General features: G+C 38.2%; 1 protein-coding gene across 1 annotated transcript; it reads left to right on the top strand.

The window, feature by feature from the left end:
- Positions 1-69,896: 69,896 nt before the first annotated feature.
- LOC147623899 (uncharacterized) lies at positions 69,897-116,480 on the top strand. Its single transcript, XM_086820824.1, has 3 exons — positions 69,897-70,331; positions 70,426-70,707; positions 116,280-116,480. Exons 1-3 carry the CDS (start codon positions 69,897-69,899, stop codon positions 116,478-116,480), a joined length of 918 nt encoding a protein of 305 aa, XP_086676950.1.
- The last annotated feature ends 27,699 nt before the right edge of the window (positions 116,481-144,179 follow it).

Genomic DNA, 144,179 nt, shown 5'->3' with positions numbered 1-144,179 from the left:
CTCCATTGCAGTCTCTCTCTTACTCTCCTCTATGGTAGTCTCTAGCCACCACTCTACATATATCCAAAAAAATAAATTGTCCTTCTTGAACCCCGTCGCGCAGCCTCACTTTCTTCTAGAACAATTGCCACCCAGCTTCCTCATTCTCCCGTATGCTTTTTATTTTTGTTTCACATTCTTACACCATTCTACTTAGCCACACCATTTTTTTTGCCACCTTGGATTCATCTCATACTGTCATATGTACATTGCATTTACCTATACATCATGATTTGAGTGGGCTCAGGATTTGAGTAACGTGTATGGTTGCATATGTGCTTGTGTTGGTGGCTGCACATATCATTGTGCATGTGCCCGTGTGTATAGCTACAACTATGGCCATGCATACACATGTACTAAAAAAAACAAAGAGCTCTCCTTGAGGATGCCCCATGATTTGAGTGGGCTCAGGATTTTCCCAACGTGTATGGTTGCATATGTGCTTGTGAGGATGCCCCATGATTTGAGTGGGCTCAAGATTTTCCTAACGTGTATGGTTGCATATGTGCTTGTGTTGGTGGCTACACATATCATTGTGCATGTGCGCGTGTGTATAGCTACAACTATGGCCATGCATACACATGTACTAAAAAAAACAAAGAGCTCTCCTTGAGGATGCCCCATGTAGCCTACAAGGAGAGATCTTTGGTTTTTTTAATGCATGTCTTGGTATGCACAAATTTTTCATGATGGAGTGCCCAACATAGGCATATCCATCTCGATGGCTAGTCTCCGAAAAACATGCAACATAACTAAAGTAGAGACATACTTGCAAATAAAAAAGACACTTGAAACAAAATCATGTGTATTTATGAAAATATTTAGTTCAAAAATTCATGGTATATATAAAATATACATGGAAAAATTTAAAGGGACTGATGGGCCCAGACTAGGTCATTCTCCTCATCATCCCCACATTGCTCTTCTTCATCTTCTAGATCTTCTTGGTCTCCCTACACATCCGTGCACAGAAAATGAATACACACCCTACATCAATGTAAATACAATTCACTATTATCATTTAGTTACTCACCTCTTCGTTGGCAAAGGCTCCTATTACTTGAGTCCACTCATTGTGATGACCCTGTGCCGATATCCAAAAAATGATTCCAAGCATCTATATCACATTGTTCTCTATGGTAAATTGACACCTACTTTATGTGCTTGATGACCCACAATTTCCTCCAATATATAAGAGAGAAGATAAATTTAGCCATAAAATTTAGATAAAAGATATGAGTTTTGTAGTTAAGTGCATGTACAAATCTTTCTTTCATGCATCTAACCCCCAATGTACTACTCCCTACTATTGGAGTTGTACTTGGAGTTGCACTTGATGCATTGTGGCATGTTAGGGGAATATAATCCTAGCACTCACTTCTTGCAATGCATGGAGTCACTGCCTTTCATGTACTGCCTTGAAGGGCCATGATTTTTGGCTAGTGCCCTTGCATTATTACAAATTTTGAGACCTATTGTTGTTGAGAAATCTTATGTAATGGCTTCGGACCCAATCGCGTGAGAAATGATGGTTCCATGGATTGGGGAAGCGCTCATGTAGAGTCTAGATGTAGTCGAGGTCCCTCTACCTCTGGTTTTCAAAGTTGATGAAGAAGCTTTTGTATATAATATTATGTAACAATTTCAACTGGGTATCCATAAGAGTATCTTTTGTATATGTAATTGACCCCCTATGTACTGTGAGACATGATAGTAAAGGCCCTCCTCATTGGCCTTGACATTGGACTCTGGCTCACGAGCATGGCCAAAGCATGGGAGGTAACAACTCTTCCACACCCCTACGAGACTCACTGCCACTATGTCAAGGACATCGAGAGTCCCTCGATCTTGTAGATCCTCAACTATGTCAATGGCATCTAGCGGAGGTTGACTCACATTTGTGATGTGAAGATTAAAAACTGTTTGGAGGATTGGATGACTGTGTAGAGTGTGCACTATTGTCTTTGGTGCCATGGGCGGCACACTCGTAAACTGTGGTGAGGGATAGTAAGACATAGCTGGGGTGTAAATACCCAAATGGGCCATATCCTCAAGAGTGTTCCTTATGGTCAATGTCTTACATGAGGTGGGCCATCTCCTCCTATATCTGATACAATCATAGCACCAGGGGGGGTCTATAGGAATAGGGATTTGTGAAGAGGAGGGTACTTGTTGGGATTGTATGAGAAAGAAAAATGAGTGGATTGGCATGGAAAATTAAAAAAAGCAAGACAAATAGTAAAGTATATAGATGTAAGAGAGGAGCTTAACATACTGTAAAGAAGTCCATATAGCTATTTGGGGTTGGGGTGTCGGCACCACTAGAGCCTAGTGGGGTGTAAGATGACTCTAGAATCTAGTTTCCATATAGAGGTGGGGGCGATGAACTGTCCATTTCTCTCTACAATTGTTGTGGAATTTACCTCTTTACAAAATATCCCCATAGTGATAGTCATCATTAAAAGAAAAATTATTTTATTAGGTAGCATGTAGAAGTTACAATGAAAAATCTAGTTGCTTGTCTTGTTTTTCAATACAAATAATAAATCAAATTTTGTATAAAAGAAATTATCATCAGAATGCAATGCCACCAAAGGGAGAGGTCATGGCTAATGTTTTTAATTACAAAAATCAAGAATTACCGCTAACGTCTCTGTCATCTAATATCTAAAACTTTTAAAAAAAATCATTGCTAGTGGTGGATACACACATTGTGGTCCATAAACACCAAAAACTCACAAGTACACAAAGTACATATGATTGCATGCCAAGAATGCATGGCTCTGATGCTTGCCTATAATGAAAGTCATTGCATGTCTTGAATGTCTTGCAACACAATGGACATATCATATGCCTTGCAATCAACATATCATATGTCTCACTCCTATTAGTTTAGAGACAGATTTCTTAATTATAAGAAAAAAACATGTTCATTCTTCTTAACCACAATCTATGAGAATGAAGCAAAATAGAACTAGATAGGGTAGTGGTGGGAGCATACCTTTTTAGAGTGCCCATATGGGATAAGGGAAGCTCACAATGCATGTGTCCAAGACGATCCAATAATACTTACTATACAAAAAGAAGAATAAGAAAAGGCATAAATACAAAGTTAGTGGTCTACCCAAACCGGATATGCATTGAGAAGCATGAAGTCAAGGCTGTGGAGGTAAGCCATATTCCTATTTCTATTGATACATGTTGCAATCTTCTGAACCAAATGAATCTACTTGTAGCCCTCCCCACCACTGAGACAAAGCATGGCCAAATGGTTGAACGAGAGAACTTTTTACCCTTGTTCCAGGTGCAAGAGACAAGTCATGCATGCTCAACAAATCACACGATAACACATGGGTGAATAGGAAGAATGGGATGCCCCACAATCAGACTCTTTGGCCAATGGAGATGATTTAGATGAGGAGGAAGTTCATCAAATAGCCATTGAGTCGATGCCACATCACAAAATGGTTGGTGGGTGTAATAGGGGAATTTCTAGGCTTCACACCAAGAGCAACTTGGGGTGCATATTGCTCCACCATGAGCAGAAAGAGAGCAAACAAGGGCTATGCATTGATTCCATTCATGTACCATGTTGATGTGGAGGAACACAACATGGAGGATATGATTGATGTCCTCTTTGAGGATCATGAGCCTCTGATATGAGGAAGCTTTCTAAATCAAGGCACAGATAGCCCACTGTATGAAGGGTGCACATAGCCCATTGTATGATAGCTGCACATCTTCCATCCTTAAAGCATCTTTGGAGCTACTCAACCCATAAACCTTATATGGTTGGAGAAATGTGGAGGTTGTCAACCTCTTCTAATAAGTGTACTTCAAGCTTCCAATGTGTTACTATTATTGCTTCCACTATCATGCCTGTCGCCATTGCTACTTTCATCTTTATCTTCAGAATCCTAGGGCCCATGGGCTTTGAAAAAATCTTTTGCTTCCACAGCGTTTTCAAGCGTGAATTCCATGGGGAAAGCCATGTGCCAATTGACGAACTAGCAAATGCCTCTGGCCTCCATGACCTCCATGACTTTTACCCCACTACTAGTCCATGGGCTCGTAGCGACGACAGAAGCGACACAAAAGCGTCGCTTAAGTGACGTGTCCAGCCGTCGCTATACAAGCGTCGCTACTATGATACGTCGCTTAAGTGACTATAGTAGCGACTCTTGTAGCGATGCATTTACGTCGCATAAGCGATGAAATTTTTAAAAAGTTATTTAACGTCGCTTAAGCGAGCATTAATCACTTAAGCGACGATGGTTGTCGCTTAAGCGATGACGCGCAAGGGAAAAAAATGGACAGATACAGAATTTATATACTGGTTGATTCATTTACATTAAACATAATGTTGTCTATATTTTTCTCATGATCTACCTACTGTTGCTCTCTTTGTCGCTTGCCATCTTGCAATTGTGATTGCACTCCGTGCTGTCGTTGTTTTTGCGGAGATTGGTCAGACACCTGTGCATAAATGAACATGAATTCTGGTAAACAACGCTATCTAGCTCTCTTTTATTGTTAATTTTTGAAATTGAAACACTCTAACTTTAACTATTTTCAAGCCTTACTTTATCTTTATAATACATATACACATACATATACATACACATATACAATGTGCATGCACATACATAGTACATACACACATAGTAGTACATACATATGTTTAATGTTATGCATACATAGTACATACACACATAGTAGTACATACATATGTTTAATGTTATGCATACATAATGCAAGCATGCATGCATTATATATATATGTATGTAAGACATTATGTATATATGTATGTATATCACATGTATATATGTATCTACATTGTATGAATCCATGCATGTGTGTATGTATATACATGCATCTATGTATGTATGATGCATGCATGCATGTATGTATGTATGTAAGCATTCCTGATGACAAACGGGAGAGTGGAAGGGGATACCATCTCGGGGATGGGACAAAGATTGACAGTTCAAAAAACTTTATTTAACTTCAACTATTTTCAAGCTTTACTTTATCTATATAATACATGTACATAAACATATACATATATAATACATATACATATACGTATACATACACATATACAATGTGCATGTACATACATAGTACATACACATCTAATAGTACATACGTATGTTTTGCATACATAATGCATGCATGCATGCATTATATATGTATATATATATGCACGGATGTATGTCATATGTAGTACATATGTCATATAATATATATCTATATAATACATATACATATACATATAAATATACATATACATACACATATACAATGTGCATGTACATACATAGTACATACACACATAGTAGTACATACATATATACATGCATACATGCATTGTATATGTATACATAATGTATGTACGTACATAGTACATACACACATAGTAGTACATACATATGTTATGCATACATAATGCATGCATGCATGCATTGTATATGTATACATATATGTATGTATGTAAGACATTATGTATGTATGTATCTCATCCGGCATCTGCACTCATCCGGTATCCCATACTCTTTTATTTCCCTATAGAATCTAACTGGTTTTCTGTACGGCTTGCGGAAGGTTTCCGTCCGCATTCTTCCGTAGTGTATGCAGAAGGTTCCTGTCCCGCACTCTTCCGGATCTCCTCTGTACCCATCTCTCTGCCTTTCGGATCTCCATTCCGGTCTACATTCCGGTTCATATAGATATTCCGGCTCCTTTTGGATCGTATTTTCCTTCAAAATGAAGACTAGAAGCAAATGGTGGCGTACTTCTATTATGCCCCAGACATGTTAGTAATATACACAACCAAAAATTAAGTCTTTATGCCAAAATTTTGTATATACATGTCTATATCAAAAAGGGTCCTAACAGTATGTATGTCATATGTATGTATGTATATACATGCATGTATGTATGCATGCACATTGTATGCATGCATGCATGTATGTATATATGTATGTATGTATGTATGTATGTATGTATGTATGTATGTATGTATGTAAGCAATCCCGGCGAACGGAAACGGGGATGGACAAAAAACGGCAATTAAAAAGCTTTTTAATAATAACTATTTTCAAGCTACTTGGTACATGGTACTTGCTGCACTGTACTTGGTAATTGGTACATGGTACATGATAATTGGTACATGGTACTTGGTACATGATAATTGGTACATGGTCCATATAGTAATTGGTACATGGTACATGATAATTGGTACATGGTCCATAGTAATTAGTACATGATAATTGGTACATGGTCCATAGTAATTGGTACATGATAATTGGTACATGGTCCATAGTAATTGGTACATGGTACATGATAATTGGTACATAGTCCATAGTAATTGACACGTGGAGATCATCCGTTGCCTACTCGTTTGTATTCTCTAGTACAAATGTATGATCGCAGACGATACGGAGGATGGCAGAGAGGATCACTTCCTTTAGATGGAGTGGTTTTCAGCTTCTGGGGTAGTCGCTACATAATTGCTCCATCTACCATTAGTGGAGCAGGACGAGGCGTCTTTATTGCACAAGATTTACATGTGCCCCCTCGTTCAGAGGTCACCCTTATGTCTTTTTGTGGACCTATATATAGATGGGGTCCATGGCATCAGCTTACTCGCTACATTCCGAGCATTAGTACTTATGGATTATGTCTCAATGCAGCCCCTCTTTCTGATAGAGGGATCACACATGCAGAAGGACAAAGACTCTATGTTGATGGAAGACCTTACTCTCAAGGATCCATTTTTTTAATCTAAATATTTTAGGAGTAATCACAATATGTTTTGTTCTTATTGATCATATTTTTAATGGACTTTGCATGCTACTCTCTCGGAAGTTCTTGCCGACAAGCAATTCCCTTCCTACATCACATGATGAGGTGAAGAAGATGATAAGTAGTCTTGGACTTGACTATTCTTCTATACATGCATGTCCCAACGATTGTATTTTATATAGAGGTCAAGATGAGGACGGTGTGACATGTCCAAAATGTCAAACTCCTCGTTATAAAGAGGAGAAAGGTAAGGTCCCTCGAAAGGTATTGAGACATTTTCCCCTGGCTCCGCGTATAAAACATATGTTCCAAAGTCCCGAATTAGCTAATCTTATGACATGGGGAGCAGAGCACAAGAGCAAAGATGGAGTGATGCGAATTCCATCAGATTGTCTTGCATTTGAGCATATTGATCTGCGATGGCTAGATTTTGCAAAAGAACCACGCCATTTCAAGATGGGTGTAGCATTGGATGGCATGAATCCATTTTCAATGAGATCAAGTAAATGGTCTACATGGCCAGTGGTAGTTATTAACTATAATCTACCCCCGTATCTTAGCATTAAGAAAGAGCATTTAATGCTCTCACTCTTAATTCTGGGAAAACGACAAGTTAAAGATTTGAATGTTTATTTGGCCCCTCTCATCGACGATCTTCAAGATTTGTGGAGAGGGATTGATGTCATGGATATGTCCAGAAGCATCGATCAAAGACAGTTCATTGTTCATGGAATTTTAGCATGGACTATCCACGACTTTTCAAGATATGGTTTTTGCTCAGGTAAATGGTTTAAATATATATATTCTTTCATAAGTTTGTATGATGTTCATTACGCTAATCATCTTTGTTATGTTTTCCATGCAGGGATATGTACCAAGGGTTATAAAGCTTGTCCAATTTGTGGTGATTGGTTGAGATCGACTTATAGCAAAAACCTCAAGAAAAATATATATCTTTAACATAGACGATTTTTATCTGAGGATCATTATCTACAAGACAGAAGGCAAGCCATACATTTTAATGGAAAGGTAGAAGAAGGGAGATGTCCAATATCAATGACACCAAAGGATTGGTATCTAAAGTGGACTTTGGACCCGCTATCGATCCGGAGTCAGAGATCATAAGCGGCGATGATGATGACGTTGTAAAGCAGCGAGTGAGAGGAAAACGTACTGTAGCTCAAAGTCCTTCGATATGGTATACTTTGGAATATTGGAAGGATTTGAGGATATGTCATCTTCTTGATCCCATGCACATATTCAAGAACATTGGTCAAACCTTATGGCAACACCTCGTTAGGCTTGAAAGACACACCGGCGGCTGCAAGAAATGACTTAAAGGATCAAAACTCAAAGCCCAATCTATGGCCACTTTATGATGAAACTCGACGTGAGACAACCTACGAGCCTGCCCCATGGGTGCTCAAGAGACAGAAGAGCTGGAGACTATCAACAGGAAGATTCAGTCGATTTGTACGCCTACAAGATATGGAGCATCTTGTCGAAACATGTTCACTCTAGATGACAAGAGCTTGTCTGGTTTAAAAACACATGATTGGCACAATTTTGTGAAGGTAAATCTATTAAGATCTTTGAAAGTATTTATTTTCTTGTATGTTTGTTGATCGGATTAATCATGTATGTAGCATGTTCTACCCCTTGTTATTGATGGATGTACTACAAGAGGAGTCCGAGATGTGATATATCGCCTTGGATCGCTTGCAAGGTATTCATTAATTTTTAGTATAAAATTTTATTTCATATCTTCTTTATTCAATGACATCTCAAATATCTTCTTTCTTTTACTGATAGATGGATTACATCTAAAGAGATTGCCAAAGGGTCAATTCCACACAAGAAGCGTGAATGTATAGATCTTCTTTGTTTAATGGAAAAGGAATTTCCATCCTCCTTTTTTGATATCCAGGTTCATCTTCTAATGCATCTAGTAGACGAGATAGAGCTCGCTGGTATTGTCAGCATTCGATGGATGTTTTGGGTTTAGAGGTTTATGGGAGTATTGAAAGGTTATGTACGTCAAAAAGCAAGACCAGAGGGTTCTATGGCAAAGGGATGGATGCTTGAAGAATGCATGTATTACGTTTGTGAATACCTTGAGAAAACCGATTCTAAAGCTCCATGCATATGGACAAACGAGTCGTCTTTTACCATGCATATGGACAAACAAGCCGTCTTTTACCATGTATGACGAGGTATTGTCCAGTAAGGGAGTCCCTTTTTGACTTAAGATCCAAGATAAATTTGATATTTCTACTTTCATTGTCTATAATAGCAAATGCATGCAACAATTCGTTGATGAGTATGAGGAGGATCTTGCAAGTAAACGAGTTGGTAGACGTAAAAAGAGGAGATCCAAACGTCAAACCAATGTAAATAACGATGGGGACGTACCTACTTTCATGGATTGGTTATACACCCGTATGCAACGTGCGGTTAGTGATCATGAGCCAATCTCTACGGAACAAAGAGAGTTTATGATCGGGTGTGAAAAACAGGTAACTTGTTTGGTTTTGAAAACTCTGAACTAAACAAATGAATCTCAAATTTTTTTTAATAATTTATGTTTTGGTGTAGGCTCGACGAATGTATACCAACATGTGGGCTTATGGACAACATCTTCGGATAAAATCTATTGATGACTTCCCTCTAACTCATGATTCTTGCGTTGTTGCCTCTTTTAAGCAATTATCACGTGCAAGTTCAAGAGACACAAATCTTATCGACAGTGAACTTGGTTACATGGGAACCATAGTCGGCATTTTTAAAGTATCATATCGTATCTTCAAGCAGGTAAATGAGATCTCTCTTCATGCAACAATAACATGTAGATTTCTTAAAGCTAAACATAATTCTAAAGTTTTGATTTGTGTATTTTGACAGGTGGTTTTGAAGGTGGATTGGTTCCGTGCGGGGTATAAAGGCAATAATGCCACAATGAAAAGAGAACCGTCCGGATTTTGGTCCGTCGACTCCTCGAAGTTATTGCATGCAACAAAAGAGCCTTACATTCTGCCGACTCATGTTGAACAAGCATTCTTTTACAAGAATATAGATGCTCATCCATGGTGGCAAGTTGTGCAAGTCCAACCTAGAGGTCGACACTTGTTTGATAGCGTTACTCTGAGACAGCGGATCAAGATGATTTGATTACATCCTCAAATCTAGACACATCGACCTTAGAGAGGTGTAGAATTCTTCTATCCATCGAACATGATGACATTGTAGGTGATGAGAACGACATTGATCCAAACTCTGACACTACAGACACCGAAGAGGAGGAAACAATGGATGTCGAGCCTACGGAGGAAATGAACGTGAACACAAATTTAACGATCGAGGAGGACCAGTAGTCTTACCTATCAACTCACGGATCAGCCTATGTTCGGTAAGATTTAATCTCAAAATCATTCATTGTGAAGTCTTGTTTTTTTTTTAAACTTAATAACAAGGGTGGGTGGTGGGGAGTCTTGTGGTGATAACCTCATATGGCTAGTGTCGGGGTTTGATTCCCCTCAGACTCATTTTTCTTACTCTAGTTGTGTACAGGCTTCTATCTCGTGTTTCAACCCTAGTATCAGCATCTCAACATTCAGTACCCGCAATCAAGCAAGGTTCCCTAGATCGACTTGGCCTAGCAGTAGACCATCGAAGCCAGCAGTCTTCTAGCATTTCGTGGCAGTAGTTCCAACAGCACTCTCAGTGACTACCCGCAGTACCCTTAACCGCAACACACCCCATGCTGCCCATTGGTATTAGAGCTCTCTGGTGGTAACTTTTTGGTCTCATAGGTCATCTTGGCCTTTTGAAGACGTAAATATAGCATTTCATTTTGTTTCATCTCTCTGTCTCTACTTACCATGCATTGTCGCGTCGATGACTCACGAGTTTATACATTTGTTTCAGCAACCACTTCCGACTCCATCCTGCCCCAAACTCCGTCTCCAGTGTGTTGATGACATATTTCTTATCATCCTCGAGTTGATCACTGCATTGCAAAATAAATTCAGTTAGTGATTCAAATAAAAACCTGTACTTCATATTCTTTATGTTAAATAATACTTACTGCCATGGTATATGAACTCACTATAGATATGACATGCAAAGATCTCTCATCTGTCATCTAAAGGTGATGCCGGTTCTGACTTGAAGGATACCCCCGTCAGGTGTGATGTCGCATGTGACACCTAAAGTCCCAGTGCACGTGCGCATCGGCACTGGTGATGGGGACACTGGTGGGGGCACTGGTGATGGGGACACTGGTGGGGGCACTGGTGGGGGCACTGGTGATGGGGACACTGGTGGTGTGGTACTATGCCGCCGCTGATGCCTACGCGCAATACAAATATGCTCTCCATTGCTATAGAAACTCCATACCTCTCAAACTCTCCCTCCTTCTTAAGCTCCCTCCCTCTCAAGCTCCCTCTCCCTCTTTCTTCCTCTTCTAAGCTCTCCATTGCTGTAGAAACTCCATCTCTCTCAAGCTCTGCCTCCTTCTCAAGCTCTCCCTCCTTCTCAGGCTCCCTCCCTCTCAAGCTCCCTCTCTCTCCCTCTCAAGCTCCCTCCCTCTCCATTGCTGCAGAAACTCTATCCCTCTTTAGTCTACTCTAGGTTTAGGAAGCCTATTCTCGAGCCCTAACCCTCTTTTAAGCTTTCCATTGCTACACTGAAAACCCTGAACTTTCTCTCCTCTCCACTCCTCTGTTGGTAACAAGCTTTTCTTTTCTTTTTTTCTCTTTTCTTACCACCATGGTCTCTTCCCATTAGGGGGGATGTTAATCCCATTTTGGATTAATAAGTATGCTCTTCCAATTGAGGAAATTAATAAGTGTCATGCTACAAAGGAACTATAAAAGTTATACATTATGAGATATTGGCCACCCTAGGACTTAAGTAATTTTTGGGCACCCAAGGGTGAATAAGGGTCAATTGTATATAAGGAATTTTCTCGTAATAATGAAAGAACACAATCCTTCTTTGTGTTATTGAGATCTCTTCTTTGTGTCTTGAGAGAGATTGAGAGACAGCATTCTAGCACTTGTGCCTCTTCTATGCTTGTATGTTGCATGCTTGTGTTGGAGAGTGAGAGAGAGTGATTGCTTTATGATATGGTGCGAGTGACTCTATGGTGGTAGCGTGGAGGTGGAGCTTGGAGGATTGGAGATTAATAAGTGAGCTTGAGGCCTCAAGGGACTCAAGTTTGAAGTATTGGTAAGTGCCCTATGACAATTGTGTTCCATTGCTCTTCCCTTAGGTGAATGCATTGAGCTGGAGGCCTCAAGGGACTCAAGTTTGAAGTATTGGTAAGTGCCCTACGACAATTGTGTTCCATTGCTCTTCCCTTAAGTGAATTCATTGAGTTCCCTCTTAGACGTGTGGTAGCCCATAACAGACACCAAGATCCTAGCTCCAAGGGAATCTATCAAACCTGCTCCTATCCTCAGTCCATCAGTTGACACCTTTGGACACCTATTCACACTCCAAACTCTCCAATTTGACCTAGCTAACCTCTCAAGCTGTCCTCCCAGGTTAGCGCTAACCTCTAACACCTTTAATCTTCCACGTATATAGCCCAAGTGACCTTAGCTAATAGCTAACTAGAAACCTCTCCAACTAACACACAGCTGGTCCGATTCTGATTGTAACCTAATTCGAAAGCTTGCTTTTGATCCTAGTTAGATATATGTCCGCCTGACTAGAATTTATTGGGAGCATCCACTCGGGGATTCATGGCGTATGCACGGAGACCTCTTGTCAAGGACATGTTTCATCCTACTTTTCATTCGGGTTTGTCTCACCTCAATGCATCAAAGGGTCCTACCTTTTCTAGGGCAATGCATTCAAGGGAAGAGGATGAGGTGTTTGTGAATGATGAGGGGATTGCACTCGATTGGAATCAAATGTCCTTTGCCCAAAGACAAAGGGATGCTCACGAGAAGTGGATGGAATTGTCGAATATCATCAAGAGGGATTACAAAGACTTTGCACAATTTATGGAGTCATACTCGAAGATGCAAAGATTCAAGCCCTCTACCCAACATGATAACCCATCCCACATATCTTCCAAGGATGTCAAAGACAAAATCTCACTATCAAAGTTCAAAGGTGACGGGTCATCTCCGCATGAGTTGGAGGAGTGGGCTACCAAGCTTGACACCTATTTCCAACTTTACCCAAAAAGTGAGCGTGATATGGTACAATTTTCCTCCTTACATCTTGAAGATTATGCTCATCAATGGTGGAGGCACTTGGTCAAACAAGGGAACACGCCATCAACTTGGGAAGGATTGAAGCGGGAGATGAACTTGGCCTTCATTTCACCCTTAGTGCTCGATCGATACCATGAAGAATGGTATGAGCTTTCTCAAAAGGGGATGATGGTGAGAGGTTACATCAAGAGATTTTTGAAGCTTTCAATGTACGTGGAAGGCTTGAGTGAAGACATGAAGATGAAAAAGTTTGTGCATGGGCTTGAACACTTCATCAAGGCGGATGTGTCGGCTCAAAGGCCTAGCTCTCTCAAAGAAGCTATGAGGTTAGCCGAACTCTATGAGCCAAAGTACAAGAGGTCTCAGCCCATGACCTTCACCAAAGACACACTCAAACCAACCACTACTTCTTACAATTTTGGGAAAGGTCCTACCTCTACATTACCATCCTCTAATCCAAGAACTCCTACATCATTTGGGGGTGGACAGCCAAAGAATGGGATACATCAATTTGATGCCAAAAAGAGTAGTGACTTCATGAAGAAGAAGCCCTTTCAACCCTTCAAGAAGACTCAAAGAATGGATGATCCAAAGATTGAGGAGTTGAGAAGCAAAGGGCTATGTTTCAAGTGCAAAGAGAGGTGGTCACCCAGGCATGTGTGCAAATCAAAGAAGATTGTGGCCACTATGATCCTCATGGATGAGGAAGAGAATAAGGATGACTCTCATGACATTGAGGAATGGGAGGATTGCAATGAAGAAGCACATGAGGAGTCACTTGAAGACCATTCTTTCATCACGGAGGATGGTGAGTTTCCGTTTGATCCGGGAGGTGGAGTTAAGGAAAGCCTTGTGGACGGAGACATGCCTACAAATGCAGAAATTTCAGCTTGCATATGCTCTATCTCACAAGAGTTGTTGGTGGGTTGCAAGAACCCAAGCACACTAAGGTTGGTGGGGACCATCAATGGGAGGGTTGCACATATTCTTGTGGATTCCGGGAGCACTCATAGCTTCATCAACTCTACATCCATCAACTCTCTCAAACTCAACACAAAGAAGTATACATGCTGTAATTTCTGGACAGCTTTGGGAAGGTCTACTGTGGGGCCTATTTTTCTACTCCAACAAGCTTCATGGCGTATCCTAATGAAAGATTATGATGTGGGCTACATATGGCTAAGTGTACATATCATTTTCAGCCCAATATATGGAGTCTAAATGAAGGATTTTCAAGGGTCTTCATCGACTAGAAGGGCTGTCATAACAGTCCCACTCATACACTTTGGGCTTGAAGCTTTGTGGACTTGTATACATCCGGATTTTCATTGTATATGTGCTTTGGATGTACTTGAGAACTCTTAACCACTTCCCATTGATTACATTAGAGTCTCATACTTTGAGATTGTACATGTTATTGATTTTGAGGACAAAATCTTTGGGAAGGGATGGTTTGTAATAAAGTAGGAACTTTATTCAATAGGGTTAATAATGGGACAAGTCCATGTATAAAAGAGGGGACTTGGACCATGGTTGTAACTTTTGATGATCATTTTTTAGAAATGGAAACTTATGTTTCTTGGAGCTCATGGCTTCTCTCTTGGCTTGTTGAAGGCTATTTCCATTCTCTTGGTGTGAGAGACTAAACACACTTAGGCATCATGTTTACATGGTGATTACTCATATTTTCATGCATTACATCCCTTCATTCCATATGCCCTTGGTGCATCCTTCTCCTTGGAGCTCTCTGTGTTGTGTTGGTGCGTTGGCAAAGTTGGGACTTCCTTGGCTTTAAGAGCTTGACATTTCTGTGCTTACGCACACTTGCAGTAACCTCCCCTTGATCTCTCTCATAGTCTGAATCCTCCTCCTCCTATGTTGCTGTGGTACCTATGTATCAAGTTCCTCCCGAGTAGGTAGGGGACCCTGTCCTGGTAGTAGGGTCTTGCCACCTATGGTGGTGCGCTGTAAGATTCCTCCCCCAACCCCTTTTTGATGTCTAGTATCTTCCCCTGTAATCAACCCTCTTCATAAATATAAAGATCCTGTTGCTAACTATTTTAGCCTAGAGAGAGAAAAATTATTCTAGAAAGAGAATATTCAGATTTTGAATATTTTTGGATAGAAAAATATCTCTTATAATTCAGATGAGTTCCCCTGAAACAGAAATTCAAAAAGAATTTTCCAATGTGCAATTGGAATTAATTGGAAATAGGTATAAAGAACCTTAGTCTAAGGGTTTAGATTTTCAGAAATCTTTAGACTATGGTCCAATTAAGGTTCCTATGGGCCATTAGCATCAATCCATGTGTAGGGAAGAGATAAATCCAAATTTGTAAAAAGAAGATACCCAAAAAATGAGTAAATGCTCACATAAGGTGAAGAGTTGAAAATGTACAAGGTTTATTAGTAAAAAACTATGAGCAATATTAAAAATATGAGACATTTTGGGTATCCAAAAATGAGTAAATGCTCACATAAGATGAAGAGTTGAAAATGTACAAGGTTTATTAGTAAAAAACTGTGAGCAATATTAAAATGATTCCATTATGACACATATGTAAGGAAGGGGAATTCTTTAAAGGAGGTGCATATTTCACATAGGATGAAGAGTTGAAAATGTACAAGGTTTATTAGTAAAAAAACTATGAGCAATATTAAAATGATTCCATTATGACACATATGTAAGGAAGGGGAGTTCTTTAAAGGAGGTGCATATTTCACATGCTTGAATGAGTTTTAAACTCATAAAAATTGAGATATTTCATCTCTCCTCTCTCCTCATTCAAGTCTAGTTCCAAAAAGTTAGCTTAACTGACCTAAAAATGGTCAAATATTGACCAAACTGATTTAGAAAATTCTAGAATCAGTTTGTTTGGTTAGGAGCTCAATTTTTCCTATAAATAGAAGCCTCCCCCTTGTTGAAAAAGAGATAGTGTTTACGCATCGTTACTCTACTCCACCTAAGCCAAGAACTGTGAATTCATTTAATAATTCACTAGTTTTTGGAGCTTCCCTCTTTCTTCAATCCCCATTAGTGGCTCCATCAACATACTTAACCAATTGATTGGTTGGGGGCCTCTACCGTGAACAAAGAATCAAGCAATTTGTAAGGTAATTAGTGAATATTGATCTTTCTATAATTTCTCAATGTTTCTCTCTTCTCAACCCCTCTCAAGCTTGAGAAGTTTAATTGGTATGGTTTTTTTTAAATGCTAATGAAGTTTGAATAGTAGTGAAGAGTTACATAATGCTATTGAATTTAATTTTCATTTATGTTTAAATTCTAATGATTTTTATGTAAATTCCCTCTCTCACTCAAGAAATGGTCATACTCATGACCCATTCTCAATCCAAATCAAGCTTTTCATAAAGCTTTTCCTTAACCCAAGATTAAGCTATGCTTGAGGCCAAATTATTGGCTTTTTTCTATGCTTTTAGTTTATGTATATTAATGATCCAATCCATTATGGATTAATAATCCAATTAGAGATTATTTTAATTATTCCTTAATGATAAGCATTATCCCTTAGAAAAATTGAGATTTATCAGTCATAGCAGCGGAGCTATGGCAAAATTTTTATAAAAATTATGCATAAAATAATCTCATTCAAAGCATAAAAAGAGGACTTCCTACCATATTCTAGGAATTATCATCCTAGATTAATTGAAAGAATTTCATTACAATCATGGAGAAATTAAATTTTAATATCATGCATAAAGGATAAGTTTTTATATCAAAAGTGTTATTTTTACCATTTTTATTTCATGCATAGAAGTATGCATAATGGATAAATTTTTATATCAAAAGTGTTATTTTTATCATTTTTAATTTTCATGCATAGAAGTATGCATAAAGGAAAAAAAATTTTATCAAAAGTGTTACTTTTATCATATTGGATTTCATGCATATAGGTATGCATAAAAGATATTCTTTTTATACTAAAAGTGTGATTTTCCTCATAAATGGATTTTATGCTTAACTTAGTTGCATAAGAGAAATTCTTTTATTCTAAAAGTGTAATTTCCTACCAAACTGAATTTATGCATAAAAGATTGATTTTAATTTCGAAAGTGTTAGTCTCCTTAAATGGAATTTTTGCATAAATAAATGTGTAGAGAAATCTTATATTAAATATAAGAATTCTCTTTTAAAAAAAAAAAGATATGAAATGTGATAAGATGTGATAAGAGGTGTATGAGATGTGATAAGAATTGATAAGATGCGTATGGAAAGTGATAGGATGTGATAAGATGTGTATGGGATGAGGTAAGAAGTGTATGTGATAGAATAGGATGTATATGGTTGTGATAGGGTGAGAATGGATGTGATGTAAAAGATTAGATGTGAAGACATATGGGGTTACATGAATGGGAATGTGGAAATGGATGTATGTATGTGGATGTGTGGATGTGGAGATGGGAGTATGGATGTATGAATGTGAAAGTGGATGTATGAATGTGAAAATGGATGTATGCATGAAGATGTATATGCATAGATGTGAATGTGGATGTAGATGTGGATGTATAAATGTGAATGGGAATGTGGATGTGGATGTATGTATGTGGATGTGTGGATGTGGAGATGGGAGTATGGATGTATGAATGTGAAAGTGGATGTATGAATGTGAATATGGATGTATGCATGAAGATGTATATGCATAGATGTGAATGTGGATGTAGATGTGGATGTATAGATGTGAATGGGAATGTGGATGTGGATGTATGTATGTGGATGTGTGGATGTGGAGATGGGAGAATGGATGTATGAATGTGAAAGTGGATGTATGAATGTGAAAATGGATGTATGCATGAAGATGTATATGCATAGATGTGAATGTGGATGTAGATGTGGATGTATAGATGTGAATGGGAATGTGGATGTGGATGTATATGAATGTGGATGTAGATGTGGATGTATAGATGTGAATGGGAATGTGGATGTGGATGTATGTATGTATGTGGATGTAGATGTGGATGTATAGATGTGAATGGGAATGTGGATGTGGATGTATGTATGTATGTGGATGTGGATGTATGTATGTATGTGGATGTGGATGTATGAATGAGGATATGATAATGGATGTATGCATGTAGATGTGGATATATGGATGTGAATATGAATGTGGATGTGGATGTGGATGTATGGATGTGGATATGGATGTGTATGTATGAATGTAGATAAGGGATGTGGATGTATAAATGAGGATGTGAAAATGGAGGTATGCATGTAGATGTGGATGTATGGATGTAAATATGGATGTGGATGTGGATGTATAAATGAGGATGTGAATGTGGATGTGAATGTGAATGTGGATGTGAATGTGGATGTATGGATGTGGATATGGATGTGTATGTATGAATGTGGATATGGGATGTGGATGTATAAATGAGGATGTGAAAATGGATGTATCCATGTAAATGTGGATGTATGAATGTGAATGTGAATTAATGTGTCGTCGATATGAGGAAATGGATGAGAATGAGTACACATTGAATGGAATGTGGAATAAGTAATGTGGACTAAGGAGGGATAATGTGGAAAGACGAGAGTTTGATTTAGAAACTGTATTTTGTGACTGTTTGTAAATGACTATTTTATGTCAAGAATGCTGGGGAAGCATTTTGACCATCTTGTGGATTAAGGTCATGAAGACCTAACTGTTAAAGTTGCAACTGCTGACGGAGAGTCAATGGAGGACGTCTCGCGTAGCAAGGTCGACCGAGGTCTTGACCAGCCTCGGTTCGATTTAAATGGTGAGCTTCCGGTACGGTGGATGAGGGACCAAGGAAGCGGCCTATGAGTGAAGCGCTAGGTCACCTGCGAAGGATCCTAGAGGGTGCTGACCATACGGTGCTTGGGCTCTGGGTCGCCCAGGATACCCACGCGTGCGTCGAGGAAGATATTGGAACAAGGAGGAAGAGTTGTTTTGTGAAACCGGGCATGGATCTGGTTGATTGACCTTGCTGGTCCTCAACGGATGAGTCCATGGCTCTTTTATATGGATCTGTTGGTTGATCTTGCTGATCTTCAACGAGAGTCCATCTTGATAAGTGATTATATTGCCGAGTATTATGGGCTAGGAACTATGGAAACGGCCTCTGTGTGGACAGGTGGTGAGCGTTCTAGTTGCCAATGATGCCATAGATACTCTGATGAAGGAATGATGGGAAATTATGAATCAACTGGATAAATTGGGAGATTGTGATCAGTGGTACTATGGTTTCATTAAAGGATTGTTTTAAAGTTAGCTGATGCTAAGAAAAAGGCAATTTTCATATTGGGTGTGTAAGTGGTGTGGCTAGTTTTATGTTTGCATGAAATTCCGGCTAGGGGGCCTTGGAACTCTTTTCCTTGGTACCCGGGACAAAACCTAACCAAATTCCAAATTGGATCCCATCACTACAGTGGTTGGGCGGTTGGCTAACCCATGGGATCGGATGGGGTTAGGCTGGACTGATGGATCTGTAAACCGAGACTCAATTTCTGTTATTACGATAGATGAAGTAAGTCCCGGATAGTAATTGTTCTATGGATAGGAATCAACGGCTGTGCCTCTTGATGGGGAAAAAAGCGTTGATCCCAATGATCCAAGTGCAAGTTTCTTCCTTGATCCGACCAAGTATCTTTATAGGTGCAGTTGGATCAGCGTGATCAGTAATGATCTTGACTACGTTAGAGTAAAAAAAATTATCCCTTACCCGGAAAGCACGGGCGATTCCACCCGTGCTTTCCGGGTAAGGGAAGTTTTTTTTACTCTAACGTAGTCAAGATCATTACTGATCACGCTGATCCAACTGCACCTATAAAGATACTTGGTCGGATCAAGGAAGAAACTTGCACTTGGATCATTGGGATCAACGCTTTTTTCCCCATCAAGAGGCACAGCCGTTGATTCCTATCCATAGAACAATTACTATCCGGGACTTACTTCATCTATCGTAATAACAGAAATTGAGTCTCGGTTTACAGATCCATCAGTCCAGCCTAACCCCATCCGATCCCATGGGTTAGCCAACCGCCCAACCACTGTAGTGATGGGATCCAATTTGGAATTTGGTTAGGTTTTGTCCCGGGTACCAAGGAAAAGAGTTCCAAGGCCCCCTAGCCGGAATTTCATGCAAACATAAAACTAGCCACACCACTTACACACCCAATATGAAAATTGCCTTTTTCTTAGCATCAGCTAACTTTAAAACAATCCTTTAATGAAACCATAGTACCACTGATCACAATCTCCCAATTTATCCAGTTGATTCATAATTTCCCATCATTCCTTCATCAGAGTATCTATGGCATCATTGGCAACTAGAACGCTCACCACCTGTCCACACAGAGGCCGTTTCCATAGTTCCTAGCCCATAATACTCGGCAATATAATCACTTATCAAGATGGACTCTCGTTGAAGATCAGCAAGATCAACCAACAGATCCATATAAAAGAGCCATGGACTCATCCGTTGAGGACCAACAAGGTCAGTCAACCAGATCCATGCCCGGTTTCACAAAACAACTCTTACTCCTTGTTCCAATATCTTCCTCGACGCACGCGTGGGTATCCTGGGCGACCCAGAGCCCGAGCACCGTATGGTCAGCACCCTCTAGGATCCTTCGCAGGTGACCTAGCGCTTCACTCATAGGCCGCTTCCTTGGTCCCTCATCCACCGTACCGGAAGCTCACCATTTAAATCGAACCGAGGCTGGTCAAGACCTCGGTCGACCTTGCTACGCGAGACGTCCTCCATTGACTCTCCGTCAGCAGTTGCAACTTTAACAGTTAGGTCTTCATGACCTTAATCCACAAGATGGTCAAAATGCTTCCCCAGCATTCTTGACATAAAACAGTCATTTACAAACAGTCACAAAATACAGTTTCTAAATCAAACTCTCGTCTTTCCACATTATCCCTCCTTAGTCCACATTACTTATTCCACATTCCATTCAATGTGTACTCATTCTCATCCATTTCCTCATATCGACGACACATTAATTCACATTCACATTCATACATCCACATTTACATGGATACATCCATTTTCACATCCTCATTTATACATCCACATCCACATCCATATTCACATCCATACATCCACATCTACATGCATACCTCCATTTTCACATCCTCATTTATACATCCACATCCCTTATCTACATTCATACATACACATCCATATCCACATCCATACATCCACATCCACATCCACATTCATATTCACATCCATATATCCACATCTACATGCATACATCCATTATCACATCCTCATTCATACATCCACATCCACATACATACATACATCCACATCCACATTCCCATTCACATCTATACATCCACATCTACATCCACATTCATATACATCCACATCCACATTCCCATTCACATCTATACATCCACATCTACATCCACATTCACATCTATGCATATATATCTTCATGCATACATCCATTTTCACATTCATACATCCACTTTCACATTCATACATCCATACTCCCATCTCCACATCCACACATCCACATACATACATCCACATCCACATTCCCATTCACATCTATACATCCACATCTACATCCACATTCACATCTATGCATATACATCTTCATGCATACATCCATTTTCACATTCATACATCCACTTTCACATTCATACATCCATACTCCCATCTCCACATCCACACATCCACATACATACATCCACATCCACATTCCCATTCACATTTATACATCCACATCTACATCCACATTCACATCTATGCATATACATCTTCATGCATACATCCATTTTCACATTCATATATCCACTTTCACATTCATACATCCATACTCCCATCTCCACATCCACACATCCACATACATACATCCATTTCCACATTCCCATTCATGTAACCCCATATGTCTTCACATCTAATCTTTTACATCACATCCATTCTCACCCTATCACAACCATATACATCCTATTCTATCACATACACTTCTTACCTCATCCCATACACATCTTATCACATCCTATCACTTTCCATACGCATTTTATCAATTCTTATCACATCTCATACACCTCTTATCACATCTTATCACATTTCATATCTTTTTTTTTAAAAAGAGAATTCTTATATTTAATATAAGATTTCTCTACACATTTATTTATACAAAAATTCCATTTAAGGAGACTAACACTTTCGAAATTAAAATCAATCTTTTATGCATCTTCTTATGCATAAATTCAGTTTGGTAGGAAATTACACTTTTAGAATAAAAGAATTTCTCTTATGCAACTAAGTTAAGCATAAAATCCATTTATGAGGAAAATCACACTTTTAGTATAAAAAGAATATCTTTTATGCATACCTATATGCATGAAATCCAATATGATAAAAGTAACACTTTTGATATAAAAATTTTTCCTTTATGCATACTTCTATGCATGAAAATTAAAAATGATAAAAGTAACACTTTTGATATAAAAAAATTTTCCTTTATGCATACTTCTATGCATGTGTGAGGTCCCCCTGTTCCCACCGAGCAACGGATTCGGGTACTAGCAGCGGAAGTAGCACTTCTCGCACGGGACAGGGGTCCCACATTCGGGGCCTCGTCCACGGATATCCGGACAAGAGACTAATCCGTCGGTTTTTCCAAAACCGAACCCGGAAAAAACTTCCCTTACCCGGAAAGCACGGGTGATTCCACCAGGATAATTTTTTACTCTAACGTAGTCAAGATCATTACTGATCACGCTGATCCAACTGCACCTATAAAGATACTCGGTCGGATCAAGGAAGAAACTTGCACTTGGATCATTGGGATCAACGCTTTTTTCCCCATCAAGAGGCACAGCCGTTGATTCCTATCCATAGAACAATTACTATCCGGGATTTACTTCATCTATCGTAATAACAGAAATTGAGTCTCGGTTTACGGATCCATCAGTCCAGCCTAACCCCATTCGATCCCATGGGTTAGCCAACCGCCCAACCACTGTAGTGATGGGATCCAATTTGGAATTTGGTTAGGTTTTGTCCCGGGTACCAAGGAAAAGAGTTCCAAGGCCCCCTAGCCGGAAGTTCATGCAAACATAAAATTAGGCACACCACTTACACACCCAATATGAAATTGCCTTTTTCTTAGCATCAGCTAACTTTAAAACAATCCTTTAATGAAACCATAGTACCACTGATCACAGTCTTCCAAATTATCCGGTTGATTCTCAAATTTCCCATCATTCCTTCATCAGAGTATTTATGGCATCATTGGCAACTAGAACGCTCACCACCTGACCACTCACAGGGGCCGTTTCTATAGTTCCTAGCCCATAATACTCGGCAATATAATCACTTATCAAGATGGACTCTCGTTGAAGATCAGCAAGATCAACCAACAGATCCATATAAAAGAGCCATGGACTCATCCGTTGAGGACCAGCAAGGTCAGTCAACCAGATCCATGCCCGGTTTCACAAAACAACTCTTACTCCTTGTTCCAATATCTTCCTCGACGCACGCGTGGGTATCCTAGGCGACCCAGAGCCCGAGCACCGTATGGTCAGCACCCTCTAGGATCCTTCGCAGGTGACCTAGCGCTTCACTCATAGGCCGCTTCCTTGGTCCCTCATCCACCGTACCGGAAGCTCACCATTTTAATCGAACCGAGGCTGGTCAAGACCTCGGTCGACCTTGCTACGCGAGACGTCCTCCATTGACTCTCCGTCAGCAGTTGCAACTTTATCAGTTAGGTCTCCACGACCTTAATCACAAGACGGTCAAAATGCTTCCCCAGCATTCTTGACATAAAACAGCCATTTACAAACAGCATTTACAAACAGTTTACAAATACAGTTTCTATATTAACTCTCATTTTTCCACATTGTCCCTCATTAATCCACATTACTTATTCCACATTCCATGTATATGTGTACTCATCCAATCACCTCCTTTTTCCATCTCTTCACTTCAGATTCCTTCACATCACATATCATATATTCACATCCATATCCACATCCATACATCCACATCCACATCCACATTCACATCCATACATCCACATCTACATGCTTATCTCCATTTTCACATCCTCATTTATACATCCACATCCCATATCCACATTCATACATACACATCCATATCCACATCCACATCCACATCCACATTCACATCCATGCATCCACATCTCCATGCTTACCTCCATTTTCACATCCTCATTTATACATCCACATCCCATATCCACATTCATACATACACATCCATACATCCACATCTACATCCACATACATACATACATCCACATCCACATTCCACATTCACATCTATACATCCACATCTACATTCACATTCACATACATCCACATCCACATTCCCATACATCCACATTCCACATTCACATCTACATTCACATTCACATACATCCACATCTACATTCACATTCACATACATCCACATCCCCATTCCCATTCACATCTATACATCCACATCTACATCCACATACATACATACATCCACATCCACATTCCACATTCACATCTATACATCCACATCTACATCCACATTCACATACATCCACATCCACATTTCCATTCACATCTATACATCCACATCCATTCACATCTATACATCCACATCTACATCCACATTTACATCTATGCATATACATCTTCATGCATATATCCATTTTCATGTTCATACATCCACACTCCCATCTCCATATCCACACATCCACATACATACATCCATTTTCACATTCCCATTTATATAACCCCATATACCTTCACATCTAATCTTTTACATCACATCCATTCTCGCCCTATCACAACCCATATACATCTTATCCTATCACATACACTTCTTACCTCATCCCCCCATACACATCTTAATTCATCTTATCACCTCCTAACTTATTTCATAAGCATCTTATCACCTCTTATCACACCTCTTATCACATCTCTTATCACCTCCTAACTTATTTCATAAGCATCTTATCACATCTCTTATCACATCCTATCACATCTCTTATCTATTTATAGAATACAAGAGAATTCTTACATTTGATATAAGATTTCTTTACACATTTATTTATGAATAAATTCTATTTAAGGAGATTAATACTTTCAAAGTAAAAATCAATCTTTTATGCATCTTCCTATGCATAAATTCATTTTTAATGAAAATGACACTTTTGAATTAAATTTTAATCTTTTATGCATTTTTCTATACATAAATTCAATTTAGATGAGAATGACACTTTTGAATTAAAAAATCAATCTTTTATGCATCTTCTTATGCATAAATTCAATTTGGTAGGAATTACACTTTTAGAATAAAAAAAATTTCTCTTATGCATCTAAGTTAAGCATAAAATCCATTTATGAGGAAAATCACACTTTTAGTATAAAAAGAATATCTTTTATGCATACCTATATGCATGAAATTCAATTATGATAAAAGTCACACTTTTATAATAAAATAATCAACTTTTATGCATACCTCTATACATGAAATCCAATATGATAAAAGTAACACTTTTGATATAAAAATTTTTCCATTATGCATACTTCTATGCATGAAATAAAAATGGTAAAAATAACACTTTTGATATAAAAATTTATCCATTATGCATACTTCTATGCATGAAATAAAAATGGTAAAAATAACACTTTTGATATAAAATTTTATCCATTATGCCTAATATTAAAATTCAATTTCTCCATGATTGTAATGAAATTCTTTCAATTAATCTAGGATGATAATTCCTAGAATATGGTAGGAAGTCCTCTTTTTATGCTTTGAATGAGATTATTTTATGCATAATTTTTATAAAAATTTTGCCATAGCTCCGCTGCTATGACTGATAAATCTCAATTTTTCTAAGGGATAATACTTATCATTAAGGAAATAATTAAAATGATCTCTAATTGGATTATTAATCCATAATGGATTGAATCATCAATATACATAAACTAAAAGTATAGAAAAAAGCCATTAATTTGGCCTCAAGCATAGCTTAATCTTGGGTTAAGGAAAAGCTTTATGAAAGCTTGATTTGGATTGAGAACGGGTCATGAGTATAACTATTTCTTGAGTGAGAGAGAGAATTTACATAAAAATCATTAGAATTTAAACATAAATGAAAATTAACTTCAATAGCATTATGTAACTCTTCACTACTATTCAAACTTCAATAGCATTAAAAAAAAAACCATACCAATTAAACTTCTCAAGCTTGAGAGGGGTTGAGAAGAGAGAAACATTGAGAAATTATAGAAAGATCAATATTCACTAATTACCTTACAACTTGCTTGATTCTTTGTTCACGGTAGAGGCCCCCAACCAATCAATTGGTTAAGTATGTTGATGGAGCCACTAATGGGGATTGAAGAAAGAGGGAAGCTCCAAAAACTAGAGAATTATTAAATGAATTCACAGTTTCTGGCTTAGGTGGAGTAGAGTAACGATGCATAAACACTATATATTTTTCAACAAGGGGGAGGCTTCTATTTATAGGAAAAATTGAGCTCCTAACCAAACAAACTGATTCTAGAATTTTCTAAATCAGTTTGGTCAATATTTGACCATTTTTAGGTCAGTTAAACTAACTTTTTGGAACTAGACTTAAATGAGGAGAGAGGAGAGATGAAATATCTCAATTTTTATGAGTTTAAAACTCATTCAAGCATGTGAAATATGCACCTCCTTTAAAGAACTCCCCTTCCTTACATTATGTCATATTTTTAATATTGCTCATAGTTTTTTACTAATAAACCTTGTACATTTTCAACTCTTCATCTTATGTGAAATATGCACCTCCTTTAAAGAACTCCCCTTCCTTACATATGTCATACTTTTAATATTGCTCATAATTTTTTACTAATAAACCTTGTACATTTTCAACTCTTCATCTTATGTGAAATATGCACCTCCTTTAAAGAACTCCTCTTCCTTACATATGTCATACTTTTAATATTGCTCATAATTTTTTACTAATAAACCTTGTACATTTTCAACTCTTCATCTTATGTGAAATATGCACCTCCTTTAAAGAACTCCTCTTCCTTACATATGTCATACTTTTAATATTGCTCATAATTTTTTACTAATAAACCTTGTACATTTTCAACTCTTCATCTTATGTGAGCATTTACTCATTTTTGGGTATCTTCTTTTTCAAATTGGATTTATCTCCTCCCTACACATGGATTGATGCTATTGGCCCATAGGAACCTTAATTGGACCATAATCCAAAAATTTCTGAAAATCTAGACTCTTAGACTAAGGTCCTTTATACACATTTCTAATTAATTCCAATTGCACATTGGAAAGTTCTTTTTTGAATTTCTGTTTCAGGGGAACTTATTTTAATAAGATGAGATAATTTTCTATCTAAAAATATTAAAAATCTAAATATTCTCTCTCTAGAATATTTTCTCTCTCTAGGTTAAAACAGTTAGAAACAAGTCTTTTATATTTCTGAAGAGGGATTGATTATAGAAGAAGATACTAGACATCAAAAAGGGGTTTGCTGGAGGAATCTTACATTCTACCCCACTTAAAAAAAACGCGAGATGTCCTCATCTCGCAACTTGTGATAATTTCGCAAGATTCACGAATATGAGACTTAGAGAAAAATTTTAATCAAGATTAACCACCAAGAAAAAGTCTCAAAGAGAGCAAGATTCAAGATAAGAACAAGATTTAAACTTTATTCATTCTCGGAACTTATACAGTAAAGATAGAGGAACTCTTTACACTTCCATAAGCCCGTCCATCATATGGTCACAAAAGCAGTCCTCACAAGCTGCACAAGTATAAGGTAACTCATCTATGGGAATGATTCTGTGGGTTATTGCTGCGCCTATCTCAGTGGTATGAGGTGTTCTAACAAAAGGACCTCTGAGAGGCAAGCCAAAAACGGGGTAAAGGCATATCTTCTCATGAGGAAGAAAACACGCCAATAAGAAGACCCGCTCAGAAAACCCAGGATGCCTTGATCTCATGACGCAGTAGTATCGGGGACCCAAACCCAAGGCTTCAATAACCATGGCCAAGCGGACATTGTTGCGAAAGTGCTGCTGACCCCAGGGTGTTACCCTAGTTATGTCTTGATAGGTCCGCCATTTGGTCTGCGCTACAGAAGTTCCCAAGTGAGGGAAAAGTGAGCGCTCATACTGTTCTATAAAATCCTTCTTCACAGACTCACTTGCATCTTGAAGGTGAGGAATCATTATGGATAAAACTAATTCTTGTTGCCAAGCCATGAAGGAGATTAGGAAGAAAAGAAATCGATGGGAGTAAGATTACTGTGAGCGACAAGTAAAAGTTACGACTTATATAAAGGAAGGAGCTAGCGTAACTTAGAAGCCAACGGTAGCTTGCCACTGAAGTTTTACGGTCTTTCCATGATTTGGGTTTGGCACAATTTTCTATAGAAGGCATTAAGAACTTTGAGATGAGGAGATAAAAGAAGCTCGTAAGCTAAGTCACTTACTTTCTTTGAAGTCAGATAAGGCTCACAATATCTGGGGGATAACTTCTTAAACTCCCCAATAGATAAAGAACTTCTTTTGTGCCGTACTCAAATGAAGACCAAAACCTTGGTATCCAAAACACCGATTTTCACTTCTGAACTCATTGTTCTGAATCCTTAAAACAGCGTGACTCTTGAGAAGTATTCTAGGGAAAGGGTCTTCCTTTTTTTTTAAACAGAATCTTTCTTTTATTTTTGAGAGGGAATAATTTTAAGATCAAAAAGGGAGATTCTTACTCCTGTATGCCTCGAAGGCTGGGGGAGAATCTTACATTCTACCCCACTTAAAAAGTGCGAGATGTCCTCATCTCATAAAGTAGAGGACAACTCTTTTTCTTAAGATCCAATTTTATTCTGGGGTTCCTTATATTCTGGTCAACCCAACAGAATACTGGGATAAATATCCCTTAGAACTCATCATTAAATAACAATTCATTCAGATCATATCATTCATATCTTTAACATGATAAAGGTTCATTAGACCGAAAAATTTCCTTCTGAGCATTCCTCCACGGGAATTTCAGTCAAGTAAGTTCTCAATTTGTCATCCCTTAACTTGATCTAACGGTCAAGTGTTAACAGTAGCAATTTGACAGCACAATCCACTAATCTCATAGTGATTTGCTGAATCATTTTCATCATTTATCATTACAGGGACTCGTCCCAATCATCCACCTTGTGGTTTCGCTCAGCTTATTACATTTCAATCCATTTTCAGGGATCATCATTTTTCAATCAGAATCCAAATCAATTCATCGGTTTCCAAACAGAACTAAAAATCATATCAACCACATTCAAAATCATCATCTGGATAGCATTAACGCTTATAATTTCAAGTCTTAGATTTACTCGTATATACTGTCAGTAAAGAGCTGCAGTTATACTCTCGGTATATACGGTAGTCACGGCCCTTGGAATTATAAGGTAAATACCATCATGTCTAGGCCTCAAGCAAGTCAGGGATTCTATATAATTGCGGTACTTCCATCTGAAGACCCAATTACCAATTTACGAATTTCAGTTTGAATATCAAATTGTATGAATTATATCACACAATTACAACCTTTTTTTGTGCTTCTTGATAAATTTTTGACATATTTGGTTTCTCAGTTGATCTTTATTAGCCAAATGCTCTGATACCAACTGTGAGGTCCCCCTGTTCCCACCGAGCAACGGATTCGGGTACTAGCAGCGGAAGTAGCACTTCTCGCACGGGACAGGGGTCCCACATTCGGGGCCTCGTCCACGGATATCCGGACAAGAGACTAATCCGTCGGTTTTTCCAAAACCGAACCCGGAAAAAACTTCCCTTACCCGGAAAGCACGGGTGATTCCACCAGGATAATTTTTTACTCTAACGTAGTCAAGATCATTACTGATCACGCTGATCCAACTGCACCTATAAAGATACTCGGTCGGATCAAGGAAGAAACTTGCACTTGGATCATTGGGATCAACGCTTTTTTCCCCATCAAGAGGCACAGCCGTTGATTCCTATCCATAGAACAATTACTATCCGGGATTTACTTCATCTATCGTAATAACAGAAATTGAGTCTCGGTTTACGGATCCATCAGTCCAGCCTAACCCCATCCGATCCCATGGGTTAGCCAACCGCCCAACCACTGTAGTGATGGGATCCAATTTGGAATTTGGTTAGGTTTTGTCCCGGGTACCAAGGAAAAGAGTTCCAAGGCCCCCTAGCCGGAAGTTCATGCAAACATAAAATTAGGCACACCACTTACACACCCAATATGAAATTGCCTTTTTCTTAGCATCAGCTAACTTTAAAACAATCCTTTAATGAAACCATAGTACCACTGATCACAGTCTTCCAAATTATCCGGTTGATTCTCAAATTTCCCATCATTCCTTCATCAGAGTATTTATGGCATCATTGGCAACTAGAACGCTCACCACCTGACCACTCACAGGGGCCGTTTCTATAGTTCCTAGCCCATAATACTCGGCAATATAATCACTTATCAAGATGGACTCTCGTTGAAGATCAGCAAGATCAACCAACAGATCCATATAAAAGAGCCATGGACTCATCCGTTGAGGACCAGCAAGGTCAGTCAACCAGATCCATGCCCGGTTTCACAAAACAACTCTTACTCCTTGTTCCAATATCTTCCTCGACGCACGCGTGGGTATCCTAGGCGACCCAGAGCCCGAGCACCGTATGGTCAGCACCCTCTAGGATCCTTCGCAGGTGACCTAGCGCTTCACTCATAGGCCGCTTCCTTGGTCCCTCATCCACCGTACCGGAAGCTCACCATTTTAATCGAACCGAGGCTGGTCAAGACCTCGGTCGACCTTGCTACGCGAGACGTCCTCCATTGACTCTCCGTCAGCAGTTGCAACTTTATCAGTTAGGTCTCCACGACCTTAATCACAAGACGGTCAAAATGCTTCCCCAGCATTCTTGACATAAAACAGCCATTTACAAACAGCATTTACAAACAGTTTACAAATACAGTTTCTATATTAACTCTCATTTTTTCACATTGTCCCTCATTAATCCACATTACTTATTCCACATTCCATGTATATGTGTACTCATCCAATCACCTCCTTTTTCCATCTCTTCACTTCAGATTCCTTCACATCACATATCATATATTCACATCCATATCCACATCCATACATCCACATCCACATCCACATTCACATCCATACATCCACATCTACATGCTTATCTCCATTTTCACATCCTCATTTATACATCCACATCCCATATCCACATTCATACATACACATCCATATCCACATCCACATCCACATCCACATTCACATCCATGCATCCACATCTCCATGCTTACCTCCATTTTCACATCCTCATTTATACATCCACATCCCATATCCACATTCATACATACACATCCATACATCCACATCTACATCCACATACATACATACATCCACATCCACATTCCACATTCACATCTATACATCCACATCTACATTCACATTCACATACATCCACATCCACATTCCCATACATCCACATTCCACATTCACATCTACATTCACATTCACATACATCCACATCTACATTCACATTCACATACATCCACATCCCCATTCCCATTCACATCTATACATCCACATCTACATCCACATACATACATACATCCACATCCACATTCCACATTCACATCTATACATCCACATCTACATCCACATTCACATACATCCACATCCACATTTCCATTCACATCTATACATCCACATCCATTCACATCTATACATCCACATCTACATCCACATTTACATCTATGCATATACATCTTCATGCATATATCCATTTTCATGTTCATACATCCACACTCCCATCTCCATATCCACACATCCACATACATACATCCATTTTCACATTCCCATTTATATAACCCCATATACCTTCACATCTAATCTTTTACATCACATCCATTCTCGCCCTATCACAACCCATATACATCTTATCCTATCACATACACTTCTTACCTCATCCCCCCATACACATCTTAATTCATCTTATCACCTCCTAACTTATTTCATAAGCATCTTATCACCTCTTATCACACCTCTTATCACATCTCTTATCACCTCCTAACTTATTTCATAAGCATCTTATCACATCTCTTATCACATCCTATCACATCTCTTATCTATTTATAGAATACAAGAGAATTCTTACATTTGATATAAGATTTCTTTACACATTTATTTATGAATAAATTCTATTTAAGGAGATTAATACTTTCAAAGTAAAAATCAATCTTTTATGCATCTTCCTATGCATAAATTCATTTTTAATGAAAATGACACTTTTGAATTAAATTTTAATCTTTTATGCATTTTTCTATACATAAATTCAATTTAGATGAGAATGACACTTTTGAATTAAAAAATCAATCTTTTATGCATCTTCTTATGCATAAATTCAATTTGGTAGGAATTACACTTTTAGAATAAAAAAAATTTCTCTTATGCATCTAAGTTAAGCATAAAATCCATTTATGAGGAAAATCACACTTTTAGTATAAAAAGAATATCTTTTATGCATACCTATATGCATGAAATTCAATTATGATAAAAGTCACACTTTTATAATAAAATAATCAACTTTTATGCATACCTCTATACATGAAATCCAATATGATAAAAGTAACACTTTTGATATAAAAATTTTTCCATTATGCATACTTCTATGCATGAAATAAAAATGGTAAAAATAACACTTTTGATATAAAAATTTATCCATTATGCATACTTCTATGCATGAAATAAAAATGGTAAAAATAACACTTTTGATATAAAATTTTATCCATTATGCCTAATATTAAAATTCAATTTCTCCATGATTGTAATGAAATTCTTTCAATTAATCTAGGATGATAATTCCTAGAATATGGTAGGAAGTCCTCTTTTTATGCTTTGAATGAGATTATTTTATGCATAATTTTTATAAAAATTTTGCCATAGCTCCGCTGCTATGACTGATAAATCTCAATTTTTCTAAGGGATAATACTTATCATTAAGGAAATAATTAAAATGATCTCTAATTGGATTATTAATCCATAATGGATTGAATCATCAATATACATAAACTAAAAGTATAGAAAAAAGCCATTAATTTGGCCTCAAGCATAGCTTAATCTTGGGTTAAGGAAAAGCTTTATGAAAGCTTGATTTGGATTGAGAACGGGTCATGAGTATAACTATTTCTTGAGTGAGAGAGAGAATTTACATAAAAATCATTAGAATTTAAACATAAATGAAAATTAACTTCAATAGCATTATGTAACTCTTCACTACTATTCAAACTTCAATAGCATTAAAAAAAAAACCATACCAATTAAACTTCTCAAGCTTGAGAGGGGTTGAGAAGAGAGAAACATTGAGAAATTATAGAAAGATCAATATTCACTAATTACCTTACAACTTGCTTGATTCTTTGTTCACGGTAGAGGCCCCCAACCAATCAATTGGTTAAGTATGTTGATGGAGCCACTAATGGGGATTGAAGAAAGAGGGAAGCTCCAAAAACTAGAGAATTATTAAATGAATTCACAGTTTCTGGCTTAGGTGGAGTAGAGTAACGATGCATAAACACTATATATTTTTCAACAAGGGGGAGGCTTCTATTTATAGGAAAAATTGAGCTCCTAACCAAACAAACTGATTCTAGAATTTTCTAAATCAGTTTGGTCAATATTTGACCATTTTTAGGTCAGTTAAACTAACTTTTTGGAACTAGACTTAAATGAGGAGAGAGGAGAGATGAAATATCTCAATTTTTATGAGTTTAAAACTCATTCAAGCATGTGAAATATGCACCTCCTTTAAAGAACTCCCCTTCCTTACATTATGTCATATTTTTAATATTGCTCATAGTTTTTTACTAATAAACCTTGTACATTTTCAACTCTTCATCTTATGTGAAATATGCACCTCCTTTAAAGAACTCCCCTTCCTTACATATGTCATACTTTTAATATTGCTCATAATTTTTTACTAATAAACCTTGTACATTTTCAACTCTTCATCTTATGTGAAATATGCACCTCCTTTAAAGAACTCCTCTTCCTTACATATGTCATACTTTTAATATTGCTCATAATTTTTTACTAATAAACCTTGTACATTTTCAACTCTTCATCTTATGTGAAATATGCACCTCCTTTAAAGAACTCCTCTTCCTTACATATGTCATACTTTTAATATTGCTCATAATTTTTTACTAATAAACCTTGTACATTTTCAACTCTTCATCTTATGTGAGCATTTACTCATTTTTGGGTATCTTCTTTTTCAAATTGGATTTATCTCCTCCCTACACATGGATTGATGCTATTGGCCCATAGGAACCTTAATTGGACCATAATCCAAAAATTTCTGAAAATCTAGACTCTTAGACTAAGGTCCTTTATACACATTTCTAATTAATTCCAATTGCACATTGGAAAGTTCTTTTTTGAATTTCTGTTTCAGGGGAACTTATTTTAATAAGATGAGATAATTTTCTATCTAAAAATATTAAAAATCTAAATATTCTCTCTCTAGAATATTTTCTCTCTCTAGGTTAAAACAGTTAGAAACAAGTCTTTTATATTTTTGAAGAGGGATTGATTATAGAAGAAGATACTAGACATCAAAAAGGGGTTTGCTGGAGGAATCTTACAGCATGAAAATTAAAAATGATAAAAGTAACACTTTTGACATAAAAATTTTTCCTTTATGCATACTTCTATGCATGAAAATTAAAAATGATAAAAATAACACTTTTGATATAAAAATTTATCCATTATGCATACTTCTATGCATGAAATAAAAATGGTAAAAATAACACTTTTGATATAAAAACTTATCCTTTATGCATGATATTAAAATTCAATTTCTCCATGATTGTAATGAAATTCTTTCAATTAATCTAGGATGATAATTCCTAGAATATGGTAGGAAGTCCTCTTTTTATGCTTTGAATGAGATTATTTTATGCATAATTTTTATAAAAATTTTGCCATAGCTCCGCTGCTATGACTGATAAATCTCAATTTTTCTAAGGGATAATGCTTATCATTAAGAAATAATTAAAATAATCTCTAATTGGATTATTAATCCATAATGGATTGAATCATTAATATACATAAACTAAAAGCATAGAAAAAAGCCAATAATTTGGCCTCAAGCATAGCTTAATCTTGGGTTAAGGAAAAGCTTTATGAAAAGCTTGATTTGGATTGAGAATGGGTCATGAGAATGACCATTTCTTGAGTGAGAGAGGGAATTTACATAAAAATCATTAGAATTTAAACATAAATGAAAATTAACTTCAATAGCATTATGTAACTCTTCACTACTATTCAAACTTCATTAGCATTTAAAAAAAAACCATACCAATTAAACTTCTCAAGCTTGAGAGGGGTTGAGAAGAGAGAAACATTGAGAAATTATAGAAAGATCAATATTCACTAATTACCTTACAAATTGCTTGATTCTTTGTTCACGGTAGAGGCCCCCAACCAATCAATTGGTTAAGTATGTTGATGGAGCCACTAATGGGGATTGAAGAAAGAGGGAAGCTCCAAAAACTAGTGAATTATTAAATGAATTCACAGTTCTTGGCTTAGGTGGAGTAGAGTAACGATGCGTAAACACTATCTCTTTTTCAACAAGGGGGAGGCTTCTATTTATAGGAAAAATTGAGCTCCTAACCAAACAAACTGATTCTAGAATTTTCTAAATCAGTTTGGTCAATATTTGACCATTTTTAGGTCAGTTAAGCTAACTTTTTGGAACTAGACTTGAATGAGGAGAGAGGAGAGATGAAATATCTCAATTTTTATGAGTTTAAAACTCATTCAAGCATGTGAAATATGCACCTCCTTTAAAGAACTCCCCTTCCTTACATATGTGTCATAATGGAATCATTTTAATATTGCTCATAGTTTTTTTTTTACTAATAAACCTTGTACATTTTCAACTCTTCATCTTATGTGAGCATTTACTCATTTTTGGATACCCAAAAGGCAATTTCATATTGGGTGTGTAAGTGGTGTGGCTAGTTTTATGTTTGCATGAACTTCCGGCTAGGGGGCCTTGGAACTCTTTTCCTTGGTACCCGGGACAAAACCTAACCAAATTCCAAATTGGATCCCATCACTACAGTGGTTGGGCGGTTGGCTAACCCATGGGATCGGATGGGGTTAGGCTGGACTGATGGATCCGTAAATCAAGATTTAATTTCTATTATTACGATAGATGAAGTAAATCCCGGATAGAAATTGTTCTATGGATAGGAATCAACGGCTGTGCCTCTTGATGGGGAAAAAAGCGTTGATCCCAATGATCCAAGTGCAAGTTTCTTCCTTGATTTGACCAAGTACCGTTAAAGGTGCAGTCAGATCAGTTGATCCGTAATGATCTTGACTACGTTAGAGTAAAGAGTTATCCTGGTGGAATCGCCCATGCTTTCCGGGTAAAGGAAGTTTTTTCGGTTTTGGTTTTGGACAAACCAACGGATTAGTCTCTTGTCCGGATATCCGTGGGTGAGGCCCCGAGTGTGAGACCCCTACCCACGCATGATGTGCTACTTCCACTGCTAGTACCCCGAATCCGTTGCTCGGTGGGAAGAGGGATCTTACATGTATTATATATGTATATGTTTATGTACATGTATTATATAGATAAAGTAAAGCTTGAAAATAGTTGAAGTTAAATAAAGTTTTTTGAACTGTCGATCTTTGTTCCATCCCCGAGATGGTATCCCCTTCCACGCTCCCGTTTGTCATCAGGAATGCTTACATACATACATACATGCATGCATGCATCATACATACAATGTACATACATACATAGATGCATGTATATACATACACACATGCATGGATTCATACAATGTAGATACATATATACATGTGATATACATACATATATACATAATGTCTTACATACATACATATATAATGCATGCATGCTTGCATTATGTATGCATAACATTAAACATATGTATGTACTACTATGTGTGTATGTACTATGTATGTGCATGCACACTGTATATGTGTATGTATATGTATATGTATATGTATATGTATTATAAAGATAAAGTAAGGCTTGAAAATAGTTAAAGTTAGAGTGTTTCAATTTCAAAAATTAACAATAAAAGAGAGCTAGATAGCGTTGTTTACCAGAATTCATGTTCGTTTATGCACCGGTGTCTGACCAATCTCTGCAAAAACAACGACAACACGGAGTGCAATCACAATTGCAAGATGGCAAGCGACAAAGAGAGCAACAGTAGGTAGATCATGAGAAAAATATAGACAACATTATGTTTAATGTAAATGAATCAACCAATATATAAATTCTGTATCTGTCCATTTTTTTCCCTTGCGCGTCATCGCTAAGCGACAACCATCGTCGCTTAAGTGATCAATGCTCGCTTAAGCGACGTTAAATAACTTTTTAAAAATTTCATCGCTTATGCGACGTAAATGCATGGCTACAAGAGTCGCTACTATAGTCGCTTAAGCAACGTATCATAGTAGCGACGCTTGTATAGCGACGGCTCGACACGTCACTTAAGCGGCGACGCTTTTGTGTCGCTTCTGTCGTCGCTACGAGCCCATGGACTAGTAGTGGGGTAAAAGTCATGGAGGTCATGGAGGCCACAGGCATTTGCTAGTTCATCAATTGGCACATGGCTTTCCCCATGGAATTCACGCTTGAAAACACTGTGGAAGCAAAAGATTTTTTCAAAGCCCATGGGCCCTAGGATTCTGAAGATAAAGATGAAGGTAGCAATGGCGACAGGCATGATAGTGGAAGCAATAATAGTAACACATTGGAAGCTTGAAGTACACTTATTAGAAGAGGTTGTCAACCTCCACATTTCTCCAACCATATAAGGTTTGTGGGTTGAGTAGCTCCAAAGATGCTTGAAGGATGGAAGATGTGCAGCTATCATACAATGGGCTATGTGCACCCTTCATACAGTGGGCTATGTGTGCCTTGATTTAGAAAGCTTCCTCATATCAGGCTCATGATCCTCAAAGAGGACATCAATCATATCCTCCATGTTGTGTTCCTCCACATCAACATGGTACATGAATGGAATCAATGCATAGCCCTCGTTTGCTCTCTTTCTGCTCATGGTGGAGCAATATGCACCCCAAGTTGCTCTTGGTGTGAAGCCTAGAAATTCCCCTATTACACCCACCAACCATTTTGTGATGTGGCATCGACTCAATGGCTATTTGATGAACTTCCTCCTCATCTAAATCATCTCCATTGGCCAAAGAGTCTGATTGTGGGGCATCCCATTCTTCCTATTCACCCATGTGTTATTGTGTGATTTGTTGAGCATGCATGACTTGTCTCTTGCACCTGGAACAAGGGTAAAAAGTTCTCTCGTTCAACCATTTGGCCATGCTTTGTCTCAGTGGTGGGGAGGGCTACAAGTAGATTCATTTGGTTCACAAGATTGCAACATGTATCAATAGAAATAGGAATATGGCTTACCTCCACAGCCTTGACTTCATGCTTCTCAATGCATATCCGGTTTGGGTAGACCACTAACTTTGTATTTATGCCTTTTCTTATTCTTCTTTTTGTATAGTAAGTATTATTGGATCGTCTTGGACACATGCATTGTGAGCTTCCCTTATCCCATATGGGCACTCTAAAAAGGTATGCTCCCACCACTACCCTATCTAGTTCTATTTTGCTTCATTCTCATAGATTGTGGTTAAGAAGAATGAACATGTTTTTTTCTTATAATTAAGAAATCTGTCTCTAAACTAAGAGGAGTGAGACATATGATATGTTGATTGCAAGGCATATGATATGTCCATTGTGTTGCAAGACATTCAAGACGTGCAATGACTTTCATTATAGGCAAGCATCAGAGCCATGCATTCTTGGCATGCAATCATATGTACTTTGTGTACTTGTGAGTTTTTGGTGTTTATGAACCACAATGTGTGTATCCACCACTACCAATTATTTTTTTTAAAAGTTTTAGATATTAGATGACAGAGACGTTAGCGGTAATTCTTGATTTTTGTAATTAAAAACATTAGCCCGACCTCTCCCTTTGGTGGCATTGCATTCTGATGATAATTTCTTTTATACAAAATTTGATTTATTATTTGTATTGAAAAACAAGACAAGCAACTAGATTTTTCATTGTAACTTCTACATGCTACCTAATAAAATAATTTTTCTTTTAATGATGACTATCACTATGGGGATATTTTGTAAAGAGGTAAATTCCACAACAATTGGAGAGAGAAATGGACAGTTCATCGCCCCCACCTCTATATGGAAACTAGATTCTAGAGTCATCTTACACCCCACTAGGCTCTAGTGGTGCCGACACCCCAACCCCAAATAGCTATATGGACTTCTTTACAGTATGTTAAGCTCCTCTCTTACATCTATATACTTTACTATTTGTCTTGCTTTTTTTAATTTTCCATGACAATCCACTCATTTTCCTTTCTCATACAATCCCAACAAGTACCCTCCTCTTCACAAATCCCTATTCCTATAGACCCCCCCTGGTGCTATGATTGTATCAGATATAGGAGGAGATGGCCCACCTCATGTAAGACATTGACCATAAGGAACACTCTTGAGGATATGGCCCATTTGGGTATTTACACCCCAGCTATGTCTTACTATCCCTCACCACAGTTTACGAGTGTGCCGCCCATGGCACCAAAGACAATAGTGCACACTCTACACAGTCATAAGGAACACTCTTGAGGATATGGCCCATTTGGGTATTTACACCCCAGCTATGTCTTACTATCCCTCACCACAGTTTACGAGTGTGCCGCCCATGGCACCAAAGACAATAGTGCACACTCTACACAGTCATCCAATCCTCCAAACAGTTTTTAATCTTCACATCACACATGTGAGTCAACCTCCGCTAGATGCCATTGACATAGTTGAGGATCTACAAGATCGAGGGACTCTCGATGTCCTTGACATAGTGGCAGTGAGTCTCATAGGGGTGTGGAAGAGTTGTTACCTCCCATGCTTTGGCCATGCTCGTGAGCTAGAGTCCAATGTCAAGGCCAATGAGGAGGGCCTTTACTATCATGTCTCACAGTACATAGGGGGGTCAATTACAGATACAAAAGATACTCTTATGGATACCCAGTTGAAATTGTTACATAATATTATATACAAAAGCTTCTTCATCAACTTTGAAAACCAGAGGTAGAGGGACCTCGACTACATCTAGACTCTACATGAGCGCTTCCCCAATCCATAGAACCATCATTTCTCACGCGATTGGGTCCGAAGCCATTACATAAGATTTCTCAACAACAATAGGTCTCAAATTTGTAATAATGCAAGGGCACTAGCCAAAAATCATGGCCCTTCAAGGCAGTACATGAAAGGCAGTGACTCCATGCATTGCAAGAAGTGAGTGCTAGGATTATATTCCCCTAACATGCCACAATGCATCAAGTGCAACTCCAAGTACAACTCCAATAGTAGGGAGTAGTACGTTGGGGGTTAGATGCATGAAAGATAGATTTGTACGTGCACTTAACTACAAAACTCATATCTTTTATCTAAATTTTATGGCTAAATTTATCTTCTCTCTTATATATTGGAGGAAATTGTGGGTCATCAAGCACATAAAGTAGGTGTCAATTTACCATAGAGAACATTGTGATATAGATGCTTGGAATCATTTTTTGGATATCGGCATAGGGTTTTCACAATGAGTGGACTCAAGTAATAGGATCCTTTGCCAACGAAGAGGTGAGTAACTAAATGATATTAGTGAATTGTATTTACATTGATGTAGGGTGTGTATTCATTTTTTGTGCACGGATGTGTAGGGAGACCAAGAAGATCTAGAAGATGAGGAAGAGCAATGTGGGGATGATGAGGAGAATGACCTAGTCTGGGCCCATCAGTCCCTTTAAATTTTTCCATGTATATTTTATATAGACCATGAATTTTTGAACTAAATAGTTTCATAAATACACATGATTTTGTTTCAAGTGTCTTTTTTATTTGCAAGTATGTCTCTACTTTAGTTATGTTGCATGTTTTTCGGAGACTAGCCATCGAGATGGATATGCCTATGTTGGGCACTCCATCAAGAAAAATTTGTGCATACCAAGACATGCATTAAAAACACCAAAGATCTCTTCTTGTAGGCTACATGGGGCATCCTCACAAGGAGAGCTCTTTCTTTTTTTTAATACATGTGTATGCATGGCTATAGTTGTAGCTATACACACGGGCACATGCACAATGATATGTGCAGCCACCAACACAAGCACATATGCAACCATACACGTTAGGAAAATCTTGAGCCCACTCAAATCATGGGGCATCCTCACAAGCACATATGCAACCATACACGTTAGGAAAATCCTGAGCCCACTCAAATCATGGGGCATCCTCAAGGAGAGCTCTTTGTTTTTTTTAGTACATGTGTATGCATGGCCATAGTTGTAGCTATACACACGGGCACATGCACAATGATATGTGCAGCCACCAACACAAGCACATATGCAACCATACACGTTACTCAAATCCTGAGCCCACTGAAATCATGATGTATAGGTAAATGCAATGTACATATGACAGTATGAGATGAATCCAAGGTGGCAAAAAAAATGGTGTGGCTAAGTAGAATGGTGTAAGAATGTGCAACAAAAATAAAAAGCATACGGGAGAATGAGGAAGCTGGGCGGCAATTGTTTTTGAAGAAAGTGAGGCTGCGCGACGGGGTTCAAGAAGGACAATTTATTTTTTTGGATATATGTAGAGTGGTGGCTAGAGACTACCATAGAGGAGAGTAAGAGAGAGACTGCAATGGAGTGTGTCTCTTGCAATTTCATTTTCTTGGCTGAGGTCAACAGGATGGAGATCTTGTAGACATCAAAGGTCATGGAGAACAATGCAGTGTGACAAGGTTTGATTGGATTAAAGTAGAGGGAGAGCTAGAGACCAGAGTCAGCTCTAGGAGGTGTCCCCTAGGATTTCTATGCAGCAATTGTGTTAGATACTTGGTATAGACTATGCCTACTCAACTATAGTAGCTATTGTTGCATAACATCAGGATGCTAGTTTTCTGTGGTGGATGAAGATGTTGTTGTGAAGAGCTGTTTGTTGAGGTCTATCAATGAAGGAACTCAAAAGTTTTTGTGGTTTCTTCTTTTGTCTTTGAGCCCCAAGTCTCACGGATGTTGAGATTGTATGGTTTTGTTTCAATGAAGAATATAGTGAGTGGAGCTTGAGTTCTGTGTCAATTGATGAGATTTTGTGCCATGGTGCCTTACTTCTGTTGTTTTGATTGTGAGCTTAAAACTAGTTGATGTTGGAGGAAGGTTTCAGGACCTCGAAGACATTTATCTAACTAGGGACAAGTGTCAACATTTTGAGTCAAATTTTAGATAGTTGTGAGACAACTAAAGTGTATTCAAGTCAAGAAATGAGTGTTGTTGGGTCCAGAGAGGTTTTGAAGCAAGGTATTGAGGTTTGTTGATAGTTGGAGGACATTCTAGGAGTTAGGCGGACATATATCAAAAGCAAGCTTTCGAATCAAGTTACAATCAGAATCTGACAAGCTGTGTGTTAGTTGGAGAGGTTTCTAGTTAGCTATTAGCTAAGGTCAATAGGGCTATATAAGTGGAAGATTAGAGGTGTCGGAGGTTAGTGCTAACCTGGGAGGATAGCTTGAGAGGTCAGTTAGGTAAAATTGAAGAGTTTGGAGTGTGAATAGGTTTCCAAAGGTGTCAGCTGATGGACTGAAGATAGGAGCAGGTTTGATAGGTTTCCTTGGAGCTAGGATCTTGGTGTCTGTTATGGGCTACCACACCTCCAAGAGGGAACTCAATGCATTCACCTAAGGGAAGAGCAATGGAACACAATTGTCATAGGGCACTTATCAATACTTCAAACTTGAGTCCCTTGAGGCATCCAAGCTCACTTATTAAGCTCCAATCCTCCAAGCTCCACCTCCATGCGCTACCACCATAGAGGACTTTGCTCGCACCATATCATAAAGCAATCACTCTCTCTCACTGTCCAACACAAGCATGCAACATACAAGCATAGAAGAGGCACAAGTGCTAGAATGCTCTCTCTCAATCTCTCTCAAGACACAAAGAAGAGATCTCAATAACACAAAGGGGGATTGTGTCCTTTCATATGAGAAAATGCCTTATATACAATTGACCCTTATTCACCCTTGGGTGCCCAAAACTTACTTAACTAAGTCCTAGGGTGGCCAATATCTCATAATGTATAACTTTTATAGTGCCTTTGCAGCATGACACTTATTAATTTCCTCAATTGGAAGAGCGTACTTATTAATCCAAAATGGGATTAACATCCCCCCTAATTGATGAACACTATATTCGTGAGTTTGGGAATTTTCCAACTCCCATTTTTTGAATACTAAAAAGGTGGGACCTAGATAACATGCCTATAAGTTTCTCAAAACCATATCATGTGACCTATTGTTGGAAAGCGCTTGGAAAATGGAATCTAGTGAGCTATAGAGCGCTCAATTTGGAGCAACGGTGTTCAAGTTATCATTAATCCAAAGATTTGACCACGTGTCCCAAACTACTAGGAAATTCCCATATTCCCCAATATGGTGTTGATGTAGGTTTTGTCCTCATAACCTATTACTGAGGTCGAAAGACCTGGTCGCTGAACTCATGATGACGGTAGAAATTATGACATGATTGAATATTTTTTAGGGTTTTTCTAAATGTTGATGTGATCTCGAGAACCTGGTGTCGACCATGTCTTCGAATGTGACATGCATGTAGATAGGAAGACACCTTAGGCGATGATAGTACAACATCATTCCTCTAAGGGTGCTTAATTCATGTCAAACAATAGCTGCTCAGCATCATACCCATCATAGCATTCCCTTGGGTCGAGCGATGAGGACCATGAGCAATTTTAAGAATCTAACACTAGCCACTATTGCTGGGTCTCCGGGATACATTACCATGCCTGTATCCAATTTTGCATCTACTTTCTTTATTCTCTTATGTTTGTAAATGTAGCTGGCATGAAGATTAGAAAGTTATAACAAACATGTGAATCTCGCTGCTTGGCCTCTTGAAATTCTAGAGGTGTCTATCTCCTCTTTAGTGGCATGTACAAGGGATCAACTCATTGAGTTGGTGGCGCACACATATATTCATGGCTGTATTCTGGAATTGTGAGGAATGCCTTTCTCCAGTCTGGCTGTTCGCCAAAATCTTTGAGCCTAGGGTGTGGATCATCTGTGATAATTGTTGTATACCCCCCTCTGGACTGGGTGAGTCTTCCTCCACCTGCGAAAGCAATAACTGATCATAAATGTTACCATTCTCATTTCCATAGGTTAGCCAATTGTGGATTGGCTTACTTAGTGCCCTCTCCAGCCAAAGGTAGCAGTTCTTCTAATTCCAGGCGAGGGGTATGGCAAATAATATTACTTTGTTGGTGTGACATTCGACTAGGCCTCTGGTAAAACCCTCCGAGTTGGTTCAAATGGTGTTATTTTCATTAACACCTTGAACATCAATTTTGGCTTTAGCAGTGGATTGCTAGCTCTTATAAATCCTTCATATTCTGCACCAGACAAGGACTCCTGAGTAGTATCATCAGTAAAAGACTCAATTGTGTCCTGTGGAGAGTATGACTTACCTCTTGAGTTTGCCATGGGGAGATGGGTCAGGTGTCCGTACCTCCTCAGGGGCAAGAGTGTTAGTGGGAAATTCTATATGTTGAGAAGGGAGAGTACAAAAAATGCAATCTTGTTGAGACTTATTAGTAGGCAGTGCATTAGGATATGAATTAAGTAGTTTACTAGCTACATTGGAATATATAGTATAAGTAGGGTTAGATGATGAAGTTGGTGTCTCTTCTTGACCATGGCTTGAGATAGGGGGTGGGTAGCTAGGTTTTTGGGATTTCATAGAATATTAAAGCTCAGAGATATCCTCGACACTTATGTTAGGATATTCAATGTGTTTTATCAAAAGTGTAAAGGACATTTGTTAACATTGCCTCTAGATGCTTGTAGATGTTATGATAGAGTTTTAGAATACCAAGAGGATGATATAAAGAACATTCACATAAGTTTAAGTGCTGGTGATGAGTGTTGTATACTTCTAGCCACCCATGACTTATAAACCCATTGATAGCTCTGGGCCGCTACAACCTCGTAGTTGGCCGGTGTGTCGAGAATATCATCTGGAACAAACAGGTCTAATTTTTCGACGACGTTGTCCATGATTTTAGAGTTTTGGAGCACCCAACACCAACTACGAAGGTTTAGCACAACTGGGTGAAAGGGATAAAAGTAGATATCATAAGGATTAGTTAATACTACATCCCCTCGAAAAATTCCCATAATTATAGTGGGATCAGCATCACATTCAGTATTTTGCTTAATGAGCGTTAGTTCTCCTAGGCTTAGGTCCTCAAAATGATTTATATCATATTGAAGCAATGAGAGGGTTAGAGTAGATAAAAAAAGAGTCAGAGTTTGAGGAGGGGCCTGAGGAGTTACTAGCCTATGTCCGAGGCTCACTCAAGGAGTAGGTGCATTTCATTTGTAGGTTCTTGTCTTTGACTTCAGTATTGTATGGCCAGTTGACACTCTAATCTTTGGATACAAGAGTCCTTGGCACTAAGGAGGTTTGATATAGCAGTTTCTCTGACCATCCTGGTGGGAGCGTCCAACTGCTCGAAGTGCCTTGTTACTTCTTCTTGCGCACGTCTGGCGCACTAGCCTCCCTTCCTTGAGCTTTTGTGATTCTTTGAAGTCTTTTGGCAGGCAATCTTTGACTGTCTCATAGCTATTGGGTGACTTGCACCATTGCCTCTTAGTGTGCAATCACCATTCTCTGCCTCTTAGCTTGATTGGTGCTAATGGTATCATTAAGAGCTCTAACTTTCTCCACATTTTCCTTGTTGTTTTGTTCTCTTTCTTATTGTTACTCTGCTTTCTACTTCCTTTAAATTTAAGGATAGTGTAAGACCCCTTCCCTGTAGTCTAAAAACAGGTGTAGCAGAATAACGACTATGCAGGGTAGAGAAACTTACTCGGGGCCCCTCCCATGAATGTCCAGGCAAGGGACTAGTACAGCAGCTCTTCCAAAACCAAACCTAGAAAAAACTTTCCTCACTCAGAAAGCATAGGCGATTTCTCTAGGAAAATCTTCTAACAAAAATTTATCTAACGGGGTCAAGAGCCTTAACTATCCTTTGTATTCCAACCAAACTTGCGGGTCACATGGAAGAATCAAGGCTTGGTTCATAGAGATCAACGTCTCTTTCCCCTCAAGTGAGGCACAGTCGTGGATTCTTGCCCATAGAATAAGAATTATCCTGTGATTTACTTAAACGATCGTAACTTGAACAGAATTGAACTTGAACAAAATTATCCCGTGATTTACTTAAACTATCGTAACTTGAACAGAATTGAGCTTTATTGTAGGAATCCACCAATCCACCCCAACCGGCCCATGGGTTATAGCCAACCACCCAACAACTGTATTGGTGGGATCCCTGTTTATAAAAATTTGGTTGTGTTTTGTCTCAAGTACCAGGGAAAAGAGTTTCGAGGCCCCCTAGCCAGCACTCATGCATAAATATTAAATAGACACACCACTTACGCCAATATGAAATTGCCTTTTCTCATTAAACTATTTTCAAGATAGAATTACAATAAAACCACAATGTTTCCATCATATCCTCAGTATTCCAGTTCCACGGTCCAAGTTCCAAATGTTTCAATTTCTATCCATAAAATCCATATGGACTCTCCATTGAAGATCAGCTGGATCAACCAACGAGACTCAGTTTACCAAAAAGGAGCCATGAACTTATCTCTTGAAGACTAGCAAGGTCAACCAACCCGATCCAGGCTCGTGTTCAGAAAACAACTTCAACTCAATATTCCATTTTCTTCCTCAATGCATGTGTGGGTATCTTAAGTGACCTAGAGCCTAAGCACCATATGGTAAGCACCCTCTAGGATCCTTCACAGGTGACCTAGCACTTCACTCATGGGCCACTTCCTTGGCCCCTCATCCACCGCACTGCGGAAGCTCACCATTTTAACCAAATCGAGGCTGGTCAAGACCTCGGCCGACCTTGCCACGCGAGACGTCCTTCTTTGACTCTCTGTCTGGCTATTGCAACATTCTTAACCCAGGTCCGCGATCTCTTTCCAGAAGATAGTCAAAATGCTTCCTCTAGCATTCTTGACATAAAACAATCTTTAAAAACAGGTTTCAACATGCAAATACATTTTCAAGTAAGATTCCCATCTTTACACATCATTGCTCATCATTTCACATCATTCCTCGTCATTCCATGTCATTTCTCATCATTTCACATCATTCCTCGTCATTCCATGTCATTTCACATTATTTCACATAATTCAAGATCATTCCACATTATTTAACATCATTCCATATCATTCCACATTATTTCACATCATTCAACATCATTCCAAATTATTTCACATCATTCCACATTTTATTCGGATTTCCACAAACAAGATGGTCTCTTTTCACTTTGAGCGAATCAGGTTTGATTATCAACTTTCCTAGATCTAGTTATCAGAATTTTTGTTCCACAATCAACCAGGTTAAGAGTACAGTTACTCTACTTTTCATACTCACAGAACTTTCGAAGTCTCGTGGGCTTCGTTAAAGACAACTATTTTCTAGTCTTAATTCATTTAAGTTTGAATTTCAGTTCACTTTTGGATCCTTATCCTTTCAAGAATTTCAAAATCCTTTCCCAGGGAATCTTGGAATAAGTTAATCTCAAGTATTTACATTCATCCAACTAAGCATGTTTCTGGTCTTTTTTTGGAAAATCCTTTTCCTGTCAAAAACCTAACCAAGAGATGGAATACGAGTTGGATTAGAATCTTTATCCGGTTATTTCAGTCAGTCTCAACCAATTCTTTAATCATCGAGAAAGCCTTTATGTAATTCCCTTGTCCATAAATCATTAAATCTGATTATGGCAAAATTCTTGATTTAACCAATAATTCTAGTAAGGGTTTCCGCTCACCTTTTTTCCATTCAAAACATACTTAAGATTCTATTTTTCGAGAATCTAGACGTATACTTCATAATTCCAAAAGTTAAATATGTTCGTAATTCCTCTTTCTATGATTAAAAATTTATCCATGTTTTCACTATGCATTCCTATGAATATTTTCACATTCTTTTCTCAATTTTCCCAATATAGAATATTCTCAATATTCCTCTTTTTGAATAAAAGATTTATGCATACATTCTTATGGGAATTACAAAAATCAATTATACCCAAAATTCCTCTTTCATCATAAAATATTTATGCACACATACTAATTCATTTTTATCTAAATGAATTATATTCGTAATCCTCATTTGAAAATTAGAGAAGAATTGTACATAACATTCTCGTAATTTCTAAAATATAATATACTCAAAAGTCCACTTTTGATGAAAGGAAAAATTTATGTGAATCTTTCCATAATTCCCATAAATTGAATAAATCTAGAAAAATTTGTGCATAACCTTCTTTATTTTTCTGGCAAATGAATAATGCTCAAAACTCTGCTTTTCTATGAAATGAGAATGCTCAGAATTTCACTTTTAATATAAAAATTTATTTATGCATAAACCTAAGCATAAACATAAATATAAATGCATCTAAACATCTTGTTTATTTAATAAAAGTATTCAAATATAACTTCCATATGAAAATAGATATATAAACGTTATCATAAGCTCTCTTTCATCATAAAATGAATAAATATAAAATTTCTTATCACATAAAAACAAGCATAAATGAATTAACCTTGCTCTAAGTAGGTTAATAAACATAAAAATGTTTAACCTTCATCTCTAGCTTGATAAGCTTAGTGTTTAGGGTTAAAAAATGAGATTAAAATTAAGGTTTAGTGATTTTTTTCTCTAAGCTTATAAGGCGGTTTTCTCAAACCTGAGTTGCAGTCTCATGCAAGCCCTATTCATGGGTGTAATTCCTTATTGTGCGAGCATCCAAATTGCAAGGTTACATTTTTTAAAGGCACACTAGGTCACATATTCAAAATCCTCAAGAGGGATTTTGAATATGTCTTTCCTAGCGCAAGTAGCATTTTATTTGCATTGTCCGAAAAAGGACACTTAAGTGTCCTTTTTTGGTACCAAACTAGTGTTAAGCATAGGAGATTAACATTACTAGTGTCCTTTTTTGGTACCAAACTAGTGTTAAGCATAGGAGATTAACATTACTTCATTTAAACAACAACATAAATCAAGAAGGGCATGTTTTTAAGGAGAAACCATGAGATAGGATGCTTCCCAAGCATGTAGAGGAGAAAAAGATAGTATAAACATCATTGTTTAGGCTTATCCTTGATTTTGGATTGATTCTTTATCTTGCAAGGAGATGTGTAGCCCTCAAGGAAGAGGCTTGGCCACCAAGAGAAGAGGGTAGCCTTCAAGAGAAGAAGAGGTTTAGTGAAGCACCAAAGCTTCACAATGGAGAGGCAAGGAAGAGGGATGAATGAATTACACTAAAATGAAAATTACACTAGCATGGAAATACTCTAAGAAAAAAATACAAAGGAATGGGATTCTGTTTATAGGTGAGGGAGGCCTCCAACCTAGCCCAAGTAGGATCTAGAGGCTTCCAGCTTAAGTTTGGGCCAATTTGGATAAGTTTTAGACTAGTTATGCCCACTTTTTTGATCTAGTTTGGAAGAGGAGAAATGAGAAATGAAATATCTAGCCACCTCATGTATGTTTAGAATAAAAAATGACCCCTTTGATGTGATTTCTAGGCGCCTCCTTGAAGTGGGATTATCTCTCCATATAGGTGTCAGAATTCACATTTTTTTAATACTAAGTTCCAGTACTAGTCAACTCTTCATCTTATGTGAAAATTTACTCATTTTTGGTGGAATTTCTTTTCTTCTTGAATTTTTTCTTATTCAAACACTTGTATTAATCCCATAGGCCCATAAGAACACTCTTTGAACCTTAATCCAATTTTTTTTTAAAATACCCTAGGTTAAAGTGTCCAATGCACATAATCAATTAATTTCTAATTTACATTCGAAAACTCTTTTTAAACTTTTGTTTCAGGGGAATTTATCTTAAAATTAAAGGGTAACTTTGTATCCAAAATTATCTCAAAACTGTAATACCTCTTTCTTGAACATTTTCTCTCTCTAAGAGTCAATCTAAGAGAAAATGAACTATTTTAAAGATTAAAGTCAAGGGAAAGTGTACAGTGATTTCTTAACTTTCTAGATACTGAAGAGGAGGAATCTTACAGATAGCGTCTTGATCTAACCTTGTAGTTCTTCTTCTTTAGCTAGGGAAATGTGCTGGAGCTCCTGTACTTGCTAGGCATGGATGGCTGCTAGCTCTTGGTTATGGGTAACTTCCTTTTGAAGTTGCTCTTTAGCCTGCTCCAGCTATGCTTTGAAATCCATATTCTCTTTAATTCTTTGCATAATAGTTTGGCTGAGAACCAAATTATTATTTTTCGGCGTGCTTGGTACCTGGTCTCTGGCTCCTTAGTTGCCTTTAAACTCTTCATGATCACATCCCTGTGTGCAGCCTCCATCATTTGTTAGGTGTTCTTGTAAGGTCTATACTTGGTTGTTGGACTCTTGAACTTGCTTCCAGAGTGTGGCATTATGATCATGACGCATATGTGTTGTGAGGAGATGGCACCGCCATACTCATTTCTCTTGCCCCCACAATGATGCACTTGTGGCCACTGCTCCTTTCAATCTTGCATGTGGCAGGTTTAGTAACTCATCTAGTCCTTCCACCATTTCCTGAAGGAATTTTTCATAGTCTAGATTATGTAGGAATGACGGATCTGGTATCATATCTTCATCCTCCAGACGCCTCCTTTTGCTTGGACTAGAGGTGTATCTTCAGCACTTGGCCTTTTATCTATATTCAATGGCGTTGTTGTGACTTGCACTTGGAGCAACGTTGCTTCTTCAAGTTCCTGGGGTTCTTCCATTGGCACTGCTTCTACTTCAATCTCTGACTACATCCCTGCATAGGTGTGTCTAACATAGTATAATTCTTGAGTGGAGATAGACTTTTGAAGATTAGCTAAGTTGGGCTTTGAGGAGGAGTCATTTGGTGTGCTTCTTCTGGTGTAGCCTCATTGCTGACAGTGGCTTCTTGCTGCTCTAGTACTTACTGGTATACGACTTGATCTGTTGTGTGAGCTCAACCTTAATTCTTTGTGTTTTCTCAGCCACATCTTGTATGACACCTCTCATCTTGTATGACACCTCTCATCTTCCTTTCTATCTCCTTTTTTCTTCCTCTCTTGATTTCCTTCATTATTGCCTTAGTTTCCATGAGGACCTCTTGTCCCTCTTGCATTTCTATAGCAGTTAGCATTAGTTACTCTGTGAGGAGTGCTAATTACATTTTCTTAGCTAGTTCTAGTTCTGAAAGAGGCCTCCTAGCCACATGGTTCTGAAAGAGGCCTCCTAGCCACATGGTTCTAAAAGAGGCCTCCTAGCCACATGGTTCAGTACGTGTGTCATCAGGTATGGGTTGCATATTTTTTATTGATGGGCCTTAAGGTAGTTCTCCATCTCCCTGTGTATATAATATGCCCAGTCCTCCTCCTTTTCTTCATAAACGTTTGCGATTCCGTTCAATGGCACCCTATTATACCTGTCCATTGGCTTTAGCTGTTGCATGATTAATGACATTGCCCTGCATGCCTTTTCTGTGGCTACATCCCTTTTATATTTTTGTATTAAGCTTCATTAGAGTTGTAGGAGCTCTTCTTCAACATGGCATTGAGGGGCATCTTGTCAAAGGTGTGTGCAAGTATCTTGACTGGTGGTGAAAGCTGCAAAGCTTCACGTATTAAATCTTCTATGATTAGTACTTGTTCCGTTGTGCGATCTTGGTGCCTTTGTCATATGTCTTTATGTATTCTTCAGAAGCAGTATGCAGATAAGAAGAGGTCAAACAAAAAATTCAAAGAAGCAGATATGGTCTTCATTCGATTATGCCCCAAAAGAAGTTCTCTATCTCTTAGGAAGTAGAAGAAGTTATCCCCCCCCAGATACTGTGGACCATATCTGATTACAAAGAAAGTAGGTGTCTTAGCCTATGAACTTCTTGTGCCTCCTCATCTGAAAGTACATAATGTATTTCATGTCAGCCTGTCAGTATGTACCGAGCCGAATCATATGCTTAATGAGATGAACTCTTAACTTGTTCAACCCAAGGGCGAATGGAACTCCAACTTGAAGAAATCCTTGATGTTTGAGAGAAGATTCTCAGGAATAAAATTATGAGAGAATTATTAGTCAAATGGAAGTTCTCTCCTTTTGAAGACGCCACCTGGGAGAAAGAAGCCAAACTGATGCATGATTACCCCCAGTTTGCAAGATAAGGACCTCTCGCATTTTTCAAGTGGGAGATAATGTAAGATTCCTCCCCAGCCCCTCAAGATGTCCAATTTCTTCCTCTATAATCAATTCCCTTTTGAGAATAATAAAATATCTTGTTGTTTCTACCCGAGAGAGAAAATATTCTAGAGAGAGGTAATTCAGTTTTTAGATATCTTTGGATGGAAAAATATCCCTTCTTATTAAAATAAGTTCCCTCGAAACAGAAGTTTAAAAAAAATTCCTAAGGTGCATTAGAAATAAATTATAATGTGTACAAAAGACCTTAGCGACATAGACGATTGAAAGAGGGTATTCTTCTTGAGAAGATTAGTCAAGGGGGAAGCTATGAGAGCATACTTAGGTATAAAAATTCTATACCAACCAGTTAATCCCAAGAATCCTCTGACTTCTTTCACTATCTTTGGTTCAGGCCAATCTATGACTGCTTGGTCTTTTACGAAATCTGGAGAAATTTCGTCTTTGGATACTAGAAAGCCCAGGTATTCAACATGGTTGACAGAGAAAGTGAATTTACTCTTTTTTCCAAAGAGTTGGTGCTTCCTTAGAATCTCAAGAACTTTACGGACGTGAGTTTCATGGTCAGCTGCATTCCTTAAGTGAATCAAAGAAAACAAGAACAAAATCATCTAAGTATTCTCTGAGAATGTCTTGCATTAGGCGATTGAATGTAGCTGGGGCATCTGTCAATCCAAATGGCATGATAATAAATTCATAGTGCCCATAGAGAGTATTGATGACTGTCTTCGGGATATCTTGATCATTAATCCTGATTTGGTAATACCCTGATTTTAGATCTTTCTTTGTGAAGATCCGGGCTTTATTTAGCGTGTCCAGAAGCTCATCAATTCTGGGGATAGGATACTTATTCTTAACTGTCAGCTGATTGAGACCTCTGTAATCCACACAAAGTCTTAACGTTCCATCCTTCTTTTTCTGAAAGAGAACTAGTGCTCCCCAAGGTGAAACACTGGGTCTTACAAACCCTTGTTCTAACAGCTGCCTAAGCTGTTCCTTGAGTTTGATGGCTTCAGGGACTGGCATTTTGAATGTGCGTTGGGGTATTGGGGCTGAGCTCCAGGGGTCAATTCTATCTCATGATCTACTTTCCGAATCGGAGGCATCTCAGTTATCTCTGTTGGGAATACATCATCATACTCACTTAACCATTCTGATTCTTTAACCTTTAACTTTGTGTCTACCGGATTCATTTTGACAATATAAATGAGTTGCTTCTTTCTACGTCCTTTCAGTAACCTAGAAGCTTTTACTAATTGTAGATCTAGGGATCCATAAATTCCAGTTCCTTGAACTTTGTTCCCGTGAAGGTCACGAAAGGAAATGGTTCCATTGTGACAGTGAATGTCAGCTTGATTTTTGTGGAGCCAATCCATTCCAAGTGTAAGATTCCTCCCCCAACCCCTTTTTGATGTCTAGTATCTTCCCCTGTAATCAATCCCTCTTCAGAAATATAAAGGCCTTGTTCTAACTGTTTTAGCCTAGAGAGAGAAAAATATGCTAGAGAGAGAATATTCAGATTATGAATATTTTTGGATAGAAAATTAACTCATCTTATTAAAATAAGTTCCCCTGAAATAGAAATTCAAAAAAGAATTTTCCAATGTGCAATTGGAATTAATTGGAAATAAGTATAAAGAACCTTAGTCTAAGGGTCTAGATTTTTAGAAATTTTTAGATTATGGTCCAATTAAGGTTCCTATGGGCCAATAGCATCAATCCATGTGTAGGGAGGAGATAAATCCAATTTGTAAAAGAAGATACAGAAAAATGAGTAAATGCTCACATAAGATGAAGAGTTGAAAATGTACAAGATTTATTAGTAAAAAAAAAAAACTATGAGCAATATTAAAAATATGAGATATTTTAGGTATCCAAAAATGAGTAAATGCTCACATAAGATGAAGAGTTGAAAATGTACAAGGTTTATTAGTAAATAAACACATATGTAAGGAAGGGGAGTTCTTTAAAGGAGGTGCATATTTCACATAAGATGAAGAGTTGAAAATGTACAAGGTTTATTAGTAAATAAACACATATGTAAGGAAGGGGAGTTCTTTAAAGGAGGTGCATATTTCACATAAGATGAAGAGTTGAAAATGTACAAGGTTTATTAGTAAAAAAACTATGACACATATGTAAGGAAGAGGAGTTCTTTAAAGGAGGTGCATATTTCACATAAGATGAAGAGTTGAAAATGTACAAGGTCTATTAGTAAAAAACTATGAGCAATAAAATTTTGACACATATGTAAGGAAGGGGAATTCTTTAAAGGAGGTGCATATTTCACATGCTTGAATGAGTTTTAAACTCAAAAATAATGTGATATTTTTATCTCTCATCTCTCTTGAACCAAACCAAATCGAAATGGAACCAAATCGAATCAAAAAGTAACCAAACTAGGTCCAAATCTAGTCCAAATTCAACCAAACTGACTTGGAAAATTCTAGAATCAGTTTGTTTGGTTAGGAGCTCAAATTTTCCTATAAATAGAAGCCTCCCCTTGTTGAAAAAAATATAGTGTCTTATGCTTTGTCACTCTACTCCACCTAAGCCAAATTAGATAGTGTCTTATGCTTTGTCACTCTACTCCACCTAAGCCAAATTAGATAGAGTCTTATGCCTTGTTACTCTACTCCACCTAAGCCAAATTAGATAGAGTCTTATGCTTGTTACTCTACTCCACCTAAGCCAAAATATAGAGTGTCTTATGCATTGTTACTCTACTCTACCTAAGCCAAGAGTTGTGAATTCTTTAATAATTCACTAGTTTTGATACTTCTCTCTTTCTTCAATCCCCATTGGTGGCTCCATCAACATACTAAACCAATTGATTGGTTGGGGGCCTCTACCGTGAATAAAGAATCAAGCAAATTATAAGGTAAGTATATTGAATTTTGATCTTTCTATAATTTCTCAATGATTCTCTCTTCTCAACCCCTCTCAAGCTTGAGAAGTTTAATTGGTATGGTTTTTTTTAAATGCTATTGAAGTTAATTGGTGAATAGTAGTGAAGAGTTACATAATTTAATAAATGCTATAGAAGTTAATTTTCACTTATATTTAAATTCTAATGGTCAAGAAATGGTCATACTCATGACCCATTCTCAATCCAAATGAAGCTTTTCATAAAGCTTTTTCTTAATCCAAGATTAAGCTATGCTTGAGGCCAAATTAATGCCTTTTTGCTATGCTTTTAGTTTATGCACATTGATGATTCAATCCATTATGGATTGATGACCGAATTAGAGACCATTCTAATTGTTTTCTTAATGACCCAATTAGAGACCATTCTAATTGTTTTCTTAATGATCCAATTAGAGACCATTATGGATTGATGATCCAATTAGAGACCATTCTAATTATTTCTTTAATAATGAGCTTTATCCCTTAGAAAAAAAAATTGAGATCTATCAGTCATAGTAGCGGAGCTATGGCAAAATTTTTATAGAAATCACGCATAAAATAAATTCATTCAAAGCATAAAAAGAGGACTTCCTACCATATCCTAGGAACTATCATCCTAGATTAATTAAAAGAATATTATTATGCATGGAGATATGGATGTTTGCATGTAGATGTAGAGGTATGGATGTGAGTGTGAATGTGGAGGTGGATGTATGCATGTAGATGTAGATGTAGATGTGGAGGTGGGTGGATGCATGTAGATGTAGATGTATAGGTGTAGGTGAGAATGGAGATGTGGATGTATACATGTAGATGTAGATGTATAGATGTAGATGTGAATAGAGATGTGAATGTATACATGTAGATGTAGATGTATAGATGTAGATGTGGATGTGGAGGTGGGTGGATGCATGAAGATGTAGATGTATAGATGTAGATGAGAATGGAGATGTGGATGTATATATATAGATGTAGATGTATAGATGTAGATGTGAATAGAGATGTGGATGTATACATGTAGATGTAGATGTATAGATGTAGATGGGAATGGAGATGTGGATGTATACGTAGATGTAGATGTGAATGGAGATGTGGATGTATGCATGTAGATGTAGGTGTATAGACGTAGATGTGGATGTAGAGGTGGATGTATGCATGTAGATGTAGATGTATAGATGTGGAGTGGATGTATGCATGTAGATGTAGATGTATGGAGGTGAATGTGAATGTGGATGTGGATGTATGCATAGGGATGTAGATGTATGCATGTAGATGTGAATGCACGCATATAGTTGTGGATGTATGGATGTGAATATACGATTGTGATGTGAGGGAATCTGAAGTGATGAGATGGAAATGAGGTGATGGGATGAGTATACATATAAATGGAATATGGAATAAGTAATGTAGATTGATGAGGGATAATGTGGAAAAATGAAAGTTAAAATAGAAATTGTATTGTAAACTGTTTGTAATTGCTGTTTGTAAATGCTGTTTGTAAAAGATTGTTTTATGTCAAGAATGCTGGGGGGAGCATTTTGACCGTCTTGTGATTAAGGTCGTGATGAGAAAGTTGCAATTGCTGACGGGGAGTCAATGAAGGACGTCTCGCGTAGCAAGGTCGGCCGAGGTCTTGACCAGCCTCGGTGCGATTAAAATGGTGAGCTTCCGGTACGGTGGATGAGGGGCCAAGGAAGCGGCCTATGCGTGAAGCGCTAGGTTACCTGCGAAGGATCCTAGAGGGTGCTGACCATACGGTGCTCGGGCTCTGGGTTGCCTAGGATACCCACGCGTGCGTCGAGGAAGATATTGGAATAGAGTTGGAGTTGTTTTCTGAAATCGAGCATGGATCTGGTTGATTGACCTTGCTGGTCTTCAATGGATGAGTCCATGGCTCCTTATATGGATCTGTTGGTTGATCTTGCTGATCTTCAACGAGAGTCCATCTTGTTAAGTGATTACATTGCCAAGTATTATGGGCTAGGAACTATCGAAACGGCTCCTGAGCGTTCTAGTTGCCAATGATGCCATAGATACTCTGATGAAGGAATGATGGGAAATTAAGAATCAATTGGATAAATTGGAAGATGGTGATCAATGATACTATGGTTTTATTAAAGGATTGTTTTAAACTGGTTGAATCTAGTTGAAAAAGGCAATTTCATATTGGGTGTGTGAGTGGTGTGACTAGTTTTATTTTGCATGAACATCCGGCTAGGGGGCCTTGGAACTCTTTTCCTTGGTACCCGGGACAAAACCTAACCAAATTTTTAATTGGATCCCATCACTACAGTGGTTGGGCGGTTGGCTAACCCATGGGATTGGATGGGGTTAGGCTGGACTGATGGATCCGTAAATCGAGACCCAAACTTTTGTTTTTACGATAGAAAAAAAAATAAATAAATCACGGACAGAAACTGTTCTATGGATAGGAATCAACGGCTGTGCCTCTTGAATGGGGAAAAAAGCGTTGATCCCCATGATCCAAGTGCAAGTTTCTTCCTTGAACTGACTAAGTATCTTATAGATGTAATCGGATCATCTCGATCAGAAATGATCTTGACTACGTTAGAGTAAAAAGTTATCCTGGTGGAATCGCCCGTGCTTTCCGGTAGAGGAAGTTTTTCCGGGTTCGGTTTTGGAACAACCGACGGATTAGTCTCTTATCTGGATATCCGTGGGCGAGGCCCCGAGTGTGGGACCCCTGTCCCGCGCGAGAAGCGCTACTTCCGCTGCCAGTACCCTGAATCCGTTGCTCGGTGGGAACAGGGATCTTACAGTTGGTATCAGAGCATTTGGTTAATAAAGATCAACTGAGAAGACAAATATATCAAAAATTTATCAAGAGACACAAAAAGATTATAATTGTGTGAGATAATTCATACAATTTGATATTCAAACTGAAATTCGTAATTTGGTAATTGAGTCTTCAGATGGAAGTGCCGCAATTATATAGAATCCCTGACTTGCTTGAGGCCTAGACATGATAGTATTTACCTTATAATTCCAAGGGCCGTGACTACCCGTATATACCGAGAGTATACTGCAGCTCTTTACTGACAGTATATACGAGTAAATCTAAGACTTGAAATTATAAGTGTTAATGCTATCTAGATGATGATTTCGAATGTGATTGATATGATTTTTAATTCTGTTTGAGAATGGATGAATTGATTTGGATTCTGATTGAAAATGCTGATTGAAAAATGTTGATTTTTAAAAAATTAGTTGAAATATAATGAAACCACAATGAGGGGGAATGGGACGAGTCCCTGTGATGATATTCATAACTAGAATGATGATAATGAATTCAGCAAATCACTATGAGGTTAGTGGGTTGTACTGTCAGATTGCTACTGTTAATACTTGACCGGTAGATCAAGTTAAGGGATGTCAAATTGAGAACTTGCTTGACTGAAATCTCCGTGGAGGAATGTTCCGAAGGAAACTTTTCGGTCTAATGGACCATTATCATGTTAAAGATATGAATGATATGATCTGAATGAATTGTTATTTAATGATGAGTTCTATATAAGGGATATTTATCCCAGTGTTCTGTTGGGTTGACCAGAATATAAGGAACCCCAGAATAAAATTGGATCTTAAGAAAAAGAGCTGTCCTTTACCTTGCGAGATGAGGACATCTCGCATTTTTTAAGTGGGGTAGAATGTAAGATTCCTCCCCAGCCTTTGAGGTATACAGGAGTAAGAATCTCCCTTTCTGATCTTATAATTATTCCCTCTCTAAAATAAAAGAAAGTTTTTGTTTAAAAAAGGAAGACCCTTTCCCTAGAATACTTTCTCAGAAGTCCCACCTGTTTTAAAGATTTAGAACAATGAGTTCAGAAGTGAGAATCGGTGTTTTGGATACCAAGGTTTTGGTTTTCATTCGAGTACGGCCCAAAAGAAGTTCTTTATCTCTTGGGGAGTATAAGAAGTTATCCCCCAGATATTGTGACCCTTATATCTGAATTCAATGAAAGTAGGTGACTTAGCTTACAAGCTTCTTTTATCTCCTCATCTCAAAATTCTTAATGCCTTCTATAGAAAATTGTGTCAAACACAAATCATGGAAAGACGGTAAAACTTCAGTGGCAAGTTACCGTTGGCTTCTAGGTTACGCTAGCTCCTTCCTTTATATAAGTCGTAACTTTTACTTGTCGCTCACAGTAATCTTACTCCCATCAATCTCCTTTCTTTCTTAATCTCCTTCATGGCTTGGCAACAGGAATTAGTTTTATCCCTGATGATTTCTCACCTTCAAGACGCAAGAGAGTCTGTGAAGAAAGACTTTATAGAACAGTATGAGCGTTCACTTTTTCCTCACCTAGGAACTTCTGTAGCGCAGACCAAATGGCGGACCTATCAAAACATAACTAGGGTAATACCCTGGGGTCAGCAGCACTTTCGTAACAATGCCCGCTTGGCCATGGTTATTGAAGCTTTGGGTTTGGGTCCCCGATACTACTGCGTCATGAGATCAAGACATCTTGGGTTTTCTGAGCGGGTCTTCTTACTGGCATGTTTTCTTCCTCATGAGAAGATATGCCTTTACCCCGTTTTTGGCTTGCCTCTCAGAGGTCCTTTTGTTAGATCACCTCATACCACTGAAATAGGTGCGGCAATAACCAGCAGAATCATTCCCATAGATGAGTTACCCTATACTTGTGCAGCTTGTGAGGACTGCTTTTGTGACCATATGATGGACGGGCTTATGGAAGTGTAAAGAGTTCTTCTATCTTTACTGTATAAGTTCCGAGAATGAATAAAGTTTAAATCTTGTTCTTATTTTGAATCTTGCTCTCTTTAAGACTTTTCTTGGTGGTTAATCTTGATTAAAATTTTCCTCTAAGTCTCATATTCGTTCACCTTGCGAAATTATCCCAAGTTGCGAGATGAGGACATCTCGCGTTTTTTAAGTGGGGTAGAATGTAAGATTCCTCCCCCAACCCCTTTTTGATGTCTAGTATCTTCCCCTGTAATCAATCCCTCTTCAGAAATATAAAGGCCTTGTTCTAACTGTTTTAGCCTAGAGAGAGAAAAATATGCTAGAGAGAGAATATTCAGATTATGAATATTTTTGGATAGAAAATTAACTCATCTTATTAAAATAAGTTCCCCTGAAATAGAAATTCAAAAAAGAATTTTCCAATGTGCAATTGGAATTAATTGGAAATAAGTATAAAGAACCTTAGTCTAAGGGTCTAGATTTTTAGAAATTTTTAGATTATGGTCCAATTAAGGTTCCTATGGGCCAATAGCATCAATCCATGTGTAGGGAGGAGATAAATCCAATTTGTAAAAGAAGATACAGAAAAATGAGTAAATGCTCACATAAGATGAAGAGTTGAAAATGTACAAGATTTATTAGTAAAAAAAAAAAAACTATGAGCAATATTAAAAATATGAGATATTTTAGGTATCCAAAAATGAGTAAATGCTCACATAAGATGAAGAGTTGAAAATGTACAAGGTTTATTAGTAAATAAACACATATGTAAGGAAGGGGAGTTCTTTAAAGGAGGTGCATATTTCACATAAGATGAAGAGTTGAAAATGTACAAGGTTTATTAGTAAATAAACACATATGTAAGGAAGGGGAGTTCTTTAAAGGAGGTGCATATTTCACATAAGATGAAGAGTTGAAAATGTACAAGGTTTATTAGTAAAAAAACTATGACACATATGTAAGGAAGAGGAGTTCTTTAAAGGAGGTGCATATTTCACATAAGATGAAGAGTTGAAAATGTACAAGGTCTATTAGTAAAAAACTATGAGCAATAAAATTTTGACACATATGTAAGGAAGGGGAATTCTTTAAAGGAGGTGCATATTTCACATGCTTGAATGAGTTTTAAACTCAAAAATAATGTGATATTTTTATCTCTCATCTCTCTTGAACCAAACCAAATCGAAATGGAACCAAATCGAATCAAAAAGTAACCAAACTAGGTCCAAATCTAGTCCAAATTCAACCAAACTGACTTGGAAAATTCTAGAATCAGTTTGTTTGGTTAGGAGCTCAAATTTTCCTATAAATAGAAGCCTCCCCTTGTTGAAAAAAATATAGTGTCTTATGCTTTGTCACTCTACTCCACCTAAGCCAAATTAGATAGTGTCTTATGCTTTGTCACTCTACTCCACCTAAGCCAAATTAGATAGAGTCTTATGCCTTGTTACTCTACTCCACCTAAGCCAAATTAGATAGAGTCTTATGCTTGTTACTCTACTCCACCTAAGCCAAAATATAGAGTGTCTTATGCATTGTTACTCTACTCTACCTAAGCCAAGAGTTGTGAATTCTTTAATAATTCACTAGTTTTGATACTTCTCTCTTTCTTCAATCCCCATTGGTGGCTCCATCAACATACTAAACCAATTGATTGGTTGGGGGCCTCTACCGTGAATAAAGAATCAAGCAAATTATAAGGTAAGTATATTGAATTTTGATCTTTCTATAATTTCTCAATGATTCTCTCTTCTCAACCCCTCTCAAGCTTGAGAAGTTTAATTGGTATGGTTTTTTTTAAATGCTATTGAAGTTAATTGGTGAATAGTAGTGAAGAGTTACATAATTTAATAAATGCTATAGAAGTTAATTTTCACTTATATTTAAATTCTAATGGTCAAGAAATGGTCATACTCATGACCCATTCTCAATCCAAATGAAGCTTTTCATAAAGCTTTTTCTTAATCCAAGATTAAGCTATGCTTGAGGCCAAATTAATGCCTTTTTGCTATGCTTTTAGTTTATGCACATTGATGATTCAATCCATTATGGATTGATGACCGAATTAGAGACCATTCTAATTGTTTTCTTAATGACCCAATTAGAGACCATTCTAATTGTTTTCTTAATGATCCAATTAGAGACCATTATGGATTGATGATCCAATTAGAGACCATTCTAATTATTTCTTTAATAATGAGCTTTATCCCTTAGAAAAAAAAATTGAGATTTATCAGTCATAGTAGCGGAGCTATGGCAAAATTTTTATAGAAATCACGCATAAAATAAATTCATTCAAAGCATAAAAAGAGGACTTCCTACCATATCCTAGGAACTATCATCCTAGATTAATTAAAAGAATATTATTATGCATGGAGATATGGATGTTTGCATGTAGATGTAGAGGTATGGATGTGAGTGTGAATGTGGAGGTGGATGTATGCATGTAGATGTAGATGTAGATGTGGAGGTGGGTGGATGCATGTAGATGTAGATGTATAGGTGTAGGTGAGAATGGAGATGTGGATGTATACATGTAGATGTAGATGTATAGATGTAGATGTGAATAGAGATGTGAATGTATACATGTAGATGTAGATGTATAGATGTAGATGTGGATGTGGAGGTGGGTGGATGCATGAAGATGTAGATGTATAGATGTAGATGAGAATGGAGATGTGGATGTATATATATAGATGTAGATGTATAGATGTAGATGTGAATAGAGATGTGGATGTATACATGTAGATGTAGATGTATAGATGTAGATGGGAATGGAGATGTGGATGTATACGTAGATGTAGATGTGAATGGAGATGTGGATGTATGCATGTAGATGTAGGTGTATAGACGTAGATGTGGATGTAGAGGTGGATGTATGCATGTAGATGTAGATGTATAGATGTGGAGTGGATGTATGCATGTAGATGTAGATGTATGGAGGTGAATGTGAATGTGGATGTGGATGTATGCATAGGGATGTAGATGTATGCATGTAGATGTGAATGCACGCATATAGTTGTGGATGTATGGATGTGAATATACGATTGTGATGTGAGGGAATCTGAAGTGATGAGATGGAAATGAGGTGATGGGATGAGTATACATATAAATGGAATATGGAATAAGTAATGTAGATTGATGAGGGATAATGTGGAAAAATGAAAGTTAAAATAGAAATTGTATTGTAAACTGTTTGTAATTGCTGTTTGTAAATGCTGTTTGTAAAAGATTGTTTTATGTCAAGAATGCTGGGGGGAGCATTTTGACCGTCTTGTGATTAAGGTCGTGATGAGAAAGTTGCAATTGCTGACGGGGAGTCAATGAAGGACGTCTCGCGTAGCAAGGTCGGCCGAGGTCTTGACCAGCCTCGGTGCGATTAAAATGGTGAGCTTCCGGTACGGTGGATGAGGGGCCAAGGAAGCGGCCTATGCGTGAAGCGCTAGGTTACCTGCGAAGGATCCTAGAGGGTGCTGACCATACGGTGCTCGGGCTCTGGGTTGCCTAGGATACCCACGCGTGCGTCGAGGAAGATATTGGAATAGAGTTGGAGTTGTTTTCTGAAATCGAGCATGGATCTGGTTGATTGACCTTGCTGGTCTTCAATGGATGAGTCCATGGCTCCTTATATGGATCTGTTGGTTGATCTTGCTGATCTTCAACGAGAGTCCATCTTGTTAAGTGATTACATTGCCAAGTATTATGGGCTAGGAACTATCGAAACGGCTCCTGAGCGTTCTAGTTGCCAATGATGCCATAGATACTCTGATGAAGGAATGATGGGAAATTAAGAATCAATTGGATAAATTGGAAGATGGTGATCAATGATACTATGGTTTTATTAAAGGATTGTTTTAAACTGGTTGAATCTAGTTGAAAAAGGCAATTTCATATTGGGTGTGTGAGTGGTGTGACTAGTTTTATTTTGCATGAACATCCGGCTAGGGGGCCTTGGAACTCTTTTCCTTGGTACCCGGGACAAAACCTAACCAAATTTTTAATTGGATCCCATCACTACAGTGGTTGGGCGGTTGGCTAACCCATGGGATTGGATGGGGTTAGGCTGGACTGATGGATCCGTAAATCGAGACCCAAACTTTTGTTTTTTACGATAGAAAAAAAAATAAATAAATCACGGACAGAAACTGTTCTATGGATAGGAATCAACGGCTGTGCCTCTTGAATGGGGAAAAAAGCGTTGATCCCCATGATCCAAGTGCAAGTTTCTTCCTTGAACTGACTAAGTATCTTATAGATGTAATCGGATCATCTCGATCAGAAATGATCTTGACTACGTTAGAGTAAAAAGTTATCCTGGTGGAATCGCCCGTGCTTTCCGGTAGAGGAAGTTTTTCCGGGTTCGGTTTTGGAACAACCGACGGATTAGTCTCTTATCTGGATATCCGTGGGCGAGGCCCCGAGTGTGGGACCCCTGTCCCGCGCGAGAAGCGCTACTTCCGCTGCCAGTACCCTGAATCCGTTGCTCGGTGGGAACAGGGATCTTACACCAAGGATTCCGTTGAAAACTCCCAAAGGTAAGACTTTGAACTCGTAGTCAGTTACATTCCCATCTAGATTAAACTAAATACGATCTATCTCATGGTGAGTGAAAAGAATCTTCCCATTGGCCAATTCAACTTGCATAGGTTTCCCAAATTTTTGTTTTAAGACTAGCTTTTATGCAAGCATCCTGGGGAAATAAATGAATGAGTACTGCTTGAATCAATCAAAAGCTTGAATGGCTTACCCTTATACTCAGCTGGAGTATGAATGACCGAGGGCCCTTGGTTTTCAAATGCGCCATAAATATGACCTCTTACCTCTTCCACTACTTCTGTTATTGTAACTGCTCTGCTGCTGTGGATTGGGGCGACGGAACTATCTCTCTTTGGTTACCCTAGTTCTGGGATGGAGTTCTTAGACTACTCTGAACAAAGGCAGATGGTGAGCTGGAGTCCTCCAGGGATTACCGTGATTTTGGCGAGACAGTGATTTGACTGATACAAAGGGGCTGGTCTCTACACTCTGGGTCATTGACTTGCCTATCCTCTTGACATGGTAGGCGTTGGCTCGGGCAGTCTCTTTAAGCTGGTGACCAAAACCCTAACATCCAAAACACCTATTCTCACTTCTAAGCTCATCCCTCTGAATCCTTAAAAGAGATGCATATTGGTTATGTTTTTATTATAAAAGAGTGATTTTCATTAGATTTAAATTCTATGCATAAAAAGATGCATATTGGATAATTTTTTATTATAAAAGTCTGATTTACATTAGAATTAAATTCTATGCATAGAAAGATGCATATTGGAAATATTTTTTTATATAAAAGTGTTACTTTCATCAATATTGATTCTTATGCATAAAATGATGCATAAAAGAATTTTTAAATTATAAAAGTGTTACTTTCACCAATATTGATTTTTATGCATAAAATGATGCATAAAAGAATTTTTATTATTATAAAAGTGTTACTTTCATCAAATTTCATTTTTATGCATAAAATGATGCATAAAAGAATTTTTGATTATTATAAAAGTGTTACTTTCATCAAATTGATTTTTATGCATAATAGATGCATAAAAGAAATTTTTTATTATAAAAGTGTTACTTTCATCAAAATTGATTTCTATGCATAAATAGATGCATAAAAGAATTTTTTTAATTATAAAAGTGTTACTTTCATCAAAATTGATTTTTAGGCATAAATAGATGCATAAAAGGAATTTTTTTATTATTATAAAAGTGTTACTTTCATCAAAATTGATTTTTAAATAGATGCATAAAAGAATTTTTTTTACTATTGTAAAAGTGTTACTTTCATCAAAATTGATTTTTATGCATAAATAGATGCATAAAAGGATTTTCTTTTATATAAAAGTGTTATTTCCATAGAAGTTGGATTTTATGCATAAATAGATGCATATAGAATTTTTATATCAAAATAAGAGTTCTCTTTAATCCTATGTTTAAATCCCATGAATATTGGTAAATGAATAAGTAAGTACTCTGTGAGAGAAAATTCTACCATTTCATATTCTCTAGGATGGTAATGAGAAAACTCAAAAAAACTATCGAAATCGGAATTTTAGATAAATGATTAATTTATTCCTCATAAGAATTGGTGATTAGTTTTGAATTCAGTTAAGCAAATACTCAATGAATGAAATTCAGTAAAGTAGTAATTGAAATATTACCCTTTGAGAAAGATAGTTCATGAGAACCTTTCCAGACTCAAACCGTGAATCAGACTATGACCAAGACATAACTCCTTCGTCAGTTTCAAGAAAAGACAATGTGACCAGTTCAGAAAAATTCACTCAAATCACCCACTGAATTTGAAACTAAGTTGAGACCCTTTGATTTTAATCTGAGAATCAAGGTTACAAAAATCAAGGAATTCTGTTTGGAATTCAGACCTGTGATGATCAAAAAGTCTTGGGATATGGATTTAAGATATACTCATTGTATATCTTAAAGTATATCAAGGAATTCTGTTTGGAATTCAGACCTGTGATGATCAAAAAGTCTTGGGATATGGATTTAGGATATACTCATTGTATTTCAAAGAAAATCAAAACTGAAAACTTGCATAGAAATCGTGTTTTCTGAAAGGAGCATTAGTATATGTGTTTTTCTAAGGGAAGTTTGGTTGCAACAACTGGTGGGGAGTGTTCAAAGGACGGCTCACGCAGCAAAAACCTGCCCAAGTCTTGACCAGCTCGGGTATGGTGAAAAATGGTGTGCTTCCGGTACGATGGGCGAGGGCCGGTGAAGCGGTCCCTGAGTGAAGTGCCAGGACACCTAAGGAGGATCCTAGAGAGGGTTCTGACCAGGCGATGCACGGGCTCACGGTGCTTAGGACACCCATGTGTTTGTCATAGAAGATATATATATGTATGATTAGTGACGAGAAACATTAGGGAAAATTTGGACTCAAAAAGGGGCCTTGTAAGAGATCCCTTGGGATGGTGATGTGGACAAAGCAAGCCAATAAATCCACATATAATATTGGAGGTTACGTGCGTCATTTTTGAGTTCTTTATTCCATTAACTGACATGTAGGGTGTTTTTTAATTCAAAACAATGCATCTTGAGTATAGTTTTTTATTCCCACTATGGTGCCTTATTTTATTGAAAAAAGACACCACTCTCTTTCTTCATTACACTTTTGAATGTAACGAAGCCAACTTTGCTAACCAAACTTGAACCGAACTTCGTCCCTGCAACCCATCATCTTGCATTGTCTCCCTCATTGTCTTCCCGACTACACAACCACAACTACTCCAAATCCGAATTTTTTTGAGCGGGAGGTTTTTGATTTTCTCTTCTTCTCAAGGCGGCAAGTTTTGAAAAAGAATGGAAAAGTATATGTTCTTCATGTGCCATACCTGCTTGTGCATGAATAACAATCCCATTTCTTACCTTTTTCAAGTGAGGGTTGTGCTTACAAGTACTCTGTACATTTTGGTTCATCCAGGATACCACCAAGTTTGTTTGATGGACAAGGAGGTATTATTTAGTGATGTTGTCTTTTGGTTATAATGAAGCAATCTTCTTCACGGGAGATAAGTGTAATATCTTTGGTTTTTTTTGGTTAAAGTGTGAGTTCATGATGCTTTTTGGTGTTGTTAAAGCACAGAACAATGCAATGGAACCTGTGCAACAAAAGAGGAAAAAGGTGGACATCCACTTCCAAGTAGAACCCGATTATGCTCCGTGCTGTAAGAGAAATTGGTCTAGGCCAGCATGCGAAGCCCGCATTACTGAGCTTCGAAATGAAGGAAAGAAAAATATGGATCTATGGTTGGATGGTAGTATTTACCCACCAGATCCAACCTCCTCTCAATCTCCATCATTCTTTGGGTTGACAAGTTTCTTCAAGTTTGTGTGTGAGGGTGAAAATGGATTGCTTGGGTATTGCAAAAGACTGTTTGGCCAGTGTCAAAGTATCTTTGAAAGACATTTGAGTGATAGAGATGCCAGGATAAAAATACTTGAAGGCGCGAATTTTTACTTGGCATCGATCACAACAGCTTTGCAAGCTTCAAACGAGGACAAAGCAAAAGTTTGTGCTGGGTTACAAAAAGAGTTTGATCATTTGCAGCAGACTATTTGTAAGATGCAGGACACTATTAAGGAGAAGAATGAAATTTTGGCAGTTCGAGAAATCAACAATTTCACATTGGAGAGTGAGAATGCACACCTTCGAAAACAACTTGAAAAGTTCAACAGAAAATTGCAATATTTGAAAGACACGCCATTGGGTGCTCGATTACGCAAGAGACAGATCAAACCATTGGAAGAACTCAATGTTGGAGGTGGCCAATGGAAGCGTCGTGTAAAAGCTTGCAGGTATTGGGATCTATCATTTCTTTGAGCTTAAATTTCTTTGAGCACTCACTTTCATTTTCATCTTTAGTTTCTTTTTTGGAGATGGGGGATCGGGTGTGGGGGTGGTATAGTTAGATGAATGGTGGACTGAAATAGCTATCGTTGTTGCTTCAGGATGGTCACAGATGTTGTGGGTCCAAAAGAGCAAGGTTCTGATATATTTGGCAAAGTTCTGACAAAAGACATTGTGGAGTCAGCAATACAGCATCCTAAGTTTGCAAGACTTCGATCAGACATAGCAAAGCAATCCTTGCAGGAGGTGAGTGAAGCATTCACGCCTGCAGATGCACAAGGTATATGTGACATGGCTGGTATAAGCACAAAGTCTTATAGGATGTTGTTTAATAAAGTTAAAGAGGGTTTCAATTGTAAGCTTGGAAAAAAAATAGTAATTCCCATTCCAAAACCATTTCACGTGAACAAAGCTCGAAATATTCTCAACTTGGGAATGGTCGAACTTCTTGGAGAGCCTTGTCACGTGTCTAGCACATTGACAGTGACTAAAAAGAGCGGGGAACAGAAAATTATAGAGCTTACATAGTTCAACAATTTCATCATGGATGTTCAGAAATTACAAATGGCTATGGTGAAATTTTATGACATCAGTGTACATGAGTGCAATGGAAGGCTGAAATTTGTTTTGAAACTTGATGAGAGTGAGGTGATCAAAGGACAGAAGCTGGAAAGGGTTAGCATTACTTTAATGAATAGAGCTTTGGATGCAAGTATCAGTCATGCTGATGAGAAGCACTTTAGTGTACAATCCAAAAATGAGATTTGGTGGCTGGCTGCATTTGAGGTGACGTGCTATCCATTTTAAAAAAAAGAATATTATGTTGCTATCCTCTTGTTATGATGTAGACAATCTAACAGTTGTTGTTAACAGGTTCCAACAGAGACCCATGAAATTCTGAAGTGGTACTTCAACCAAACTGAGCTTCCTTCCACTATCCAATGGCGAAAAGCTTTATGTAGAAGGATATGGTGAATATGAGGTTGAATGGCACCTGGCTGCAGATCTTAAAACCTTGAAATGCATGTTTGCTATTTCCCAAGGAGCAATGGCCAAGTATCCTTGCCTGTATTGTATGACCGAACGAGGTGTCTCCAAAGGAGGAAAAGAGAGAGAATGGAAATGCCTAAATGCAATCAGTAATAGGCGTGAACCCCCAAATCATGATGCTCCAGGAGTGGATCCTAATTGGGATCCAATTCTTCCTATCCCTTTGATCAGAGTTCATATTTGTGTTTTGCATGCGCTGGTTAGAATAATTGAGAAACTAGTCTACATGTACATCGAATTTTCATGGAATATGAAACCAACAGTAGAGAGTGAAAGAACTATTAAAAAAATAGAGCAAGTGCTTTCAGATGCAGGTTTACATTGTGGTCAAGTGAAGATTGAGAAGGACTTGAGAAGATCAGGGAGGACCGGAAATGTTCCTAGCAAACCATGTTTTGGAGGTGCAAAAGCCAGAAAGTTCTTATCTAATCATACCCAGAGAGGTCATCTGGGTACAGATTTTGAGGTGTGGAGGAAGCTTCATGCAGCTGTACCTGATCGAGGCTCTTCAGGACAAGCAAGGGTGGCAAAGGCCAAAGCGTGGTTGGCACTTGATCGCCTAGCACCTTTGTTGCAAAAAGCAAGGTTTGAAGATGGGGATGTTGAGAAATTTGAGGCAGTTGTGACAGAGTTCTACACTAGCTATGAAAAGGCATGGGGTGCGACAAACTTGACACAATACATGGTTATTACTTGAAAACCTACAGCTTTGAGTTTTTTTTGTTGTTCAAAAAATATTGTACGATACTAAATGTCTTGTTGTTGTTGAGCATTTGTAGCACATTTTGCATGCACATGGAACCTTTTTTGCGGAAGAGTATGGAAGCCTTGGGATTTGGTCTACCCAAGGCATGGAAAGATCTCATTGGCAAGCACGTTGTGCCTATCAAAGGGCCACACAACATGGAGGAGGAATAAAGAAAAGTAATCCCATGAAGCAACTATGTCAGTGGTGGTATAGGCGGATTCAAGTGAGGGCTCGTGTGAAGATCAAACATGCTGAATCAGCTGTGTCATGTGCAATAAGAAAGGTTCAAGCTGAACAGAAACGTTCAATATATGTCTCCTCACAGGGAAAGCAGAATCATGCTGAATGGCTAAGACAACGACAAAGACAGGGCAGAGTGTGGAAGAAAATTGATCATTGAAATATATATTGTAAAACAATGATGTAACTGGGAAAGATTTTAAAAGAACAAGAGCTTTCATCTATGTCCCATATAAATGTTTCCAATATATATACATTTCATAGTTTGTAATGGTAAACAAGAAGAGTATTGAGAAATATGACGAAACTTCTTAGCAACTGGAACAATCTAAATTTGTTAATGTGGAGCAGAGACTTCCCCCAGCCGAGCCTTTTTTGATGACGTTTCTGCATCATCTTCTTCATCCTCTATCAATGGCACAACAGGGACCTTTGGCCTTGCTATTCTAAGAAGATGCTTCTTTCCGCAATCACTCAACAGATTAGGATCTGTGATTCCACATGCCAACCCGTAAGCAGCATATGTTAAATAATATTTACATCTTAACGAATATACTCCAGGTCCCTCTCCAAAAATTCGAACAGCTGCTTGCCGCTCCAGAAGTATTGCCTTGTTTGCATTCAGCCTTAAGTGATAGCCACCTAAATACCTGGATAGAGTCTTTATCGCTATCAGAGGAAAACTGGCATTATCCTTGGAGAAGCTAGCGTGAAATATCACAATTTGAGGAAATTTTAGGCGATGTATATATGTTCCTAGTGTCGAATCGTGGCCCAATCCCCCCATACGCTTGCCTGAAGCACGTTTGAGGAATGAGTCTTCATATATTTCCAACTGAAAAAATAAAGGAGCATTAGCCAGAAACAACATCACCAAACATTTCAGGACAAAGTTGATAAAGCCAAATCCACAACAAAAAAAAACTGACCTCTTGGTTCTCATCTGCTTCAAGCAAGGCATCTTGCCATAAATTAGTGCTCGAACTAGGAACGGTTTCCGCTGACTTATTTGGCACATCCCTAAACCCTCCCATGTTGGTGATATTTAGTCTGTCCCTTGCTTCTTGTAGCTCTTCCTCTGTGGCATCTTTTCCTTCATATCTAAGGGCATCAGCATAGATCATCTTTAGTGTTGCTGCAGCAGATAGGAACTCGGTGTCTTTCACATGGCTATCCACTAGTAAGTACTTGTCTATCCCATCATCATCTACAAAATTGTCATCGACCTCCAGATTTTGAGCTATGAAATCTATGCAATGGTCCTCCCTTAAGTTAAATACATGTTGTATGTCTGTCAGCAATATATACTCTGAATCTCCTACTTGGTAGGAGGGGAGTAATGGCGTTGGAATGGGGGAGGAGTCATCTGATTCAATCACAAGCTGACCTATATCACTGTTTTGTTCTCTAACTGCCTCAATATCAACCGCCGAACTGAGCTTCCTCTCTTCTTCAACATTGAACTCCTCAATCACATGAGGAGTGTCCTCCTTTTCAGCAACATCCTCAACGGTGGGACTAGCCTGACGAGAAATCGTGTCTTCACTTTCATTTGTTGCATGCGGCTCTGTACATTCTTCATCTGTTAATTGCACGTTCATGTGCAAGAAGCATAAGAAGGCATAAGAGTATTCCATCAAGCGGCATTTTCTTTTGTGAAAAGGGCATAGCAAAGCTCTCTTCTTATCACATGGCACCTTGTGCCAATCCCTGTTTAACCTCTGCTTCTTCTCCGGCGACACCTTGAGATTAAAATGAATGTGATTTTTCCCATCAATCATCATTGGTTCTTCATTTGTGAGCTCGTCAAACTCTTGCTTTGCCTCTTCGAAGTATCCATGATGGCTAGAAAATGTATCCTCCAGAGAAAAATCGCAATTGAACATCAACGAAATTGCAGGGTGTAAATCATGATGTCGACATTTGTAGAGGAAGTCATATAATAGAGTTGCAGGTGTTTCTTTAAGCTCTTCGTCCACATCAAACTCGACTTGAACTTGCGCCATGGCTGAAATCAAGGGTGTAGATAAGACATGGAAAATATTAGTTCAAGCAATGAATCAAGAGACAGTCGATCTTAAACAACAAATCTCTGTGTGGTGTGAATGGATTCAACATAACGCAAGAGGAGATGCCAGAGGAATCCAGGTATTCCTCCTCGCGTTGTAGTGAATCTATTTTCCCTAACGCAAATAAAATTGCAGCTAAGTCAAGGACCTCTTCTCGCGTTATGGTGAATCGATTCACCATAATGCGAGGAGGAATATTGTGCTTCCTATGGGACCTTCGCTCGCGTTATGGTGAATTGATTCACCGCAACATGATAACTTTATCATCCTTTGGCAATGCCTCTTACGTTATGGTGAATTACAAATAAAGATAGTTCTCCAGTACCCATACTGAGAGAGGAGGTGCCAAACGAATTAAAATACTCTTCTTCGCAGTCAATTCACCATAAGGCGAGGAGTCATAGGTTTTCAATTCACCTTAACGCGATGAAAAGACAAAGCAAGAAGTTCTCCACGACTGAAACCAAAACAACGAAATAACAAAAGAAGAAGGAAGCACAAAAGAGATAAAATACCAGGAAAACGAATTGTATACAATCGTCGCAGGAGATGGAGATGAAGGAGGTTGGAGGTTTGTCTTTGACGTTGGATACAGGAGGATGATTGATGGAGGGTTGGAGGAGATAGTCAGTCGTTGATGGAGATGAAGGCCGTTGGTGGGGAGATAAATAAGAATACGAACTCCAAGAGAGGCAATAAATGAGATGAGTATCCTAGAAAATCCATTTTTAATGCTACGCGACACGTCAGCGCCGCGTTTTCACCCGCCATTCCATGAATGCCACGTGGCAGCCCGCCGTGTACCTAGCACGTGTACAAGCTATAAAGTTTAATCAAAGCCCTTTTTAATGCTATGCGATACGTCAGCGCCGCCTAGTCACCCTGGCAGCCCGCCAGCACGTGTGTGTTCGCTCTAAAGACTAATCAAAGCCGTTAATCACGCCACCTTTTCGTCCTCTTATCGATTTTGCCTTGTCCCGTCCTCCTGCTTGCCTCCAGGTGACTTCCGACTACCGCCACAGTACTGAACCGATTTTCCACCTCCTGCAGGACAGTCTCCATCCATTCGCACGCAAGAAATGTAAGTTTTTGTATACTACTTGATTGTTTTGTAAGTTTCTTGTATATTGCTTGTTTGTTTTGTTTTTTCTTCGACTGTTTGTCTTCTGCCGTGGTGATTCGATTCACCTTAAAGCACACGACGGGCCATTAGAATCTCAATAAGCTCCATGTCTTATGGTGAATCGAATCACCATGGCAGAAGGCAAACGTAAGAGATTCGCGCGATAATCCTCCTCCTCTTGTAGAAAATCGATTCACTATAACGCGAGAAGGATTGTTTTGCTTTGACTGGCCCTTAGACTCGCGTTATGGTGAATCGATTCACCATAACGCAAGACCAAGGGGCAAAGGATTCACGATAATCCACCTCTTATTGGTGTCAATTAATTCACCTCCTACACGATAGTCTCCATCCATTCCCACTCATAGAATGTGATGAAAGTGTATTACTTGATTGTTTTGTGAGTTTCTTGTATAATACTTGATTGTTTTGTTTTTCCTTCGACTGTTTGCCCTCTGCCATTGTTTTCTCTTCGACTGTTTGCCCTCTGTCATGGTGATTCGATTCACCGTAAAGCAGACGACGAGTCATTAGAATCTCAATACTGCTCTATGTGTTATGGTGAATCGAATCACCAAAATGCAAGACGGAATGGTAAGAGATTCGGGAGAACCCTCCTCCCGTTGTAGTAGATCGATTCACTATAACGCGAGGAGGATTGTTTTGCTTTGACTGGCTCTTAGTCTCACGTTATAGTGAATCAAATCACTATAACGCAAGATCGAAGCTCAAAGGATGCACGATAATCCGCCTCTTATTGGTGTCAATGAATTCACCATAATGCGAGAAGGATTATTGTGTTTCTGTGGGCCTTCATCTCGCGTTATGGTGAATGGATTCACCATAATGCGAGGAAGTGCATATTGCTTTCTTGGCCACCCTCTCTCGCTTTATGGTGAATTGTTAATCGTGTACTACTGAATAGCAAAGTTTTCTGCTTTTTCTTGCGTTTTCAGATGGCTCGTGTAAGGCATACAGCTAGACCCATTGACAATGCAGCTCCCTCATCTACTGGGAAGAAGATGGGCGTTCTGAAAGCCTCAAGATCCAGGAAATCAAGCAGTCCTTCCCGATTGTCCAAAATGCAGCCTAGACTAAGGCGTTTCGCAGAGCATTCGGTAGCCCTCCGAGAAATCAAAAAGTTTATGAAGCACCCGACAGCTGCTATTCCCAGATTGCCTTTCCAGAGGCTTGCCAGGAGAATTTGTGAGCAGAATGGAATTTTGTTTAGGTGGAAGGCATCGGCCTTGTCTTGCTTGCAGGAGGCCACAGAAGATTGGATGATCGAATTTTTTTTGGATAGTTACGTCCTTGCTGCCCACGCAAACAGGGTGACAGTAATGAACAAAGATTTTTTCAGCCTAGTAGCCCTTCGTTTCAGATACGATAAGTTACTTAGACTAGTTACGTTTACTGATGAACGAATGTTACAAATTTTGGATGTCCGTCCTGTACAAAAAGTGAGAATTGAAGAGGTGACCGAGGGAGGTCCAGATCATGAACATCAGACTCGGGCAAATTTAATGACAAGCGCTCAAAGGGAACATCAAGCTGCAATGCTTGCATTGCAAACAAAAAGGAAAAATGTTCGCGCACTCCACGCCATGAATCGGGAGGCGCTGCAATTTTTGTTGCCGGAGTTCTATGTACCCTTTAATATTAGAGGACATAGATGTTATTTCCCGATTCATGCTGAAGAAATCAACATTTTGTTTGATCCCAAAACTGAAGTCAACGACAAAGTGCTCAGATGTGTTTTAAGGTATACTCTTTTCTCTGTCCTCCCACAATTTTTCATTCTTGGCTCTTAAAGTTGATGCCTCACTCTTGATATGTTTCCTTGTGAAGTTTTGTTATTTCGCTATTGCCCGAGGATGTACAGCAACGAGTGTTCCAGATTGATTCACTGGTCTCAACACTGTTGCTCGTAGAGTCAGTTCTGTACCTCGATGTGCGAAACTGGTTTCGGGAGGTCCAGTTGGACGATGCCCGAGTATTTTTTTTGGCATATCATGAAAAGTGAGTTTGTCTCTCTCTCTCTCTCTCTCTCTCTTGCATGATGTTTATAGGAATCACCGTACACGAGTTATATAGTGCTTCCTTTGGATTGAAACTAATAGAAATCTATTGTGCAGTTCCCATTGGAGTCTTCTACTAGTCGACGTGCAAGAAAATGTCATTTACCTTACAAATTCGACATCTGGTGTCCATGGAAATGTTTTGCTGTAAGTAAAAATCATTAAGATACATATTATTGTTTGAGTTAGGAGTCCGGATTGATCAGGATAATGATTGGTCTCTGTTTACAGTGGAGTCAGGAAACTAATGGCAGCTTACGAGAGCCTCAGCATGGACATCGACACCCTGGATCGATCGACCATCCGAAGGGTTAGTGTCCCCAAACAAGAAGATGGCTACAGCTGTGGGTGGAGGGTTGCACTTAATGCAATGTTGCTGCTACGAAGCATTTTTCAGCTCCCTTCAGAGGATGTAAGCATTTTCAGCTCCATACGCATGCGTGCTCTTGTCTATCTTCTTATATATTGGCATGTTGATCTTATTTATGCCTTGATGAATTGTGATGGCAGTTTCCATCAATGTCTCGCTACGTGGACCTAGACGTCCAAACATTTAGGGAGGAAACGATTGCGAAATTGATCGAGGTCGCTGAAGTTATGCCTCCAGACGGGCCAGTGGACTTCATCCCGCCCAATCCACGAGGGGGGATAGGCCCCCCTGAGCCTCTTACATGGGCTCCATACTTGTGAGAAGAGCCATGGCTCCATCCTGAAGCCGATACCTATGGGTTCCAGTAATAAATAGTTTTTTCCTTCTTCCAACAAATGTACATTTGTAAATATGCAGCTATACATGTATTGGAGAGAGAACATCAATTGTAAATACACTTTTCATTTGAAAATCAGAGGATCAAATTTGCTACTGTGTTCCTTCACTGCTTGCTTTCTTACTTTAAGCCTTTTTTGTGTACATAAAAATTCAATTGGGGAATTCTTGCCTTCATTACATTGTTTTAAACAATAAAGCATTACAAAAGCAATGTTCTGAATAGATAAATTTATTGCATATAAAAAATACATTGTCACCGTATACATGGTCACATCATATATCTTCTAGTGCCTCCAATTCATGTGGGGCTGCAACATCTTTACAAATGATCTGATGCTCTCTTCTTTTACTTAGCTTCCGACCATCGAGCTTGAAGCAAAATTGATCTGGAGGATTCTGAATAGCTACTTCTAATTCCTTCCTAACATATTCGAGAGTCCAATTCTCTTCCACTTCCAATGTCAAAGATGGGTGACCCTGTCGAATCATAACTATATCTATCAAGCAAGAGTGGCTGCTATCTCTTGTATCTTGGTCCATGCTTTCCCAGTTGTTGTTGATCCATCGCCACCTTCTATAAGTAAATGACATGCACAGATGTTGCCTGGCAATATAGTATCTGATTCCAAAATATCATTAGGATAATTTTCCGAGTATAATCAAATAAGCGTTGTAACTGTTTCACAAAAATACATTATAATGTTATAACACTCACCGAAATGCAATGTCGGAGGTGTTCAATCGACATTCGATCAAATCATCTCCCTTTGATGATTTCACTCTCCAACCTTTGTCAAACAAATGATCAAGCCAGACTTCATCTACATCTTTGCACACAAAAGTTGTTCTAGTTTTTCTCAATTGTTTACAATCAGAAAATAAATGAACAAAGCATGCAATTGGAACAAACAAACTTAAGTGCACATTTCTTGCACCAATGCTAGGCTTCATAGCACATTTAATATCATTAAACATTTTGGTCCTGTATGACTCTATCACTTCTGTGTCAAGCAATGGCCACTCAGGACTATCAAGTGCGGGCAACGGAATACGTTCCAACATGTCGACTCGATTGAGTGGGCAAGGTATAAAATGAGTCATAGAAATATGTTCTACTTCTTGCGAGATCACTTGGTGCACGACCTTCATATTGAAGTTCCCCCACCTCACCATGTACGACATTCAAGAATCCCGTCAAGCATTGTGCAGGCTCCCACTCCTGAAGATTGGATGGGTACAAATCTGTGCAAGGCAGAAAAATGTATATCAATCACCTTATTTGCAACATTGAAATACAAAACACAAGCACTTACAATGTGGTCTGTGTCTTGGAAGTCCTTCCAATGGTCCCACGTTGATCTCTTTTTGCATGAATACATGCTGGATCAACACTTCTTTGACAGTTTTCCCTCCTGGTGCCATCTTAAAGTCAAGGATCCTTCCTTTCCAATGTTTGGCCAAGTCTTCAGATGCCTTTCCCTTCACTCGGTAGTGGCCTTGTTTTCCTGGCTGCATAGTGACCCAAGAGTACTTCCTGTAAACTTGGGGAATCCATTCTTCGTTCTCGTCTTTTATGTTATACAACACAATAGATGAGATACTGCTTCTTGCTCATTTCAGTCCACTTTCGTGTAAGATCCCTGTTCCCACCGAGCAACGGATTCAGGGTACTAGCAGCGGAAGTAGCGCTTCTCGCGCGGGACAGGGGTCCCACACTCGGGGCCTCGCCCACGGATATCCGGATAAGAGACTAATCCGTCGGTTGTTCCAAAAACCGAACCCGGAAAAACTTCCTCTACCGGAAAGCACGGGCGATTCCACCAGGATAACTTTTTACTCTAACGTAGTCAAGATCATTTCTGATCGAGATGATCCGATTACATCTATAAGATACTTAGTCAGTTCAAGGAAGAAACTTGCACTTGGATCATTGGGATCAATGCTTTTTTCCCCATTCAAGAGGCACAGCCGTTGATTCCTATCCATAGAACAGTTTCTGTCCGGGATTTTTTTTTTCTATCGTAAAAACAAAAGTTTGAGTCTCGATTTACGGATCCATCAGTCCAGCCTAACCCCATCCAATCCCATGGATTAGCCAACCGCCCAACCACTGTAGTGATGGGATCCAATTAAAAATTTGGTTAGGTTTTGTCCCGGGTACCAAGGAAAAGAGTTCCAAGGCCCCCTAGCCGGATGTTCATGCAAAATAAAACTAGTCACACCACTCACACACCCAATATGAAATTGCCTTTTTCAACCAGATTCAACCAGTTTAAAACAATCCTTTAATAAAACCATAGTATCATTGATCACCATCTTCCAATTTATCCAATTGATTATTAATTTCCCATCATTCCTTCATCAGAGTATCTATGGCATCATTGGCAACTAGAACGCTCAGGAGCCGTTTCGATAGTTCCTAGCCCATAATACTTGGCAATATAATCACTTAACATGATGGACTCTCGTTGAAGATCAGCAAGATCAACCAACAGATCCATATAAGGAGCCATGGACTCATCCATTGAAGACCAGCAAGGTCAATCAACCAGATCCATGCTCGATTTCAGAAAACAACTCCAACTCTGTTCCAATATCTTCCTCGACGCACGCGTGGGTATCCTAGGCAACCCAGAGCCCGAGCACCGTATGGTCAGCACCCTCTAGGATCCTTCGCAGGTAACCTAGCGCTTCACGCATAGGCCGCTTCCTTGGCCCCTCATCCACCGTACCGGAAGCTCACCATTTTAATCGCACCGAGGCTGGTCAAGACCTCGGCCGACCTTGCTACGCGAGACGTCCTTCATTGACTCCCCGTCAGCAGTTGCAACTTTCTCATCACGACCTTAATCACAAGACGGTCAAAATGCTCCCCCCAGCATTCTTGACATAAAACAATCATTTACAGACAGCATTTACAAACAGCATTTACAAACAGTTTACAATACAATTTCTATTTTAACTTTCATTTTTCCACATTATCCCTCCTCAATCTACATTACTTATTCCATATTCCATTTATATGTATACTCATCCCATCACATCATTTCCATCTCATCACTTCAGATTCCCTCACATCACAATCGTATATTCACATCCATACATCCACAACTATATGCGTACATTCACATCTACATGCATACATCTACATCCCTATGCATACTGCATCCACATCCACATTCACATTCACCTCCATACATCTACATCTACATGCATACATCCACTCCACATTCACATCCACATCTATACATCTACATCTACATGCATACATCCACCTCTACATCCACATCTACGTCTATACACCTACATCTACATGCATACATCCCCATCCACATCCACATCTACATCTATACATCTACATCTACATGTATACATATACATCTCCATTCACAACTACATCTACATGCATACATCCATATCTCCATTCCCATCTACATCTATACATCTACATCTACATGCATCCATCCACCTCCACATCCACATCTACATCTATACATCTACATCTACATGTATACATCCACATCTCCATTCACATCTACATCTATACCTCTACATCTACATGCATCCATCCACATCTCCATTTACATCCTCATCTACACATCTATTTCTACATGCATACATCCACGTCCCATGCATACATCCACCTCCACATTCACACTCACATCCATACATCTACATCTACATGCAACATCCACATCTCCATGCATAATAAAATTCTTTTAATTAATCTAGGATGATAGTTCCTAGAATATGGTAGGAATTCCTCTTTTTATACTTTGAATGAATTTATTTTATGCGTAATTTCTATAAAAATTTTGCCATAGCTCCGCTACTATGACTGATAAATCTCAATTTTTTTCTAAGGGATAAAGCTCGTTATTAAAGAAATAATTAGAATGGTCTCTAATTGGATCATTAATCCATAATGGTCTCTAATTGGATCATCAATCCATAATGGTCTCTAATTGGATCATTAAGAAAACAATTAGAATGGTCTCTAATTGGGTCATCAATCCATAATGGATTGAATCATCAATGTGCATAAACTAAAAGCATAGCAAAAAGCCATTAATTTGGCCTCAAGCATAGCTTAATCTTGGATTAAGGAAAGGCTTTATGAAAAGCTTCATTTGGATTGAGAATGGTTCATGAGTATGACCATTTCTTGAGTGAGAGAGCGAAATTACATAAAAATCATTAGAATTTAAACATAAATGAAAATTAACTTCTATAGCATTTATTAAATTATGTAACTCTTCACTACTATTCACCAATTAACTTCAATAGCATTTAAAAAACCATACCAATTAAACTTCTCAAGCTTGAGAGGGGTTGAGAAGAGAGAATCATTAAGAAATTATAGAAAGATCAAAATTCAATATACTTACCTTATAATTTGCTTGATTCTTTATTCACGGTAGAGGCCCCCAACCAATCAATTGGTTTAGTATGTTGATGGAGCCACCAATGGGGATTGAAGAAAGAGAGAAGTATCAAAACTAGTGAATTATTAAAGAATTCACAACTCTTGGCTTAGGTAGAGTAGAGTAACAATGCATAAGACACTCTATATTTTGGCTTAGGTGGAGTAGAGTAACAAGCATAAGACTCTATCTAATTTGGCTTAGGTGGAGTAGAGTAACAAGGCATAAGACTCCATCTAATTTGGCTTAGGTGGGGTAGAGTAACAAAGCATAAGACTCTATCTAATTTGGCTTAGGTGGAGTAGAGTGACAAAGCATAAGACACTATATATTTTGGCTTAGATGGAGTAGAGTAACAAGGCATAAGACTCTATCTAATTTGGCTTAGGTGGAGTAGAGTAACAAAGCATAAGAGACTATATATTTTGGCTTAGGTGGAGTAGAGTAACAAAGCATAAGAGACTATATATTTTGGCTTAGGTGGAGTAGAGTAACAAAGCATAAGACTCTATCTAATTTGGCTTAGGTGGAGTAGAGTAACAAAGCATAAGAGACTATATATTTTGGCTTAGGTGGAGTAGAGTAACAAAGCATAAGAGACTATATTTTTTTTTCAACAAGGGGAGGCTTCTATTTATAGGAAAATTTGAGCTCCTAACCAAACAAACTGATTCTAGAATTTTCCAAGTCAGTTTGGTTGAATTTGGACTAAATTTGGACCTAGTTTGGTTACTTTTTGATTCGGTTTGGTTCCATTTTGATTTGGTTTGGTTCAAGAGAGATGAGAGATAAAAATATCACATTATTTTTGAGTTTAAAACTCATTCAAGCATGTGAAATATGCACCTCCTTTAAAGAATTCCCCTTCCTTACATATGTGTCAAAATTTTATTGCTCATAGTTTTTTTACTAATAAACCTTGTACATTTTCAACTCTTCATCTTATGTGAAATATGCACCTCCTTTAAAGAACTCCTCTTCCTTACATATGTGTCATAGTTTTTTTACTAATAAACCTTGTACATTTTCAACTCTTCATCTTATGTGAAATATGCACCTCCTTTAAAGAACTCCCCTTCCTTACATATGTGTTTATTTACTAATAAACCTTGTACATTTTCAACTCTTCATCTTATGTGAGCATTTACTCATTTTTGGATACCCAAAATATCTCATATCTTTAATATTGCTCATAGTTTTTTTACTAATAAATCTTGTACATTTTCAACTCTTCATCTTATGTGAGCATTTACTCATTTTTGGGTATCTTCTTTTACAAATAGGATTTATCTCCTCCCTACACATGGATTGATGCTATTGGCCCATAGGAACCTTAATTGGACCATAATCTAAAAATTCCTGAAAATCTAGACCCTTAGACTAAGGTTCTTTATACTTATTTCCAATTAATTCCAATTGCACATTGGAAAATTCTTTTTGAATTTCTGTTTCAGGGGAACTTATTTTAATAAGATGAGTTATTTTTCCATCCAAAAATATTCATAATCTGAATATTCTCTCTCTAGCATATTTTTCTCTCTCTAGGCTAAAACAGTTAGAAACAAGGCCTTTATATTTTTGAAGAGGGATTGATTACAGGAGAAGATACTATACATCAAAAAGGGGTTGGGGGAGGAATCTTACATTCTACCCCACTTAAAAAACGCGAGATGTCCTCATCTCGCAACTTGGGATAATTTCGCAAGATGCACGAATATGAGACTTAGAGAAAAATTTTAATCAAGATTAACCACCAAGAAAAGTCTTAAAGAGAGCAGGATTCAAAATAAGAACAAGATTTAATCTTTATTCATTCTCGGAACTTATACAGTAAAGATAAAAGAACTCTTTACACTTCCATAAGCCCGTCCATCATATGGTCACAAAAGCAGTCCTCACAAAGCTGCACAAGTATAGGGTAACTCATCTATGGGAATGATTCTGCTGGTTATTGCCGCACCTATCTCAGTGGTATGAGGTGATCTAACAAAAGGACCTCTGAGAGGCAAGCCAAAAACGGGGTAAAGGCATATCTTCTCATGAGGAAGAAAACACGCCAGTAAGAAGACCCGCTCAGAAAACCCAAGATGTCTTGATCTCATGACGCAGTAGTATCGGGGACCCAAACCCAAAGCTTCAATAACCATGGCCAAGCGGACATTGTTACGAAAGTGCTGCTGACCCCAGGGTGTTACCCTAGTTATGTTTTGATAGGTCCGCCATTTGGTCTGCGCTACAGAAGTTCCTAGGTGAGGAAAAAGTGAGCGCTCATACTGTTCTATAAAGTCTTTCTTCACAGACTCTCTTGCGTCTTGAAGGTGAGAAATCATCAGGGATAAAACTAATTCCTGTTGCCAAGCCATGAAGGAGATTAAGAAAGAAAGGAGATTGATGGGAGTAAGATTACTGTGAGCGACAAGTAAAAGTTACGACTTATATAAAGGAAGGAGCTAGCGTAACCTAGAAGCCAACGGTAACTTGCCACTGAAGTTTTACCGTCTTTCCATGATTTGTGTTTGACACATTTTTCTATAGAAAGCATTAAGAATTTTGAGATGAGGAGATAAAAGAAGCTTGTAAGCTAAGTCACCTACTTTCATTGAATTCAGATATAAGGGTCACAATATCTGGGGGATAACTTCTTATACTCCCCAAGAGATAAAGAACTTCTTTTGGGCCGTACTCGAATGAAAACCAAAACCTTGGTATCCAAAACACCGATTCTCACTTCTGAACTCATTGTTCTAAATCTTTAAAACAGGTGGGACTCCTGAGAAAGTATTCTAGGGAAAGGGTCTTCCTTTTTTAAACAGAAACTTTCTTTTATTTTAGAGAGGGAATAATTATAAGATCAGAAAGGGAGATTCTTACTCCTGTATACCTCAAAGGCTGGGGAGGAATCTTACATTCTACCCCACTTAAAAAATGCGAGATGTCCTCATCTCGCAAGGTAAAGGACAGCTCTTTTTCTTAAGATCCAATTTTATTCTGGGGTTCCTTATATTCTGGTCAACCCAACAGAACACTGGGATAAATATCCCTTATATAGAACTCATCATTAAATAACAATTCATTCAGATCATATCATTCATATCTTTAACATGATAATGGTCCATTAGACCGAAAAGTTTCCTTCGGAACATTCCTCCACGGAAATTTCAATCAAGCAAGTTCTCAATTTGACATCCCTTAACTTGATCTACCGGTCAAGTATTAACAGTAGCAATCTGACAGTACAACCCACTAACCTCATAGTGATTTGCTGAATTCATTATCATCATTCTAGTTATGAATATCATCACAGGGACTCGTCCCATTCCCCCTCATTGTGGTTTCATTATATTTCAACTAATTTTTTAAAAATCAACATTTTTCAATCAGCATTTTCAATCAGAATCCAAATCAATTCATCCATTCTCAAACAGAATTAAAAATCATATCAATCACATTCGAAATCATCATCTAGATAGCATTAACACTTATAATTTCAAGTCTTAGATTTACTCGTATATACTGTCAGTAAAGAGCTGCAGTATACTCTCGGTATATACGGGTAATCATGGCCCTTGGAATTATAAGGTAAATACTATCATGTCTAGGCCTCAAGCAAGTCAGGGATTCTATATAATTGTGGTACTTCCATCTGAAGACCCAATTACCAAATTACGAGTTTCAGTTTGAATATCAAATTGTATGAATTATCTCACACAATTATAATCTTTTTGTGTCTCTTGATAAATTTTTGATATATTTGTCTTCTCAGTTGATCTTTATTAACCAAATGCTCTGATACCAACTGTAAGATCCCTGTTCCCACCGAGCAACGGATTCAGGGTACTAGCAGCGGAAGTAGCGCTTCTCGCGCGGGACAGGGGTCCCACACTCGGGGCCTCGCCCACGGATATCCGGATAAGAGACTAATCCGTCGGTTGTTCCAAAAACCGAACCCAGAAAAACTTCCTCTACCGGAAAGCACGGGCGATTCCACCAGGATAACTTTTTACTCTAACGTAGTCAAGATCATTTCTGATCGAGATGATCCGATTACATCTATAAGATACTTAGTCAGTTCAAGGAAGAAACTTGCACTTGGATCATTGGGATCAACGCTTTTTTCCCCATTCAAGAGGCACAGCCGTTGATTCCTATCCATAGAACAGTTTCTGTCCGGGATTTTTTTTTTCTATCGTAAAAACAAAAGTTTGAGTCTCGATTTACGGATCCATCAGTCCAGCCTAACCCCATCCAATCCCATGGATTAGCCAACCGCCCAACCACTGTAGTGATGGGATCCAATTAAAAATTTGGTTAGGTTTTGTCCCGGGTACCAAGGAAAAGAGTTCCAAGGCCCCCTAGCCGGATGTTCATGCAAAATAAAACTAGTCACACCACTCACACACCCAATATGAAATTGCCTTTTTCAACCAGATTCAACCAGTTTAAAACAATCCTTTAATAAAACCATAGTATCATTGATCACCATCTTCCAATTTATCCAATTGATTATTAATTTCCCATCATTCCTTCATCAGAGTATCTATGGCATCATTGGCAACTAGAACGCTCAGGAGCCGTTTCGATAGTTCCTAGCCCATAATACTTGGCAATATAATCACTTAACATGATGGACTCTCGTTGAAGATCAGCAAGATCAACCAACAGATCCATATAAGGAGCCATGGACTCATCCATTGAAGACCAGCAAGGTCAATCAACCAGATCCATGCTCGATTTCAGAAAACAACTCCAACTCTGTTCCAATATCTTCCTCGACGCACGCGTGGGTATCCTAGGCAACCCAGAGCCCGAGCACCGTATGGTCAGCACCCTCTAGGATCCTTCGCAGGTAACCTAGCGCTTCACGCATAGGCCGCTTCCTTGGCCCCTCATCCACCGTACCGGAAGCTCACCATTTTAATCGCACCGAGGCTGGTCAAGACCTCGGCCGACCTTGCTACGCGAGACGTCCTTCATTGACTCCCCGTCAGCAGTTGCAACTTTCTCATCACGACCTTAATCACAAGACGGTCAAAATGCTCCCCCCAGCATTCTTGACATAAAACAATCATTTACAGACAGCATTTACAAACAGCATTTACAAACAGTTTACAATACAATTTCTATTTTAACTTTCATTTTTCCACATTATCCCTCCTCAATCTACATTACTTATTCCATATTCCATTTATATGTATACTCATCCCATCACATCATTTCCATCTCATCACTTCAGATTCCCTCACATCACAATCGTATATTCACATCCATACATCCACAACTATATGCGTACATTCACATCTACATGCATACATCTACATCCCTATGCATACTGCATCCACATCCACATTCACATTCACCTCCATACATCTACATCTACATGCATACATCCACTCCACATTCACATCCACATCTATACATCTACATCTACATGCATACATCCACCTCTACATCCACATCTACGTCTATACACCTACATCTACATGCATACATCCCCATCCACATCCACATCTACATCTATACATCTACATCTACATGTATACATATACATCTCCATTCACAACTACATCTACATGCATACATCCATATCTCCATTCCCATCTACATCTATACATCTACATCTACATGCATCCATCCACCTCCACATCCACATCTACATCTATACATCTACATCTACATGTATACATCCACATCTCCATTCACATCTACATCTATACCTCTACATCTACATGCATCCATCCACATCTCCATTTACATCCTCATCTACACATCTATTTCTACATGCATACATCCACGTCCCATGCATACATCCACCTCCACATTCACACTCACATCCATACATCTACATCTACATGCAACATCCACATCTCCATGCATAATAAAATTCTTTTAATTAATCTAGGATGATAGTTCCTAGAATATGGTAGGAATTCCTCTTTTTATACTTTGAATGAATTTATTTTATGCGTAATTTCTATAAAAATTTTGCCATAGCTCCGCTACTATGACTGATAAATCTCAATTTTTTTCTAAGGGATAAAGCTCGTTATTAAAGAAATAATTAGAATGGTCTCTAATTGGATCATTAATCCATAATGGTCTCTAATTGGATCATCAATCCATAATGGTCTCTAATTGGATCATTAAGAAAACAATTAGAATGGTCTCTAATTGGGTCATCAATCCATAATGGTCTCTAATTGGATCATTAAGAAAACAATTAGAATGGTCTCTAATTGGGTCATCAATCCATAATGGATTGAATCATCAATGTGCATAAACTAAAAGCATAGCAAAAAGCCATTAATTTGGCCTCAAGCATAGCTTAATCTTGGATTAAGGAAAGGCTTTATGAAAAGCTTCATTTGGATTGAGAATGGTTCATGAGTATGACCATTTCTTGAGTGAGAGAGCGAAATTACATAAAAATCATTAGAATTTAAACATAAATGAAAATTAACTTCTATAGCATTTATTAAATTATGTAACTCTTCACTACTATTCACCAATTAACTTCAATAGCATTTAAAAAACCATACCAATTAAACTTCTCAAGCTTGAGAGGGGTTGAGAAGAGAGAATCATTAAGAAATTATAGAAAGATCAAAATTCAATATACTTACCTTATAATTTGCTTGATTCTTTATTCACGGTAGAGGCCCCCAACCAATCAATTGGTTTAGTATGTTGATGGAGCCACCAATGGGGATTGAAGAAAGAGAGAAGTATCAAAACTAGTGAATTATTAAAGAATTCACAACTCTTGGCTTAGGTAGAGTAGAGTAACAATGCATAAGACACTCTATATTTTGGCTTAGGTGGAGTAGAGTAACAAGCATAAGACTCTATCTAATTTGGCTTAGGTGGAGTAGAGTAACAAGGCATAAGACTCCATCTAATTTGGCTTAGGTGGGGTAGAGTAACAAAGCATAAGACTCTATCTAATTTGGCTTAGGTGGAGTAGAGTGACAAAGCATAAGACACTATATATTTTGGCTTAGATGGAGTAGAGTAACAAGGCATAAGACTCTATCTAATTTGGCTTAGGTGGAGTAGAGTAACAAAGCATAAGAGACTATATATTTTGGCTTAGGTGGAGTAGAGTAACAAAGCATAAGAGACTATATATTTTGGCTTAGGTGGAGTAGAGTAACAAAGCATAAGACTCTATCTAATTTGGCTTAGGTGGAGTAGAGTAACAAAGCATAAGAGACTATATATTTTGGCTTAGGTGGAGTAGAGTAACAAAGCATAAGAGACTATATTTTTTTTTCAACAAGGGGAGGCTTCTATTTATAGGAAAATTTGAGCTCCTAACCAAACAAACTGATTCTAGAATTTTCCAAGTCAGTTTGGTTGAATTTGGACTAGATTTGGACCTAGTTTGGTTACTTTTTGATTCGGTTTGGTTCCATTTTGATTTGGTTTGGTTCAAGAGAGATGAGAGATAAAAATATCACATTATTTTTGAGTTTAAAACTCATTCAAGCATGTGAAATATGCACCTCCTTTAAAGAATTCCCCTTCCTTACATATGTGTCAAAATTTTATTGCTCATAGTTTTTTTACTAATAAACCTTGTACATTTTCAACTCTTCATCTTATGTGAAATATGCACCTCCTTTAAAGAACTCCTCTTCCTTACATATGTGTCATAGTTTTTTTACTAATAAACCTTGTACATTTTCAACTCTTCATCTTATGTGAAATATGCACCTCCTTTAAAGAACTCCCCTTCCTTACATATGTGTTTATTTACTAATAAACCTTGTACATTTTCAACTCTTCATCTTATGTGAGCATTTACTCATTTTTGGATACCCAAAATATCTCATATCTTTAATATTGCTCATAGTTTTTTTACTAATAAATCTTGTACATTTTCAACTCTTCATCTTATGTGAGCATTTACTCATTTTTGGGTATCTTCTTTTACAAATAGGATTTATCTCCTCCCTACACATGGATTGATGCTATTGGCCCATAGGAACCTTAATTGGACCATAATCTAAAAATTCCTGAAAATCTAGACCCTTAGACTAAGGTTCTTTATACTTATTTCCAATTAATTCCAATTGCACATTGGAAAATTCTTTTTGAATTTCTGTTTCAGGGGAACTTATTTTAATAAGATGAGTTATTTTTCCATCCAAAAATATTCATAATCTGAATATTCTCTCTCTAGCATATTTTTCTCTCTCTAGGCTAAAACAGTTAGAAACAAGGCCTTTATATTTCTGAAGAGGGATTGATTACAGGAGAAGATACTATACATCAAAAAGGGGTTGGGGGAGGAATCTTACATTTCGGGTGCCATGATAGATTAACAGACGTATGAGAAAGAACAAGTAGCAGAAAGTGGTTGACTGGGCTAACCGCTTTTGTGGATCAAGGAGGGAAGAAGAAATGAGGGACGGTGTGTTCTTTTGGGCGCCAAAGATGTTTCGAGATTCAAAAGTGGAACCAAGTTGAGGGAATAACCAGGAGAATGTGTATCTATCTATTCCAAGCATTCAAGCTTCATTAGTTCTAGGGGTGGTGGAAAGAATTTTTTAGTGCTCCACGTCTAACAGAGGAATGTGGAAAACATTCTTTTATTGTGTTAGTTTCTGACAAAAAAACGGTTTTAAATATTTTAAGACAAGGTGATGGTTTTTTTTAATATTTCATGAAGATAAGAGTTTCTCCACGTTTTGGGTGGGTTTGTACAGAGGTCCCACCACACCGGTGAATCTCGTTCGTAGATTACATGTCACTCAATCTATGTGTCTATTATTATATTATTGTTGAAACAGCCCTCTTTTGAGTCCAAAATTTTCCTAATGATTATTGTAGTCTATTACTGGATCTCGTTGCTGACCTGTTGGTCTCAACGGAGAGTCTAGAGTGATACTGTTTTGTGACAAACAAGGATTGAATGGAAATTTTGAGTTAGTGATACTGTTTTGTGAGAAACAAGGATTGAATGGAAATTTTGAGTTATGACATCTGTAACCAATAATTATTTATCAATGGATTGGTTTTAAAAGTTAAAGTTTAAAGAGGAGTGTGTGCGTATCTGTATTCTAAAGCAAAAGTTAAGAAAGGCATTCAATTATGGGTGGGTGAGTACTTGTCTGGTTCTACTAATTCTAGTGGTCGGGCAGTGGCTAACCCATGGGCCGGATGGGGCATTCAATTATGGGTGGGTGAGTACTTGTCTGGTTCTACTAATTCTAGTGGGTGGGTAGTGGCTAACCCATAGGTTGGAATCAGTAGAGTTTTAATAATAAAATTGATTAATAGGAATACGCTTAGAACTCGAGTAGTTAAAAAATTGATTAATAGGAATACGCTTAGAACTCGAGTAGTTAAATAAAAGCCTGAAGACTTCTCTAATGAATAGATCAACGGCTGTGCCTAATTCAATTAGGAAAAAAGCGTTGATCCCTTCAAGGTAAGTCTGTAATAGTTTCCCTTCTATCTGGTTTATTGAGATGAAGGTTAGTTTAGTATCTTGACCTCGTTAGAAAAATTTGTTAAGAAAATAAATGGTGGAATCGTCCCCATTTTTTCGAGCATGGGAAATTTTCCTGGTTTTGGTTTTTGGAATGACCACTAGCTTAGTCTCGTGTCCGGACATTTGAGGGCGAGGCCCTGAGTGGGAAACCCTGTCCCGTGCAAGAGGGAGCTGCTTTCGCGCCTATCAGCTATACCGGGAATCTGGTGTGTGGAGGGGGTAGTTGGGATCCCACAGAAAAATTTTCCTGGTTTTGGTTTTTGGAATGACCACTAGCTTAGTCTCGTGTCCGGACATTTGAGGGCGAGCACCTGAGTGGGAAACCCTGCCCCGTGCAAGAGGGAGCTGCTTTCGCGCCTATCAGCTATACCGGGAATCCGGTGTGCGGAGGGCGTAGTTGGGATCCCACAGAAAACTATCTGTATAATTATAGAAGCTGACCACCCAGGTCCTCCCTGGCTATTACAGCCTTGGGGACACTAGAAGTATCACTGGATTTATTAGAGTCATCATCCTATATATGATCATTGCCCTTCTTTGAAAACTTGGCCCTGGCCTTGGCTTTACCTTTGGTCTTGCAATCCTTAGCCAAGTGGCCCTTCTTTCCACAAGATTAGTATCATGACTCTGTTCTATCTTTTGCACTATAGCAAGTGCTTGATCATGTCCACTAGGAGTGAACCTTACCTTCCCCTAAGAAACAAGGACTGATTTCCTCTTCATTTGTACACTAACATGTACAGCAATATAGCACCTATACACATACTAAATATCCAACTAACCATTAATTTTTTTTAAAGATAATGAGAAAGAGCACATGTCAAAACAATAGAATGAAGTACAACTCTATTGTGGATACACGTCATGAGCATGGACTTTTCGTGGACCGATGTGAGTGACCATATCCTGGACGCGGATTGCCAAGAATGGTACTATCAAGGGCAAGTAAGTATTCATCCTTACCAAACCTACTCACTCTTTTTTTATGCACCACTAGGGGAGAGATGTCGTGGAGCCATCTTTGTGGACTTATTGTACCTACAACTTCATCCCCTTGCACCATGATTTACCTGTGCGCAACACATGTGGTACACAACGTCTTACTTATGTTAGCACTGTACAATTCATTTTAGGTGCTATGTCACAGGACTATTGCAGTCCATGGTAGTAGAGATATCATAATGACACGATCACATGAGTGTACATTACCCACAGTGGAGGACCCTATCAAGATAGAACTGCATAGGAACAACTTGTAGAGCACAGGAGGATGGCAAGAACTTATGGACTTACATCATCATTTATTGTTGTAATGTTTTTGACTCCTTGTCCCTTCTGGAGAATGGTGGGTGCTCTTAGAAAAATTAGCTCGCTTACTTATAGTACCCATGCCAGATCACAGTGAGGATGCACTCAGACCATTTCCTAGTATACCAGAGAGCAAATATATATCTCAAGAGAAAACCCAAGTCAGGGGGAAAATTAGCCTAGTGACGTTGAATCAGAGCATGCTTACAAACTATGGTTATCTGGATGATGAGCTTGCTAGGATGAGTATAATTTACAAGTTATTGAGGTGCAGTTGTGTAGACTAGATCCATATTTACAACTTGCAGTAGTGGACATGCAACCTCAATATGGACTAGATTTTCCACTTGCTCAGGTGTATCCTAACTCACTCTCAATTTTGAACTTTTTCTTGCATATCATTACATGTATTCATAGAACTAAAAGACCTTATGAGGACTGGGTAAAATTTTCTTTATAAGTGCCACTTAGGGAAACTTTAAGGACGTATTCTTTCTTAGATTTAGTAATGTTCCTACTTGCCCATGTGATTGACCTTAAATTATGTTGATGGAGTATGTGAAGTATATAATACACGCATCAATACATGCTTTATTAGAAAAAACTGAATTCCTTTACAAAATTAAAAACTATTTTCTTTAAACCATCTCATGGTACATTACAGTATATATCATTATGCAATCCCACTACATGCATTTACAACAATGAAATATATTCAAAAATAAATCATGAGATGATAATTAAAAGACAACACATACAATAGAAATGTCATCAATTTAGAACGATACAGTGACGGATTTGTTAGGGTTTGATCTCATCTTCAATAAGATCCATCCTTGCCAAACGATCAACATCAATATCCATTTGATCAATTTGTAAGGCAACGATTAAATTTATTCCACTATTGATATTCTGTCCATTGATAATGGTATCGATGTCTTGATCATCCTCATCAACATCACCATCATCCTCAATGGTAGGGTCATTCTCATGATCATGAGAAATGGCACACTCATCCTCATTATCATGATCATCTCTTATTTCTTGATCATCGATCACAACATCTTCATTGGCATGTTCGACATCATCTTCATTGCGGCTTGTTACATCCTCCATATGCTCCATATCAGTGAATGTATTATACATCACTTTGGAATGTGGTGGAATAGGGATGACGTACCACCATTTAATGTCATGCACCATTGGTAGATAGATAACCTACTCAAATACACATACTACAGTAATTAATTAGCATATCAAAAGTCAAGGCGTACGCGAGCTTAGATATATATGTACATGAAACACATTAGTAAGAAAATGCATACCTGCTCACATTGTTGTGGCAATACGAGCCTATCTTTCTTTGTTTGCCAAAACTTTGTAGAGTCAATAGTTACATAGCCATTTGCATACCTGCTCACATTGTTGTGGCAATACGAGCCTATCTTTCTTTGTTTGCCAAAACTTTGTAGAGTCAATAGTTACATAGCCACTTGCATGGCGTTTTATCGTTGCATTAGGCCCTTTTTCCACCACGTTCATTTGCCATTTGACATCCAAAACATACACAAAGAAGCGACAAAAGTCAAGCCTAAATATGTCTTGGGTTGTGCCACAATAATCATCCATTTTTCCATTAGCTCCCTCAAAGCTACTAATGACACTGCAATCTTGTGTATTCCTCTTTTCATCAATTCTTTGTGTTCGAAAATGCTTGCCTTCACACCATATAGCATTGAACATAGTGCACTGAACCAAAATAGAAGCAATATTTGTGTAAGCAATGTGAATAAATATTAAAAGCAAATCACTTACAACTAATGCAAAATATTAGTTCTATGTACCTTTAACATGCATCCTCGTGCATACTCCCATTCTTCCGTCGCGTGATATGCAGCCCCTCGTTGCTCTCTGCTCTCTCCATTTCCTCATGCAACCAATCAACATGGATATCATTCGGAAGTGTTGCTAGATGCTTAGGGTACGCCTTACGAGAGCCATGTTGCCTCCGAAAGAGAGCTCTTTCTGCTTGCCTTTTTGTCTTTGCATCCTCATATCTTGTAACCCATCTGCTCATCACATCACTATTAAGGATGCAAGTGAAATTGAGATCATCAATCAATATTTTATCAATTACTTTACTCTGTCCTTTTCCTTAAGGCATAATAGAGGTCATCCTCAAGTCCTCTTCATTGCTCCATAGTCGTGGCAAAGAGCTGTCCACCTGACCAAGAAATTCTGAAATATATACAAGAGACTCTTGTATCAACCAACCCTTGGCCATGCTTCCTTCAGGCCTTGCACTTTGCCTCACAGTCTTTTAAGGTCTTCATGAAGCGCTCTAGGAAGAACATCCAACGTGCATGCACAGTGCCACATAAAGCGATTTCGTCCACTAAATGCACAATGAGATGTAGTTGACTTGTGAGAATGGTTCGTAGAAAAGTCTCCTCTCCCAAACAAACCACCTCCACTGCCATAACACGTGCATCATCCAACGTGGCTGGATCAATTGCTTTGGAACTAACATATCTAAAAAATAAATAAATAGTACGTTATACCTCATGCATGTTCATTTTGCAAGGTATAATGAAGGGTGATCTGACATGGGTTTTACATACCTCACAAGCTCGCCCATCTTATAAATACATTTTTTCAAACTCTTATTTGCACAATGGTCAATGCTAGTAGGTAGTATGAACTGCACACATAAGAGCACATGTATGTATGGTTTATGGCATTACAAAATTTAATTTCAACGTACAAGACTTGGAAAACACTTACTTGGAGCATCTTGTGCCAATCGTGGGACTTCAACCCATATAGTTGCTCAATGTCTCTTTTCTTAGTGGTTGTAAAGGCTCCCTTCAATGATCTCATGCATCGAGTGGGAGTATGCAAAGTGGTGATGGCCTGCTTTACCTGCTTCTCCTCTTTCTTTGATATAATCCATGGTGTAGGCGGAAGATGAACGTGTCCACCCTCCTCTCGTGGCCAAGCTTGATGCATACGTCATGCGACCCGCAAGTCCTCACGTACGCTAACATTGTCTTGTTTACCAATAACATGTTCCCAAATACCATATCCCACATTCTTGAAGATGTGCATGGGATCAAGAAGATGGTTGATCTTAAGATGGGTCCAATATGATAGCCGGAAAAAAATGGAGTACCTACACAAGGGATTACTCTATGTGACCTTTAATCCAATTAGAGACTACACAAAATAAGATTGAAAAACATTACTATACCTGTTCATGCCATCTGGAGGAAGAATATTTGTAGACTCCCAAATACGCTTCCAATCTTTTGCACGAAGTGTTTGTGGAGGAATGTTACTCTTACTAGCAACGTATTTAGGATGATCTGAGGGGAGAAATCGATGATGATTATCGAATATGGTCTTACCACGAGAGAGAATGCAATCATTGACGCATGCATGTATGCGATCATAATCAAATCCTCCAAGAGATGTCACATAGCGCCTCGCTATGTCTCTTGAGGTGGGTAGTCTATTTCCCTTTGGAAGCATGTTTGATAATAGCCTACATCCAATATCATCAATTAGTCCTAAATCCTAAACCTTAAACCACTAATTCAAATTTGCAAGTTAGAATGCTTACTTCAATAATGCATCAAGACTTGCATTGCTCCATCCATAAATTGTCTGTATATTGAGTAGTTCAAGTGAAGCACGTAAAATAGAGAATGTGCACCCTTCAAAAACCTGTGTTGATGAAGCTTTGTAAAGATGCTCTTGTTCCATCGTCCTCCATACCTTTGGGATCATCCTTAAAAAGATTTCGCACCATATCATCAAAACAAACACTTTCTCTTCCATAACTTTGTGGGGTGCAGGGCTATTGTCATCCAAATCCCACTCATCTCTGACAATAGATCCCGAAGCTCCAGCATCATCTCGACGACGCTTTGTGTGGTCTCGCTGCGCGTACGGCACCATGTTAGGGTGTGGTACTGCATCCTGCTTCAATTAGAGTTTATATATTACAACTTCATTAATTTAATTTGGATACCATGAGTCATTTGAATACCATCAATTTACATCTACTCACCTCTAAACCTGCTTGATTCCATTCTCCATACATGGAGATGTGATTCAAGGTAATTCGACATGCTCGTACAATGCATCCTTGACATCGATTACACACACTTGATCCTTTGTCCCAACTACACATCGCGATTACGATGATGCATTGTCTCATCTTTACCAGAACTGCTTGAGGAGGTTGATGACATCCTATGTACAAACCAGAAAACACAAAATCATAATCTGTTTTTAATGAAAGTATAAAAATCGCGTGTATTAACGCGGCTACGTCCTAAAAATTGCATGTATTAACGCAGCTATATCCTAAAAATTGCGTGTATTAACGGGGCTAGATCCTGAAAATTGCATGTATAAACGCGGCTAGATCCTAAAAATCGTGTGTATAAACGCGGCTAATTTATCATAAATGCAAAAATACACGTGTTTCTACACGCGACGACCTCTTTAAACTAAAAATAACCCGCCTTCCCCAAATAAACATTTTGAACTAACATATCTGCTCTCTTTCGTTTTCGCCTCTTCCAACAGACACTAAACCTAAGTGCAAGGAGCAGACAAGGAGCACACACGGGTGAAAGAAACCGACCAAAAAAGAAGATTCACTTTTTCAGAGGTGAGTCAGCTTGTCCTTTACCTTGTCTCTTTCCTCAGATTTGTCCTCAGATTTGTTTGTGCTATTTTCTCTTTGCTTTTTGGGTTTGTCTCCGTCCTTCTCCTTCTCTGGTTGCCATCTGGTGAACGATTCTGACAGGGGTGACAGTGGGCCTTTTATAAGGACACATTGTCAGAGGTCGGTCGCTTTCAAAAAAAAATTTGCGCAGGTCGCGTGTAAAAATGCGTGTATGTCTACGTGTATCCTATCTGGACAGACTGTTCGCGTGCATATACACGCGTTTCTGGATGGGTGTATACACACATTTCTAGACGGGTGTATACACGAGACTGTGTTTCCTGTTTCTATGGTTTGCAGGTTGATAGGTGGCTTGGATGATGATATTTGTGTCAAGAGATAGCCCATGATGTACATGAGGATTATTTTATAGATTCTTTATGGATATTTCCAGGTTTTTCATCAGATCCATTTACATATAGCAATTGGTTGATGGAGATGCTAAATCATTTTGGGTGCCATCCTGGTCCACTTGAGCTTACAGAGTACATGTATGCCCATCCCCCTTCTTCCATGCCTATTGTCTATACCCCTACCGCGAGTATCTAGGGCATTCCACTGCCGTCTATGCCTACGAGTCCGACGAGACAGCATGTAGCTTCTCCTCTTCCACGCCCACGGAGGAGACATACCTCGTCCCAGACACACTCACGCACACCCTTCCAAGCACCGTCACGTCAGGGCTCACAGCCACCATCACGTACTCCCTCAGAGCCACTGTCACATCAGGGCTCACAGCCACCATCACGTAGACAATCCCCCAGTCATGACTCCACCCGCAGCAGTAGGAAGAGTGGGAGTGGAGGATGCGGCGGGTGCTTTGGTGGGGGAGGTAGTAGGGCACGCGGTGAGAGAGGAGATAGAGGGAGAAGAGTTAGAGGAGACAGTTCGAAAGAGGAGGAGATGAGAGATGTGGAGGGAGTGATCTGCTATGATGTGACGGATAGGGGCGGGATAGTGATGGATGCGAGGGGAAAAGAGGTAATGGAGTACATACGTGGGGTAGTATCAAACTTGTATAGAAATTATTTTATTAAATTTAAAGATCAAAATACCCGATTAGTTGGGGAGGTGATAGAGGCTGCATAGTCGGTACCCCAATCCCCCACATGCTACATTCTCAGATGTATGGGAAAGGACGCGAATAAGGGAGATCTTAAGTAATAAAAGATCTCACCTTAAAAAACTCGCGTACGATGATGGGCTAAATGTAGCTATGGGTGGCTATCCTGTCGAGAAACCTGCCACCACTGTGCACAAACGCGAGTGGAAGGAGGCAAAGAAATGAGCAGAGGGTGGCGTAAAGAGCAGGCAGCATGTGGAGGCACGACGGATCCAGATGGAGACCATTAGATCTTCACATTTCGGATCTGGCGGCATCAAGTCATGGGAGGCAGAGTTCGTAAGCATCTTGCCACTTTATTTAATTGTTTACTTAATTCATTGATTCTATGATTGTTTTGATCTTACAAATTGTGTTGATTATGATACAGTGAGACGGGTTATGGGGAGGAAGCCTGCAGCCCCACGATATCGGTATGCTCGCCGGCATAGCAGACGTGACACATGGGCCATCTTCAGAGCCAAGGGACGTATTACAGACGCGCAGTTTGAGATGGCCATGAGACCATACGGTCGACAGGTACTTGAAAACTCTAAACGAATGATTTTGGTTTATTGAATTACATATATATATACTTATATACTATCTATTACTTGAACAGGCACAAGCTGCTGATGATCCACCCGCCTCCACTGCAGAGGGTGGACGTGAGCACTACTCATCGGACATTCCGATCGATGTGAGCTCATCTGAGCATGGAGGGAGCACCGAGTCATCGTCTGGGTCTGAGTAGTACTCAGACTTATAGTATCACATTCCATATTGAGGATGTGGTTGTATATATTTTTTTGTAAACTAAAGCCATGGGCTACTTCGACATATGGACTCCCTTGTATATATGTGTGAAATTTTGATAGTAATATTGAATCATGAATCGATAGTATTGCATTCATGTCTGTCTTGAATAATGTATTCACAATGTATGCATTCATGTCGTTCTTTTCTTAATCTTCCTTGTGGATATCTTCTTCGTGGGGGATGGTCCACCAATGCACCCAAAAAAAAAATTCTAGAGAGTGTTATTGGGTGCTGGAATGCTGGAACAACATTCAGGTACCAAATAGCACTCTCTGGATTTTTTTTTGCTCTCTGTTCATGTGTATAAACACGTCAGATCTGCAAAAAGTCGCGTGTATATACGTGGATAATCTGTAAAACACACGTGTATAAACGCGTCAAATCTGAGAAATACGCATGTATAAGCGCATCTAAAGTCACAAAACGCGTGTATAGACGCCTGTATGAGCGCGTCTAAACGTAGCTGAATTGATAGAACGCGTGTATACGCCCGTGTATTAGTGCTTCTGAACAGTCCTATACACGCACTTTTACATGCATGTCTCTGGCCACGATTATACACCCGTTGATACACGAGCCCGCTGCTTTTTTTCACAAGTCATTTTTAGCGGCTAGGAGCATGGGTATGAGCCCGATCCCTTGTAGTGAGTGTTTGTACAATCCTAGGCGGCCTTGGAAAGACATGGACCTATATTTTAAGTATGGCCGACCATGGTGTGAAGGCTGTGGGGGGGGCAAGATAAGGGTCAATTTGTATTCTCACCATTCATTCTCTTATGCAACTAATAGAGTGCTCTTCTTCTCTACTCTCTTGCTCTCTTGCGTGTCTTGAATAATTCAATTAGAGCTATTGTATGCTTGTTGTGTATGTATGAGTGTATGTGAGAGAGAGATATTAAGTGAGAGGAGGGTCAAGCTTCCTTTGGAGTGCGGCGGCACTATTGGAGAGGAGCTTTGGAGTGTGTCTACATAGCAACATCGTCTCTACAAGAATCCGAGTATAAGTATTCATGAGGTGAGTGACACACCTTGCCCATGGAATTGTGAGCTACGGTATGGAAGATTAGCTTCTCGGTTGAGCTAGGTTATGGAAGATTAGCTTCTCGGTTGAGCTATTTTTTGCTCCCGTGTGTAGTTCGGTAAAGTCCCATGACCTCAGTTAGTTCCTACACTCTTTCTATGGTGCAAGGGCTTCCCACTCATGATATCATAGAGTGGCTGAATTGGAAAATGGGATAAGATTTAGTGAAGCCAAGGAACTTTTTGGAGGTAAAAGTAGGCAATGTTGACTGTCGAAAGGCCTGGGACTCCCAAACTATCAAGGGTACTCGTTCCTTGGTTGCCCTCTTCCTTGGGTTTCAATAAGAAAGATCCTACGCAAGTAATGTTGAGAAGCTTGTCATGTTTCTATTCATTCTTCATGGATGAAGCATGGGAAAAGTGTAGTTCTCTCTCTCATTCGGCTTCGTGGTCCTTGACCAAGCTAGAACCCATTAGTGGCCAAGATGGCACACCCATTGAGCAACATGATGTAATGTATCGAGAGGATAAGGAGCAACTTGCTTTGACATGGTTGAGATGGGTGACCACTTTTCTAGTATCACTGCACCCACAAATGTAGATAATGAAGAATATTATGTGGTACTCAGCAAGAAACCAAAATTATTCCTATCAAAGAAGGTGAAAGATGGCAGGGGTAATGTTTTCAACATCAGTAATGAAGTGCTATATGGTGTCTATAATGAAGTGCTATATGGTGTCTATTATGAAAAACTCCTTATGTCCTTTTAAAGGATGCACCAACTACTATACTGCATGTTAATGCAATTGTGGTGATAAATTTCTAATGCTACATGTAAAACACAAGGTGAAGGGCTACAAAATTGTGTACCATGTCCCCCCCCTCCTCGAGGTGCACAACAGGATTTTGTAAAGAATTTCCTTCTAAGTTTTAAGGTTGAGGATCTCGGAGGGCATTTCATTTCCCCATTCACTCCCATGCTCAAGAGCATGATTACTTACTTAGAAATGAAGAAAGGAGAGAGAGTAAGGTTTTGAAGATTGTTTCTAATATGATCAAGAAAGCTGTAGCTTTACGTTGATTTTGACTTACAAGTCATCAATCTTTTACTTTTATTAATATGATAAGAAAGACATAGATTTATGTTGATTTTGACTTACCAGTCATAATTCTTTTACTTTTATTAATATAACTTCTCTTCTTCGCATTTAAAAACTTAAGAGAAATGTTCATTTTCAGTAAGTTCACACAATGTTCCTTTTGAATAATAGACTACAAGGTTCCAAAATTCATGGAGCTATTCAACTAAAGATGTACACAAAGAAAGTCTACTACTAATGTTTCTAAGCACATAAACATGGTATAGATAAACATAGTAATAAACACTTTAATTGACTATATGGTCCAATGTAAAAAAGTGCCAAATATATATTTACCAACATAGTATACATATTTTTTGCTGATGTCCCTTAATACAATGTGCTAGTAACAACAACTTCAGATATTAACATTTACAAAGGATGCAAAATTCGAATGGTAACACTTGTAAACATGGTACAGAAAAACATAATAATAAACTCCTTTAATTGACTAAATAACATAAAAAAAAGAAAGTTCGTACAAAGACACATAGTAAACGTTGATGAGCAAAGAATATATCCTTTAGAGAATCCATATTTCTTGTAGACCTACATGGTGTTGAAAGCATCATTGCCTTGTCTTTGCTTTTTGTAGGGGGGATAACATTCTTCATTATGATTTTTTGCTGCTTTCTTACTGTTTACATCAAATTCTCCTCATCATACAAACTGTTATCTTCATCCAACTCCTTAGTGCGCTTCTCGTTTTCTTTTCCATCATTTAACACATCTTGTTCTTCTTCAAAACACTTCTTACTTGGGTTTCCACACGATCCTTGTGCCTAGGCATGCAATTTTTTCTTGAATTCTGGCACACCAGAGTTAGTACATATAGTATCATGTAGTCATACACTATGTAATAGTACTCATAGATTCCTATTTAATAATGAGTATATGACTACAAGGTAGTACATAGTACTAAATAGAACTATTTAGTAGTCATATTCAGTACTATATGACTACAAAGTACCCTATAGTCATGTAGTGCTCATAAAGTACTGATTAGTACATATAATACCCTGTAATCATAGACTCATAGTACTAAATAGTACCGTATGAGTATTAATATATAGTATATGACTACAAGGTACTACATAGCATGACATGTAATCTTATGAGTACTAAATAGTACTAAATAGTACTAAATACTAATCTTATGAGTACTAAATAGTACTCATCAACACCATTCGATAGATTATGGTCGTGTAGTAGTAGATAATAGTCATAATGTGCTATTTAGTAATACCTTGGTACTTCTTTCAATTAGTTGTTGCCTAGTATTACCAAAATACCACAAATAGTACTACTTCTAAGTGCTAATTAAATAAGTGCTCACCTTCCACATGACTGAATCCCATGCTAGCCACCCATTCTTGAGGTACATTTTCTTTTTCAATGAATGGTGCATGACATTGAAGACTACTAGAGAAATGAACTGCTACACACAACATATGGTAGGTGTGGAGATATGGTGTACTAACTACATGGAATGTCTCTCTACTAAACCCAAGTCCACAAAACATACACTTGTCATACTTCAAAATGGTCAAACTTAACCATGTTCTATTATTGAAATCATATATTACAAAGTACCTTTGTGTAACGTGTTCATCATTGGTAAGATTGTTAACCTATCTAACTTCACAGCTACATCTCTCACATGAATGGGATGCTCCTTTAGCAGAGGAATAAATGCTTGTACACCTTGTTGTGTGATGGATTTAGTAGCTTGTCTTTAATTGAACATGAAATTGGTTCTCTTAGCCAGCTTCTCTTTAGCCAGCTTCTCTTTAGCCAGCTTCTCTTTAACGTGGATCCAGTCTAGAGTCGCCTATTCTAGCACATCGTTGGAAGTTGATAATTCAACCTCGAAACGAGATGGGTCTTTCTTAATTCCTCCAGTAGTGTAACACTAGTTGAGCTTTGATTCTATTGAGCATTGTGGGGTTTTGTTTTAACCCACGATGATGTAAATTCTATTGCTACCACATTCTTCCTTACATCTACCTCTCGGGTTTGTGTTGACTCCAGCTCATTCATTAATGACTTATTTCTACCTATAGGTGCTTGCTTCCAATAAGATATTACCATGTTGAGATCCTTGGATGCAAATATACATGATGATATCGTTCACCTTTATTGTGCCTAGAAACTCATGTTCTTCTTTCATATGTTTGCTTTCTCCAAGTAGTAACTTTGACATTGACATCTCTATGATGGGAAAAATCATTATAGTCATTATTGATGCCATGCTTCAGCAAAGGCACAAAAAAGCATTGGACCAACTTCATTGTTCATGATTGATGGTGAATGGTAGATGCCAACATATAGATGCATGAATTCCTCTTACTACCATGGCTTTAAACCATTGATATGGTATCCATGATGGCTTACCTTATCGATGCTACCCCATGTTGCAGCCATCCATTGCTTCATCTGCGGGTATAATTTTGGTCTTCTTGCCTTTCAGGATTGTGAGGGCATAAGGTGTAGCCTTAGATGTATCCTTCCCCTTACCCTTTGATTTGCTGGGACTAGCCATACTTCACACTTGCATGCATGAATTTATTTAAGGAAAATCAAATTAAAACCCTCTGAATGAATCATGCATACTAGTTTTGCTACTCCATGTCCTTGGCATGTATGTGTATATGAGAGGGTAAGAAAGAGAGCTGAGAGAGAGAGAGATTACACCACTGAATTGTTTTTAAAATTTTACCTATGTGTGATAGGATGGGAGAGAGAGAAACAATCCTTTGAGAATATATATATATATATATATATATATATATATATATATATAGAGAGAGAGAGAGAGAGAGAGAGAGAGAGAGGTTATGTCATTGCCTCTGGTGGATGAGAGAGAGAGAAATAGTTCCTTGATATATATATATATATATATATCAAGGAACTATTTCTCTCTCTCTCTCATCCTTTCACACACAGGCAATGACATAACCTCTCTCTATATATAGAGAAATAGTTCCTTGATATATATATATATATATATATATATATATATATATATATATATATATATATAGAGAGAGAGAGAGAGAGAGAGAGAGAGAACCAAACATGGAACCTTGGAGCCTATAACCTTGGAAATTTGGAGCCTGTCGCTAACTGCTCGCCCATGAGTTCGAACGTTATGGGGCAAGCAATGGCGGGTGGCCTCCTATGATACCCTCCTTATTGTCGTGGTGGTGGATGCTCTCGCTCACCATAGTTGATGCTTTTCCTCAATGTAAGGACGTATGAAATTGATGTCCATGCAGTCCATAACCCGCTAGGTAATTGGGGATTACTCTTTTAACATAAAAATGGATTAGTAGAAATTCCTCTTTTTTCTAATTAACTATTTATGCATAAACATAAAAATCAAAATTTCCATGATTATAATGAGAATCATTCAATTAATCTAGGATAATTAATCCTAGAATATGGTAGGAAGTCCTCTTTTCATATTATGAATGAAAATTATTTATGTGATAATTTTTCAGAAATTTTGCCATAGCTCCGCTGCTATTACTGATAATTCTCAATAATTTGAAAGAATAAGTTTAGTAATATCCCTATGATTAGAATAACCATTAATTGGATCAATATCCAATTATGGACTTGATTCTTAATTTTTCCATAAATTAAATAGCATAAAAGCATTAAAAAGCCACTTATTTGGCCTCTAATTTGACAAGCATAGAAATTACTTTCAGATTAGAGAATCGCTTCATGCTTCATTTGAATATAGAATAGGTCATAGGAATGACCATTCTTTGGGAAAGAGAGAGACATGCTTTAAAAAACATTTAATTTAAACATAAATGGAAATTTATGTGTTTTATCACCACAATTCATTAAAGAACTTCAATTGTATTAAAAAAGTCATTCAATTAAATGCTTCTCAAGCTTGAGAGGGGTTGAGAAGAGAGAAAAATTTAGAGATTAAAGAAAAAAAACCATAAAACCACATTTTACCTCCTAGATTGCTTGATTCTTTGATCAAAGTAGAGGCCCTCAACTAATCAATTGGTTTGGTATGTTGATGAATTCTCCAAGGAAGATTGAAGAGAGAGAGAAGCTCCAATCTCTTCAATTTATAGAGGATTTATAGAGGATAATAGAAAATATCATTATTTCAGTATAATACTGGCATGGTATAGTTCTCATATTTTTTTACAAAGGGCTAAGGATCTATTTATAGGTGAGGCCTCTAACCAAGTCCAACTAGTTTTTAGAATTTTCTAAGTTCAATTTGGCTGAATTTTTGAGGTTCAGTTTGGCTCAATTTGGACAAGATTTGGACCTAGTTTGGCTCCCTTTTGATTTGGTTTGATCTAGGAGAGACGAGAGATAAAAATATCACAATATTTTTGAGTTTAAAACTCCACCACACATGTGAAATAGGCTCCTCCTTGAGGAGCCCCCTTCTCCTTACCAAGGTGTCAAAATTGAATCATTATACCCAAAACATCTCATTTTTTTAGTAATACTCATAGTTTTTTACTAACAAACCTTGTCCTTAGTCAACGCTTCATCTTATGTGAGCATTTACTCATTTTTGGGGGTTTTTCTTTTATAAATTGGATTTATCTCCTCCCCACACTTGGATTGATCCTATTGGCCCATATAGGAACCTTAATTGGAGCATAATTCAAAAGTTTTTGAAAATCTGGACCCTTAGGCTAAGGTCCTTTATACTTATTTTCAATTAATAGCAAATGCACATTGAAAAGTTCTTTTTGAATTTTTATTTCAGGGGAAACCATTTTAGACACTAGGAGGATTTTTATATCCAAAAATATCTCAATTTTGGATTATCTCTCTCTAGGTCAAAATAGGGTAAAACAGAATTTTTTTTTATTTCAAAGAGGGGAATAATTACAAGATCATAAGGGGAGGTTCTTACACCTGTACACCTCAAAAGCTGGAGGGAGAAATCTTACACATAAGCATCATGTATAAAGCCATATGCACATCTTATGTGTAAAGCTTATGCATATGGCTAATGCATAAGCCGGATACATAAGCTTTATGCATGAAGTTTTATGCATAAGCCTCACGCATAACCCGCATACATGAGGCTTATGTATAAGCTATGAATGCATAGCCTCATGCAAGCTATGAATGCTATGCATGAGTCTTATATCCATAAGGCTTATGTATTAGGCGAGTGCTACCTAGGCATGCACGTAGCAACCGGAATGCACCAAAAGCTTCCATTACTTGCCGGGTGCTACGGATGCATGCTGGTAGCTACCTATGCATGCCGAGTGGCTTCCTATGCATGCCAGTAGCAACCTACGCATGATGCCGATAGTAACCTATACATGCTGGTAGCTTCCTATGCATGCCCGTAGCAACCTACACATGCCGGTAGCTTCTACGCATGCCGGTAGTAACCAACACATGCTGGTAGCAACCAACGCATGTTAGTTGCTACACCGACATGCATAGGAAGCTACTGGCATGTGTTGGTTGCTACCGGCATACATCGGTAGCTTCCTACGCATGTTGGTAGCAACCTATGCATGATGTCAGTAGCTTCTGATGCATGCCGGTAGCAACCTATGCATGATGTCGACAACTTCCGATGCATGCCGATAGCTTTTTATGCATGCAGGTAGTATGCGTTGGTTTTGCTACCGGAATGCATAGGAAGCTACCTGCATGCGTTGGTTGCTACCGGCATGCATAGGAAGCTACTAGAATGCATTGGTTGCTACTGGCATACGTTGCTACCGGCATGCATAGGTTGCTACCAGCATGCATCGGTAGCTTCCTACGCATGTCAGTAGCAACCTATCCATGCCGGTACCTTCCGATACACGCCGATAGCTTTCGATGCATGCCTGGCAACCTACGCATGATGGTAACTTCTGATGCATGATGGTAGCTTCCGATACATGCCGGTAGCAACCTACGCATACCGGTAGCTTCCTATGTGTTGGTTGCTATCGGCATGCATTGGTTTCTACCGGCATGCATAGGTTGCTACCGGCATGCATCGATAGCATCCTACGCATGTCGGTAGCTTCTTATGCATGTCGGTAGCAACCAACACATGCCGGTAGCTTTCTATGCATGCCGGCAGCTTCCTACGCATGCCGGTAGCAACCAATGCATAGGAAGCTAATGGCATGCCTTGGAAGCTACCGGCATGCGTTGGAAGCTATCGACATGCATAGGTTGCTACTTACCGGCATGCATAGGAAGCTATCGGGATGCGTCGGTTGCACCCTATGCATGCCGGTAGCTTCCTATTTTGATATGGTGCAAGATGAAGAATGGATTGTTATTATTGGAGGAGATGCTTGGAAAGCATGGCAAGTAAGTACAATCCTAAACCCTAAATCTCTTTTTTTTAACAAAATTAATTCTCACTTATGTTAGTTTTATTATGTTTTAGGATCATATAACTCAAAATAGTGGTGCAAACATAGCTACCGATAGCAATGGAAATGTGAGAAGCGAACAGTGCTGGAGCCACAATACCAATCTCATAGCATGAGATCTAGATAGCCCCTAGCTGCATAGGTTTTTAGTATGCTTTATCTTGTATATGAGTTTTTTGGAAACATACACTTATATAATCCGCTAAGCATTGTAGTTGAAATGTGAGAAGCGAAGGGGCTGGAGCCATAAGGAACAATACCAATTGCACAACATGAGATCTAGATAACCCTTAGCTCCATAGGTTTTTAATATGCTTTATCTTTTATATGAGTTTTTTGGAAACATACACTTATGTAATCCTCTAGGTATTGTAATTGAATTTTTCTTTGACAACTTTGGATTTGGTATGTTGAAGATACACAAAAAAGTATATTAAAAAGAAAATTCCCAAAGTAATGGGATTATCCCAAACTCCCTGATATGATCTTCTATGCATAATCCATAATCCCATAGGCATAAGCTCTATGCATTAAGCCTATGCATAAGCTCTATGCATTAAGCTCAATGCATAGAGCTTATCCATGAGCTTATGTATAGAGCTTGATACATAAGCTCTATGCATTGTATTAAACTTATACATAGGCTTGTCCATTTGTGCATTAAGCTTATGCATAAGCTCTATGTACACATGTGTGCATAAAGCTTATACACAGATCTTGTGCATTATGCTTATGCATAGGTTTGTGCATTACGCTTATGCATAAGCATAATGCACAAGCTCTATGCATAAGCTTTATGCATACATAGTTATGCTTATGCATAATCTCTATGCATATGCATGTCATAAAGCATGCATGCATGAAGCTTATGCAAAAGCTTGTGCATAAGCTCTATGCATAGGCTTGTGCATAAGCATGTATGCATAAAGCTTATGTATAGAGCTTGTGCATTATGCTTCTGCATAAGCTTAATGCATAGGCTTGGGCATAAGCTTAATGCATTAGCTCCATGCAATAGCATGTATGCATAAACCTTATGCATAGGCTCTATGCATATACCTTTTAATGCATAAAGCTTATACATAAGCTTAATGCATAAGCTCTTGTTTCTCATTAATGGCTTGGAGTTGGTTGAGAGATTCTTCTCCAGAGCCGTACACTTTCCTTTTGAGCTCTCCAGTTAAAGCCTAATCCTCATCAGTTTAAGCCCTTGTGTCTTTTAGAGCTTCCTCGAGTTCTTCCTTTAGGTCATGGACTATCTTTTAGCAGTCTTGTATCTCTTCCTCCTTGGCTTTTCAAAAATGAGGACAGAATGGGGGAGATGTGGGGACATATCTCTCCCATTCCGTCTCCATTTTTTTTGTGTGGCAAACTGTAGTGGGACTATGGATGAGGCTATACAGGCTATGGACACGGCTATGGGGGTGAGGCTAGACGGGAGGCTATGGGTGAGTCCACATGCGTGGCTATGCATGAGGCTATACACAAGGCTATATGTGAGGCTATGGGTGCAAGTCCACATGCATGGCTATGCATGAGGCTATACACAAGGCTATATGTGAGGCTATGGGGGAGGCTATACACATGGCTGTGCCGCTACAACCATGTGCCTATAGCAACGTACATAGTCGCATGTGTAATTGTGCCAAAAAAATCCAAAATCCCAAATTTCCTTTGTTATGGCACAATTATGGACGCGACTATGCTACCATGCTCTCGTTCTCTTGTAGTGTTAACCCATTACCTAGGGACTCTGAAACTCCGTCCTTACCACATATATATTTTTTTAAAGCTAGAAAAGTTATATTGAAGGAAAAAAATTACAAGGATATTTTTATCAAAGAAGCTTAAAACTTAATCACAAACATAAAAACACATGAACTTTCAAGCATTGGCTTCAGTTGGAGTTCTACTAAATCTAGAGTGTACTAAATCAGCTCACTATCTCAATGCAAGCTACACTTGGGGGTGACTTCTACAACTTTGAATGGACCTAACCCTCGATATTTTATTTTTTTCTACTTGGAAGAACCAACCTTGTACATAAGTACTAGGTCGCCCTTCCTATAGCTCCTTCGATTTTGGGTTATCGTCAAACCACCATCTATGTCAGAGCTTTTAGATGATCATGTCATGTAGAGCAATTACTGTAGTCCCATCAATGAGCCTTTAGATGACCATGCCATGTACAGCAATTGCTCTAATCTCATTGAGCTTTTCTTATTTACCCAATATTTCTATTAGAACATTCTCCTTTAGGCATTCTTTAATAGCTATCTAAAAGATCCCTCCCCCTCCACGCAACGAATTCGGGGGTGCTAGCAGCAGCGGAAGTAGCACTTCTTGCGCAGGGTAGGACCTCTCACTTGAGGCCTCACCCCCACGGATATCCGGACAAGAGACTAATCCCTCGGTTCTTCCAAAACCAAACTCGGAAAAACTTCCCTCGCCCAGAAAGCACCGGCAATTCCTCCAGGATATTTTTACTCTAACGTAGTCAAGGTCATCTCATTGACCAAACTGATCCGACCGAACCTGTAAGTCACTTGGTCAGATCAAGGAAGAAACTTGCACTTGGATCATAGAGACCAACGCTTTTTTCCTCATTGAGAGGCACAGCCGTTGATTCTTTTCCATAGAACAATTACTATTCGAGATTTACTTCATCTATCGTACCATAATAGAATTGAGTCTCATTTTAGGGATCCATCAGTCCAGCCTAACCCCATCAAGTCCCGTGGGTTAGCCAACCCCCCAACCACTGTAGTGATGGGATCCATTTAAGAATTTGGTTAAGTTTTGTCTCGGGTTACTAGGGAAAAGAGTTCTCAGGCCCCCTAGCCGGATCTTCATGCAAACTTCAAGCTAGTCACACCACTTACACACCCAATATGAAATTACCTTTTCGACAAATTCAGCTGACTTTAAAACAATCTTTTAATGAAACCATAGTATCACTGATCATAATCCTCCAAAATATCCGGTTGAATTCTCATTTCCAATCATTCCATCATCGGTGTACCTATGGCATCATTGGTAACTAGAAGGCTCACCACCTATCCACTCACGGGCCTTTTTGATAGTTCCTAGCTCATAGTACTCGATAATATATTCACTTTATAAAAATCAAAATGGAATCTCCATTGAAGATCAACAAGAGCAACCAATAGACCCATATAAAAGAGCAATGGACTCATCTGTTGTGAGGACTAGCAAGGTCAATCAACCAAATCCATGCCCGATTTTAGAAAACAACTCTTACTCCTTGTTCCAATATCTTCGTCGACGCACATGTGGGTATATACCTTTGGCGACCCAGAGCCCGAGCAGCATGCCCGAGCAGCGTATGGTCAGCACTCTCTAGGATCCTTCACATGTCACCTAGCGCTTCACTCATAGGCCGCTTCTTTGGTCCCTCATCCACCGTACCGGAAGCTCACCATTTAAATCGAGGCTGGTCACCTCGACCGACCTTGCTACGTGAGACATCCTCCGTTGACTCTCCGTTAGCTATTGTAACTTTATCAGTTAGGTCTCCCCACGACCTCATTCACAAGATGGTCAAAATGCTTCCCCAGCATTCTTGACATAAAACAATCATTTAAAAACAGGTCATAAATACATTTTCTATAACGAACTCTCGTCTTTCCACATTGTTCCACATCAATCCACATTCATTTCAGTTGTATTCCCACTCTCATCACATCATTTTCCATCTCATCATATCTTTCTTCATTTATCCTCATCAGATCTCATCCACTCGCATGTACCCATATCCACATCTCATCACATCATATTTATTCACATCACATATCATCCATTCACATCTATCCCAATTTACATCACATCCATTTCACATCACATCTCATTCATTCACATCTTGATTCACATCACATCACATCTCATCCATTCACATCCCATATTATTCATTCACATCCCGATTCACATGTCATCACATCTCATTCATTCACATCCTGATTTGCATGACATCACATCTTATTCGTTCACATACACATCCACATCCATTCTTTCACATACACATCCACATCCATTCTTTTGCATACATATCTACATCCATTCTTTCACATACATATCCACATCCATTCTTTCACATAGACATATACAACCACATCCACATCCATGTACCTCCCATCTCACACTTTCACATATCCTCTCATCTCATTCTCATCTCATCATTCTCATCCACATCCATTTAATTCACATCTCATCCCCATTCATTTTCATCACACCACATCCCATTCACATCCTCTTATTTTCATCTTATCACATCCATTCACATCCTCTTATTTTCATCTTATCACATCCATTCACATCCTATTGCATCCCATTTACATCTTATCACATCCATTCACATCCTATCGCATCCCATTTATATCTTATCACATCCATTCACATCCTATTCCCATTTGGTAGTTTTTACTACTGTGATACCGATAATGGGACTTTTTCTAAATTTTTGCCAATTGCTTGGCCTAGATAAAGGTTCTTTTTCTCGGACGACTATTTCCTTTCTCAATTCCTCAAATGAAATATATTCAATATTCTTCTTTTGGAATAGAAGAATTCATGGGATTTACAGAAATCAATTCTACCCATTTTTCCACTTTTGATAAATAATAATAAATTGAATTATACTTAAAAAATCTCTTTTTCTCATTTAATTTCTTGGACCTCAATTATCATGGAAATTCCTCTTTTTGTATTTGATTATTTGCATTCCAATATCATGGGAATTCCTCTTTTATCATCAAATATTTATCATAAAATAAATTAATCAAAAATAAAATATCCATTAATTCAATATGCTAGGAATTTCTCTTTTCAATATGCTAGGAATTTCTCTTTTCCCATCTAAATGATTGAATTCATTATGTCATAGGAATTCCTCTTTTACCATTTAAAGATTTATCTAAAATTAATCTTTGAAATTAAATAAAATATCCAATAATTCCAATATGCTAGGAATTTCTATTTTCGCATCTGATTGATTGAATTTCAAATTTCATAGGAATTTCTCTTTTACCATTTAAATATTTCTCATAGATAATTTTTTAAATCTAAAATTCATCTATGAAATTAGATAAAATAATTCCAATATGCTAGGAATTTCTCTTTTTCCATCTAATTGATTGAATTCCAAATGTCATAGGAATTTCTCCTTCACCATTTAAATATAATTACCATAATTTTCTCATTTCTTAATTATTTAATTATACATAAAGGTAAAATTAGTTTTCCATTTAATGTGACAAAAACCATTCTTTAACCTAGGATATTCAATCCTAGAATATGATAAGAAGTTCTCTTTTCATGTTATGCATAAGAATCAATTATGCATCAATTTCTTAAAAAATTTACCATAGCTCCGCTGCTCTTACTGCCAATTTTTAATTTTTATAAAAAGAATAAGACTTAGTAAAATAATTATGATAGTATAACTATCTTTTAACATTAAATCCAATTTATGGATTTAATGCTAAAAGATAGTGTAGGTATCTTTTAGCATTAAATCTAATTTATGGAGTTATCCCATAATATTACCATATTTTTCAAGCATATAAGTATAAAAACCATTTTCTTAAACCTCTACCTTCACAAGCCTAGAGTTTGATTTGTGAATAGAGAATTTCTTCATGAGAAGCATTAATTGAATATAGAATAGGTCATAGGAAAATGACCATTCTCTGGGAGAGAGAGAGATATGCTTTAAAAAAACATTTTAATTTAAGCATAAATGAAAACTTTATGTGTTTAATCACTAAAATCCATTCGAGAGCTTGGATTGGATTAAAGAGCCGGTAAATCAAAATTGGGATATTTTTGGATATATAAATTCTTCAAATATAAAATTTTTTTTCCTTAAAACTGAAAAATTAAACTAGATTTTCCAAGGTGCAATTGGAATTAATTAAAATTGATTCAGAAGACCTTACCCTAAGGGTCTAGATTTTTGAAATTTTTTTGATTATGGTCCAATTAAGGTTCCTATGGACCAATAAGATTAATCCAAGTGTTGGGACAAGATAAATCCAAAGAACAAAAGAAAATACCCAAAATGAGTAAATGCCCACATAAGATGAACAGTTAACCAAGTACTAGGTTTATTAGTTAAAAATTATGGTGTATTAATTAAAAAATGAGATATTTTAGAGTAATCATGCATTTTTTACACATGTGTAAGGAAAAGGGAGACTTTTAAGGAGGTGCCTATTTCATATGTTTAGATGAATTTAAAACTAAAAAATAATTGGATATTTTTGTCTCTCCTCTCTCCTAAATCAAACCAAATAAAAAAGGGAGCGAAAGTAGTCCAAAACTTGTCCAAATCCAGCCAAACTGAAGTTGGAAAATTCTAGAACTCAGTTGGACTCAGTTAGTGGCCTCCCTCTCCTATAAATAAACCCTCATTCCTTTGTATTATTATCTGTGAGTAAAACTATGCCAGTATTACTCTAAACTAAGCTTAACTTCTATTATCCTCTAAAAACCTCTATAAAATTGAAGAGATTGGAGCTTCTCTCTCTCTTCAATCTTCCTTGGTGACTTCTACGACATACCAATCCAATTGATTGGTTGGGGGCCTCTACAGTGACTAAAGAATCAAGCATTTTAGGAGGTAAAGAGTGGATTATGGTCTTTTTTCTATAATTTCTAAATGTTTCTTTCTTCTCAACCCCTCTCAAGCTTGAGAATCTTTAATTTGATTGGCTTTTGAATATTATTGAAATGTTTTAATGTATTGTAATAAAGAAACACATAAATTTTCATTTATGCCTAATTTTAATGATTTTTAAGCATTTCTCTCTCTCCCCCCAAAGAAAGGTTATTCCTATGACCTATTCTCAATCCAAATGAAGCTTCTCATAAAGCATTTCTCTAATCCAAAAGTAATTTTTATGCTTGTTTAATTGGAGACCAAAATAATGGCTTTTTAATGCTTTTATGATATTTATTTCATAGAGAAATTATGAATCAATCCATAATTGGATAATGATCTAATTAGTGGTCATTCTAATCATACTAATAATATTAAACTTCATTCTCTCAATTAAATTGAGAATTATCAGTAATAGCAGCGGAGCTATGACTGTAAAATAAACACATAAAATATTTTCATTCATAATATGAGAAGAGGACTTCCTACCATATTCTATAAATTATTATCCTAGATTAATTGAATGATTCTCATTATAATCATGAAGAAAATTATTTTTATGATTATGCATAATTAGTAAATTAGGAAAAAGAGAAAATTTTGATAATTTAACTTTTATGTTAAAAGAGTAATTCCCAAGACATTGGAAATTCATCTACTCCAATGATTTAGAGAATAAAATTGAAATGCTAAAATATTGTATAATTTATAAAAGATTTTACTTAAATTTATCTTTTTGTATAGATAAACTTTTATGATGAAAGAGGAATTTTCACCATATTGAAATTCAAATATTTAAATAAGGAAAGTATAATTTCTAGTGCAAAGGAATTAATGAAGATTTTTATTTAATTTTTAAGAGAAAATATAGTTAAAATTATCTTTTTGTATAAATAATTTTTTATGATCAAAGAGAAATTCCCACCATATTGGAATCCAATTAATTAAATGAAGAAAGTGTAATTCCTAGTGCAAAGAAATTAATGGATATTTTTTATTTAAATTTTTAGAGAAAAATTTAATTAAATTTATCTTTTCGCATAGATAAGTTTAAATGATAAAAGAGGAATTCCTACTATATTGGAATTCAAATGTTTAGATGAGAAAAGTGAAATTTTTATCTTAAAGGAATTAATGGTTATTTCTATGTAATTTTTAAGAAGAATTTTAATAGATTTAATTTAGGAAAAAGAGGAATTCCCATGATAATTGGATTGCACTCATTGAAATGAGAAAAGGAAGGATTTCAAGTTTATAAAAAAATAGGTATTGATATTTTAGTTAAAAGATGAATTTCCATGATAATTGAGAAAAGATGGATTTGAATTAAATTCTAATGTCAAAAGATGAATTTCCATCATAATTCTACCTAATGAATTAAGGTTGAGAATTTATGTGGGAAAAAGAAAATCTTGGATAATTGAATTGGTATAATCACTAAATGGATATTTACCCAAAAACTAGATGTTTAGTTGAAAGAAATCCTGGTAGAACTAAATTGAATGAATTTAGTTAGACTACGTGAGGACGGATAGTAAACCTAATTGTCCTTCTCTCGAACTAAATCATACAAAAACTTCGTGACCAATTCCAGTTACTAAATCCAAAGAATAGATCCAAAGAATAGACTACCAGAACTAATCTAGTTTTTCCTTGACCAATCTCACCAAGAATCTAGTTGGATAAATGGATAGAATGACGGGTAGATTACTCTCATGACAGATCAAGGATCCCCATTATTGAAACTGGGAGTTATTGGAAAAAGGGTCTTTGGAACCAATCTCAAACTAGAATCTCACTTGCATTGGAAACTTTGTTTTTCATTCAAAGGACTATTTTATGCCAGAATGCTAGAAAAAGCATTTGGCTTACGTTTTTTGATACTTGATCTCATTGGTTGGCTAGCTAGTCTTCAACGGAGACTTCAAACGATGCATTTTTTAAATACAATGGACTTGGAATTCTGGTAAATGATGATCGAAAATATTATGATTTTATTCAAGGATTGTCTTAAAGCCAATCTAATCGGTTATAAATGGCAATTTCATATTGGGTATGTATGTGATGTGCCTATTTGATTTTTGTATGAATCATCGCCTAGGGGGCCTGGGAACTCTTTTCCTTGATACCCGGGCAAAAACAAAATCAAATCTTTATAAAGGAATCCCGCCAACTCAGTGGTCGGGTGGTTGGCTACTAACCCATGGGTCGGAGGTTTGATCAGAGGACTCCTGAGAAACAACTAGATACGATTAGTTACATTAATCAATTTAAATCCTGGGAAGATCTTGTTATGTGGGAAGGGATCATCAGCTGTGCCTCAAAAATGAGGAAAAAAGCGGTGATTCCATGGACCAAGTGCAAGTCTCTTCTTGATCTAACCATGTGGCTTCAAGCTTGGTCAGATCAGTCAGATCAGTTTAATTTAGTCAAGACTTGACTCGTTAGAGTAATCTCCTAGTTAAAAGATTTTTCACTTTCTTGGCAGAATTGCGCGTGCCTTTCGGGCGAGGGGAGTCTTCCGGGCGCTGTCTCGGAGGGACCACTAGCCTCTCCTCACCTCTCGTCCCGGACATCTGCGGGCGAGGCCCCAAGTGTGCAGGACCCCCACCCCGTGCGGGAGGCTGACGCCACTTCCGCCGGCGGTAGGAGCCCTGGAACGAGCGGGCGGGGACCTCACAGCAGCTAGTATCAGAGCGTTGTTAAAAGTTAATAAGGATAAAAAAATTCTTATCAAAAATTGATAATAAAAACTCAGAAAAAGAATTTTTCATAATGTATTTTCATTCTGTAAGCTTCTTTAATGAAGAATTTTTAATTAAAGAAATTATTTTTGTAGATGGAAGTTCCCTATTTATCTAGTATTCTCGACCTCACCCAATCTCAAGATATGACTGCCTTCGCCTTCGAGCATCTCATCTCTTCCGGTTCAGCTCGAACAAGCCGAGCAGGACTCGCAAGCCATTTCGAGGATTTATATTTTCCCGACCCAGCGGAGAGACGACAGCATAAGTGGTTTGCAGGGCAGTATGTCTACTACCGGCATGCAATGCTGAGGTAGAAGCTCTCATTGGCAATGATTCTGTTAAAGCTGAAAATGGTGCATGGTGTCATTCTATATCATTCAATGCCTTGGAATTTCAGACTTTCATGCCAAGTCTACAGACTCCGTAGTTGCTTTATTCCTAAGGAGAAGATAATATCTCCCTTGTCAGTAAGTGAACGTTTGTATTAGGGCATGGCTATAGCCCAATACCATTATCTTATGCGTCTCCCGAGGAGATTTTGAATTCTGGAGCCAAGTTGCTCTATGTACATATTGCAACTTTTATATAAATAAAGAAATGTTTTCTGGAGAAAAATTCCCTGTTGTATAAGTGATTGTTTATGGACGAACTATTGTATAAGTGATTGTTTATGGATGAACTGTTTAAAAAAAATCTTTTATTAGACATATGTCATAGATCTCCAATAAGATCATTGTCTTGTTTAAGAAATTATTTTTTGAACCTCTTAATTCTTAGGATCTCGTGGACGATATCAAAATAAAAATTTAATAATATATAATTTTTGGTAGAATCATGGGACGAGGAAACCGTGGCCATCAGCCAGACCCTCTCTCTGAAGATGATGAGCTTGACCCTGATGTTCGTAAGGCTCTTCATAGGACTCAGCCAAGACCCTTCAAAGGAGAAGGGGGGAACCTGGGCAAGGCTATGGAGAAATGGGTGGAAGCCGTGGAAGAATATTTTGACATCACACGCTACAATGAGCGGAGCAAAATGGCTCTTGCCAGGCTAAAAATAGTGGAAACAACCAGGCTGGCATGGAGGAACCACAGTGACACCAACCGTCTGAACATAAATACTCACTCCTGGAACGACCTTAAAACCTATTTGAGAAATAGACTTTGTCCCCCTTGATTTTTCGAAACCAAAATGAATGAATTCTTAGAGCTAAAGCAAGGGAGCAAAACCATCGAGGAATATCACCAGGCCTTTGATCTTCTACTCAAATATTCACCACCTCTAGATGAAGAGCAACTCATGGCTAGGTTCATTCGGGGAATGAACGAACCCTTGGATACACTGGTCAAAAATGCCAAGCCAATGTCCATGGCAGATGCTGTCAGAATGGCGAAGGACTTTGCTAAACCCTTCATTGTAAAAGTCCCGCCGCCAAAGCCTGCTCCCTCATCCTTCAAGAAATTTCAGACACCGGGAAGTTCTTCCAACTTTCCACCTCCAAAGAGATGCCAAGGTCCTAACCAGAATGTGGAGACGGGAAGCTTCAGAAATGAAGAAAGACCTTTCTCCCCCCCGAAGTAGTGCGCGGATTGAAGAGAGAACAGAGCTTTAATAGTGGATGCTATGCAGGTGAGAGAGAGAGAGAGAGTAAGAATGACACAGTGTGTGGATACAATAGTGTACCTCTTTTTGGTTTTTTGGATAGGTATATAGTACATAGAGTACAATGCCAGGTGGGCAGGCCCAGTGGTCAGGTACATGGCCCTTTATTTCCAACAACCTTAAGGCAATGTGCCCAAAGGTAGAAGAAAAAGAATCAGCTAAGTCTAAGTATGTACAAAGCTGAAGAGACTATACCCATCCAATCCCCATCATCTTTCGGAAACGAGAAAACTGCTCTACTGGAAAACCCTTTGTGAGAAGGTCTGCAGGGTTATCATCAGTGTGTACCTTGACCAGCTCAATGCTCTTGCTGTCAAGTACCTCCCTGATGAAGTGATACTTCACCTGTATGTGCTTTGTCTTTGCTTGAAAGACAGGGTTTCATGCTAACATGATAGCACTCTGACTATCACAATGGAGGACAAGAACCTAAGTAATACCAAGCTCAATAATCAAACATGATAGCCATAAGGCCTCTTTGCATGATAGCCATAAGGCCTCTTTGCATGCCTTAGTGGGGTAGCCACATACTTTGCCTCTGTACTAGACAGTGCAACACACTTCTGCAACCTAGATATCCAAGAGACTGATCCCCCTGTGAAGGTAAATACATACCCTGAGGTGGAATTCCTATAGTCTACATGTCCAGCATAGTCTGCATCCGTAAAGCCAATGCTAAATGCCTTCTGCTTACCAAAGCAGATGAACAAATCCTTTCTACCTTTGAGGTATCTCATAATACCTTTCACTGCTTCCTAGTGCTTCTTGCCAGGGTTTGCCATGTACCTGCTAACCACTCCCTCTGCAAAGGTAATGTCAGGACGTGTAGCAACCATAGCATACATCAAACTACCAACAACTAAAGCATATGGAATCTTTGCCATTTCAGCCTTCTTATCATCAGATGTAGGGCTGTCCTCCGCACTCAGTTTCACATATGGAGGCAATGGAACCCCAATCGCTTTCCCCCCCTCCACATTGAAACGCTGCAAAATCTTGGATACATACTCCTGCTGGGACAGATAGAGAACCCCCTTTGAACTATCCCTGAGTATCCGCATCCCAAGAATATGATTTGCATCACCAAGATCCTTCATGTCAAAGCTGCCATATGTAGACTTTGCTTCACAGAGTCTAAGGCATGAACATCCCTGCCTGCAATCAGCATGTCATCCACATACAAAACCAAGATGATCAAGCTGCCATGTACTGTCTTCTTGGTATATAAACAGTGGTAAGCAAGCAAGAAAAACAGCCAAGGAACTAGTTGCAACCATGGCTCAATTCACGAGTGAAAGCGCTAAGTCCCCTCCTAAGGTCCAGTCACGTACTTGGTGTGCAAGGTGTCAAAATCATGGACATGAATCCAAAGAGTGTGGCTTCAATGAGCCACACACACCATACAAGCATGCAGATACAATGAGAGGAGAGCACCTTTCCCAACCGGTGATCCAAGCCCCCGTGTGGTGGGCAGCTGTTCAACCCACCCCGTCTCGATGGCTCCACTCAATCCATACCGCAAACCACAATTCCATTCCCATGGAAATTTTTCTCCCAGGGATGTGCCTGGCACAAAACGGCCCATTTTCACGTGTTTTTTTTGTCATTCCCGAAGCCACCCACAAGTCAGAATGTGACATTTGGAGGAAGCACAGGGCTGAAGTGGAAGGAGCCCAGGCTTCAACATCAGGACCATCGGCAGTGAATGCCTTATAAATCCAAGCTCTCGAGAAGCCAGAAGAAGTCAAGCCCACCAGAGAAGTGGTCGAGTTATTAGCCATGGTGGTGACACAATCTACGCAACTCTAGTCTCTAGAGGCGGCAACCTTAGATAAGAGGGTGAAGTAGAAAGTTTTCAATTGGTAGGAGAAGAACAAGGTACGGATGGAAGTGTGTGACTGGGTGGAAACACAGCAGAAAGGCATTGCAAAAAACAGAGCCAGAAAGGCTCAGACTGGTCTGTCGGCAAAAACCCAAAGTCAATTTACGAGAGATGAACCCGAAGCAGAAAGGCGAACTGTCCTCGCAACAAGGGGAGACACTGAGACCAAAGAAAGGTGCGGAGACACCATGGCCAAAAAGAGGTGCGGAAGCACCAAAGTAGGAAGAAAGCTGAAGTCGGCTTGCAGAAGTAGAAACTCTGCCGTATGATATGTGGGAAGATCTAAAGAAGCAACAAATTCACATGTCCGTTGAATAGCTCCTCACACTGGTACCGAACTTCAGGGAATAGCTACTATGTCGCCTAATGCCTCAAGAAGAGAAGATGGCACCTTCGTAGCCACCCGCTAAAGGCTATGCACATAGATAAGATAGAAACCTCGTCGAGGGAAGCCCTAATTTATGATGAAGCCATCCCAATGATCTAGGTCAATTTGGCCAAACTGGATATAGCAGAAGTTATGCTGGATGGAGGATCATGAGTCAACATAATATCAGATATGACACGTAGAATGCTCGGTTTAATAAGATGGGAACCCACTCCGTTTGCCAAAAAAATGGCAAATTAGGCGAGTGTACCCCCTCAGATTAATCTGCGAGCTCATGTTAGAAGTCGCTGGGTTTAGTTTCCATATCGCAGTAGTGGTGCTCCAAATGGAGGACATCAAATATGCTTACCTGATGCTACTAGGCTCAGGTAGGCAAGGATCAAGCAAGAGTGGGGTGCAGATAGGATAACTATCCACTAAGAAAAGAATAAAGTCAGGATTTCTGTCACCAGTCTCGGTGGAAAGTGGAGAATCCGTCTCGGCCAAAAGTCATCGAGGGAGTAAACATGCTAGAAGGATTAGACCTTGATGAAGAGGAAGAGTACCTCCAACAAAATGCGAACCTAATCAGCATGTTTAAAGTTGATGTGGTCTGGGTAACGAATAGATATAGGTTGGATCATCAGGGATCAACCTAATCCGTTGAGCAAAGGGAAATTTCCTAACAAGGTCAACGATGTTTTTGAAGCTTTAGCTGATAGTAGTACCCTGAGTATACAACAAATCATTGCAGTGGAGAAATATTTTGATAGGGACCTCAAGCAATCCAAAAGGGTGAAGGAAGATAAACTGATGGAGATGAACGTGGGAACATAGGGCGACCCAAAGATGGATAGAGTTAGGGCAAAGCTAGATGCTTCATTCCGATAGGAAGTCTAGGTGTTGTTCATGTCCTTCAAGGATGTGTTTACGTGGAGCTACACCGAAATCTTATATGGTGTAGGAGATCTTTGAGAGACCTTCCTAGATCGATTACACTAGCATATGGAGAGAATGGAAGCACAAGTGGGTCCACTTGTGTTGTATGAAGCTATGCTATATGCAAATGTTATGGAGCCAATATCGTTCAGCTCTAAAAGGAGGGCTTCTTAAAGAAAGGTTGCTTCTTCAATATGGATGGCTACTCCGTGATCATGGCATCACCCAAGGGCAGATTGTATGTAAAAATACGAATGTCAAGCCATTTTTTGAGTGCATCAACATTAGTGTTTACGCTAGAGCTAGGATTTGGGTTTGTAGTTTGTACCACAATTAGGGTTTGCAATATGTGATTTTGATTTATACCACAATTAAGATTTGGATGTGCTTGTGTTTCATGAGATGATTCCCTTGTAAATGTAAGAGAGGGCAAGGCGCATCAAGAACTAATTAGAAATGATGAGGATGTCTTGATGGCCTAAGGAGAGGTATACCAAACAACAAGTGAGTGGGAACGAGTGAAATAAAGATCAAGAAAATCCCAAAAAGAAAAGACAATGACATCTACAATGTCTATTGCAATGAGAAATTCATGCATGAGATCACGTCACTTTGGCACAAAAAAGTTTGAGGTTGCTATGTTCATGCATAAATTGAGAGTCTATCTGGCCGCTGTTGAAATGCTGAGAAGCTTTGGAGCCCTGAAGCTCAAGATGTAATGTCTCTGAAGCTCAATGGGAAATGAACTTCTTGGTTGGAGTCAAGGAGCTGAATAATATATGGCCCATAAAAGAAAAACATATGTGAAAAGCATCCTACTAATTTGCAAGAGAGATAGAGAGACACAAAGAGAGAGAGAGAGACTATGAATATTAAAATAAGTTGGCTAAGATAAAGAGTTTATAGATGGGACTATGGATTAATTGTGAAAGGAACTAGGATAGCATTTACACCACATACATGCACCATACAACATAATGCTATAATCATCACACCTCCATGCATCCTTGTAAGTTGTAACTGCCAAATCTATATATCATTGTGTTAAATTACAACCAATGATATAATATAATCAAGTTATTCCCTTATGTGCTCTTATATTCTCCATGTTGCGATTATCCTTAGGGGGAATAGCCATTTCACGAGTGAAAGAGAAAGAACGAGCAAGACACTAAAACTAAGAAATTGTAAATTTTTTTATCAACATAACACTATTCATCTTGCAATATAAGTAGACTATTAAAAAGAGAAGCACGAGTTATCTAAGGACAACTATAGACACCCCAATATCCAAAGTAGCTACACCAATCCGCCATAATATCAAAACCCCACCAGGATATTAGAACTAGCTATATCAAAATATTAGAAGATGTTTGCCACATAGGTTTCTAGAACTGAGAGCAACTCTTATCCTACTCTTATCTTTGTATATGGTGTGTTGAGTGTTGTGTGAAGTAGAAGAAGATTTTCAGCCTCTCACCTTGTGTGCTCTCTTTTAGGGTTTTGTGAGTGTGTGTGTGTGCTTGCAAGAGCTCAGGCTCTCTTCTTCCCTGCACTTTTCATAGTATTAGAGCCTGGTTCATGCTAAGAGCTGAGCTGCAAGCAAGAGAAGCACAGGAAGCGCTACGAGGGTAAGATCTTCAACTACTCTTCCCTATTTGTGTTGGTGACTACACCCTTGTTAGGAGCTCTACGGGAGGCACCGGCAAATGATCTCTGATTGAGGAGCTTTCTTCGCGGGAGTAAAGCTATAGGGCAACTATAACGTCCTATTGGACAATGTTTTTTGGGCCAAGAACGCATTTCAGGTGCGTTACGACCTCCGTTTTTCAGGCGATTTCGAGCACTACGGGTAAGTCATCGATTCTCTGCAAGCAAAACTCTGTTTTAAGAACTGCAGGAAGACACATTGGTTGTGTAGACATTGTGTGTGCTATAAGGAGGTCAACATTTGCCATTGGGTGTATGTATGCACATTGAGGTTATTGGTTGTGACATTTGAGTGTAGTACCGCTGCAGAAAATACAACAATTTGTGTAGGACAAACTAGAGTGCTCTTTCTTGTAAATTTGTGTGTCTGGAAAGATGTTAAATGATGGCATAAACCAGATTGTTGCTGAGAAGCTTGACAAGATTCATGCTTGGAGGTTCAGGTTGACAAATTTCCTGATGGGAAAGGGTTACTAGGACTACATAGAAGGTGAGCATGAAGAGGCACTAGAGATACTGGAGATCAATCCAACTATTGTAGATGTGAAAGAGTTCAAGGATTGGAACCAAGGGGCCAGAAAAGTTATGTATTGGCTCTCTATCTCAGTATATAGGACACCATGATTGGGCACATACAGGATGCCAAATCCCCTAAGGAGGCGGGGACACCTTGGTAAAACTCTATGAAACAAATACCAAGGCACGAAAGATATAGTTGAAGAATGAACTTCATATTGTGGAGAAAAAGAGTATGTCTATGAATGACTATGCATTGAAGATCAAGGGTATTTTGGAATCTATTGGCACTTCAGTAGATGATGATGATAAGGTGGAAGTCTGCCTACGTGGTCTCGGGCCACAATACAAGGCATTCAAGATGTCTATTCAGACTCGGGAAAACATTCCCAATTTCACAGATTTGGTGTCTATGTTGATTATAGAAGAGAAGAGCTTGGGTGAAGACCAATAGTCCACAAAACAAAAACAGTTCAGAGCAACAGGCCTTCTACACAAGTTCACCAAGAGGATGAGGTAGAGGAGGCCGTGGACGCGGTTAAGGAGGTGGCTGAACAAGTAATTAGAATTATGGCTAACAGCAGCAACAACAATAGTCCCAGAATTGACAACAACAACAACAACACGCAGGCGGAAGAGGCCAGTTCAGAGGTAGGGCAAGTCAACGAGGTCGTGGAAATTGGCAAAGGTTACAGTATAATGATACACGTGGATGCTTTTATTGTGGTAAGCCTGGACATGTGCAGGCAGATTGTAATAAGAAGCAGGCTGACATGCAAAATGGGAAATTGCAAGAGGAACATGTACAAACTATTTAAAAGAGATGTTCAATTGGTTTTATCGCACAACCTTTGGAAGTGTATTGGTTAGGGAGCAGGCCCAACAATCAAAGCATGCGTAAGAGGCATGCAAGGCTGCAAAAAGTCATGCTCGGCTTGAATGGTTTTGCAGACCAATGCTTCCCATAGGCATGGTGCTTTGGCGTGCACACAAATGAGGAGACAAGGGAGGCATTGGATTGTGCATGCACTAACACAAATCTAGATGTAATAAGGCTAAGAAAATAAGTTTAGTTAGGTTTTTTTTGCCCCTTAAAAAAAATATTAATAGTTGCTTCACTCACTTCATTTTCATTTCACTTCTTTAGAGAGCTTGAGCTCAAGATCTACGTAGACACCCACATAAGGACACCATCACATCACCACGTTAGCACCATAGGCATAGTCGTACATGGATATGGCACACACCAAGAACACCGCACGTGTTACCATGCCTTTACAAAACATAGTGCAAGGCACCCAACGACCACATACTGGTGACACCACGGAAGAGTGTGGCCCCTGGGATTCTAATACATGCCCAACAGGATCACCAAAGTCTAGCCTTCCTCCCACACCAACACCAACGCGCACACACATGTAGGCCCTTCTAGTGGGAGCAAGTGCGTGAAGGAGACCCCACAATGCATCCACCTCAGAGATCAAGAGAGAGACTCCGATAATGAGCAGTTTGACTGGGTTAGTGAAAACATTCCTACATCGCGCATGTGAGATCCCCCTGTTCCCACCGAGCAACGGATTCGGGTACTAGCAGCGGAAGTAGTACTTCTCGCACAGGACAGGGGTCCCACATTCGGGGCCTCGTCCACGGATATCCAGACAAGAGACTAATCCGTCGGTTTTTCCAAAACCGAACCCGGAAAAACTTCCCTTACCCGGAAAGCACGGGCGATTCCACCAGGATAATTTTTTTTACTCTAACGTAGTCAAGATCATTACTGATCACGCTGATCCAACTGCACCTATAAAGATACTTGGTCGGATCAAGGAAGAAACTTGCACTTGGATCATTGGGATCAACGCTTTTTTCCCCATCAAGAGGCACAGCCGTTGATTCCTATCCATAGAACAATTACTATCCGGGACTTACTTCATCTATCGTAATAACAGAAATTGAGTCTCGGTTTACAGATCCATCAGTCCAGCCTAACCCCATCCGATCCCATGGGTTAGCCAACCGCCCAACCACTGTAGTGATGGGATCCAATTTGGAATTTGGTTAGGTTTTGTCCCGGGTACCAAGGAAAAGAGTTCCAAGGCCCCCTAGCCGGAATTTCATGCAAACATAAAACTAGCCACACCACTTACACACCCAATATGAAAATTGCCTTTTTCTTAGCATCAGCTAACTTTAAAACAATCCTTTAATGAAACCATAGTACCACTGATCACAATCTCCCAATTTATCCAGTTGATTCATAATTTCCCATCATTCCTTCATCAGAGTATCTATGGCATCATTGGCAACTAGAACGCTCACCACCTGTCCACACAGAGGCCGTTTCCATAGTTCCTAGCCCATAATACTCGGCAATATAATCACTTATCAAGATGGACTCTCGTTGAAGATCAGCAAGATCAACCAACAGATCCATATAAAAGAGCCATGGACTCATCCGTTGAGGACCAGCAAGGTCAGTCAACCAGATCCATGCCCGGTTTCACAAAACAACTCTTACTCCTTGTTCCAATATCTTCCTCGACGCACGCGTGGGTATCCTGGGCGACCCAGAGCCCAAGCACCGTATGGTCAGCACCCTCTAGGATCCTTCGCAGGTGACCTAGCGCTTCACTCATAGGCCGCTTCCTTGGTCCCTCATCCACCGTACCGGAAGCTCACCATTTAAATCGAACCGAGGCTGGTCAAGACCTCGGTCGACCTTGCTACGCGAGACGTCCTCCATTGACTCTCCGTCAGCAGTTGCAACTTTAACAGTTAGGTCTTCATGACCTTAATCCACAAGATGGTCAAAATGCTTCCCCAGCATTCTTGACATAAAACAGTCATTTACAAACAGTCACAAAATACAGTTTCTAAATCAAACTCTCGTCTTTCCACATTATCCCTCCTTAGTCCACATTACTTATTCCACATTCCATTCAATGTGTACTCATTCTCATCCATTTCCTCATATCGACGACACATTAATTCACATTCACATTCATACATCCACATTTACATGGATACATCCATTTTCACATCCTCATTTATACATCCACATCCCATATCCACATTCATACATACACATCCATATCCACATCCATACATCCACATTCACATCCACATTCACATTCACATCCACATTCACATCCTCATTTATACATCCACATCCACATCCATATTTACATCCATACATCCACATCTACATGCATACCTCCATTTTCACATCCTCATTTATACATCCACATCCCTTATCTACATTCATACATACACATCCATATCCACATCCATACATCCACATCCACATCCACATTCATATTCACATCCATATATCCACATCTACATGCATACATCCATTATCATATCCTCATTCATACATCCACATCCACATACATACATACATCCACATCCACATACATACATACATCCACATCCACATTCCCATTCACATCTATACATCCACATCTACATCCACATACATACATACATCCACATCCACATTCCCATTCACATCTATACATCCACATCTACATCCACATTCATATACATCCACATCCACATTCCCATTCACATCTATACATCCACATCTACATCCACATTCACATCTATGCATATACATCTTCATGCATACATCCATTTTCACATTCATACATCCACTTTCACATTCATACATCCATTCTCCCATCTCCACATCCACACATCCACATACATACATCCACATCCACATTCCCATTCACATCTATACATCCACATCTACATCCACATTCACATCTATGCATATACATCTTCATGCATACATCCATTTTCACATTCATACATCCACTTTCACATTCATACATCCATACTCCCATCTCCACATCCACACATCCACATACATACATCCACATCCACATTCCCATTCACATTTATACATCCACATCTACATCCACATTCACATCTATGCATATACATCTTCATGCATACATCCATTTTCACATTCATACATCCACTTTCACATTCATACATCCATACTCCCATCTCCACATCCACACATCCACATACATACATCCATTTCCACATTCCCATTCATGTAACCCCATATGTCTTCACATCTAATCTTTTACATCACATCCATTCTCACCCTATCACAACCATATACATCCTATTCTATCACATACACTTCTTACCTCATCCCATACACATCTTATCACATCCTATCACTTTCCATACGCATCTTATCAATTCTTATCACATCTCATACACCTCTTATCACATCTTATCACATTTCATATCTTTTTTTTAAAAAAAGAGAATTCTTATATTTAATATAAGATTTCTCTACACATTTATTTATGCAAAAATTCCATTTAAGGAGACTAACACTTTCGAAATTAAAATCAATCTTTTATGCATCTTCTTATGCATAAATTCAGTTTGGTAGGAAATTACACTTTTAGAATAAAAGAATTTCTCTTATGCAACTAAGTTAAGCATAAAATCCATTTATGAGGAAAATCACACTTTTAGTATAAAAAGAATATCTTTTATGCATACCTATATGCATGAAATCCAATATGATAAAAGTAACACTTTTGATAAAATTTTTTTTCCTTTATGCATACTTCTATGCATGAAAATTAAAAATGATAAAAATAACACTTTTGATATAAAAATTTATCCATTATGCATACTTCTATGCATGAAATAAAAATGGTAAAAATAACACTTTTGATATAAAAACTTATCCTTTATGCATGATATTAAAATTTAATTTCTCCATGATTGTAATGAAATTCTTTCAATTAATCTAGGATGATAATTCCTAGAATATGGTAGGAAGTCCTCTTTTTATGCTTTGAATGAGATTATTTTATGCATAATTTTTATAAAAATTTTGCCATAGCTCCGCTGCTATGACTGATAAATCTCAATTTTTCTAAGGGATAATGCTTATCATTAAGGAATAATTAAAATAATCTCTAATTGGATTATTAATCCATAATGGATTGGATCATTAATATACATAAACTAAAAGCATAGAAAAAAGCCAATAATTTGGCCTCAAGCATAGCTTAATCTTGGGTTAAGGAAAAGCTTTATGAAAAGCTTGATTTGGATTGAGAATGGGTCATGAGTATGACCATTTCTTGAGTGAGAGAGGGAATTTACATAAAAATCATTAGAATTTAAACATAAATGAAAATTAAATTCAATAGCATTATGTAACTCTTCACTACTATTCAAACTTCATTAGCATTTAAAAAAAACCATACCAATTAAACTTCTCAAGCTTGAGAGGGGTTGAGAAGAGAGAAACATTGAGAAATTATAGAAAGATCAATATTCACTAATTACCTTACAAATTGCTTGATTCTTTGTTCACGGTAGAGGCCCCCAACCAATCAATTGGTTAAGTATGTTGATGGAGCCACTAATGGGGATTGAAGAAAGAGGGAAGCTCCAAAAACTAGTGAATTATTAAATGAATTCACAGTTCTTGGCTTAGGTGGAGTAGAGTAACGATGCGTAAACACTATCTCTTTTTCAACAAGGGGGAGGCTTCTATTTATAGGAAAAATTGAGCTCCTAACCAAACAAACTGATTCTAGAATTTTCTAAATCAGTTTGGTCAATATTTGACCATTTTTAGGTCAGTTAAGCTAACTTTTTGGAACTAGACTTGAATGAGGAGAGAGGAGAGATGAAATATCTCAATTTTTATGAGTTTAAAACTCATTCAAGCATGTGAAATATGCACCTCCTTTAAAGAACTCCCCTTCCTTACATATGTGTCATAATGGAATCATTTTAATATTGCTCATAGTTTTTTTACTAATAAACCTTGTACATTTTCAACTCTTCATCCTATGTGAAATATGCACCTCCTTTAAAGAATTCCCCTTCCTTACATATGTGTCATAATGGAATCATTTTAATATTGCTCACAGTTTTTTACTAATAAACCTTGTACATTTTCAACTCTTCATCTTATGTGAGCATTTACTCATTTTTGGATACCCAAAATATCTCATATTTTTAATATTGCTCATAGTTTTTTACTAATAAACCTTGTACATTTTCAACTCTTCACCTTATGTGAGCATTTACTCATTTTTGGGTATCTTCTTTTTACAAATTTGGATTTATCTCTTCCCTACACATGGATTGATGCTAATGGCCCATAGGAACCTTAATTGGACCATAGTCTAAAGATTTCTGAAAATCTAAACCCTTAGACTAAGGTTCTTTATACCTATTTCCAATTAATTCCAATTGCACATTGGAAAATTCTTTTTGAATTTCTGTTTCAGGGGAACTCATCTGAATTATAAGAGATATTTTTCTATCCAAAAATATTCAAAATCTGAATATTCTCTTTCTAGAATAATTTTTCTCTCTCTAGGCTAAAATAGTTAGCAACAGGATCTTTATATTTATGAAGAGGGTTGATTACAGGGGAAGATACTAGACATCAAAAAGGGGTTGGGGGAGGAATCTTACATTCTACCCCACTTAAAAAACGCGAGATGTCCTCATCTCGCAACTTGTGATAATTTCGCAAGATTCACGAATATGAGACTTAGAGAAAAATTTTAATCAAGATTAACCACCAAGATAAGTCTTAAAGAGAGCAAGATTCAAAATACGAACAAGATTTAAACTTTATTCATTCTCGGAACTTATACAGTAAAGATAGAGGAACTCTTTACACTTCCATAAGCCCGTCCATCATATGGTCACAAAAGCAGTCCTCACAAGCTGCACAAGTATAAGGTAACTCATCTATGGGAATGATTCTGTGGGTTATTGCTGCGCCTATCTCAGTGGTATGAGGTGTTCTAACAAAAGGACCTCTGAGAGGTAAGCCAAAAACGGGGTAAAGGCATATCTTCTCATGAGGAAGAAAACACGCCAGTAAGAAGACCCGCTCAGAAAACCCAGGATGCCTAGATCTCATGACGCAGTAGTATCGGGGACCCAAACCCAAAGCTTCAATAACCATGGCCAAGCGGACATTGTTACGAAAGTGCTGCTGTCCCCAGGGTGTTACCCTAGTTATGTCTTGATAGGTCCGCCATTTTGTTTGCGCTACAGAAGTTCCCAAGTGAGGGAAAAGTGAGCGCTCATACTGTTCTATAAAATCCTTCTTCACAGACTCACTTGCGTCTTGAAGGTGAGGAATCATTATGGATAAAACTAATTCTTGTTGCCAAGCCATGAAGGAGATTAAGAAAGAAAGAAGATCAATGGAAGTAAGATTACTGTGAACGACAAGTAAAAGTTACGATTTATATAAAGGAAGGAGCTAGCGTAACTTAGAAGCCAACGGTAACTTGCCACTGAAGTTTTACCGTCTTTCTATGATTTGGGTTTGGCACATTTTTCTATAGAAGGCATTCAGAACTTTGAGATGAGGAGATAAAAGAAGTTCGTAAGCTAAATCACCTACTTTCTTTGGTCCACAATATCTAGGAGATAACTTCTTATACTCTCCAAGAGATAAAGAACTTCTTTTGGGCCGTACTCGAGACCAAAACCTTGATATCCAAAACATCGATTCTCACTTCTGAACTCGTTGTTCTGAATCCTTAAAACAAGTGGGACTCTTGAGAAGTATTCAGGAAAAGGTTCTTCCTTTTTTAAACAGAATCTTTCTTTTATTTTAGAGAGAGAATAATTATGAGATCAGAAAGGGAGATTCTTACTCTTGTATACCTCTAAGGCTGGGGGAGGAATCTTACAATACATATACATATACGTATACATACACATATACAATGTGCATGTAAATACATAGTACATACACATATAATAGTATATACGTATGTTTTGCATACATAATGCATGCATGCATGCATTATATATGTATATATATATATGCACGGATGTATGTCATATATAGTACATATGTCATATTATATATATATCTATATAATACATATACATATACATATAAATATACATATACATACACATATACAATGTGCATGTACATATATAGTACATACACACATAGTAGTACATACATATATACATGCATACATGCATTGTATATGTATACATAATGTATGTACATACATAGTACATACACACATAGTAGTACATACATATGTTATGCATACATAATGCATGCATGCATGCATTGTATATGTATACATATATGTATGTATGTAAGACATTATGTATGTATGTATCATCCGGCATCTGCACTCATCCGGTATCCCATACTCTTTTATTTCCCTATAGAATCTGACTGGTTTTCTGTACGGCTTGCGGAAGGTTTCTATCCCGCATTCTTCCGTAGTGTATGCAGAAGGTTCCCGTCCCGCACTCTTCCGGATCTCCTCTGTACCCATCTCTCTGCCTTTCGGATCTCCATTCCGATCTACATTCCGGTTCATATAGATATTCCGGCTCCTTTCGGATCCACATTTTGGATCGTATTTTCCTTCAAAATGAAGACTAGAAGCAAATGGTGGCGTACTTCTATTACGCCCCAGACATGTTAGTAATATACACAACCAAAAATTAAGTCTTTATGCCAAAATTTTATATATACATGTCTATATCAAAAAGGGTCCTAACAGTATGTATGTCATATGTATGTATGTATATACATGCATGTATGTATGCATGCATGCATGTATGTATACATGTATGTATGTATGTATGTATGTAAGCAATCCCGGCGAACGAAAACTGTAAGATTCCTCCCCAACCTTCGAGGTATACAGGAGTAAGAATCTCCCTTTCTGATCTTATAATTATTCCCTCTCTAAAATAAAAGAAAGTTTCTGTTTAAAAAAAGGAAGACCCTTTTCCTAGAATACTTCTCAGGAGTCACGCCTATTTTAAGGATTCAAAACAATGAGTTCAGAAGTGAAAATCGGTGTTTTGGATACCAAGATTTTGGTTTTCATTCGAGTACGGCCCAAAAGAAGTTCTTTATCTCTTGGGGAGTATAAGAAGTTATCCCCCAGATATTGTGATCCTTATATCTAAATTCAATGAAAGTAGGTGAATTAGCCTACAAGTTTCTTTTATCTCCTCATCTCAAAATTCTTAATGCCTTCTATAGAAAAATGTGTCAAACTCAAATCATGGAAAGACGGTAAAACTTCAGTAGCAAGTTATCGATGGCTTCTAGGTTACGCTAGCTCCTTCCTCTATATAAGTCGTAACTTTTACTTGTCGCTCACAGTAATCTTACTCCCATCAATCTCCTTTCTTTCTTAATCTCCCTCATGGCTTGGCAACAAGAACTAGTTTTATCCATGATGATTTCTCACCTTCAAGACGCAAGAGAGTCTGTGAAGAAAGACTTTATAGAACAGTATGAGCGCTCACTTTTTCCTCACCTAGGAACTTCTGTAGCACAGACCAAATGGCGGACCTATCAAAACATAACTAGGGTAACACCCTGGGGTCAGCAGCACTTCCGTAACAATGTCCGCTTGGCCATGGTTATCGAAGCCTTGGGTTTGGGTCTCCGATACTACTGCGTCATGAGATCAAGGCATCTTGGGTTTTCTGAGCGGGTCTTCTTACTGGCGTGTTTTCTTCCTCATGAGAAGATATGGCTTTACCCCGTTTTTGGCTTGCCTCTCAGAGGTCCTTTTGTTGGATCACCTCATACCATTGAGATAGGTGCGGCAATAACCAGCAGAATCATTCCCATAGATGAGTTACCCTATACTTGTGCAGCTTGTGAGGACTGCTTTTGTGACCATATGATGGACGGGCTTATGGAAGTGTAAAGAGTTCTTCTATCTTTACTGTATAAGTTTCGAGAATGAATAAAGTTTAAATCTTGTTCTTATCTTGCCCTCTTTAAGACTTTTCTTGGTGGTTAATCTTGATTAAAATTTTTCTCTAAGTCTCATATTCGTGCATCTTGCGAAATTATCCCAAGTTGCGAGATGAGGACATCTCGCGTTTTTTTAAGTGGGGTAGAATGTAAGATTCCTCCCCCAACCCCTTTTTGATGTCTAGTATCTTCCCCTGTAATCAATCCCTCTTCATAAATATAAAGACCTTGTTTCTAACTGTTTTAACCTAGAGAGAGAAAATATTCTAGAGAGAGAATATTCAGATTTTGAATATTTTTGGATAGAAAAATATCTCTTATAATTCAGATAAGTTCCCTTGAATCAGAAATTTAAAAAGAATTTTTCAATGTGCAATTGGAATTAATTGGAAATAGGTATAAAGAACATTAGCCTAAGGGTCTAGATTTTCAGAAATCTTTAGACTATGGTCCAATTAAGGTTTCTATGGGCCAAAAGCATCAATCCATGTGTAGGGAGGAGATAAATCCAAATTGTAAAAAGAAAATACCCAAAAATGAGTAAATGCTCACATAAGGTGAAGAGTTGAAAATGTACAAGGTTTATTAGTAAAAAACTATGAGCAATATTAAAAATATGAGATATTTTGGGAATAATGATTTTATTATGACACATATGTAAGGAAGGGGAGTCCCTTAAATGCTCACATAAGATGAAGAGTTGAAAATGTACAAGGTTTATTAGTAAAAAACTATGAGCAATATTAAAAATATGACATATTTTGGGAAAAATGATTTTATTATGACACATATGTAAGGAAGGGGAGTCCCTTAAATGCTCACATAAAATGAAGAGTTGAAAATGTACAAGGTTTATTAGTAAAAAACTATGAGCAATATTAAAATGATTCCATTATGACACATATGTAAGGAAGGGGAGTTCTTTAAAGGAGGTGCATATTTCACATAAGATGAAGAGTTGAAAATGTACAAGGTTTATTAATAAAAAAAACTATGACACATATGTAAGGAAGGAGAGTTCTTTAAAGGAGGTGCATATTTCACATGCTTGAATGAGTTCTAAACTCATAAAAATTGAGATATTTCATCTCTCCTCTCTCCTCATTCAAGTCTAGTTCCAAAAAGTTAGCTTAACTGACCTAAAAATGGTCAAAAAGTGACCAAACTGACTCGAAAAATTCTAGAATCAATTTGTTTGGTTAGGAGCTCAAATTTTCCTATAAATATAAGCCTCCCCTTGTTGCAAAATATCTAGTGTCTTATGCCTTGTTACTCTACTCCACCTAAGCCAAAACATATAGTGTCTTATGCCTTGTTACTCTACTCCACCTAAGCCAAAACATATAGTGTCTTATGCCTTGTTACTCTACTCCACCTAAGCCAAAATATAGAGTGTCTTATGCATTGTTACTCTACTCTACCTAAGCCAAGAACTGTGAATTCTTTAATAATTCACTAGTTTCTGATACTTCTCTCTTTCTTCAATCCCCATTGGTGGCTCCATCAACATACTAAACCAATTGATTGGTTGGGGGCCTCTACCGTGAATAAAGAATCAAGCAAATCATAAGATAAGTATATTGAATTTTGATCTTTTCTATAATTTCTCAATGATTCTCTCTTCTCAACCCCTCTCAAGCTTGAGAAGCTTAATTGGTATGGTTTTTTTTTAAATGCTATTGAAGTTAATTGGTAAATAGTAGTGGAGAGTTACATAAGTTAATAAATGCTATTGAAGTTAATTTCCATTTATGTTTAAATTCTAATGGTTTTTATGTAAATTCTCTCTCTCACTCAAGAAATGGTCATACTCATGACCCATTCTCAATCCAAATGAAGCTTTTCATAAAGCTTTTCCTTAATCCAAGATTAAGCTATGCTTGAGGCCAAATTAATGGCTTTTTTCTATACTTTTAGTTTATGCACATTGATGATTCAATCCCTTATGGATTGATGACCCAATTAGAGACCATTCTAATTATATCCTTAATGATAAGCTTTATCCCTTAGGAAAAAAATTGAGATTTATCAGTCATAGTAGCGGAGCTATGGCAAAATTTTTATAGAAATTACGCATAAAATAAATTCATTCAAAGCATAAAAAGAGGACTTCCTACCATATTCTAGGAACTATCATCCTAGATAAATTAAAAGAATTTTATTATGCATGGATATGTGGATGTTGCATGTAGATGTAGATGTATGGATGTGAGTGTGAATGTGGAGGTGGATGTATGCATGGAGATGTGGATGTATGCATGTAGAAGTAGATGTATAGATGAGGATGTAAATAGAGATGTGGATGGATGCATGTAGATGTAGATGTATAGATGTGGATGTGACTGGAGATGTAGATGTATGCATGTAGATGTAGATGTATAGATGTGGATGTGGATGTATGCATGAAGATGTAGATGTATAGATGTGGATGTGGATGTATGCATGTAGATGTAGATGTATAGATGTGGATGTGGATGTGGAGGTGGATGTATGCATGTAGATGTAGATGTGGATGTGGATGTGGAGGTGGATGTATGCATGTAGATGTAGATGTATAGATGTGGATGTGAATGTGGAGGTGGATGTATGCATGTAGATATAGATGTATGAGGAGAATGTGAATGTGGATGTGGATGTGGATGTATGCATAGAGATGTGGATGTATGCATGTAGATGAGAATGTACGCATATAGATGTGGATGTATGGATGTGAATGTGCATGTAGATGTGGATGTATGGATGTGGATACATGAATGTGCATGTAGATGTGGATGTGAAATTAGATGTATGGATGTAGATGTGGATGTGTGGATGTGAATGTGGATGTGGATGTGGATGTGGATATATGTATGGATGTGAATATACGATATGTGATGTGAAGGAATATGAAGTGTTGAGATGGAAAATGATGTGATGGAATGAGTATACATATAAATGGAATATGGAATAAGTAATGTGGATTGATGAGGGATAATGTGGAAAAATGAAAGTAAAAATAGAAACTGTATTGTAAACTGTTTGTAAATGCTGTTTGTAAATGACTGTTTTATGTCAAGATTGCTGGGGGAGCATTGTGACTATCTTGTGATTAAGGTCGTGAGACCTAACTGATAATGTTGCAACTGCTGACGGAGAGTCAATGAAGGACGTCTCGCGTAGCAAGGTCGGCCGAGGTCTTGACCAGCCTCGGTGCGATTAAAATGGTGAGCTTCCGGTACGGTGGATGAGGGGCCAAGGAAGCGGCCTATGAGTGAAGTGCTAGGTCTCCTCTGCGAAGGATCCTAGAGGGTGCTGACCATACGGTGCTCGGGCTCTGGGTCGCCTAGGATACCCACGCGTGCGTCGAGGAAGATATTGGAACAGAGTTGGAGTTGTTTTCTGAAATCGAGCATGGATCTGGTTGATTGACCTTGCTGGTCTTCAATGGATGAGTCCATGGCTCCTTATATGGATCCGTTGGTTGATCTTGCTCATCTTCAACGAGAGTCCATCTTGATAAGTGATTATATTGCCGAGTATTAAGGGCTAGGAACTAAGAAACGGCCCCTGAGTGGACAGGTGGTGAGCGTCCTAGTTGCCAATGATGCCATAGATACTCTGATGAAGGAATGATGGAAAAATTAAGAATCAGCTGGATAAATTGGAAGATGGTGATCAGTGATACTATGGTTTTATTAAAGGATTGTTTTAAACTGGTTGAATCTGTGAAAAGGCAATTTCATATTGGGTGTGTGAGTGGTGTGACTAGTTTTATTTTGCATGAACATCCGGCTAGGGGGCCTTGGAACTCTTTTCCTTGGTACCCGGGACAAAACCTAACCAAATTAAAAATTGGATCCCATCACTACAGTGGTTGGGCGGCTGGCTAACCCATGGGACTGGATAGGGTTAGGCTGGACTGATGGATCCGTAAATCGAGACTCAAACTTTTGTTTTTACGATTAAAAAAAAATAAATCCTGGACAGTAACTGTTCTATGGATAGGAATCAACGGCTGTGCCTCTTGAATGGGGAAAAAAGCGTTGATCCCAATGATCCAAGTGCAAGTTTCTTCCTTGAAGTGACTAACTATCTTATAGATGTAATTGGATCATCTCGATCAGAAATGATCTTGACTACATTAGAGTAAAAAGTTATCCTGGTGGAATCGCCCATGCTTTCCGGTAAAGGAAGTTTTTTCGGGTTCGGTTTTGGAACAACCGACGGATTAGTCTCTTATCCGGATATCCGTGGTTGGGCGAGGCCCCGAGTGTGGGACCCCTGTCCCGCGCGAGAAGCGCTACTTCCGCTGCCAGTACCCTGAATCCGTTGCTCGGTGGGAATAGGGATCTTACAATTGGTATCAGAGCATTTGGTTAATAAAGATCAACTGAGAAGACAAATATATCAAAAATTTATCAAGAAACACAAAAAGGTTATAATTGTGTGAGATAATTCATACAATTTGATATTCAAACTGAAATTCGTAAATTGGTAATTGGGTCTTCAGAAGGAAGTGCCGCAATTATATAGAATCCCTGACTTGCTTGAGGCCTAGACATGATAGTATTTACCTTATAATTCCAAGGGCCGTGACTACCGGTATATACCGAGAGTATACTGTAGCTCTTTACTGACAGTATATACGAGTAAATCTAAGACTTGAAATTATAAGCGTTAATGCTATCTAGATGATGATTTCGAGTGTGATTGATATGATTTTTAATTCTGTTTGAGAATTGATGAATTGATTTGGATTCTGATTGGAAATGCTGATTGAAAATGCTGATTGAAAAATGTGATTAGTTGAAATATAATGAAGCCTCAATGAGGGGGAATGGGACGAGTCCCTGTGATGATATTCATAACTAGAATGATGATAATGAATTCAGCCAATCACTATGAGGTTAGTGGGTTGTGCTGTTAGATTGCTACTGTTAATACTTGACCGGTAGATTAAGTTAAGGGATGTCAAATTGAGGACTAGCTTAACTGAAATTCTCGTGAAGGAATGTTCAGAAGAAAATTTTTCGGTCTAATGGACCATTATCATGTTAAAGATATGAATGATAAGATCTGAATGAATTGTTATTTAATTATGAGTTCTATATAAGGGATATTTATCCCAGTATTCTGTTGGGTTGACCAGGATATAAGGAACCCCAGAATAAAATTGGATCTTAAGAAAAAGAGTTGTCATCTACCTTGCGAGATGAGGACATCTCGCACTTTTTAAGTGGGGTAGAATGTAAGATTCCTCCCCAACCTTCGAGGTATACAGGAGTAAGAATCTCCCTTTCTGATCTTATAATTATTCCCTCTCTAAAATAAAAGAAAGTTTCTATTTAAAAAAAGGAAGACCCTTTTCCTAGAATACTTCTCAGGAGTCACGCCTATTTTAAGGATTCAAAACAATGAGTTCAGAAATGAAAATCGGTGTTTTGGATACCAAGATTTTGGTTTTCATTCGAGTACGGCCCAAAAGAAGTTCTTTATCTCTTGGGGAGTATAAGAAGTTATCCCCCAGATATTGTGATCCTTATATCTAAATTCAATGAAAGTAGGTGACTTAGCCTACAAGTTTCTTTTATCTCCTCATCTCAAAATTCTTAATGCCTTCTATAGAAAAATGTGTCAAACTCAAATCATGGAAAGACGGTAAAACTTCAGTGGCAAGTTACCGATGGCTTCTAGGTTACGCTAGCTCCTTCCTCTATATAAGTCGTAACTTTTACTTGTCGCTCACAGTAATCTTACTCCCATCAATCTCCTTTCTTTCTTAATCTCCCTCATGGCTTGGCAACAAGAACTAGTTTTATCCATGATGATTTCTCACCTTCAAGACGCAAGAGAGTCTGTGAAGAAAGACTTTATAGAAAAGTATGAGCGCTCACTTTTTCCTCACCTAGGAACTTCTGTAGCGCAGACCAAATGGCGGACCTATCAAAACATAACTAGGGTAACACCCTGGGGTCAGCAGCACTTTCGTAACAATGTCCGCTTGGCCATGGTTATCGAAGCCTTGGGTTTGGGTCCCCGATACTACTGCGTCATGAGATCAAGGCATCTTGGGTTTTCTGAGCGGGTCTTCTTACTGGCGTGTTTTCTTCCTCATGAGAAGATATGCCTTTACCCCATTTTTGGCTTGCCTCTCAGAGGTTCTTTTGTTGGATCACCTCATACCATTGAGATAGGTGCGGCAATAACCAGCAAAATCATTCCCATAGATGAGTTACCCTATACTTGTGCAGCTTGTGAGGACTGCTTTTGTGACCATATGATGGACGGGCTTATGGAAGTGTAAAGAGTTCTTCTATCTTTACTGTATAAGTTCCGAGAATGAATAAAGTTTAAATCTTGTTCTTATCTTGCCCTCTTTAAGACTTTTCTTGGTGGTTAATCTTGATTAAAATTTTTCTCTAAGTCTCATATTCGTGCATCTTGCGAAATTATCCCAAGTTGCGAGATGAGGACATCTCGCGTTTTTTTAAGTGGGGTAGAATGTAAGATTCCTCCCCCAACCCCTTTTTGATGTCTAGTATCTTCCCCTGTAATCAATCCCTCTTCATAAATATAAAGACCTTGTTTATAACTATTTTAACCTAGAGAGAGAAAATATTCTAGAGAGAGAATATTCAGATTTTGAATATTTTTGGATAGAAAAATATCTCTTATAATTCAGATGAGTTCCCCTGAATCAGAAATTTAAAAAGAATTTTTCAATGTGCAATTGGAATTAATTGGAAATAGGTATAAAGAACATTAGCCTAAGGGTCTAGATTTTCAGAAATCTTTAGACTATGGTCCAATTAAGGTTTCTATGGGCCAAAAGCATCAATCCATGTGTAGGGAGGAGATAAATCCAAATTGTAAAAAGAAAATACCCAAAAATGAGTAAATGCTCACATAAGGTGAAGAGTTGAAAATGTACAAGGTTTATTAGTAAAAAACTATGAGCAATATTAAAAATATGAGATATTTTGGGAATAATGATTTTATTATGACACATATGTAAGGAAGGGGAGTCCCTTAAATGCTCACATAAGATGAAGAGTTGAAAATGTACAAGGTTTATTAGTAAAAAACTATGAGCAATATTAAAAATATGACATATTTTGGAAAAAATGATTTTATTATGACACATATGTAAGGAAGGGGAGTCCCTTAAATGCTCACATAAAATGAAGAGTTGAAAATGTACAAGGTTTATTAGTAAAAAACTATGAGCAATATTAAAATGATTCCATTATGACACATATGTAAGGAAGGGGAGTTCTTTAAAGGAGGTGCATATTTCACATAAGATGAAGAGTTGAAAATGTACAAGGTTTATTAATAAAAAAAACTATGACACATATGTAAGGAAGGAGAGTTCTTTAAAGGAGGTGCATATTTCACATGCTTGAATGAGTTCTAAACTCATAAAAATTGAGATATTTCATCTCTCCTCTCTCCTCATTCAAGTCTAGTTCCAAAAAGTTAGCTTAACTGACCTAAAAATGGTCAAAAAGTGACCAAACTGACTCGGAAAATTCTAGAATCAATTTGTTTGGTTAGGAGCTCAAATTTTCCTATAAATAGAAGCCTCCCCTTGTTGCAAAATATCTAGTGTCTTATGCCTTGTTACTCTACTCCACCTAAGCCAAAACATATAGTGTCTTATGCCTTGTTACTCTACTCCACCTAAGCCAAAACATATAGTGTCTTATGCCTTGTAACTCTACTCCACCTAAGCCAAAACATATAGTGTCTTATGCCTTGTTACTCTACTCCACCTAAGCCAAAACATATAGTGTCTTATGCCTTGTTACTCTACTCCACCTAAGCCAAAATATAGAGTGTCTTATGCATTGTTACTATACTCTACCTAAGCCAAGAACTGTGAATTCTTTAATAATTCACTAGTTTCTGATACTTCTCTCTTTCTTCAATCCCCATTGGTGGCTCCATCAACATACTAAACCAATTGATTGGTTGGGGGCCTCTACCGTGAATAAAGAATCAAGCAAATCATAAGATAAGTATATTGAATTTTGATCTTTTCTATAATTTCTCAATGATTCTCTCTTCTCAACCCCTCTCAAGCTTGAGAAGCTTAATTGGTATGGTTTTTTTTAAATGCTATTGAAGTTAATTGGTGAATAGTAGTGGAGAGTTACATAAGTTAATAAATGCTATTGAAGTTAATTTCCATTTATGTTTAAATTCTAATGGTTTTTATGTAAATTCTCTCTCTCACTCAAGAAATGGTCATACTCATGACCCATTCTCAATCCAAATGAAGCTTTTCATAAAGCTTTTCCTTAATCCAAGATTAAGCTATGCTTGAGGCCAAATTAATGGCTTTTTTCTATACTTTTAGTTTATGCACATTGATGATTCAATCCCTTATGGATTGATGATCCAATTAGAGACCATTCTAATTATATCCTTAATGATAAGCTTTATCCCTTAGGAAAAAAATTGAGATTTATCAGTCATAGTAGCGGAGCTATGGCAAAAGTTTTATAGAAATTACGCATAAAATAAATTCATTCAAAGCATAAAAAGAGGACTTCCTACCATATTCTAGGAACTATCATCCTAGATAAATTAAAAGAATTTTATTATGCATGGATATGTGGATGTTGCATGTAGATGTAGATGTATGGATGTGAGTGTGAATGTGGAGATGGATGTATGCATGGAGATGTGGATGTATGCATGTAGAAGTAGATGTATAGATGAGGATGTAAATAGAGATGTGGATGGATGCATGTAGATGTAGATGTATAGATGTGGATGTGAATGGAGATGTAGATGTATGCATGTAGATGTAGATGTATAGATGTGGATGTGGATGTATGCATGTAGATGTAGATGTATAGATGTGGATGTGGATGTATGCATGTAGATGAAGATGTATAGATGTGGATGTGGATGTGGAGGTGGATGTATGCATGTAGATGTAGATGTGGATGTGGATGTGGAGGTGGATGTATGCATGTAGATGTAGATGTATAGATGTGGATGTGAATGTGGAGGTGGATGTATGCATGTAGATATAGATGTATGAGGAGAATGTGAATGTGGATGTGGATGTGGATGTATGCATGTAGATGAGAATGTACGCATATAGATATGGATGTATGGATGTGAATGTGCATGTAGATGTGGATGTATGGATGTGGATACATGAATGTGCATGTAGATGTGGATGTGAAATTAGATGTATGGATGTAGATGTGGATGTGTGGATGTGAATGTGGATATGGATGTGGATGTGGATGTGGATGTGAATATATGTATGGATGTGAATATACGATATGTGATGTGAAGGAATATGAAGTGTTGAGATGGAAAATGATGTGATGGGATGAGTATACATATAAATGGAATATGGAATAAGTAATGTGGATTGATGAGGGATAATGTGAAAAAATGAAAGTAAAAATAGAAACTGTATTGTAAACTGTTTGTAAATGCTGTTTGTAAATGACTGTTTTATGTCAAGATTGCTGGGGGAGCATTGTGACTATCTTGTGATTAAGGTCGTGAGACCTAACTGATAATGTTGCAACTGCTGACGGAGAGTCAATGAAGGACGTCTCGCGTAGCAAGGTCGACCGAGGTCTTGACCAGCCTCGGTGCGATTAAAATGGTGAGCTTCCGGTACGGTGGATGAGGGGCCAAGGAAGCGGCCTATGAGTGAAGTGCTAGGTCTCCTCTGCGAAGGATCCTAGAGGGTGCTGACCATACAGTGCTCGGGCTCTGGGTCGCCTAGGATACCCACGCGTGCATCGAGGAAGATATTGGAACAGAGTTGGAGTTGTTTTCTGAAATCGAGCATGGATCTGGTTGATTGACCTTGCTGGTCTTCAATGGATGAGTCCATGGCTCCTTATATGGATCCGTTGGTTGATCTTGCTCATCTTCAACGAGAGTCCATCTTGATAAGTGATTATATTGCCGAGTATTAAGGGCTAGGAACTAAGAAACGGCCCCTGAGTGGACAGGTGGTGAGCGTCCTAGTTGCCAATGATGCCATAGATACTCTGATGAAGGAATGATGGAAAAATTAAGAATCAACTGGATAAATTGGAAGATGGTGATCAGTGATACTATGGTTTTATTAAAGGATTGTTTTAAACTGGTTGAATCTGTGAAAAGGCAATTTCATATTGGGTGTGTGAGTGGTGTGACTAGTTTTATTTTGCATGAACATCTGGCTAGGGGGCCTTGGAACTCTTTTCCTTGGTACCCGGGACAAAACCTAACCAAATTAAAAATTGGATCCCATCACTATAGTGGTTGGGCGGTTGGCTAACCCATGGGACTGGGTTAGGATGGGGTTAGGCTGGACTGATGGATCCGTAAATCGAGACTCAAACTTTTGTTTTTACGATAAAAAAATAAATAAATCCCGGACAGTAACTGTTCTATGGATAGGAATCAACGGCTGTGCCTCTTGAATGGGGAAAAAAGCGTTGATCCCAATGATCCAAGTGCAAGTTTCTTCCTTGAACTAACTAACTATCTTATAGATGTAATTGGATCATCTCGATCAGAAATGATCTTGACTACGTTAGAGTAAAAAGTTATCCTGGTGGAATCGCCCATGCTTTCCGGTAAAGGAAGTTTTTCCGGGTTCGGTTTTGGAACAACCGACGGATTAGTCTCTTATCCGGATATCCGTGGGCGAGGCCCCGAGTGTGGGACCCCTGTCCCGCGCGAGAAGCGCTACTTCCGCTGCCAGTACCCTGAATCCGTTGCTTGGTGGGAACAGGGATCTTACAAAAACGGGGATGGACAAAAAAGGC

The sequence above is a fragment of the Cibotium barometz genome, chromosome 26 (genome assembly GCF_041138505.1).
Source record: "Cibotium barometz isolate CiBa-2024 chromosome 26, ASM4113850v1, whole genome shotgun sequence".
Lineage (NCBI taxonomy): Eukaryota > Viridiplantae > Streptophyta > Polypodiopsida > Cyatheales > Cibotiaceae > Cibotium > Cibotium barometz.
Note: the sequence above shows the minus strand (reverse complement) of the source record. Positions and strands in the feature narration are given on the sequence as shown.

Coding starts and splice junctions, on each gene's coding strand:
- LOC147623899 (XM_086820824.1), top strand. CDS start 69,897: ATGAAACCAACAGTAGAGAGTGAAAGAACTATTAAAAAAATAGAGCAA. Junction 70,332..70,425: donor CAAACTTGACACAATACATG/GTTATTACTTGA, acceptor GAGCATTTGTAG/CACATTTTGCATGCACATGG. Junction 70,708..116,279: donor AACAGAAACGTTCAATATAT/GTCTCCTCACAG, acceptor CTTTCTTGGCAG/AATTGCGCGTGCCTTTCGGG.